This window comes from Oryctolagus cuniculus, chromosome 14, assembly GCF_051225735.1.
Source record: "Oryctolagus cuniculus isolate XC-2025 breed Fujian yellow rabbit chromosome 14, ASM5122573v1, whole genome shotgun sequence".
In the NCBI taxonomy this organism is placed as follows: domain Eukaryota; kingdom Metazoa; phylum Chordata; class Mammalia; order Lagomorpha; family Leporidae; genus Oryctolagus; species Oryctolagus cuniculus.
This window is the reverse complement of record NC_142880.1, coordinates 96,860,045-96,988,198: the sequence shown is the minus strand read 5'-3', so window position 1 is coordinate 96,988,198 and position 128,154 is coordinate 96,860,045. Positions and strand designations below refer to the sequence as shown.

Sequence of the window (128,154 nt, the reverse complement as noted above, 5' to 3'; positions counted from 1 at the left end):
GAGCTTTGTGTGTTTGCCTCATCCAGGGGAAGCCCCCTCACCACAGGGTGGCACCCATAGCCGTGGCACTGGGCTGGGGCCAGGATGCTGGGTCACCACTTGCAGAGGTCCCCCAGGCTGCGCCATCTTTTGGGCTTTAACTTCCAGTCCAGATCCTGACACTGCTCCTGCCCTGGAGAGTGGAGCTGGCCTGGTGGTTTCCTTACGTGAGAAGCCCATGGAGCGGGCGTGGGTCTAGGTCTTCCCTTGTCAGTTCTCAAAAACGGAGTGCCAGGTACACATGGCTGCACTGGTAAGTCTGGTCAAGCTTTAAAAGCCTTTAAAGAAAAATATTGACGTATTTGAAAGGAAAAGTCACAAAGCGAGAAGGATAGAGAGATCCTCCATCTGCTGGCTCACTCTCCAGATGGCCACAGTGGCCAGGGCTGGGCCAGGCTGGAGCCAGGAGCCTGGAGCTCCATCAGGGTCTCCTGTGGTGGAGGGCCCCCCGTGTCTGGGCCGTCTCCTGCTTCCCCAGGTGCACTGGCAGTGCCAGAACGGGCGAGAGGTGTCCTGAGCTAACAGCCGCAGCACCCAGCGCCTGCCTGTTTCTCAGTGTGACAGATGGAGCTGCAGTCACCTGGGTCACAGCCGGGAACTCTGTCCGCGTCCCCCACCGGGAGCCAGAGCTCACATCCAGCTGCCTCCCGGGTGCACAGAGCAGGAAGCGGGACCCTGGAGTGGAGCTGGACTCCACCCCAAGCGCTGCCGTGGAGTGCGGTTGTTCAGCCGCTAGGCCCAACTCCCGTTTCCAGTTGCTTAGAGAAGGCTGTTGCCTCTGTTCTTCCTTCTGCCCTGCGCACCCCCAGGAGGGGTGTGTGTCTGTCCTCCTTTCCCTTTCCCGCAGCGTCTGTAGTTGAGTCCTGTGTCACGGCTGCCTGCTAGCGGGACCTTCATCAGGGCACCTGCTTGCCTGTGTCCCGCAAGCCTGGTGGCTTTATCCCGCCTGGTGACGGCAGGCGTCCCCGGATGCCGGTGAGCTGCTTCTGGAGCACCTCTAGCTTTCCTCTGTGCCTTCCCTGTGCTGCCTGCACACGTGAGCGTCCGTCCTGTGCGCGTCCGGGCCGCGGGCCGTCCTTGTTGCCTCAGAGCCGGGCTTTTCCGTGGGGCTCGGCTCTGGTTCTCACTGACACTGGAGCGGTCTCACTAGCTTTCTTTTGATTCGTTTTTATGTGATATTGTAACATCGTTGTACTTTTTAAAACTTTTTTATCGACTTACTTGAGAGGCAGAGAGAGAGAGAGAGAGAGAGAGAGAGAGAGAGAGAGAGAGAGAGAGACCGATCTGTCTGCTGGCCCTCCCCATTTGGACACACGGGCTTGGGCTGGCCTCGGTCCACTCGGGGGCTGCCTGGCCTTCCCTGGGCACTGAGAGGCCAGAGCCACCCATTTTCCCCGGCTCCTGCCTGTCCCCCAGGCTGCTGTTGTGAGCACTTCACAGTTACTCCTCCCGACTGTGGCTGTTTGAACGGCGTGTGAAACAGCCAGGATTCTGTTACCTATTTATTTATTTATTTATGACAGGCAGAGTGGACAGTGAGAGAGAGAGCAGAGAGAAAGGTCTTTTTGCTGTTGGTTCACCCTCCAATGGCTGCTGCGGCCGGCGCACCACGCTGATCCGAAGGCAGGAGCCAGGTACTTCTCCTGGTCTCCTATGGGGTGCAGGGCCCAAGCACTTGGGCCATCCTCCACTGCCCTCCCTGGCCACAGCAGAGAGCTGGCCTGGAAGAGGGGCAACCGGGACAGAATCCAGCGCCCCGTCCGGGACTAGAACCTGGTGTGCCGGCGCTGCAGGTGGAGGATTAGCCTAGTGAGCCGCGGCGCCGGCCCACCTATTTACTTCAAAGGCAGAGTTAGAAGGGGAGAGGGAGAGAGAGAGATCGTCCATCTGCCGGTTCACTCCCCAAGTGACTGCAATGGCCGAGGCTGGGCCAGGCTGAAGCCAGGAGCCTGGAACTCCGTCTGGGTCTCCCACATGGGTGACAGGGGCCCAAGCTCTCTGGCCGTCTTCTACTGCTTTCCCAGGCAGGAAGCTGCATCGGAAGTGGAGCAGCCGGGACTCCAACCCCTGTCGTCCCACAGTGCTGGCCCCCATTTTTGAATGACATCTTCTCTGGCTTCAGCGTCCCGGGGACTGTTTAAAGGTGGCATTCCCGCAGTGTGACAGGGAGGCACGCAGCGAGCGCGGGAGCAGGGCTGTGCTGGACACGGTGGCAGTGGAAGTGCCGCGCGGCCGGGGCAGAGCCACGCCTGTTCTGAAGGCAAGGTGTAGGAGCCTGCACAGCCGTGGTGAGGCCCTGTGTGGCGGGTGTGTGCGCACGCCCACGCTCTGTGCCTGCAACAAGCTTGGTGGGGGAGCCTGCACACCCGTGGTGAAGCTGGGGGGGGGGGGGGGAGCCTGCACAGCCGTGATGAAGCCGTGGGGGGGGGCATTGCCCACGCTCTGCCTGGAACAAGCTCCGGGGGCGGGGGTGCAGCACAGCCGCCTGGCCTCCCCAGGACCGCCCCTGTACTTGTGAGGTCGCGTCTGCACTCCGGGAGCAATCTCTGGGCACACACTGTTTGTGCCTTCACACTCGGGGCTGACTGCATAGCGTGTCGAAATTAGAGGGCTGACCTCCAATTAAGTGTTCATGAGACTCAGAGCTCAGCAGGATTGAAGCGGCTTAACTGCATCTGCAGAGCGAGAGAGAAGTCACTCTTGTCCCCTGGGCCACGTTCCGACAGATGTCGGGGTGGGGTCCCCAGTGACAGCTTCCGCGGAGCCTCGTGAAAGTGACCCCCGCAGTTGGTAAGTACCTGTGAGAGCAGCGCGGGCACCGGGAGCGACTTCTCCTGCCCTGCGTGGCAGCTCCACCTGCAGACTGTGGCCTCGGAGGCCCAGTCCTGCACCTGCTTTGGGGGGAGGGGCCGAGACTCAGCAGCCGGCACAGGGTCAGCCGTGCCCTTTCTGCTGTCCTCTGTGGTCACTGGTCAGGGTAACAAGGCCGCTTCCTTTAAGCTCAGGGACAGACCTGCCCAGGCCACACGACCCTTCAGGCAGGGCCTGTGTGACAGCATCCGTGGGGTGTCCAGGGAGTGCCAAAGGGAGCTAACCTGGCTGCCTGGAGGGAGGTGCCAGCTCCCCACAGAGCAGGGCCAGGGAGGGGGATGCCGTGGGTCCCATGCTGGCCACCCAGCCCTCCCGGCACATGCTCAACCGGGCACCACCTCTCAGCGATGCTGGCTGGGGTAGTGGTGCGGGTGAAGTGGCCATGCCCCCGAGAGGTGAGTCTGGGGGCACCAGGTCAGGAGGAGGAGGGTGCTGCATGCTCCAGGATCGGGGGCTGGAGTAGCAAGGACCCTAAAAATGTCACACGTTTGCTGTCGAGAGGTCTCAGTGCCCAGGCAGAGAGGCTGGGGACGGAAAGTGCAGGAGAGCCAGAGGAGGTGGGTGGGGGAGGGGACGGGCCAGGGGCCATCAGAGCCCAGGCCCTGTGGGCAGGGGCTGGCCACTGGGGGATAGCGTGTTCACCAGGTTTCCAGAGCGGTCATGCTGCTCCGTCTGATGGCCCAGACCCTGGCCACTAGAGGGCAGCACCTCCCTGCAGGATAGGATGAGTGGCATAGCCAGGATCAGCAGAGACCCCACCACGGTGTGTGTGCAAGTGCACGGTGTGCGAGTGTGCAGGGAAGGATTGCCTCCAGCACTCTTCTGGCCTGTGCTGGGCAGGTTCAGGGTGGGGGTCCCTCTGTGGGCTGGGCTGGAAGCAGGAGCCTGGCTGGGGGAGGCCATGTGGGGAGGCAGGTGGTGCTCGGCCACCTGAAGCCACCCCAGCAGGGCCCACCTGATCTCCCCACCAGGCCCCTTCACCGCGTGAGCTGGGTGTCCAGGCTCTGCGCACAGAGGGTGCACGGTGGGGGAAGGGCCGGGGCGGCACAGTGGGCAGCACCGGGAAGCTGAGCTGGGCACAGTTGGGTGCAGCACCCATCCCAGGTCCCTGAGCCACGCAGCCACACCTGGCAGTGGTGTGGGGACCAGCGCCAGCATGGAGCTGCAGGCAGTCCCAGTCCCCACTTCCACAGGCTCAGGCTGGTGAGTTAAACTCGGCACTTTTAACCCTGGTGCCAGCCCTGCCCACGGCACCAGCCTCCTATACCATGGAGGGGGAGTTGGGGGCTCCACTAGGCCACCCAGTGAGACGGCCACGGTCTCACGCGGAGCCACCCCATCCACCCTGTGTCATCCCTCTGAGGCTGTCCCGAGCCTCTGGTCGTCCCTGGTCCTCTGCTGTCTGGCCCCATCGCAGGCCTTGAGCCTGTTCGCCCCACACTGCGGCAGTGGCAGTGGCCATTGCTTGGCTCCTCCTGTCCTTCCAGACGATCGGGGGAGGCCGGACCTTACAGCGAGAGCTGGCAGACGGCCTGCAGCTGAGGCGTGGTGCTCCGGAGCAGATGGCCATGAGTGGCGTCCCACCCCAGTGGACAGAAAGGACGGGGCTCTGGACCCCTCGGAGTGTTTGTCCACCATCCTCTCCCTCCCCACGGCTCACAGGCAGGGGTCCCGGGGTCAGGATCCGGGCCAGGCAGTCCTGAGCTGCGGGAACCCAAAGTGTGTCTAGACTGCAAGCAAACCTCCCCTCTCCTCACAGCAGCCCTACCTGTCCCCCAGCCTGCCAGCGTGGGCAGTCCTTGTCAACAGTGCAGGACGAAGCTGGTCGCACGGGCACCCATGCAGGGACGGGCCTCACCCAGGGCGAGAAGCCACCCTCAGCCGACCCAGGCACCATGTTCTTGGGAAGGCACCACACACAGCCCCATATCCCCTGGGTGCTCGTGTGGGTCAGGGAGGCTACGGTGAGCCGGGGAGGGGGAGCACAGAAGGCACAGGTGGATGGCAGCAGGGGACACTTCAGCTCCTGGGGTTCTTCCTTGTGGAAAGCGGGAAGAGGCCCCTCCCCCACGAGCTGCGCCACGCTGGGCGCTGTAGGCCATGGGGTGCTCCAGGGCGGCCCGGTGAGGTGTCATGAGCACCACTTGTCACAGCTCGACAAGGCTAATGTGACGTGTCGGAGCACGGGGAAGAATCACGCAAGACTGTGATAGTCTTCTCAATGTAATTTGTTATTCAGTATTCAGTACCACTCAGTATACACTCACTGCACACTTCTGAAGGTCAGTGCCACTCAATATGTCATCAGTCCACAGGTCATGCACACATCTAGGAGCAAGGCAGGTTCCAGAAACATCCAGCAGTGGTAATAAGCATGAAGCATCAAAGCACAAGCACGCTAACATGACGGCTGCCTTCTCAAGGCTCATGTCGCGGTCGCGAGAGTCAGAGTCCAGAGCGTGCGTTCCCACTGGGAGAGACGGATCGCAGAACAGTCACTTACGGGCAGGGGTCGTGGGGTGACTGGCACCCTGGGCAGTAGGCTCGGAGTTCCCAGATGGACAGCAAGGTGAAGGCTGGAGAGGTCACCTGACGAGAGGTCCGGCCCGGCTCTGATGTCACCTGATGAGCGGTCCGGTCGGGTCCGACGCCGTCTGGCAGCTGGGGCATCCAGGGAGGTGGCTCCAGCAGGGCGGCGGGCAGAGCGTCACTGGCACTGAGCCGTGGTCCCCCGGGGGCGCGGACAGTTGTGAGCTTTGCCTTGTCATCCCCGCTCTGGGGTAGGTGGGCGGTGAAGGTGCCCTGGGTGTCACCAATCACAAGCTCATCTTTTGGGGTGTCACCAACCAGATGTGGGTGTCTGGGTGTGACCAGTGGTGTGTTAGGGGTCTCCTGGGTGTGGCCAGTCGTGGTGCAGTGGCCGGTTGGTTGGCTGCTTCTAACGTAATGTCCCCCAGCCCTTATCAGGCCTCACCACCAGTCTGTTCTGACAGATGGTCCAGGCAGTTCCTGCTGCTTAGTGGCCTTAGCTTTAGTAACTCCATTTTGGTTTTGCTTTTTCTTTTTGGGTTCGTGGTGCTCCGAAACTCTTTTGGGACTCCTGTGGGATTCCCTGGCCGCCCAGGTCCCGGAGGAGGGACCGGGTGAGTGAAGTGGAAAGTGGACCGACACCTGGCGGCCAGGGGTTTCCAGAACAAAGGAGAGACCCTGGGATGACCCTGCCCTGTCACGATGAGGAGGTACCCACGGGACGAGAGCCTCACGGGCAGGGCCGTCCGGGAGGAGGGGAAGGGTCCCTGATGCCTTTGAGGGCACTGCCCCCCAGCACCCCTTGTCTGTCAGAGGGTCCTGGCCACCCATGCCCACAGCCCCAGTGTGGGCCCTGTGGACACAGCGGGGAGGGGAGGGGGCCGTGTGAACAGGGCATGGGCTGTGCGTGTGAGCACGGGGGAGGGGGCCGTGTGAACAGGGCGTGGGCTGCGCCGTGTGAACACGGGGGAGGGGCTAGAACCCTCGGTACAGTATGTCTGCCCTCAGAGCCCCGAGGAGGAGCTCACCTGGGAGCCCTCGCGGGTTGCCCGTGCCCCCAGCAGCTCTGCCTCGCCTGGGGTCAGGAACTCTTCAGACACACCTGCCCCTTGCCCCCGCCAAGCCTCCCTCAGAGCCCCCGTGGCATCCGCGTGGTCCTGTCTTTCCTGGGGGAATCACCCATGCTGCCGGGGCCCGTCCTGAGCTGCCCCAGGCAGTGGTCAGGACCCACCAGCCCAGACAGCCAGCGTCCCCTCGCCCCTGCATGTGCCAAGCTCAGCCGTGCGGGCTGGAAGCAAGGCCTGGCTCCGGGGAGGGCACGGGCGGGTGGCATCTCAGAGCCGGTGGGGAAGTCCAGGTGCCTGTGGCTCTGGTCCTAATCTTGGCCAGCGCCCCCTGGGGACAGCCACTCCCAGAGCAGGGCCAGCCTGGCCAGCTGCAGCACGGACACAAGGCGCTCACGGCGCGCTGGGTGACAGAGCGGCCTCAGTTGGCTCCATCCTCAGCCCCCACCAGACCCGAGACAGGGCTCCTGACAGCATCCCCGGGAGGCCCAGCATGAAGAGAACTGGGAACTGAAGCTCTCGGGCAGCTCAAGAGCGGAAACCTGAGGCATGGCCGCCCAGGGTCCCCGGGCCTGCTCAGCCTCCAGCCCCCCAGCCAGGCAGCGGGAGACACATCTGGAAGTCACCCTCCCTCAGCACTGGGGTCATTGAAGCTGCCTCGGCTGCCACTCCATATTGCCAAAGGCTTTGACAGAAAACCGTGGGCGGGCATCGGCACAGTGTTACGACCACGACTAGGGTGCTGGCGCCCTGGCTGCTCCAATTCCAGCCTCCTGTTCATGCAGGCCCTGCGGGCAGCAGGTGATGGCTCAAGTACACGGGTCCCTGCCACCCGGGAGGGAGACCTGGATGGAGCTTATGGCTCCTGGCCCCAGCCTGGCCCCAGCCTGGCCTCAGCCACTGTGGGCATCTGGGCGGGGGTGAAGCAGCAGGGGCAGGAGGGAGATCTCTGTCTGTCTGTCTGTTTCTCAAATAACAAACTGGTTTCAGAAGGAGGCTTTCAGGCCGGCGCTGTGGTGCGGGGGGTTAAAGCCCCAGCCTGCAGCGCTAGCATCCCATAGGGGTGCTCCACTTCTGATCCAGCTCTCTGCTGTGGCCTGGGAAAGCAGTGGAAGATGCCCAAGTCCTTGGTCCCCTGCACCCACGTAGGAGACCTGGAAGAAGCTCCTGGCTCCTGGCTTCCAATCAGCTCAGCTATGGCCATTGTGGTCATTTGGGGAGTGAACCAGTGGAATGGAAGACCCCCCCAACTCTTTCAAATAAAATAAATCTTTTTTTAAAAAAAGGATGCTTTCGGGGTGGCCTGGCTCCCTGGGGTCCTCCACACCCCACCAGATGGCTCAGCCCAGCTCTCCTGACCCTCGGGGGGCAGCGGGGGGGGGGGGTCCTGCTGTGTTTGCTTCTCTGAATTACAAAGGCAGCTGCGGCTATGGGACAGGTGTGGATCCAACCATGACCCCATGACTGTGACCACGAAGGACCTGAATGTCCCCCAGGCTCCTCCCAGGGGCAGCCTGTCCAGGGCCTGCCTTGGATGTCAGCAACACACGTTGAGTGGACACCCGTGGCCCCTGGCTTGACAGGCGCCAGCCAGCCCAGCACTCTCCTGCCTGGAGAGGTGGACGAGGTGACCCTGACCATCCGCTCTCCAGCCCCCTGAGCCTCCGGGTCCGGAGGTTCTGCCCACTTCACGGGACCTGTCTCCACGGGCACTGTGCCAGCCACAGCCTGCACTCACTGCTGCTCAGTCAGGCCTCAGGTGATGTGATCAGTAAGAGAAGCAGTGAGACAGAAAAGACGCCGAGGAAGGAAACAGCAGCCTGCGACTGTGCTTGGGCCGGACGAGGCAGGGGGTGGACATGGGGAGACCGCGTGGTTCTGTCGGCCAGGTCCAGGTGGCGGTCACGCCTAGATTTTATCCAGACACACCCTCCCGCTCCTCACCCTTCAGACTTCAACGGGGCCAGGCCGCATGCCCGTGGGGTGAGCAAGGGCCAGAGGAGGATGCGCGTGTGGGAGGCGGCCGGCCCGGGGAAGGCCCCGAGGAAGGCTTGGGCGGCAAACACTGCAGCGCAGGACAGGAGCTGCGATCTCGCCCCAGTTAATGGTATGGGAGCCGAGCGAGGGCACGCCAGGCGGACAGGGGTGGGCATCGATTCCAGAGGCCCCGAGCGTCCAGTCCCAGCTCCCCACGGGCAGCGCTGTCCCCATGGTGGCCTGGGGTCTGTTCTCTACCTCCCCGAATGCCTGGGCACAGTCCGCCTGGTGTCATCCCCCGCTCCCACGGCCTGCAGTGGCTCTGGCCAGGGATGCCGCCTGCTGGGTAGGGCAGGGCTGTTTCCGGTGCTGCCCATGTGGGGAGGCCTGGGGGAAACAAATCCTGAAGGCCCCTGCGCAGGAGTCATCCAGGCCTTGTGCTCGGCCGCCTCGCTCCCTCGCCTGCCCGCCTTGCTGCTGACGCGCACATGGGCGCCCTGGGCCAGGTCGATGCCTGCAGCCGCCCCTGAGAGGTGGGGCACCAGATGCCTCCGTGGCAGCCCCAGCCGCGGGGCCACAGGCAGGCTGTCCAGGTCTCTCTGACAGACCCTTCTGTCCAGAGACTGTGGCGACCACACCCAGCCAGGGGCAGGGCGTCCAGACGCCCAGGGGCTCCCGCGCATGCTCCGTAGGGCCCGTCCCCCTCTGTCCTGCGGGGGGATGGGGGGTGGGGGCATGTGGGCCTCAGAGATCTGTGGAGCCGGTCGGGTGGGCCTGGCACCCTGGGCTGAGGGCAAGTCCACCGCTGCATGAAACCCCCCCACCCCGGACTTCGCAGCTGAGACAGGGCTGTGACCCTAGAGGGCCCTGCTGAGGTCGGGGGTCCACTGCCAGCCGCCCGTCACAGGCGGTCCCAGCTCCTGATGTCTTGGCCATGAACTCGCGGACGTCACCCTCGGCGTCGACTCTCAGGTGAACAGCAGTGGTGTCCCCATGACCTCCGCCCCGACCCAGGACCAGCGGCAGGATGGCCTCCTGTGGTGTGGGAGCTGCACCGGACGCACGGTTTACATCCCTGTCGCCCCTGTCCAGGCCCCATGTCCCACCCACCAGCCCGGGGCCCGGCATGGTGTCGCGTGGGCCTCAGTTGTGGACCGGAGGGAAGCGGGAGTCCCCTGGCCACAGTGATGGGTGGAGGCAGCTTCCCAGATGGCCGGCTCCCAGAGGGGCGGGGAGCCACGGTCTGACCGGTCCACACGGCCTCTGAACGTCAGCCAGGCCCAGCGTGAGGGTCCCACCACCAGGCCCGGCCCTGCTCCCCGGCTCAGGACCTGGAGCCACCCTGTCCTCGTGCACAGCCGCCCTCGAACCCTCCAGCAGCTCCTGTCCACAGGAGGGCTCTGCGGTCTCCTGGGAGAAATCCACCCGTTGATCAACAGCCAGGCCCACAAGATAACCCCAGTGCGCTCGCCCCTGCTGGGGTCGGGCTGTGCTGTCGGGAGGGTGTTGGCCGGGCTGTGGCCCCAGAGCGCCTGTGTCCGACAGTTCGGGGCCCAGCCCTGGTTCTGGCTGAAGCCCCAGTGTCCTCCCCAGGAGGCCCTGGCGCTGGCCCGGAGCTCTGTGCGCCCTTGGGGAAGGAAGGGGGTGGCGCAGCTCGGCCCCAGGCTCCGGGCTTCCTCTTCCCCTCGGTCAGGAGCAGCCCTACGGCCGTCCCGCCGGTGAGCCGGGTGTGCACCAAGGCCCGGCTGCAAGCCCTCCGGACGCCTGCAGGCCCAGAGCCGCAGCCACGTTCACCGTGCCAACAAGCACGTGTTGTTCTGCGTCCGTGGCCAGCGGATGTCCCTGGGGAGGAGAAGCCCCACCCCGGCCCTCGGCGCGAGAATCGCGGGGAGTCACTGAAACCAACGCAGTGCTGCCCAGCTGCCCAGGGCAGGTCCGCGGGCGACACCCGTCCTCGGCGCCGGGCACGGGCCTGCCCCACGGAAGGCGCGGGGGCTCCCGGGCACCGCGGGGCGTGGACGGCAAGGCCCTGGTCAAACACGCGTCCTGGGAGCCCGATCTGCGTGGTGGCTTGGACTCCCCCATCCCGGCGTCCAATCCTCCTTCGCGCACCACCGGGCTGGGGAGGTGGCGGACTGACTCCACCGGCGGCCACAGGGGCGCCAAGACTCCGCCCATCTGGGCGAGCTCCGCCCACCGGAGCACGCGCTCTGGCGCTGACCGCTGACCTCTGACCTCTGACTAGGGCGCGCGCCCGTCGTCCTCTTCCCTCAGGTGCTGCGGTGCACGCCGGAGCTTGGCGAGAACCCGGTGGCCGGGGTGGGGGGGGGGGTCGTAAGTCTCAAGTGATTGACTGAAACCCACCTGGTGTGGGGCGAGTTTCCCGCGTCTTGAAGACTCGAAGCGCGGGACGCCGAGTGTGCGCGCGCGCGTGCGGGGTGTCCGCAGCTTCCCACGCAGGGAAACCGGGGACGTGAGGGGGCGGCGGGCCGCGGGCAGCGGGTGTGTGTGGAGAACCGGCTCCTGCCCGCCGCCGCCCACGCGGGGACGTCCCGGGCCCAAGGCCGAGCCGTGGTGGACGGTCCAGGCCGGCCCGCCCCGCCACACGCGCGCTCGCGCTCACACACTCGCTCACACTCGCTCTCACACACACACTCGCTCTCACACACACTCGCTCTCACACGCGTGCACACACACACACTCTCTGACACACACACTCGCTCTCAGACTCGCTCTCACGCACACTCGCTCTCACACACACACTCGCACTCAGACATGCTCACACACTCGTGCACACACGCACACACTCGTGCACACACACACTTGCTCACACATTCGCTCTCACACTTGCTCTCACACACTCACACTCGCACACACACTCAGACGCGCTCTCACACAGTCACGCTCACACACTCGCACTCAGATGCTCTCACACACTCAGACGCAGACAGCCCACCTCGTTTTCGTATGAGTGTGCGTGTCGCTCATCTCATGGCCTTTGTGATGAAAGCGAGGTTGGCTGTGAAATGACAGCACGTGTGTAGCCAGCTGTCACCCAGGCCCACACACGTGCACACCCGCCCGTGCACATGCGTGCACGCAGAACAGGAACCTTATCTCCTTGTCAAAAGGGACCGAGACGAGTGAGGGCACCCAAGGCCTTCCTTGCACGGCGGGAGGTGAGCCGCCGGCGCTGTCACTCAGCTTGCTACGTCCACAGAGATGGGCCTGGGGCGGAAGTGCCAGCACCTGCTCCCCCAGCCTCCTGCTGGGAGTCCAGCCTTCCGGGCCCCCGCCCAGGTGGCCCCAGCAGGATGTGGGAGAAATGTGAGGAAACGCTCCTGGGTCAGAGAGACTGCTCAGGCCGAGCCCTGGGAGCTCGGGGGCCGTGCAGACTTGAGCGGTCACCCTGCGGCCCTGCCGTGGAGGAGAGCTGTACCCAGCTGTGCTGCCACCGCAGTGCTGAGCTGGGCTGCGCCCCCCCAGGCCCCAGCCCACCCTGGGGCAGAGCTCAGGAAGGAGAAACCCGGCAGAGAACACGGAGCCCAACCCCCAGCAGCCTGCCCGGCCGCGGCAGGAATGCGAGACCTCAGGACGGAACTTTCTAGTGTCAGTTCAGGCCTTGCTGCGGCCCCTGAACCCGGGACAGATGGGTTCCGAGACCTGGCGAAAGGACAGTACCCCGGCACCTGCCTGCTGTGGGCCGGCAGGGGCTGTGGAGGGCAGGGCTGCACCAGCACCCTGGGCGGGACCACATCACGGGGCCGCTGGGCCAGGGGGAGCTAGAGGACCGCCTACAGTAGCTGTGTGCCAGGCAGTCCCTGCCCGCACCTTGCACTCGTCCAGTGCTTTGTCTCCCTCGGCTACCAGAGCTGCCTGAGGCTCTTGTTGGTAGAACACGTGGGTGGATGACAAGGGTGCAGAGAGGAGGTCTGGGGCCTGGCCTGGGGTCTCCCACTCACCTGCCAAACCTGCGGTGAGGTGGCTGTGCCTGGTGCCCACTGAGGGCCACCTCACGCTGTGACGCTCCCTGAGCGTCCACTCCTCAAGCACGTGGTCTGTCCTGTGGGCTGGCTCCAGGGCGGCTGGGAGCTCCATGCTCAACTCCTGAGCTCTTGGATGGACGGGAGGAGAGGCTGCGTGGAGGGCAGCGTGGGTGCTCCTGACGGAGCCATCGCCCTGACGACCGAGCTCAAGGCAGACCAGCGTGGGGGCACAGGACCTCGTGTGTGCCCCAGAAACCTTTGTTGTTGGAGTCAGGGTCAGGCCGGCAGACAGTGGCTTCCCGGTGGGGGCCAGGAAAGGATGCATTGTCCCCTGGAGACTCCCAGGAGGGCATTGGGTCGCCCCTGGGTAGGCCTGTCTGCCGGACAGAGGCTGGAATGCGTCCTGAGGGCCTCTTCTGTTGCCTTGGTTTCGGCCACCAGATATCAGCAGAAGCAGCAGCAGCAGGCCGGCCTGCTTGTGGCTCAGTGTGCGCAGGTGTGCATGTTCCCAGGCCCCCACGGAGTCCCCGGTGAGGCCGGGCTCGAATCCAACGCGTTCTAACAAATACTTAACGGCTGTCCTGGAAATAGGGGGCCGCAGCAAAGCCTGAACTGGCACTTACTAGAAGGTTCTGGAAGCTGAAAAGCTGCTTCCGTGCTGCGTTTCGGGAGACGTCTCCGTGTTGGCTCCCGCATTACGGGGCAGTTCATTCCAGGAAGCAGCTCCATTTCAGATCAGGGCCGCTCAGGTGTCAGCGGGGCGCAGGGTGGCCCCTGGTGCCGCGTCTCCCTACTGGGGAGCAGGCAGGGAGGGGGAGACCCCTCATTCCAAAGCACTGGCCCCTCCTTTCCCCTGGACAGACGCGCCGGGCCCCCTGGGGTTCAGATCTGAGCTGCAGACGGTGTTTCCCTGCTTTGATGGCATTCTGCGCTGCACTTTGAAGTTTATTTGTTGCCACTAAGTTGCATTAATGACTTTTGAAGTTCGCACTTGTGTTCTTGATGTTACGCTTTGTGAAAGGCGTGCCGTTGATGTGAATTCCAACGATTCCAAGAAACGGGTTCAGCAGTTCCTTGTAATTGGGAGCAGAATGTGGCCGATTTATTACAAACGTACACGCCACGGTTTACAGCTAATTTTAGTTCCCCTTGAAGTTGGAATTCAGAACCTCCGTCGTGGCTTGACAGGGCTTTCTCCGAGGAGAATGTTTGCTTACAGTTTGAAACAAGAACCCCGACCCTTGATGAGCTCCGATATTATTTCCATATGGGGTGGCAGGGTGGAAGGGCGCGGGAACAGAGTGACTCACGCGGGGCGGCGCCAGCCCCAGTGGTAGATGTCCCGTGTCCTCGGTCAGCGCTGCGCCAGCCGGACCTTGGCAAGGCAACAGGGAAGCCTTGCAGGCGGTGCTGACAGTGGGAGCACCGCACACGCGTGTGCACACACATGCACGGGCACACACATGCACACACAGGTGCGGGACCTCAGTGCCGAGCCCAGGCTTCGTCCGGCTCAGCTCTTCCGCCAAAGCAGGGTCCTGAGCCGACACCCAGGAACCCTCATGGTCTCTTCCCCTCCCCCTCTTCCCCTCCCCCTCCCCCTCCCCTCCCCCTCCCTTTCTTGGCATCCCCAGCATTTCCTGAGCGCCCACCAAGGGAGGGGCAGTTCCAAGCCCTGGGGTCAGCACTGAGTGGGACAGGAAACACCCTGGGGTCGGCATGGAGTGGGGGCCCCGCTGTTTCCTGTGGGCTGGGCAGTGTCCCCCAAGCAGATCCAAGGCAAGCACTTCGATGTGTGGATGAGGAGTAGCCCGGAACGCGGGAAGGGGGCAGAGGGAGAGAGGGCAGGGGGAGCTGCAGCCCCTGCCCAGGCTGTGCAGGATGTGTCTGGTTTGCTTCACGGTGGACAGGCTCTGGATTTCCACCCCACTCCCTCCGCAGCCCTGGAGTGCAGACTGTGTGCTCTGGGGCTCCCACAGACGGCCCACCCACCGTGCGGGGAGGGGAGAAACTGGGGGCTGTCCCTGTGGCTGCAGGGAGAGCAGCGACTCCTCCGAGGCCTGAACGGTGGAGGCTCCGAGCACGTCTCGGGGAGACTGCGGGGAGTGGAGAGTGTGTGCAGACCCCGGCTGGGCCGACCCCACAGCGTCAGTCGGGGCACAGGGGCCGTGGCCGGGGAGCAGGCAGGTCTGGCCTTCGTTGCAAGGACACACACTTTTGTTGTGTGTTGCCGGTCCTGGCTCTATGGAGGCAGCTGTGTCGAGTGCCGGGGGAGTCCTCGGGGCCTGCACAGGTGGAGGAGGCTGTCCAGGTAGGGGATCTGGGAGAGACGGAGCTGACAGAGATCGCAGGGGGGCTGGGTAGCGCTGAGATTGCCAGGGCCAGTTGGGGGCTTTATGGGAAGCCCTGGATTGGCCACTGTGGCCCTCACCGGGGAGGCGATGGTGGGCTCCCAGAACACCTGGAGCAGACGTCACGGGAGAGTTGGAAATTTGAGGTTGGGGTCCCAGGGAAAGGGGAGTCGGTGTGGAGATGCACAGCTTGAGCTGGCTGCACGGTGCCCCCCCGGGCCCCACACTGGTGCCCCGTGTGCCCCAAGACCCGGTGCTCAATGTCCTAGATGGGATGCAGACTTGCTCCGTGGGGGAGGGGTATCCAGCAAACCCTGGTGGGCCACGGTGTCCCTGCACCGCCTCCCTGGGCTGGAAAGTCCTGGCAGGGATGCCCACCCTCCGAGTTCACCTTGTGCTTGGGCCCTTGACGCCCGGTAGAGGTCAGGGCCCTTGACGCCCGGTGGAGGTCAGGGCCCTTGACACCCGGTGGAGGTCAGGGCCCTTGACACCCGGTAGAGGTCAGGGCCCTTGACACCCGGTGGAGGTCAGGGCCCTTGACGCCCGGTGGAGATCAGGGCCCTTGACACCCGGTGGAGGTCAGGGCCCTTGACGCCCGGTGGAGGTCAGGGCCCTTGACACCCGGTGGAGGTCAGGGCCCTTGACACCCGGTAGAGGTCAGGGCCCTTGACGCCCGGTGGAGGTCAGGGCCCTTGACACCCGGTGGAGGTCAGGGCCCTTGACGCCCGGTGGAGGTCAGGGCCCTTGACGCCCAGTGGAGATCAGGGCCCTTGACGCCCGGTAGAGGTCAGGGCCCTTGACGCCCGGTGGAGGTCAGGGCCCTTGACGCCCGGTAGAGGTCAGGGCCCTTGACGCCCGGTAGAGGTCAGGGCCCTTGATGCCCGGTGGAGGTCAGGGCCCTCGGCCTCACGGTCTGTCCGTGACCTGGGAGCAGTTGCTCACGCGACCCGGACACAGTGCAGCTCCTGCCTGCCACACCCTGAGTGTGGTCAGCGGGCCCTGCTGAGAGCTCTGCTCCCCGCTGGGTCCTGCGTGCGCGCTGATTAAGGCAGCAGCACTCGGTAAGTCATCACTTTCATCCTTCCCTCCTCTCCTGCCCCCTGTGGCTTTCCCGGGAGTCTGTTCTCTTCCCATTTTGAGTGTTTCCACGGTGGGTCTTGCTGGCCAGACTTCTGAAGCCTTGCGGAGTGTGTCCCGACGCGCTCAGAGGCTCTTGTTCCCAGCTGTGGCGCTTCTGTGCCTGCGCTGGCTCTGCACCCCGCAGCCCTGCTCCTGGTCCGCCCGCCCTGTGTGCTCACGGGGGCCTCTTCTCCTCCGTGATGTTGACCTTCCAGATGCTTCTGCTCCCTGTCCCACAGGCGGGCCTGAGCCCCTCAGGAGGAAGAGAATCACCCAAACCTCGCAGGTGTGCATCGGATCTAAAGCACAGACTTCCCGGTGCTGCCTGGGACACACGAACAGCCACTGAGAGACGGAGCAGACAGAGCTGGTGTGAGCAGACGCCACTGAGATGGAGCAGACAGAGCTGGTGTGAGCAGACGCCACTGAGGGACGGAGCAGACAGAGCTGGTGTGAGCAGACAGCACTGAGAGACGGAGCAGACAGAGCTGGTGTGAGCAGACGCCACTGAGGGACGGAGCAGACAGAGCTGGTGTGAGCAGACGCCGCTGAGGGACGGAGCAGACAGAGCTGGTGTGAGCAGACGCCACTGAGGGACGGAGCAGACAGAGCTGGTGTGAGCAGACGCCGCTGAGGGACGGAGCAGACAGAGCTGGTGTGAGCAGACGCCACTGAGGGACGGAGCAGACAGAGCTGGTGTGAGTAGACGAGGGCCTCACCAGGCCAGAGCTGAGTCTGCTGGGCTTCATTTGTGCCCAGAAACACGGCCGATGGACAATTCAGGAGAGCAGAAGTCACTTTTCTTAAAACTTGGTGGAAATCCTGCATCAGATGGGAACGAACCCTAACTGAAATCAGGATGGGGAGTGGGCAGCACATCAGCCGGGGAGGAGTCCCAGCTGCTCACAGCTCCACGCGCAGGCCATCAGAGTCCCACAGGAGCAGAGAGCAGGTCGTTGAAGAAACCAAGGACCCTCCCAAACCAGCCAGAGAACCCAGGCCCCGTGTTGATGGCGCTGCACACACACACAGTGAGATCAGAGGGGAACCAGTCTGGCATGTCATAGTCAGAAATCCAAGGAGCACACGTCACAGTGAACAGCTGGGCAGTCCCCAGTGAGAACGGTGGGAGCGGAGAGGTGACCGAACAATTTGCTTGTGTTTTAAAAATTCTGGGATGAGATGACAGCCTGCTGGTAATACCACATCCACTGAAAGCATTCTTTGGAAAATGAACATGAGATGAATGTGAAAAAAGTTGAGACTTTGTCAACAACAATAAAATAAATGATAAAGGGGCTTCTTCAGGCAGAAGGAAAATTGTTTTTTAAAATCTCTTCAGGCCGGTGTCACAGCTCACTAGGCTAATCCTCCGCCTTGCGGTGCCGGCACACTGGGTTCTAGTCCTGGTCGGGGCGCCGGATTCTGTCCCAGTTGCCCCTCTTCCAGGCCAGCTCTCTGCTGTGGCCCGGGAGTGCAGTGGAGGAGTCCTTGGGCCCTGCACCCCATGGGAGACCAGGAGAAGCACCTGGCTCCTGGCTTCGGATCAGCGCGGTGCGCCAGCTGCACTGCGCCGGCCGCAGCGGCCATTGGAGGGTGAACCAACGGCAAAAAGGAAGACCTTTCTCTGTCTCTGTCTCTGTCTCTGTCTCTCTCTCACTGTCCACTCTACCTGTCAAAAAAAAATAATAAATCGTTTCTTGGGGCTGGCGCTGTGGTGCATCGGGTAAAGTCACTGCCTGCAGTGCCAGCATTCCATATGGGTGCCGGTTCGAGTCCTGGCTGCTCCACTTCCCATCCAGCTTCCTGATAATGTGCCTGAGAAAGCAGCAGAAGATGGCCTGAAGTCTTGGGCCTGCACCCACGTGGGAGACCAGGATGAAGCTCCTGGTTTCGGATCGATGCAGCTCCGGCCATTGTGGTCAATTGGCAAGTGAACCAGCAGATAGAAGACCTCTCTCTCTCTCTCTCTCTCTCTCTCTCTCTCTCTGCCTTTCCTCTCTCTCTGTGAAACTCTGACTTTAAATAAATAAATAAACCTTTTTTAAAAATAAAGTCTTCTAAAACAAAGACCTAGACAAAATTCTGGAAAACAATGGAAACAGTATGTGTGTGGGTAGACCAGCCGACTATGGCAGAAGTAACAGTGCCTTGTAGAGTAAGACACAGACACCAGGGGGACAGAGCAGTGGCGCAGAAGCCAGGCCGGGTGCAGGAGGCCGAAAAGGCGCACTGTGCTGGCGGCCGGGGAGGGTGCAAGACTGACGTGACGGGGAGCGTACAGGCAGAAGTCCTGTGAAGAACAGGGAAACCGCTTCTAACAGAAAGGCGAGAGGCCGGGGAGAAGTAACGTTTGCCGGGTCCAGAGCCGTGGGAAAGTCCTCGGCAAAGGAGAGGTCTCCAGCAAGCTGTGCCGAAGCAGAGGCGGCTGTGACGTAAACACGTTAGCGCATTAACCCCCCTCAGTAACGTAACCGCATGTTCCTTCAGCCGACAACAGCAGATTCAGTGCACAGACACAGAAGTGTGCAAAGGGGTCAGCAGGCGGGTCCTGAGACTGGAGAGGCCCAGCCCGCACATTTCACTTGGCTGATCTGCACGGAACGCGCGAGGCGTCGCGACTGCAGCCTGCGTGCGTTGCCCAGGTGGACGAGGAACACCTGCAAGATGACGGCCTGTCTGTCAGTAAAAACTCCCTGCAAATTCTGGAAAGCAGAGACCGCAGAGTGAAGTCTGCGACCGCGATGGGGTGAGCCGGAAACCAACAGCCAAGGACGCAAGGAGAAGCGGCCAAGCCGTACACTTCTAAGTAATCCGTTAGCCAGAGAGACCACAGTGCAGATACTCTTGGTTGGGTGGAGATGACTATGTGTGTATAAAACTTGGGTGATGGAGGGACAGCTGCGTGTGGGCAGGGCCCGCACACTCTCAAGGTAGCTGTTAGGAAAACACTGGATACCAAAGAACCTAGTATTTTTCTCAAGAACTTGGAAAGAGAACAGAAAATTAAATGATACAGCTCCATGAATTGGAAGAAACAGTGCTGGTATGTAAGGAAACAGGAAACACACACAGGAATAAGATCAACAGGAGTGACCTTCGCTTCAACTAGAATAACCAAGATAAACGATAAACCAGGAAGTTTGATCCAGGAAAACTGCAGAGGCACGAATGGACCAAACGGGAGACATCACTAATGCTTCCGTGGATGCGGCGGGATAATTGAAGGATGTGCTGAACGATGTGTGCCGATCAGTTTGACAGCTCTGGAGAACTGAACTGGTTCTGCAAACACAGTTGCCGATACGGATGCAAGAGCCGCCTCCTGCGTCTGCACAGCCCAGTGGAAAACATCCCCACAGACCACCAGGCCCCGTGGGCTCCTTCAGGAAATTCCTCTGCAAGTTTGTGGGAAAAATAAACCAGGCTTAGCCAAAGTCTTCTAGACAAGAGGAAAATGCAACTCTACTTAAAAGACCAATGTGGCCTGTTGTTAAAGTCTGACAACTTTTTGCAAGGATGTTAAAAGCAATCTGTCATTAGTGTGGACCTGGATGTTCTTAAAAAAATCAGAAATTGATCCATAAAAAATGCACCACAGCTAGTTAAGGTGAAGTCCAGATACGCAGAGAGAGTAAGAAGGAAGCACAACTCACAGATAATCAAATACAGGCAGGAAAACACTACAGAAATCTCCACTGATGCAGAAAGATACTTAGAAAGTAAATTCACTTTCAACGTGAAAACTCTGAGAAATGAAAGAAAAGCAGGAACAGCACCCCTTAAGACGGACAGCATCCGCACAGCGCTGGCAAGGCACGGAGCTCAGGGGCCCCCCGCCACGAGGACAGAGGCAGGACCCAGGAGCAGGAGCCTCCCCAGCCGTCCTGCCAGGCCTCCCCCCCGACCTCCCTGCGAGGACAACACCAGCACTCTGGGGTGTCGTGGCAGAGAACCCACAGCACCTGCACAGCTGCCGTGTCTCGTGCCAAGGAGGTGAGCCGAAGCTCGGGCCGGGCCTGGGTGGAGCACCACACCCCCAGTCCCGTGGAAGCACAGCTCGGCTCCTCCTCCCACGCGGCTGTCCCCCTGTTCCCGACCGCAGCCCCTGCGAAGCTTCGGGCTACACGTGGCGTTTTGTCGCTGTTCACTGTGTGGGAGTCAGAGACTCTGTGGTCAGGACCTCGGGGAGCCGCACGCACCCTGGGTTCCAGGTCTACCCCCCACACTGAACCCCTCTCCAGGGTGCTCCCCGAGAAAGTGGAAGGCGGTGTGGCCTGGGTACGAGGCGTCAAGGCTGTTCAGTTCCTTGCTGCTCTGCCAGGTGCAGCCTTGTGCAGCAGGGGGAGGAGCGCTGCCTCGCACCTGGGAGAACAGGGCGATCCCTGCCTCACGCCACACACAGAGAGGACGCTGCGGTGAGACCCAGTGAAGTCAGAGACAGAGGCCTTCCCTCTGCTGGTTCACTTCCCAGATGCCCACAGAAGCTGGGGCTGGGCCAAAGCCAGTCTGGTCTCCTGTGTGGGCAGCAGGGACTCACGTACTTGAGCCGTACCTGCACCCAGGGTGCTGTCAGCAGGGGGCTGGATCAGAAGTCGAACCAGGATTCGAACCCGGGCAAGTTGCAGGTGTCTGAGTGGCATCTTAGCCTTCAAACTAAACACAGGTGAGCGGCTTCACACCTGGAACCACGGCCAGGAGGCGAGAGCTGCAGGCCGAGCTCGGCGCTGAATCCTCAGTAAAGGCTGCTGTCCAGAACGCGCAGTAAACTCTGCAGAAGCCGAGCTGCATGTGGGCCCCGGCGTCTGGCAGAGGGTACCAGGGATGGCTCGCAGAGGGGAGAGACCAGCAGACTGACTGGTGAGCCACTCGGCTGCCCCGGGACAGTGGAGAGACCGGCAGACCGACCGGTGAGCCACTCGGCTGCCCCGGGACAGTGGAGAGACCGGCAGACCGACCGGTGAGCCACTCGGCTGCCCCGGGACAGTGGAGAGACCGGCAGACCGACCGGTGAGCCACTCGGCTGCCCCGGGACAGTGGAGAGACCGGCGGACGGACCGGTGAGCCACTCGGCTGCCCTGGGGCAGTGGAGAGACCGGCAGACCAACTGGTGAGCCACTCGGCTGCCCCGGGACAGTGGAGAGACCGGCAGACCGACTGGTGAGCCACTCGGCTGCCCTGGGACAGGCGGCTGCGGATGGTGGTGTCCTCTGTGTACCACGTCGTGTGGCACCGTGGTTTCTGTGTGCTGCTCCATTCTGTGGCTCCCCCAGATGGCTTGGTTCCTGTGGGTGCACCATCTTACGCTGCCTCATCAACCAGAGACGGTTACAGACGTCCTAGCTCCTTTAAAAAAAAAGATTTCTTTACTTTTTGAAAGGCAGAGTTACAGAGAGGCAGGGGCAGAGACAGAATTTCTCTCCCTCGCCCAACTCCTGTGGCCGTGGGCGTCCCGGCGCCCTGGCCACGCGCTCCCCTGTGGCCTCACACTCGCTCCACAGCACAGCCTGTGGGTCTGGCCTCCCTCCCCACCTGGAGTTCTGATGGTGTGGCCCACGTGGCAGAGTGCAGCCGTGGTAAGCGGGTTCCGGACCCTGGCTCCGCCCCATCCTTCAGTCTGTGCAGTGGTCTTGTGTCCTGGGCTCTGTCTCAGCGCCCTAGCCTGCCCCTCTGGTGTCATCTTTGCCTTCAGACTTCCTCAGGGTGCCGGAGTGGCTGCCTGCAGCCCTGCAGCCGCACCCTCCATCACTACCCCCTTCAGGGGAGCGGAAGAAAGCAGTTTCCTGAGGGTGCGCTCAGAGGGTCCCTGTCACCCCCCAGGAATGGCACAGAAAGTGATGTCCCACAGTTGGCTCAGGGCCACTGTCAGCGTTAGACATGGACACAGGTGGCGCTGGAGACACAGCTGCCCCATCAGCCACCTGCCTGTGCACTGAGCCGTCCAGCCCCAGCCGGCTGTGTCTCCCGGGGAAGTGGCCGACAGCTGATTGCCCCGCACTGCAGGAGAGGGCTGTCCTGGGAGGGTTTGGTGCCGGGCAAAGGCTGCGGACACCGAGGTAGCCACAGAGACCGGGTGGACGGGGGGCAGATCCCACAGGAGCACCGAGACGCCATGTCCACCGCCTGGGAGAGCCGCTGGTTCTTCCAGAGCAGATGCAGCTCCAGTCAGAAGTGCGGGAGTTTTTGGTGGAAACTGGCAAAGTCAGGATGTGTTTGAAGATGTGAGGGCGCGCGGTGGAGAAGCCTCAAGGAAGAGCCCCTGCGGTCCCGGCGTCCTCCACGGTGAGGGTTCAGGCAGGATGGAGGGGCCGGGAAGGGGGCCTAGAGCAGCCCTGGCGCGCACGGGCTGTGAGGAGGCCCCGGGCAGAGTCGAGGCGGGGAGCCAGGTCAGCTGCGCCTGGTGGGAGGGGGAGTGGACGCCCACGCCGCTCCACGTCTGCATTTGTGTGTAATTTCATGGAGCCCACAGGAGCTCTGCACCCGCCGAGCGTGCTGGGCGGCTTCTCTGAGGTGAGCGGAGCCAGGGGTGCCCGGGCGTGGCCGCGCAGCCCTCGCAGTGGGAAGACGCTGGCGGGCCAGAAGGCCCTGGCTCTGCGTTGCCCCCCGAGGTTAAAAGTGACTGGGAAACAAGCAGGAAGGGAGGGCCTCAGGGAACGGGTGCGTGACTGCCAGCTGTCGGATCTGACGGCAGGGGCCGGCCTGCTCTCCTGGGGCCTGGGCCTGGCGGCCCCGCGGAGGGACACCTGTGCAGAAGAGCCCGAGCGGCCACGCTGCCACGCTGGCGCCGTCTGTCTGCTTCTCTATGTCTGCCAGTGTCTCTCTCTCCACATCTCTGTGTCTGCCTGTCACTGCCTCTCCCTCCCAGTCCCCACCTCCGGAGGGACCGGCCCTGCCCGCACCTCGGCCTTAGCCTGGTGAGACTTGTGCCGGACAAGTGGCTCCAGAGCCCGGCTCCACACCCAGTGTGTGGTAACTGCATAGCCGCAGGAGACCTGATGGTCCAGGGCTCAGCCAAGCTGTTCACAGGGTTCCTCCCTCTGGACAGAGGGCCTGGAGTACCTTGGGGAGGGGCTTGTGGACAGAGCCCCAGCCTGACCTCGCAGGGCCAAGGCCCAGGAGGGGAGGGCTCCTGGGTTAGGCTCCTGGGGAAGGTGTGTCCACTGCCTGCAGGGAGCCTGAATCCCCATGGGCCCCTCACCTCCCCTGCTGCCAGCCATGTGCACGGCCAAACTCCCAACAGCTGGTTCTGGCTCCCCGGGGCCCTCTGGGTTCGCCCCGGTGGCCTCTGGTGACACCCACTGCAGCACTGGGCATGTGCAGGTCTGTGGCTGGGGAGGGAAGCACGGGGCCAGCCTGGGCCATCTGGGGCCATAGGGGGGCTGCTGGAGCTTGCCTGAGCATGGTGCTGGGCTCAGGAGTCACTGAGGGGGCCCTCCAGCAGGGCCGCACCTGGGCTCCTGAGTGGGGACCTGGCATAGGCACGCGTGTGCACGGTTGCGTGGGGACCTGGTGCGGGCACGCGTGTGCACTGCTGTGTGAGGACCTGGTACAGGCACACGTGTGCACAGCTGCGTGGGGACCTGGTACAGGCACGCATGTGCATAGCTGTGTGGGGACCTGGTACAGGCACGCGTGTGCATAGCTGTGTGGAGACCTGGTACAGGCACGCGTGTGCATAGCTGTGTGGGGACCTGGTACAGGCACGCGTGTGCACAGCTGAGTGGGGACCTGGTACAGGCACATGTGTGCACAGCTGTGTGGAGACCCGTGAACAGCTTGGCTGAGCCCTGGACAATCACAATGCCCTCTGAGCCCGCTCCGTCCTGCACAGCCGAGGGAGCCCCGGCCTTCACTCTGACTCTGCCCCCCAGCCCCTGGGCCACCTCGCTGTCTCCAGCTGGGTCTCTCGGGTCTCACTGGGAGGCTCAATGGCAGTTTCCCGAGAGCCGCCCCTCCCACCCCATCTCTCTTCTCTGCCGCCCCCTCCTCTGCCAGAGCTGGTGCTCAGCCACCTTGTTCCTCTCCCGGCACGGGGTGGGAACGAGTGTCCCATGGTCTGTAGACAGGTCCCCTTCCACGTGGCAAAATGAGGCTGCCTCTGGGTGGGACACCGGGGCCTCGTCCTGGCGCAGCCACACCACCAGGGAGTGCTCGCCCCTCCGAGGCAGGAGCCCGGGAGCAGGCGACTTCCCCCTCCAGTCTGCGAGGGCGGCTGCTTTCTGCCTGCCTTTTCCCTTCAAAGCTGAGAGGGAAAACGGAGCCTCTGGGCTGGAGTCTGTCCCTGCGTCGGGCTTCCGGTGTCCACCGGGTCACAGCACTGCCCTCACTGAGGCCCTGAGAAAAGGCCGGGAGGAGGAGGGCAGGGGAGGGAGGAGGAGGGTAGGGGAGGTGGAGGAGGGTAGAGGAGGCAGGAAGAGGGAGGAGGAGAGCCGGGGAGGGAGGAGGAGGGCAGGGGAGGGAGGAGGGCAGGGGAGGAAGAGGAGAGCAGGGGAGGGAGGAGGGCAGGGGAGGAAGAGGAGAGCAGGGGAGGGAGGAGGAGGGCAGGGGAGGGAGGAGGAGCACAGGGGAGGAGGAGGAGGGCAGGGGAGGAAGAGGAGAGCAGGGGAGGGAGGAGGAGGGCAGGGGAGGGAGGAGGAGAAAGGAGGAGAGAGGAGGAGGAGGGCTAGGGAGGAGGAGGCAGGAGGAGGACCGGGGAGAAAGGAGGAGGGAGGAGGAGGAAGGCCAGGGAGGGAAGAGGAGGGAGGAGGACCAGGGAGGAGGAAGGAGGAGGGCTGTGGAGGAGGAGGGCAGAGGAGGAGGAGGGTTGAGGAGGAAGGAGAAGGGAGGAGGAGAGCAGGGGGGAGGAGGAAGGAGGAAGGCTGTGGAGGAGGAGGATGGCAGGGGAGGGAGGAGGGTTGGGGAGGAAGAAGGAAGGAGGAGAGCAGGGGAGGAGGGAGGGGAGGAGGAGGGAGGAGAGGAGGAGGCAGGAGGAGGGCTGTGGAGGAGGAGGATGGCAGGGGAGGGAGGAGGAGGGTTAGGAGGAAGAAGAAGGGAGGAGGAGGGCAGGGGAGGAGGGCGGGGGGGAGGAGGAAGGAGGAAGGCTGTGGAGGAGGAGGATGGCAGGGGAGGGAGGAGGGTTGGGGAGGAAGAAGGAAGGAGGAGAGCAGGGGAGGAGGGAGGGGAGGAGGAGGGAGGAGAGGAGGAGGCAGGAGGAGGGCTGTGGAGGAGGAGGATGGCAGGGGAGGGAGGAGGAGGGTTAGGAGGAAGAAGAAGGGAGGAGGAGGGCAGGGGAGGAGGGCGGGGGGGAGGAGGATGGCAGGGGAGGGAGGAGGAGGGTTAGGAGGAAGAAGAAGGGAGGAGGAGGGCAGGGGAGGAGGGCGGGGGGGGAGGAGGAGGCAGGAGGAGGGCCAGGGAGGGAGGAGGGGGCCGGGAGCAGAAGGAAACCCTTCCCCCTTCAGCTCTTCTTTGAGTCGACGCCATCCGCGGTGCCTTCCGCGTCCTGTGAGCCGGAGGGAGGCTCTGTTTTTCTTTTTCTTTGCCGACAGAAGGGAAAACGCTTTGTCCAGTGTGGCTGGGAAGCAGGAGCGTTCCCGGGCCAGCAGATTTATAGAGCCACTGGGAAGGAGACCGCTCCGCCCCAGAGTCGCCCCGCCGGCCCCTCCCCCTTGCCCGCCCCCACCCCGCACACCCCAGACCTCGGCCCCCAGACACCCTGGGTGCATGCTGGGCTTCTCAGCAGCTGGAGGGGAGCCCGTGTGTTGGGGCCTGGCACACACAGGTCCATGCCAACTGTTCGGATGCCTGGAGCTTTTAAAATAAAAATTTATTTATTCTCATTTCATTTGAAAGGCAGAGAATGAGAGGCAGGGTGGGGCTCTTCCACCTCCAGTTCATGCCCCAAAATGCCAGGACAGGGCCAGGCAGAGGCCAGGAGCCCAGAACTCCTTCTGGGTCTCCCTCGCGGCGGCGGGGACGCAGGTGCCTCCCAGGTGCACGTTAGCAGCCAGCTGAGGGGGGAGTGGAGCCAGCCGAGCCAGGAGCGCCGGGTGGGCTGCGGGGGTCTCAGGCGCATGTCAAACGCCCGTCCCCTGGGTCCCCGGATTTTAATGTCACAAACACTGTGACCTGGTGTGCTTTGTTTTCAACATGAACTCTGGGAGAAAGTCTCGGTGCTTATCCTACGTAGTCTTTTAAAGTACAATGAGGAACGAAGTAGTCTCAACCTAAGCTGTGCCAACTCTGAAAGAAACATCTCCAGAAGCTCCCGGGGGCGGCAGCCTCGGCCCCGACACCCACTTCCCAGGAGGCCTCGGCCCCGACGCCCACTCGGCCCTGACGCTCGCTTCCCAGGCGCGGCGTGCAGGCCTGCTGAGCAGCCAGGGGAAGCCGGGGACCCATGGCGGGCGGGGCGGGGCTGAGCCGGCACACTCTGCCACCTGCCTTCCTTATACCTTTTAAAAAAGCTTGAGAAAGTTACTAAAATGTCTTTATTGTAAAAAAAAAAATTGAGGCAAGATAATCTGTGTTCCTAACAATTTAGTGCGTGGGTTTCCCGCGTGTGGCAGAGGAGCTGTGCACCGCTGGGGCCAGCAGGTGTGTGTGAGCCGGAGGCTGTGACCTCAGGGGTCCTGGGACCACCGCTGGGGGAACACAGACCTTTCCGCCTCTGATGGCCGCCGAGGGCCCCTGCCCAGGGTGTCTCGGTGTCTCTGGTGTTTAAGTCTCTGCACATGGGGCTGCACAGAACACACACACGTGCTCCTGCACACGCACACAGACACGTCTGCTGGTTGTCTGCAGGTAGAGCCGAGAGAGGCCTTCCTGCCCCAGGACGGTCACCTGGCCTGATGTGCCGGGTCCCCGAGGATTGTCATCCTGAAGTCAGCCCCCCACCTCATAGCTCCAGAGCCAAGTGGGTTACAGTCCGGAGAGGAGGGTCGCCGGCCTCAGTACCTCCGCCCACCGCACCTGCCCCGGCAGAGGACATAGTGCCATGCAGTAGGAGCGAGGCGCCGACAGGGACAGGATCCTGCTCAGTGCTTGTGTTCCTGGGGTGGGCTCATGCTGCAGACGCGGTGGCCAGTGTCCTCAGGGTGGATGCGGGAGTTCTGAGTGCCAGGTACAATGATGGTTGTATTCCCGCAGGGTGGACTTGTGCTGTGGACAAGGTAGCCAGAGACCCCAGGGCGTGCTGTTGTGGGGCCCAGGTCTCAGCTCCACCCGCAGTCAGCCCCCCCCCATGATTCCAACAGGGCTGGGAAGCCGTCGGGGCCCAGGTCAGGCCTTGAGGACCCTGTGTCCCTGGGAGCGACTGCAGCTCTCACCGGGAGAGCAGGTGTGGGGAAGGGGCCCCCGACACGGCAGAGTGACCATCTCCTGCTGGGTAAAGGACGATGAGCAGTGAGGCTGCTGGCCCATGGTCAGCTGGACAGCCTCGGCCACGAGGCCCCACGCCAGCCCTGTGGCCATCGTCCATCTCCGTCTCCTGTACTTCAAATCCTGGGGAGGAGCTTGACCACAGCCAGGAGGGCCCATAATGAAGTTTCCCTGGTCTGCGGTGAAGACAAGAAAAATAGCACCAGAGGAGGAACCTTCAGACGGCCAAACAGCTCAGGGCAAAGGGTGTCTCTGGCTCTTTTTCTTTAAAGTTTTTTAAAAATTTATTTGAAAGGCAGAGTTACAGAGAGAGGAGGAGAAACGGGGGGTGGTGGTGGGCATCTTCCAACTACTGGTTCATTCTCCCAGTGGCTGTGAGGGCCCAGTTTGGGCCAGGCCAAAGCCAGACGCCCAGAGCTGCTTCCCACGTGGGTGCAGGGGCCCAAGCACTTGGGCCATCTCCCACTGCTTTTCCAGGTGCATCAGCAGGGAGCTGGGTGGGAAGAGGAGCAGCCAGGCCTCGAACCGGCGCCTGTACGGGATACTAGTGTCACAGGCAGAGCTCACCCTGCTGTGCGGGAGTTCTTCCTGCTTCCTCAAGTGGCAGGGACAGGACTCCTGGTGTCACCCACAGTGCGGAAGGGCCCCTCCACGCGCCCTCGGGGGCACCGTCTCCCCGCGCCCTCGGGGGCACCGCGCTGGCAGTGCTGTGCCGGCCTCTCCGAGTGCCCAGGCGCTCCGTTGTACACGGGGGCTCCTCTGATCACCTCAAAAAGCAGAGCTGCAGACGTCACCCTCTGTCAGCTCCTGGGCATGGCTCTGCTGGGCCACCCCTGGGAGCCTCTCCCGTGAGAGTGTTAGAGTTTAAAAAAATGTCCGCCGCCCCCAAGAACGACTCCAAGAGACTCTCTCATGCAATCAGCAAAGGGTTAAGGGTTTATTGATCCAGCATGCAAGAACAGAGGAGCCCCGAGGAACTAAAGCATAGGGTTTATAAAGGCAAAAACTGCAAAATCGGAGGGGGGATACATGGTTGCTAAAATCAAAAGAGAGTACATAGTTACTGGGGTCAACATAACCCAAGTCCTAAGTGAAATTAATATCCATTATAATCTTGACAATACCAGTTACAATCTTACAATTATCAAGTATGATCTTGACATTAATCCAAATTATATGTAAGACATAGACAATCACATCTTTATCGTTAGCCCAGGTGCAGCCTTTCTACTTTCAAGCTTGAGCGATCATGCTCGGGGGTTTCTGTGCTCTGTCAAGGGTGAGGTAGTGCACTGCTATTGTCCGACTGTTTGAGATCATAGTTTCAGACCAGAGTCTCACGGTGGGGGGTGCTTTCCCAGAATGGAGTCTCAAGTGCTCCAGAATGGAGTCCCTACTGTCAAGGTGCTACTTCAAGAGGAAGGGGGAGTGGGGCTGGGGCCGGGAGAGGGGGTCAGAGTTGGGAGGCATCTTACAGAAGGGGAAGAAATGCCCAAGGAAGCCTCTCAGGGAAGAACTCAACTTCAACACGGAGCGACCCACTGAAGGCCCAACCCCTAGTGGCTCAGAAAGTGACCTATTTGGAAACAGGCGTCAAGCAGTTAAATGAGGTCGTTAGGCTGCACTCTCATGTACCAGTGTCCTTTTATAAAAAGAGAAAATTTGGGGCCGGCGCTGTGACGTGGAGGTTAAGGCTGCCGCCTGTGTATCCCGTGTGAGCGCCGGTTTGCGTCCTGGCTGCTCCTCTTCCAGTCCAGCTCTCTGCTGTGGCCCGGGAAGGCAGTGGAGGATGGCCCAAGTGCTTGGGCCCTGCACCCACGTGGGAGACCTGGAGGAAGCTCCTGGCTCCTGACTTCGGATCAGCGCAGCTCTGGCTGCTGTGGCCAATTGGGGAGTGAACCAGCAGATGGAAGATCTTTCTCTCTCTCTCTCTTGCTGTCTGTAACTCTACCTCTCAAATAAATAAAAAAAAAAAAAAAAAAAAAGAAATCCCAAATGATGGAAATCTGGTAGACAATGACTAAAACAGTTGGTGTAACCGCATTTCATACTTGTAAAGTCTAGAGAAACATTCAGACACAAACACGCCCGAGGGGACCAGCAAAAAGCGCGGTACCCGGATGGGAAGTGCACGGGCGCAGGGTGCGGGGCACGGCCGGCAGGCGCATGGGGAGCCGCTGAGCCCGCAGCCAGCAACGAAGCCACCGGAAATGGAGCCCCTGTGACAGAAAAGCCGCGGGTGTCGGAGCTGTGTAACCGGAAATGGAGCCCCTGTGACAGAAAAGCCGCGGGTGTCGGAGCTGTGTAACCGGAAATGGAGCCCCTGTGACAGAAAAGCCGCGGGTGTCGGAGCTGTGTAACCGCCCGGCCCACTGCAGGAGACGCGGACCCCAGAAGGGGAACGAAGCGTTGAGAAAATGACGGCAGATTCTGTCCCAGCTGCCCCTCTTCCAGGCCAGCTCTCTGCTGTGGCCAGGGAGTGCAGTGGAGGATGGCCCAGGTGCTTGGGCCCTGCACCCCATGGGAGACCAGGAGAAGCACCTGGCTCCTGGCTTCGGATCAGCGCGGTGCGCCGGCCGCAGCGGCCATTAGAGGGTGAACCAACGGCAAAGGGAGACCTTTCTCTCTCTCTCTCTCTCTCACTGTCCACTCTGCCTGTCAAAAGAAAAGAAAAAAGAAAAGAAAGGCGGAACTTCTGACAAATTAGAGAACACTGGGAGCCCATGGATTTGTGTCCTCAGCAAACCCCCGCGCAGGAAGGTGCGCGAGGTTAGGGCACGCGGAGGGAGTGCGGGGGTGCAGGCGCCCAGGCGGTGAGGGGGAGTGCGGGGGTCGCTGGGCAGTGAGAACGCTCCAGGCAGCCCCAGGAGGAACGCGCGGCCACGGTGGCGGTTGCGATGGCGGTGGCAGAAGGCCTGCCGGCAGCGCTTTGCCCTCCGTACCCCGTCTGACCCAGTGTGTGAAGATGGAACCCACACACAGCAGAAGCGTCGCAAACAGCCTCCCGCAGACACGCAGCAGATCCGGTGTGCAAAATAAGGTGGCCGCCATGCGCGAGGCCCGCAACGCACGTGCAGGCGCCCGGGCGACGCTGCCAGGAAGGCCAGAGCGGGTGGAGACTCCCACGGCTCAGAGCCGGCGGTCAGAGCATGGCCGAACGTGAACGGGCATCCCCGGGCACTTCATGAACCCTACGGCAAACCCCGATGAGCCAGCACACAGCCGTTAATGCAACGTAATCGGAGGGAGAAAGGCCTAAGGATCTGCTGGGACAGGGCGAAAGAGGTGGGCATGGGAGAAGCACAGCCAACAGCCGGCCATCAGCTGTGCCAACAGCTGAGCCAACAGCCGCACCAGCAGCCGTGTCAGCAACTGTGCCAACAGCCAGCCATCAGCTGTGCCAACAGATGAGCCAACAACTGTGCTAACAGCCGCACCAGCAGCCGCGCCAACAGCTGTGCCAACAGCTGAGCCAGCAGCCTCGCCGACAGCCACACCAGCAGCCTCGCCGACAGCCGCGCTCAGTTGCTCTCAGCACTGCTGAGCGGGCAGGGCTGTCGCACCCACGAGGGACCCTCAGTTTCAGACCACGGATGAGTTAGACGGCTCATCTGCCCCCATCGAGGACAGACACTGCTGGTGCCAGCGTGGTGAGGCTGGTGTGGCACAGTGGATTTCCCAGCACCAGGCTGGGTGAGCAGGCGGCGCAGTCTGCGTGAGTGTCCGTGCTCCCGGGAACACGGCTCCACACGCGGGAGACAACACCAATGGACGTGCTGGGCGACATGGAAGCCCCCGGCTCGGGGAACCGAGGCAGAATACAGCGAGGACGGCGGCCACCCACGCGGCCACTTGGCCGGCCAGCGCCGAGCTCTCAGCGCCAACGTCGCGACCCTCAAGCCCCGTGGGCATGCAGTGGCCGGGTGCACCCACACCCACCACTCCCTGGAGAAGCAGCCCCTGCACGCGGCCTAGGACCAGGGGGCGTGTGGGACGTGGGGCGGGCAGGTGGTGGTGTCTGCAGCAGCCAGCACGGGGCCCGCCTCACTGCGCACCAGCAGGGACGCCGCCCCCGATCCAAGCAAAGCTGCCCCCGGGCCCGGGTCACGCAGCAGACAGCCCTCTACCCGCAGATCCCCTCCACGCGAGGGGCATCCCCGGGCACTGCATGGACCCAACGGGTGAAAGTTCCTTTTTAAACGAGATGTATTTGCTTATTTGAGAGTGGGTGGAGACAGAGCGCGCGCTTCCATCTGCTGATTTCACTCCCCCATGGCCACGGCCGGGAGCCAGGAGCTCCGTGCCCTAGCTGGGAACTTGGCACAGGACAGCCCTGGTCCTCCAGCCAAGAGCTGTTCCTCTGCCCCTGGTCCAGGAGCGACAGTGAGGGGTCACTCTTCAATGTCCTTTTCCCAGCGGGCTCCGGAGTCCACTGTGGTGCCCAGAACAGGCACCTGAGCAACACCCGTCCCGCCCCGCGGCTGCCAGTCCCGGGGCCCACGTTCTCTCAACCTTGGCAGGCAGCGCCTGGCGTCCAGGTGCGGGCAGGGCCATGCCTCCGAAGGCTGGGGCAGGGGACGTGGCTTGAGCCGCTGACCGCACGGCATGGCAGGTCGCCTGGGCGGAAGCCCCACGGCTGGTGAGCAGGCCCTTGGGGCGCTGTTGTGCCGCTCCCTGGCCACCTGGTAGAAGGCCCCTCCTGAGCCAGCTGCACTGCACACGCAGGCCTGCCCCGGGCCGGGCGGGGGGGACACACAGGCCTCAGCTGGGCTCCCCAGGGGCCTGGGGTCTGGATGCCATGGGGTGGAGGTGGGAAAAGGCTTCCCCCAAGCCTGCCAGAGCAGACCCCACCCCAGGTTCCCACCTGCCCGAGGATGGGGCTGGGTGTGCATCCCTGGGCCCCTCGCTGCTCCTGCACCCCCCAGGCCAGCAGCCCTGTGGACACTGCTCACTGCTGGGTTTCAGACCCCACGGCGGGGGTGCTGCCCCGTCTCCCCTAGCCCTGCTGACCACCAGAGGTTTCCCAACCCCGGACAAGAGCTCTGAGTTCCCTGCCTGTGGCTCTCACGTTCCCTGTGCGTCCGGTCCTCGTCGCGGTGGGAATCGGCCGTCTCTGGGGCTCAGGCGCTCGGCTGCAGGGGGCAGGTTAGGCCCCAGGCGGCAGCCCCCGGACAAAATCGTCACAGAGAGACCCAGAGGCCGGGGCCAGCGCCCAGGGCAGGTGCGGGCAGGGAGTGTGGAGGGAGGGAAGGAGGGGGTCAGAGCGGCTCTGTCCCCGTGGACCCAGGCTTCAGGGGTCCCAACCGCAGGCCCTCATACCAGCCCTCGGGTGCTGTGGGACGGCCCCACCGTGGGAAAGCAGCTAAACCAAAGCACAGGGCAGAACTCGGGCTCCTGTGCTGCTGTGAGGCCTCCTGGGGCTGCTGAGGGTGGCCCGGCCCTCCCGTGGGGGGGCTTCCGGGGTCAGCGTTCACCTCGCGTGCAGGACCCCAGGGCCCCTGCTTGTCCCTCCCCACGTTTCCTCTGAGCCCCAGGCAAGGGACGGGCTGGTGGGAGACTTGTCAGTCACCATCCCCTGCCTGGGCCTCCCCGCCCCGTGGGTGTGGCCAGGTAAGGCGGGGGCTCTGTGCCTTCCAGCTGCACACCCCTTTATCCACACAGTCCATCTTGTGGCTGGAGAAGCCGTAATTATACCCATTACCAGGATGAAAGTAGGGGGATCCGCCCAGCGTCACACAGCTGGGGGGCCTGAGCTGGGGCTCCGCCCTGCTGGGGAATGTGGCCAGGGCCGCGGGGAGCCCCCAACACTGGGATAGAGAGCAGGGCCCTGGGAGGAGGGGCCAGTCCAGCGCAGCAGCCCTGCCCTGGCCCCTAGCTCTCAGGAGCCTGGCATCTCCCTGCCTGACTGGGAGTTCGTTTGTCGTCCCCAGGGAGGACACTGGGCCTCTCCCAGGGCCGCCCACACCCAGCTCAAGCCAAGGTCCCTCGGGCTCAGCTGCACCTGGAGAGATGGGAGACCCTCTTGGCTCCAGGGACGTGGAGACAGGGTGGGCCATGCCCCCTGTGACTTCCTGGGACACCCAGGGTGTGCACACCTGCGTGTGTGTGCACCAGGACTTCTCCCATGTGGAGCCACGGGGTGCGCTGTGCTCCCTCCTCAGGATCTTATGGGAAACCCCCCTCCATGCAGAGTCCCCAGGCCCCGCCCCAAGTCCCTGGGCCCCGTCCTGGGCAGGCCTGTCCTCCTGTCCTCCCATCAGCCAGTGCCTGTCCCCTAGACACCCACGCCAGCCGTCTTCCCTATGGCAGACGCTTCCCTGGCCACAGAGGTCTGGCGTCACTCAGGACAGGTCACACTCCTGTCCCCACCTTGGGGCAGAGCCTCTGGGCCAGGCCCATGTCCTGCCAGCCACACACGGTGAGCTCAGGACGCAGGTGGGCTGGGGGAGCTCTGGGAGGTCGCGGCTCCCTCCCCCAGCTCCCACCAGACTCCAGGTGTCAGGTTTGGGGCCCTGGAGCAGAGGGGACTGGGGGTGAGCTCACCTGGAATGAAACACGCGGGAGCCACGCCCCTCCCCTCTGGCCACGCCCATCCCTCCTGGGCCATGCCCCCTGCCCAGTGCCTCCCCTAGGCCTGATTCTTGCCCCTGCTGCAGGCCAGTCCCAGGGAGTCTGAAGGCATCCTGTCCACTGAGCCTGGTCTGAGCGGGAAGGCGCAGGAGGTGGAGCCTGGTCTGAGCGGGAAGGTGGCCTGTCCACTGAGCCTGGTCTGAGCGGGAACGCGCAGGAGGTGGCCTGGCCCTGCCAACCTGCTACCTGCAGAGCTGCTGTGTGCCTGGACGGGGGAACTGCCCGTCCTCCTGCCCTCAAGCCCCACGGGAAACCTCCCGAACCCCAGCTCTAGGCTGCCAATGACCCCGGAGCGTGCATCGCAGCCCGCAGCGGCTTCCAGCTGCCTCACACACACCCTCCTCCCACGGGGGACCAGGGCAGGGGGCGGCCACGCAGACTGAGTGCCCGAGACGCCCAGTGGGTCCCAGGTGTGCAGCGCTTCCCCCACCACCCCTGGGAGAATCCTGAGTAAACACATTGTCTCATCCTGGCTGCTCCCACGTCTGGGAGGGGCCCAGCCTTTGCCTAAAGGGTGGGGTGAGGGAGGGGGGGCAGAGTCCCGCATCCCCACCTCCACCCTGGGCCCCGGGTCGGCGGAGCCACCGCCTGCTCCTTCGCAAGGGTCCCCTCCCAGATCAGAGGGCCAGAGGGCAGGGAAGGACGCAGCCGCAGCCCCGGCTCCGGCCCCGGCCCAGGCTCCAGCAGCTGGCACTGTGCCGGCCCAGCAGGCTGCAGGCGATGGTCGCAGGTCATTCGTCCTGGGTCTCCCATCCAGGGGCAGTGAGCCACACGCTTCCGTGTCACACACTGGTCCTTGTCATCCCCTTGCCCAGGCAAGCCGAGGCCGTCCCTCCGCAGGATCTGATGGGAAATCCCCCATGCAGAGTCCCCAGGCCCCGCCCCAAGTCCCTGGGTCTCTGTGCCCACCCCCTGCAGTCTGTACAACAGTGGGTTTGAAGAGGTCTGGAAGCAGAGGCCGAGAGCCAGGCTGCGTTGTGCACTGAAGCTGACGTCTTCCACCCCAGGGCCACACCTGGGCCTGTGGCGGGTCCTCGTCCAGAGACCCTGGCGGGAAATGGAGCCCTGCAGCGTTGGGCCCCGCCCGGAGGTGTGCTCCCGCTGCTCTGTGGCCCCAGCTGGGCGGGGAGCGGCTGGACTCACTCGGCCCTGGGTCTGGCGGCCAGCAGCCTGCAGCAGCGTCACAGAGGGCAGCGTTGCTGTCCCCGGCCCACACGATGCCCTGCATGTTCTCCATCTGGGGACACGATGGCCAGCCCACGGTGCCGGCCACAGAAGCAGGACGAGCCCCGCCCCTGGAGTGCACCCGCCTTGCCAGGGCACGAGTGACCCCGGCCACACTCCTGTGACGGAGGGGCCAGTTCTCAAGGCAGAGCGTGTGCTGCCACGGCCTGGGCCTGCCCCAGCCAGAGGCCACGCAGCCCAGGAGCAGCACGGGCCCGGCCCCCTGGAACCGTCCAGCAGGCACGTGCCTGTCTCAGATGGGGGCGGGGCAGACGAGCTCGGAGAGGCTCATGCGCACGGCGTGACGACCACAGCTGCCCCCTCAGCACAGCCACTCCCACCAGGTGCTGGGAGCGAGCCGGCGGACACACGCAGCCGTGGGGCAGGGCCCCGGCCCCGGCCCCGTCCCCTGAGGCTGGAGAGTGGCAGGCCGGCTCCCAGCAGCTGGCCACCTCGCTGGGTCCTCGCCCACGCTGGCAGGTGTTGTGGGGGACAAGGACACTGTGGAGACAAATGTGTGCAGAAGGGGCCCAAGGAAAGCCTGGAGTCCGGGGCCGGAGGGGGCAGCTGACTGCCCACCAGCAGGCCGGCCTCGTGAGGCGCTGCAGGGCAGCCGTGCTGTCTTGACGCCCCGGAGGGCCAGCTGGGGAGTGCGGCCGCCCACTGCAGAGCTGGGAGCGCCCTCAAGGGCCGCGGGAGCCCCTGCCGCTGGCAGTGAGGGCACAACCACTGTGCTCCCGGAGGCTCCGGGAGGAGCCGGCCAGGCTCTGCCCCAGAGATGGTCGTGGGCCCGGGCCCTGGGGCGGCCCTTCTACCTGGGGTGGATCTGGGTTTAGCCATGTGTGCTGGACCCTCCTGCTCCTGGGCCCCCGTGGCTTGGCACCCTGAACAGGGACACTGGAGGCGAAGGTGGGTGTGTGCGGCCACCAAGCACCTGGCCCCTCCCCCGGAAGTGGCTCACGGGCTCCTGAGCGCATCCTGGAAGGAGCAGGTGCAGCAGCTCCACCCGGGGTACAGAGCCGGGGGCCGGGCACCTGCTCCCGCCCCACCCACATCAGGTGACTTCTGTGGTTTCTGTGGGGGAGGGGGGTGTCCAGCCCTGAGCTGTGTCCAGCACTGAGCTGTGTCCAGCCCCAAGCTCTGCCCAGCATGGAGCTCTGCCCAGCATGGAGCTGTGTCCAGGCACTGAGCTGGGTCCAGCACGGAGCTGTGTCCAGCAAGGAGCTGTGTCCAGCCCTGAACTGTGTCCAGCACGGAGCTGTGTCCAGCAAGGAGCTGTGTCCAGCACTGAGCTCTGTTCAGGCACTGAGCTGTGTCCAGCATGGAGCTGGGTCCAGTTATGGAGCTGTGTCCAGTCATGGAGCTGGGTCCAGCCCTGAGCTGTGTCCAGCACTGAGCTCTGTTCAGGCACTGAGCTGTGTCCAGCCCCGAGCTGGGTCCAGCCCCGAGTTCTGCCTAGCATGGAGCTCTGCCCAGCATGGAACTGGGTCCAGCACGGAGCTGTGTCCAGCCCTGAGCTGGGTCCAGCCCTGAGCTCTGCCCCGCATGGAGCTGTGTCCAGCCCTGAGCTGGGTCCAGCCCCGAGCTCTGCCCAGCACGGAGCTGCGTTACTGTTTCTGGCTCTGCTGCTGCGCGTCTCTAAGCCAGCAGATGTCAACGCTGAGGCTCCTCCTGTGCGGGGACAGAGCTGTACACTCCTGATGTCCTCTGGGTCTGTGGCCTCTCCCAGGCGCCAGCTGCCCCCTCACTCAGCCTCCGGGACTCGGGTAGGGGAGCAGCTGCCTGGACTTGGGGCTGTGACAAGCCCCACAGAAAGTCCACGGGAAGCAGCTTCTGCGAGGACTGCCGAGGGGCAGGTGGACAACACGGCTGTGTGGGCAGCATGGCCCAGGCTGTCCCCTTGCAGACGGCAGCTCTGGCTGGAGACCAGGAGGGCACAGTGGCTGCCATGGGCGCTTCTCCAGGCAGGGGCAGTCCCTGGGGGACGGAGGGACCAGGGCACAGCTGCACAAGCACCAGGCCTGCTGCAGACCCGGCACTCACAGCACGTCCTCTGCCCCCTCAGCCGGCGGAGGGGTGGCTGGGGTTGGGGGGCAGTGGTCGTTCCCTGGACACTTTGTGAGGCTGGGGCCAAGGCTGCTCTACACGCACAGAGGGCCCAAGAGGTGCAGGCTGTGGTGGGCGGGGACTCAGCGTCGCAGGAGGCAGGTGGGGCCACCAGGGACCCTCTCCGGATTCAGGCTGCGGGACGGTGACAGCAGTGTCTACCTTGGTGCACCCACACCTCCCTCTCCTGTGCACACCTCCCTCTGCTGTAGTGCACACCTCCCTCCTATAGTGCACACCTCCCTCTGCTGTGCACACCTCCCTCTCCTGTAGTGCACACCTCCCTCTCCTGTATACACCTCCCTCTCCTGTGCACACCTCCCTCTGCTGTGCACACCTCCCTCCTGTAGTGCACACCTCCCTCCTGTAGTGCACACCTCCCTCTCCTGTCGTGCACACCTCCCTCCTGTAGTGCACACCTCCCTCTCCTGTGCACACCTCCCTCTCCTGTAGTGCACACCTCCCTCTGCTGTGCACACCTTCCTCTCCTGTAGTGCACACCTCCCTCTGCTGTGCACACCTCCCTCTCCTGTAGTGCACACCTCCCTCCTGTAGTGCACACCTCCCTCTCCTGTAGTGCACACCTCCCTCCTGTCGTGCACACCTCCCTCCTGTAGTGCACACCTCCCTCCTGTAGTGCACACCTCCCTCTCCTGTGCACACCTCCCTCTGCTGTGCACACCTCCCTCTGCTGTAGTGCACACCTCCCTCTGCTGTGCACACCTCCTTTCTGTGCACACCTCCCTCTGCTGTGCACACCTCCCTCTGCTGTGCACACCTCCCTCTGCTGTGCACACCTCCCTCCTGTAGTGCACACCTCCCTTCTGTGCACACCTCCCTCTCCTGTAGTGCACACCTCCCTCCTGTAGTGCACACCTCCCTCTCCTGTAGTGCACACCTCACCTCCCTCCTGTAGTGCACACCTCCCTCTCCTGTCGTGCACACCTCCCTCTCCTGTGCTCCTCTCCAGCATAAGCGACGGTGCTGACCAGGGCTGTCAGGACCCCCAGCCCCTGCCTGCCCCACGGTCTTTCCCAGGACCCTCTGGCTGGGACCTGTCTTCCTTTACCCAGGTGCTGGGCTCAGTGTCCCCTTGGATGAGCCTCAACCCAGCTGCCCCTCATCAGCTCTGCCTCCTCCACCACCTGTGGCTCTCATGTGGTTAAATGAGTTTGCAGAGGGTCTCTCACAGCCCAGAATTCTCAGTAACTCCAAGGGACTCCCTGGACAGACGTGGTGGGAAGTCCAGTCCGGGAGAGGGGCGGCGGCTCGTGGAGCAGGGGTTAGCCGGTGCCTGGGTTCCGTCTCGGCTACTCCACTGCTGACCCAGCTTCCTGCTGGTGCACCCTCGGAGGCAACAGATGACGCCGCAAGTGCTTGGGGCCCTGCCACTCACATGGGCGACTGGATGGAGCTCCAGGCTCCTGCTTCAGCCTGGCCCAGCCCTGGCTGCTGTGGGCGTCTGAGGAGTGAGCCAGCCCATGCAAGATCTGTGCCTCCTCCTCCTCTCTCCTCCTTCTGGCCCTGTCACTCTGTCCTTCAAGAAGATGAAACATAAACAAATAAGCATTAGAAAACTTAAGAGCTGAAGAGTCTGGAGGCGTCCCAGCAAGATTAGGAGCGAGAGGAGGACAGAACCTGGGGGACGGCAAAGCGGCAAAGTGCGGCAGGGAGAAAGGGAAAAGGATGGACAGGGACACGGGGCCCCCACGTCTGACCCAGAACAAGCGCACGGGGCCCCCATGTCTGACCCAGAACAAGCGCACGGGGCCCCCACCTCTGATCCAGGAAGATGCATGGGGCTCCCACGTCTGATCCGCGTCTGATCCAGAACAAATGTGGGGCCCCCACGTCTGATCCGGAACAAGCACACAGGGCCCCCACGTCTGATCCAGGAAGATGCATGGGGCTCCCACGTCTGATCCGCGTCTGATCCAGAACAAATGTGGGGCCCCCACGTCTGATCCGGAACAGACACGCGGGGCGGATCCCACATCTGCTCCACGTCTGATCCGGGAGGAGACACACGGGGATCCACGTCTGATCCGGCAGGAGACACACGGGGATCCACGTCTGACCGGAACCGGTGCAGAACTTCTGCCGCCAGCCAGAGGCGGAAGCCTGGAGCAGGCCTGTCCTGGAGCAAACACAGAGACTTCACATGTCCTGTGAGCTCGGGCCCTCACCCTGCGTGGGCGTGGCTGAGACCTGGCGGGGGAGGTGCAGGAGTTCCAGCTCCCCGAAACACCCCTGAGAGACAGGGACGCGCCTCCCACAAATGCTCACGCATGAGCGGGCCCAGCAGCTCCGGGACCTTCCCGAGGGGAGATGCAGGATGCCCAGAGGAAGCTGAACGCGCCGCCCAGGGAGAGGCCAGGCTGGAGAGGGTCTGAGGCGGCCGCGACTGGCGATGACGCCAGGAACTGCAGAATCACACGCTGAGCGGGCGGCCTTTGTGCGTGGAGATCACACACGGGGACGTCAAAGAGCTTCAGATGCAGTTACCACCCACTTTTATTTTGGCACAAAAAATCACAATGCATGCAGTGGTTTCAGAGAATGCCTTTTCCATTAACCGCGAAGACCCTCGTGTCTCAGTACGGCCGCTGGAGGGCCCGTTCCAACCCTGGCCTGTTGACCCCGGTCCACGGGAAGCCACTTGCACAGGCCCCACCACTGGAGTGCCCAGCAGGGTGGGGACCGGTGCCCACCCTCCCTGGCTCGGCATCTGCACTTAGGGAACAGAGACACAGCCCCCGGCCAGCACACCCGGCCGGGGCCTCTCTGGACTCGGGAGGGAGGAGCTCCCTGTGAGACCTTCAGGGGGGGTCCCCAGCCTGTCCCACACTGGCGCTGGGCGGCTGGCAGACCACAGCCCACTGTGGGGCTCTGAGCTCCAAGCCAGACCCTGCATAACACATGGCACTACTGTCACCAACACATTAACTCAGAAGACGGCACTGGGAATTCAAGTCCTCACGGGCTGGCGGGGGGCGGTGCGGGCTGACCCTGGCGAGGAGCTGGGCGTCGGGAGTGGGCGCCCAAGCCTGGGCAGAGGCTCCTGTGGCATGCCCTACCTCTCGGACCCATGGCAAACCGAGGGTGCTGGGGAGGGACCGCGCGAGCAGCGTGCAGGCACCAGGCAGGGAGCTTCCCCTGTGCCCAGCTTGGCTCCTGGCGCAGGTGTCTTCCAGGGTCAGGGGCCAGTGCTAGGCCAGCCTCTGGTTTGGTCACCACCACCGTGGGCCCTGAGTCCTGGCCAGGGATGGCCTAGGAACGGCTGGATGACCTCTGTGAAAGGTGCCCCTGGTTCAGCAAGAGCAGGTAGGGGAGGCGAGGACGGGGTCTGGGGAGCCTCCAGGACTGGGAGGCGGCTCTGGCCAAGGGCGGGGCCGCCCACGCAGCTGGAGCTGAGAGGTGCTTGTGGGCTGAGCTGCACCTGTGATTGGTATCAGCGGCTACAGGTGTGTGTCTAGCGCAGCCAAGGGGGATGGGTCCGGAGGACCCGGAGGGGTCTAGGCAGGGAGGGGTCACCCGACACGCCCTCTACGCAGGGAATGGCGTGGGCGGGCGCGGGGGGGGGGGTTCCCGGGATACAACTGGACCGGCAGGGTAAGGGCAGGTGGCCAGGCTGGGGCCCACAGCCCAACAAAGAACAAAGGCGGGGGTGCAGGGCCGGTCCGTGCTGGCGGCCGGCGCAGGCGCCTTCATCACTGCGGGGCAGGAAGGCCGGATCTGGGCTTTCCCGGGAGGCGCAGAGGGGTCCCGCGCGGAGCCCCCTCCTAGGGCCCCTCCCTCCGCCGAGGTCCCTCCCCTGGGCTTCCTGACTCCCCCCAGCCTGCACGGGAGCCAAGTTCCCTTTCGGAGGCCCCGGCGCCCAGGCCCGCCCCTAGCAAGGGAGTGGCCCCCGGGTCCCCAGGACTGGGCGTACAGGCCCGCAAGGTCCTCAGGACACTGGCGTCGGGGGCCTGCCGCAGCCCCGACCACCCTGCCAGGCCGCGCGTCCGGGTCCAGCCCCAGGTGTTGGTGGGGGTCGGCGCCGGGTGCGCTGCGGAACGCGGCCGCGGGGGGCGCTGCGAGGGCCGCGGTTAAAGCCCCGGCGCGGGCGCGCGCTCTCAAAAGGAGCCAGCCGCTCGGCCGCCGGAGCCGCGCCCCGATCCCGGGCCTCGACCCCGGACCCGGACCCTGGCCCTGGTGGCGGCCATGGGCGCGCTCCAGTCTCGGCGTGTGGAGCCGCGGGCGCGGCGAGGGGAGGGTGCCGACCCCCGTTCCCTGCCCGCCTCCTCCGGACGCGCTGCAGCAGCCAGCGCGCGCAGGGAGAGCCCCGAAGGTGAGCGGCGCCCCGACCGGACCCCAGCCCCGGCGAGCGTCCCCGGGCGGGCCGGGCCGGCAGGGCCCCCGGGAACGCACGGCCCTCGCCCCAGCCCGGTCACTCTGGAGCCCCGGGGTGGGGCCAGCGCGGGCTCGGACCCCGCGGAGCTCACGGCGTCTCCTTCCGTCCTCGGTGCTGGTTTCCCGCGCGTCGGCGCCGGCACGCAGGGGGCAGCTTCGCAGTGTCCGCACAAGCGAGCGGCCGCAGGGGCGCGGAGGAGGCGGAGCGGCGCGCGCGGGACCAGCAGGTAGGCGGGGGCCGGGCCAGGGCGCGGGGCGTGGAGGGCGGCCAGCAGGCCCGGGGACTTGGGGGCGCAGTGGGCGGCGCGCAAGGCCCCGAGGCCGTCACTCCGCGACGTCTGGGACGCCCGGGACTGTGGCGCCTACTCTTCGGGGGAGGGCGCGGGCCGGGGCTGGCGCCCGGACGTTCCAGCCGGGGGTCCTGGGGCGGCCCGGGACTACAGGGGCAGTCCCTCGCGCTGCAGGGATGGCCGGAGTCGGAGGCCGGCCCGCGTCGCGTCCCTTCCCGGGAGTGACCAGCGTAGAGACCAGGGGCAGCTGTGCACCCTCGGGCGCAGGTGCTGCCCGCAGGTGAGGACCCAGGTGTCCCTGAAAACAGGAGTGCCCCGTCCTGGGTGCCGGGTGTGTGTGTGGGGAGGTGGGAGGTGATCGAGACCTGCGCAGAATCGCGAGTGACACAAAGACGGCCTGGGACAGCGGCCGGCCCCCGCAGGCGCAGGAGGCGTGGGCGCGGCTCCTGTCCGGACGCGGTGCTGATCCTGATCCTCCTGCAGCAGGCAGCGGGGGAGGGCGGGGGGCGTGGCGACCCCGCCCGCTGCGCACGGGGAGAGTTTCCGGGGCTCGGGGCTCGCAGGTGTGTGAACGATCGGTCCCAGCTGTGAAGCGGGGATGCCCGGCGTTTCCTTCGGGGCGGTGCTTGGCCGGTTCTGGATGAGGTTCCCGGCGGGCTCCCCGTTTGCCCGTGTTCTCTGAGGCCGGGGTCCTCGGGGGGACGTGTGTGAGGTGTGGTGTGGGCTCTGGCATGGGGGCCGTGTGTGAGGTGTGCCGTGGGCTCTGGCATGGGGGACGTGTGTGAGGTGTGGCGTGGGCTCTGGCATGGGGGCCGTGTGTGAGGTGTGGCGTGGGCTCTGGCATGGGGGACGTGTGTGAGGTGTGGCGTGGGCTCTGGCATGGACACAGGTGAAGCCCTGTTCTGAGGCAGCCCCTAAACAGTGCGCAGCCCTGCCTGCCGCTGTCGGGGGCTTGGGTGCCGACCCAGAGGTGGGCAGCCTTGGGATTCACACTGTGCCCCGGCGACCATCATTGGGCCAGGGTGGGCTGCCCTCCTTACCCCCCCCCCCCCACCAAAGCTGCCTGTGTGTCCATGCACGGCAGCCCGTGGCCGCACTGGCCACAAGGATCCTGCCATTCACGCCTAATACCCCCGTGCTGGCTCCTGCTTGTCCCAGACGTGTGCCTGCCCAGGTCTGCGGTGGGTGCCAAGGAGCTGTGTGTGCCAGGACACGGCTCCTGGGTATCAGGGACGGAGCCAGGAGGGTCTGGTGGGAATGTGTGCTGTGGGGCACCGAGGGGGACGGGGTGGGAAGAGGTGCGTCGCCATGGCGATGGAGTGCCAGGGCTGAGGACAGCCGCCCGCAGCCTCGGGGCCATCAGCTGGGCCTCAGGTGGCCTGTGGTGCCGGCTGGGGCCTGGAGCTGTCTACGCTGCCAGCTGGGGCCTCAGGGTATCTACACTGCTAGCTGAGGCCTGGAGCTGTCTACACCACCGGCTGAGGCCTTGAGCTGTCTACACTGCTGGCTGGGGCCTGGAGCTGTCTACACCGCTGGCTAATGCCCTGAGCTATGCACACTGCAGCTCTGAGTGCATTCTTCTAAAAGGAGGCCCCTTCGCGAGCTGGAGTGACCAACTGGACACCCTGGCCACACCTGTGAGGACAGAGCCCCATGGCGCAAGTGCCCACAGCACAGCTGTGCCCTGTGGCTCCTGGGACCCAGGGCTCAGCCCCTTCCATGGTTAGGATTCCAGGGCGGGGCCGGGGCCCTACGGGGCAGCAGTGGCACTGTGCCTTCCTCCGCACCTGGCTCGCTGTGCGCTAGGGGCCGCGGTTGGGAGCCCCGACTCCTTGAAGGGCTTTAGTCCCGTTTGGACAGCACCGTCTCGCATTCACAGACGTGGCAAGGGGCACACGCCACGCCCCAGGAGCCCCTTACACTCCCCTCCCAGCACGCCCCTGGGAACCCGCCCACTCCATGCACCACACCCTAGAGCCCCACCCACTCCACCCAGCACGCCCTGGGAGCCACTCCTGCTTTCCCCGAGCTCTGCCCCTGGGAGCCCTGCCCATTCGTGCACCACACCCCCGGAGCCCCACCTGCTCCACGCACCGCCTCCTGGTCGCTAGGAACCTCTTCCACCGGCCTCGCTGTGGATGGACATGGGGCATGGCAGACCCGCGCCAGATCCGTCTGTGTACCGCTTCTGCGCCCGTGCACCTGCAGGGTGGAGCCGGCGGGGTGTCCACGCCAAGTAGGCAGTCACGTGTCTGTGGGGTGGGCGGTCCTTGCCCGAGGTCCTGGTCCACGGCGATGTCCGCTCCAGGACTGGCCTCCCACGTCTGCTCGGGGAATGAGAACTGACTGTGCTTTTTGTCTTAATTTTTATTTATTCACCTTTATTTGAAAGGCAGAGGGACAGTTGGAGAGAGGTCTTCCATCAGCTGGTGACTACCCAAATGCCCCCACAGCCAGGGCCAGCCAGTCGAAGCTGCATCCGGGTCTCTCACGAGGGAGCAGGTGCACCCGTCCTGTCCTTGAACCCTCACTGCTGCTGCCTCTTGGGGTGCGCGCTGGCCGGAGGCTACGATGGACACAGCCTGGACCCACGCCCAGGCACCCGCATGGGGGTGTGGGCAGCCCTGGGCGCCCCTCCCTCTGGCCGCCTTCCGGGGTCCCTGCTCCTCCAGGTGGCCTCTCCCCCTAGAAGCTGTCCACTCCAGATGCCGGGCGGGGGCCTTGCTCCCCAGTGCCGCACTGTGACCTGGGAGCCCTGGGCCCTGGCGCAGGAGCGGGGGGCTCCCTGCGCCCTGTTCTGGTGACGCTGTGCCTGTTCCCGCACCTGGCCCTCGTCCCCACACTCCCCCTCAGGGTCTCCGCCCACCTCAGGTGTCCAGATGCCCTCTGCTTGACCCCTGGTCAGGACTAAAACCCCAGTCTTTCTCCCCAGGCCTGTGCCCCAGAGCCCTCCCAGCACCGGACACTGCTGCCGCCTCCCCCGCAGACGCCCGGGGCAAGAGGTGGCCCTGCCTGCCTCCCCCCCGCCCCCCACCCTACGTGACCCTGACCCCGCCGGGACTGCTGGGGCGAGTCAGAGGAGCGGGAGCCGCTTCTCCGCTCCCGGCTTCAGGCCTGGCCCTGCCTTCCTGTGTGGGCAGCGGAGGGGACGGCAGGATTCAGGCCGACAGTGAGCAACCTGGAGGGCGCTGGTGCGCGGGGATGGGCTGGGTGGGGGTGGGGCCAGGGTGTGTGGGCGAGGCCGGGGTCCTGTAGGCGTGGCTGCAGCGCTTGGTGTAGGAGGAGTGGGTGGGAGCGTGTGGGTGGGGCTGGGGCCCTGTGGGCAGAGCTGGGGCGCTCAGCGTGTGGGCGGGGCCGGGGTCCCTGCAGACCCTGCTGGTGTCCTGGCCCCCATTCTCTGTCCTCGCTGTTGAGCGGAGTTCTGGTCCCGGCCGGCTCCGGGGCTCTGCCTCTCCAGGGCCTGCCTGGGGGTGGCCAGCAGCCGCCCGGGGTCTCACCTCTGCGGGCTCCGGTGTCCTCCGGGCAGATCCAGTCAGTGCTGCCCCCTTTCTGTGTGGATGCGGTGAGGGCGGCGCAGACGTGGCTGTTTGGTGGACGGGAGCGCCTGGGCCTGTCCCCAGAGTGGACCGTTCTTAGAGTTCCCCCCACCACTGGTTTGGGGTGCCGCCCGCCCTGGTGCTCCCAGGCTGAAGCAGCCGTGGTCGGCGGCTGGGCGGATCTGAGCCTGCAGTATCCCACGGGTCTGGAGGAGCTGGGGACCCTCACTGAGGCCCGGAAGCGTCCAAGGGAGGCTGTGTGTGCGGGAGGTGTGGTGTCGCGGGCCATGTCCACACTGAGCACCTGGAGCATGGCAGGTGTGGCCAGGTTTCTCAGGGTGAATGAATTCCTCGTCTGGGGTGGGGAGGGGGACAGACCTCTAGGGGAAGTTCACTCCCCAGGTGACTGGGCCAGGAGGAAGCCAAGAGCTCCCTGGGGTCTCCCACGCGAGTGCGGGGCCCCAAGCACCCGCTGTCCTCCGCTGCTTTCCCGGGCCATCAGCAGGGAGCTGGGTTGGAGGTGGAGCCACTGGGACTGGAGCCGGCCCCTGGCAGCAGGAGCTGACCCCTGACCCCATCCGACTCCCTGGGTGGGAGCCCCGCACTGCTGTCCCAGGAGGCAGTGGGCTTGCCCCAGGCGGGAGGACTCTGTCAGCAGCTTTGCTGTGACTGCTGTGGGAGTAGCCTGGAGCGGCCACTGGCACTGCTCTGCCTGCCCTTGGGGTTGCTGGACTCCAGAGGGCCCAGCGCCACCCAGGGGCAAACATGGGGTGGGGATGAGGGCAGTGGGGGTGCGTAGCCTTGGGTCAAGGGCAGAGTGACCGGCTGGAGTGCCCACCTGCCTATGGGCTGGTCCTGCACCACCCTGTCCTGTTGGAGACCATGGGAGAGTGGTGGGCTGGGGTCCTGGGTGCGTGGGGGTGGGAGCGCGTGGGGGTGGGAGCACGTGGGCAGGGTCGGGGTCTTTTTGTGGGGCTGGAGCGCCCACCTGCCTGCAAGCCCTGTCCTGCACCCACGTGTCAGGTACCACGGGAGGGCAGTGGGGCAGGGCTCCTGCTGTGTGGCCGGGCAGCAGCCAAGACGGTGTGCTTGTACACGCATGTTCCCTTCTCGCTGGACTCTTAGCCACGCTCCTGGCCGGGGACAGGTGGCCTCTGTGGAAATCACTGGAGCTGTCTGTGCCCTCCAGCCCCTTGGTGTGGTCAGTGGGCTGTGGTGCGCAGGGTGTGTGCACCGCCCCAATGCAGAGCCCCCCTGGAGGGGCCAGGGCCGTGTGGCCTCGCTCTGCTGCTGTCCGTGGGGGCAGGGGCTGGGCGCCAGGGGAGCAGGGGCTGGGCGCCACGGGGGCAGGGGCTGGGCGCCACGGGGGTGCTGGCTGGCCCCTGCAGGCGTGGGGGAGGGCCCTGCTGGCCATGCTGTGCATCTGTGACCTTTGGGTGAGTGAGCTCAGGGGCGGCCGTGGGCTCAGAGGTGCCCCCACCTTTTCCTCTGAGGCCTTGTGAGGAGACAGTGAGGTCTGAATGAAGACGGAGCCCGGGGCGCTGGTGCTGGCTTCTCAGTGACCAGGCAGCGGTGTCTGTGAGCACATGTGTGCAGTGCACATACATGCTGGGGCACATGCATGCATCATATGTACATACTGGGGGCACACGTGTACTGTGCACATGTGCAGTACATATACATGCTGGGGCACATGTGTGCAGTGCACACACATGCTGGGGCACACATGTGCAGTACATATACATGCTGGTGCACACACATGCAGTGTGTATACGTGCCAGGGGCACACGTGTGCAGTGCACACGCATGCTGGGGAACACGTGTACAGTGTATGTACATGCTGGGGCACGCATGTGCAGTGCATATACATGCTGGTGCACACACATGCAGTGTGTATACGTGCCAGGGGCACACGTGTGCAGTGCATACGCATGCTGGCACGCGTGTGCATCACATGTACATGCTGGGGCATATATGTACTATGCACACGTAAGGGCACCTGTGTGCAGTGTACATGCATGTGGGGACACACATGTGTGCAGATTTTGGGTCTGTGTTGAAATCCTTTGTTTCCAGCACCCCTCCCCCCCATCCCCACCTCCACCTTCTGGGAGGGACGTGGGCTGGTCCCTGCTCCAGGTGGGTGCTCAGGTGCCCCGAGGCTCGTCCTTGCCACTCGGCGGTCAGCGTGGCTCATGCGTGCCCCTGGCCACTGGCTCGTGAGCCGCGTCCTGCCTCTGTCCCCGCCTATCCCTCGAGGTGCAGCTCTCTTCACCGGCAGAGCGGCCTTGGGCCAGAGTGACCGCCCTCCGTCTCATGCCGGACAGTGCCGTGTGCTGGGCAGGACCGGGGCGGGGGACTCCCAGCGGGGGCCCGTGGGCCAGGCCAGCTCCTGGACCTTCTGCTGCTCGAGTGACCCAGGCTGAGAAGCTGGGTGAGCGTGGAGGTGACTCCAGGTGCTGGCCCGCGAGGATGCGTGTGTGTCTGAGGGGTGCCGGGACCCCAACATCAGGATGATCTGGCTGCAGCTGGACACCTGTCTGTCACAGAGTCCGACACAGGCACAGGGCGAGGTATGGCCCCGCGGATGGCTCCCCGGAAATGTGGCCGCACAGCCCCGGGGAAGGGCCCAGGAACTTCCCTGGCTGCCAGGCCCCGCCCAGCCCACGGCCCCCCAGATCACCCTCCGGGTCTGAAGGGCGTCGTCCCTGCTCCTGTAGCCCTCGGCCTCCTGTGGGGCCCACGGACCTGCCCACGATGCCCCCAGGTAGCCCCAGGCATGTGGACTCCTGGAGGCGGAGCTGCCCTGGGCGCCTGGTGCGCCCCCTGCTGGGAGCTCCGTGCCAGTGGGGGGCTGTGTGGCCAGAGCTGGACATGGGCCTGATGGGGCCCTTTCCCTCCAGCTCCTGAGGCAACCCCCCCCCCCCCGCCGATGAGATCCCAGCCAGGCTGGTCGCAGCATGCGTGGGGTTAGACACGCGTGCCCATCCGTACTGGCCCAGGGTCACAGGGATGCTTGGTGGACAGCACCTTCCCGACGGCCTCGGACGTGGGCCCGCCCCACCCCATCTCTGCAGGGCTGTGGCTGGAGAACAGAGTTCCAGAAAATGCCATCCGGCACCGGCTCAGTCCCCGCTCCCTGCCGCCCCAAGGAGCGCCCCCAAAGGAACCCCCTCTCTGCCAGTCGTCTCCATCGCTCGCTCTCTCCGTCCCTCTCTGTCTCCTCCATTCTGTGTTTTTCCACACCCCCATCCCGGTCCCCTCTTCCCACTCTTGGACTCCATCCACATGGAGCCCCCTCCGGTGGGGCCGGGCTGGGTGAATGCGTCCTCCCCACCCCCAGCAGAGCCGAGCACTGCACCGTGGGCCTGGCTGCCAGAGGCGTGACGGGCCGGCGCCTCTGCTCCGGTCCCTGTGGCCACACCTGCTACCTTGGGGAGCCGCAGCCGCAGGGCAGGGGTCAGTGCGGTGCATCCACTGAGGCCTGTGGGGGGGGGACTGGACACACCCACCCCGAGCTCCCCAGCACGGCATCAGCCAGCGCGCACCACCCACGTCCAGCAGGGGAAGGCCAGCTTCTGCGAGCAGCTCCCCGCGGTGAGGCCGGGCCTCCCCTCTGCGGCCCCCACACCAGGCCCAGGAGGGGACGCTGTCCCCCTTGCCTTCCTGAGTCCTGGGGAAAGACCCCCGCCTGCCCGGGGGTGGGGACGGTGGTCCACGGCGCAGGCCGTCCGGTGGTGCCAAGTGGACACTCAGCAGGCGGGGCAGCTGCTGCTCTGTGTGGCATTGCCACTGGGACGCGGGCCCCACGGCCGGCAGGGCGCCCTGCACACCCTGCAGAATGGGTGGGCGAGCAGGCGAGGGCAGGGTGGGCACTGGGAGGAGCGCGGGCACTTGTGGGGGTCAGCACCAGGGGCCTACAGGAAGCCACAGGCTTGGTCAGGGCGTCCGGGCGCTGTGGGGACAGAGCTGGACGTTGGCAGCCGGGGTGGGGGTGGAAAGGGAGGAGTTGGCCAGGAGGCCAAGCAGGGTGGCAGCTGGGCAGTGGGGGCCGGTGAGTGGCCCTCCGTGGGTGGCCGGGGCTCCTGGGGAGGCTGGCCCTCAGCACCCTGGGGGCAGCCGGGGAGCCCCGTGTTGGCCGCCTTTCTTCAGGAAGTCCTGGGGCGCACACGTGGCGGTTCCGGCAGACAGGAGGCTGGGCCGTGTCCCGGCCCGTGTGCTCCGAGCACCCACGTGCAGCCCTCGGAGAGTCCTCCCCGCAGCGTGAGCCGCTCGGTGGCGGGGCTGTGGCTGCGGCTCTCGGGCCCAGGCGGTTCCGGAGGTGGGGCCCGTGGGGTGTGTTTCGGGAGCCGCCTGCTGTGCCAGGGAGCTCGGGCCGGCCCAGCCTTGGGTGGTTCTCGGTCACGGGTTGGTTGTGGTAGCGTTTGTACGGTAGCCCTGGCTGGTGACGCCCGGCGGTTACTCCGGCCCTGGGAAACCCCCGGGGGCTCAGCCCAGGCTGTGGCGGCTCCTCCTGCCGCGTTTCCCACCCCATCCCCGAGCGTCTCCACCCACCTGTAGCCAGCACACGCGCCAAGAGCAAACACGCCGATCACTTTAAACTCGAGACTGCGTAGTGGACGTGTGTGTGCGGAGTTGGGCTCCTCACTCCACGTGTAGTGGACATGTGTGTGCCAAGTGTTTAACTCCACATGTAGTGGACACGTGTGCCGCATGTTCCGCTAACTCCGTGTGTAGTGGACACATGTTCATGCTGAGTGTTCAGCGTGTAGTAGACATATACATGCTGCATGTTCAGCTCCTAACTCCAGGTGTAGTGGACACGTGTGTGCAGCGTGTTCCAACTCCACGTGTAACAGACGTGACGGGTTCATCATTCACGTCACGAGGAACAAGGTGGAAACCCTGGGCGTGGCCTCCAGGTTCCGCCAGGTTCCTGGGTGTTGCTGCACCTGCGACTCGTCAGCTGTGCTGGCCCCAGGGCCTTGTCACAGTCCTTCCGGCCACGAGGGCCGAGCACTTGGCCCTCAGCCCTGGGGTCCCGACTGCCCGTGCTTGTGCAGCCGCAAGGAGACGAGGACCCCCTGCTGTGGGCTGGGGTGGGGGGTTCCCAGCAGGGCTGCCGGAGGGAGGATGTGGGCCCCTCCCTCTCAGCCCTCGGCCGGTGGGGGGCCGTGGGGCGCCTGGCCCTGTGTGACCAGGGCGTGGCACTCAGCAGGGTCCTGGAGCAGTTTGTTCCGTGGCTGTGGTCGCTGGTCGGGGCAGGCGCTGGGCCCCCTGTGCTCTGGGTGGGATGTGGGGGGCTCCTCCCTGGAGGCCTCGGCCCTGCTGCTGCCCCCGGGGAAGTCAGTGAGGGGAAGTTTTACTCGGTACTCACCTGGGGGCTGGCCTCAGCGCCCCATGCCGCCCACTGCCTGTGGGTCTGCGGGTGGGGGTGTCAGTCTAGAACCTTCTGTCACCCCTGTGTGGACCCTAGCCGGTGACCACCATGGCAGGAGGGTGCTGGCACCTGCTGTGTCCCCGCCCTTCCTTGCTGGCCAGCCTGGCTTGGACTCCAGGCTGCTGTTTGGGGCCACAGCACAGGGTGGGGGCAGGGGGGCCAGGGTGCTGTGGTGCAGCTGTGGCCCCAGCCCCCGCATCCTCTCCCCGGTGGACTGTGGCTGACGGACCCAACAAGTCGACGCCAGGACCCTCGCCCTGCTCGTACCGGCTTTGCAGCCGCCTGGGGCCAGAGACGGCAGGTGGAGGACTCGCGGGCCACGTGGCCCGGCTGCCTGAGCCACGCAGGAGCCTTCCCGGGGCTCGGCGCCGCCATCACATCGGACGCGCGGCTCCCCACACCCCGCCTGTGTCCCCACGTCCATGTCTGCTGCTTGTTGGGAGCCGCGAGGGCCGGCGGGGCTCCTGCGCCTGGGTGGTGGGCAGGGCTCTCTGGGGGCAGCGTGTGTGAGGCCAGGCCTGCGTCCGGGTCCCGGCACACAGGGGGCTCCGAGAGGCTGGGGTTCGTGGACTCGCACAGCAGAGGACACCGAGGTGCCTCGGGGGACTGGGGCCAGGGTCCAGTTCAGGCTGCCCAGAGCTCGTGGTCACCCCTGCCCTGTCGTCCCCGCAGGAGCTGCTCAATGGGGACCCCGAGGAGGGGCCTCCCTGGGAGAGCCGGAGTCCACTGGAGGGTGAGTGCTGGCTGGAGCTGCGCTGTGGGCCTCCCCGTGTCCCCCGTGACGGGGCGGGGCCCGGGGTGCAGGAGGGGCTCTCACACTGGACGGCTCCCGCAGGTGGGGCCGCGCAGCACGGGCTGGGCCGCATGCCGGGGACAGGGGTGGCAGAACTGGGGGGTGGGTGGGCCCCAGGCGTGGAAGCGCCCCGTCCACGTTGGAAGCTCAGCCCACTGTGGCCTTCGTGGCCGGTGGGCTCTGGGCCACGGGTTCCTGGAAAACTAGATGGTGCAGTTAGGGAGCCCTGAGACTCAGGGAGCACCCGCTCCGGCCTGAGGGTGGCCCCTGGGCAGGGTGTGGCGGGAGGGGTCAGGAAGGGGCTCCCGGCTGTGGCCGACACAGGTGGGCAGCAGCACAGTGCCCTCGCTTCTCAGCTCCAGCCCTTGTGGGAGGGGCAATGGGGGGGCAGCTCCCTCTGTTAGGGTCAAGTCAGAGTGTCGGGGGGGGCAGCTCCCTTCTCGCAGGGTCAGAGTGTCGGGGGGACAGCTCCCTCTGTTAGGGTCAAGTCAGAGTGTCGGGGGGGCAGCTCCCTCTGTGAGGGTCAAGTCAGAGTGTCGGGGGGGACAGCTCCCTTCTCGCAGGGTCAGAGTGGGGGGCAGCTCCCTTGTGGCAGGGGCAGTGGGGGGGGCAGCTCCTTCTGTGAGGGTCAAGTCAGAGTGTCAGGGGGACAGCTCCCTCTGTTAGGGTCAGAGTGTCGGGGCGGGGACAGCTCCCTTCTCGCAGGGTCAGAGTGTCGGGGGGCAGCTCCCTTGTGGCAGGGGCAGTGGGGGCAGCTCCTGGACTGAGCCGTACCCCCCGTGTCCCCAGTGGCACAGACTGCGGAGAAGACCGAGGGCGCGGCCCCACTGCCCCGCGTGGAGGACAGAGGCGGCCCGGTGGCTGGGGAGGGCCTGGGCAGAAGGCGCCTGAGTGTCCGAGTAGGTGTTGGCCCCTGTGTGGGTGGGGCCTACGGCTTGTGGGTGCCGGGGGCGTGGCTACGGCCAGGCAGCGCACAAGAGCCAGCCTGGGGCAGAGGCGGCTGGGCTGGCTCCTGGGCTCTGAGCTGAGCCCTGTGGTGCGGACAGCACCGGGCACGGGCGGTCAGCACGGCTGCTGAGCAGGGACAGGTCTGCGGGTTCTGGCCCCTGCTCCACCTGCACCGCCCTCGGGGTGAGCTGGGAAGACCATGGCCAAGTCTGAAGCAGGCCCTGGAGGGGCTGCGGGGAGTCGTGGCCGAGGGTGACACCTGTCCCGTCCCCGGGGGCGGCCGCCAGGTGCTGCGGTGTGACGTCTCGGTGGAGGGCGGCAGCCGGCAGGAGTGGACGTTGACGCTGTATGACCTGGACAGCGGCGGGAAGGTCACCCGGGAGGTGAGGGGTGTCCCGGCCGTGGGGGAGGGGAGGTCAGGAGAGGCCCACCTGGAGGCGCCCACGCCGAGCCCGCGGGGCCCCTGGGGAGGCGGCAGCGGTCAGCGCGGGCGTGGACATGGCACCTCAAGTGAGCATGTGAGCCCGCCTGTGCCGAGTGGGACCTGGACAGGCCTCGGACGTGAAGGGCGGGGCCATGTGGGCCCAGGGGCCCCTGGAGGCATCTTGGGGGGGGCAGTGCCCTCTGAGGCTAGCTCTGTCCACCCAGGACGTGTCCAGCCTGATGCACACCGTCTGCGAGGTGGTCAACGCCTCTATCAGCCACTCCCCAGACAGCAGCAAGACCCTGCGTGTGACGCTGACCGTCAGCCCCAAGCCCTCTGGCGAGGACAGGCCTCCCAGCAGCCAGGGTGAGGCTCTGGGCTCAACCCAGGAGGGCTTCCAGGAGGTGGTGTTCTGCTTAGGCAGCACCGGGTCTGTGGAGATCTCTCCTCCCTCAAGTCCACTCCCCCGGCAGCACCCCCACACCCTTAGGTGTCCCGATTGTACCCTTGCTCCCACCACACCCCAAGCAGGGCTGGTGCCTGCAGGACTTCAGGCTGTGTGGCTGGGCAGTGAGTGGACGCATGGATGGACAGTGAGTGGACATGTGGCTGGGCAGTGAGTGGACGCATGGATGGACAGTGAGTGGACATGTGGCTGGGAAGTGAGTGGACGCGTGGGCTGTGAGTGGAAGTGTGGAGAGGGATTCACCCCTCCCCAGGCAGTGGGGGCGGGGTGACAACATGGAGTTGGGGGAGCACGTGAGCCCCAGGAGGGGACAGTTGGCTCTGCCCCCTCAGACGCGGAGCCCGGTGGCTGCGGGACGGAAGCGGAGCTGGCCCAGGACCCCGGGGCGGCCAACAGGAAGCCGTCTGCACAGGGCAGGTGAGGACTGCTGGGAGCCCCGGCCACCTCCCGCTGTGCTCTCGTGGCTGGCCTGCCTGGACGGGCCCCGCGTGCAGGAGGTGGGCGCTGCTGCGGTCCTGGGCGGGGTGCCTGTCAGGACCCTGCCCAGTGACCGGGGCCAGGCTGGGCCGAGCACACTGGGCACTGAGCAGCTGTAGGGGGCTTGCAAGAGCCCGCCCGGCCGCTCGAGGGCCGTGTTCTGCTCGCTGGCCATGGTGGGGGCAGTGTGGTGACCACAGGGCATGCCGGCGTGAGCTGCTGGGTCAGGGTCTCCATCCCGGCTGGGCCACCTGCTGGATGCCGCCTGGCTGTGCCCACCCTCCCTCCTGCTCCCTCTGGCCGGACCACACCCAGCCCAGGACCCTTGTCCTGCCTGGTGGGTGGTCAGCTCCTTGGCCTTGCGCCCTGCAGGAGGCCCGATGCCCAGGCCTGCCCCGTGCGGGGGCCCTGCTGTGTGGATGAGAACACGGAGCGGAGGAACCACTACCTGGACCTCGCAGGGACAGAGAACTACGCGTCCAGATTCAGCCCCGGTAGGTTCTGGGCAGCTGGCACTGCCCTGGGTGGAGATGCCGCATGAGGGCCCGCCCTCACCCCTGCGGCTCCTGGGGTCCCTACAGCAGGGACGGGGTGCGTGCCTGTGGGTGTGGGGGGTCCCTGGGCCAGGACGGGGACAGCATGGGGCTTCCTCCAGGTGCTCAGAAGGGGCAGCCACCCGGCGCCCATGTGGCTGCTGAGAGTGCTGGGCCGGAGCCCAGCAGGCCCTGTCCTAGGGGAGGGAGGGGTTGGTCCCAGAACGGGGCGTCGCTAAGGCATCGGGGAGGCCCCTGCTCGCCCCTGCTCTGCCGGCCGCCGCTGCCCCCAGCTGGACAGAGCGGGGCGTTCAGTCCCGTCAGCCTGGAGGGCGGAAACCTGTACACAGGTGGCCAGTGTTGGACTCTTTAACACGGGGGTTCCGGAAGCGCGTCCCAGCTGCAGCCCCTCACAGCGGGAGTGGGCGGGAGCCTCCCCCCAGGGGTGGCAGCTGAGCCCCAGCTGGGGACCTGCGCGCAGCTGGCAGCACGTGGCTGCCTGGCCTCAGGGGCTGCCCTGCCCCACGTGGGCCGGGGTCACTGCTGAGCCACTCTGTGCGCAGGGTCCCCGCCGACGCAGGCCAGGCACGCGCCGAGCAGGTCCCGTTCGCAGGACTCGGATGCCCACGATGGCCACGCCGCCCACGCCTGCGGAGCCTGGGCGCCAGACGTGCAGCCCCGGCCGAAGGGGCCGGAGCAGCCGCCCCTCAAGCCTCCCAAGGGCTCACGGCGGCCGCCCGAGGCCCCCAGCAGCTGCAAGCCTGGGAAAGGCCTGGGCCACCACCTGCCGGCCCCGGCCCCGCAGGACGGCCACAGGCGGTACCGGCAGAGGGGCAGGGAGGGCCACTCGCCACGCAAGGCCACGCATGGCCACCCGGCCACCGTGGAGCTGCCCCCCGCGCTGGCAGGTGAGGGCCACACGGTGCCCGTGGTCCAGCGGCACGAACACCACCACCACCACCACCACTTCCACCACCACCACTTCCACCCGCCCTAGCTGCGCGGGCACGGGCACGGGCGCGGGCATGGGCGCGGGCACGGACGGGACTCCGCCCCGCTGCTGCCTTGAGGCCACGTGGATTTTGTGACAGCTGAGTGTGATCTATAAACACCAAACACGCGTGGAAACGCACGCCTGTGTCTGCCGTCATTCATGGCCAGGAGGGCCCGGTGCGGGAGGGGTCCTCGCAGCACGGGGTGTGCCCTCTGTGGGATCTGCTCACCGCGGGGAGGGGCGTGGAATGTGGGCGGGGCAGGGCAGCGTCCTGACGGGACACAGGTGGGCCCAGGCCGGGGTGGGGGCTCCTGCCCATCACTCAGCAGACGGGCTCCTTGCTGTCCTCCAGGACGAGGGGCGGGCTCTGGCGCCTGTCCCCGCCCCCGGCGCTGTTTTCAGGGTTGAAACCAGCAGCGGTCAGCTGGTCGCTGAGGCTCCTCTCCAGGCCTGGCACACGCATGTGCAGCCGGCGCAGCGAGGAGGGGGCATGTCTGAGTCCACGCCAGCACACGCGGGCCGCGCCGTCGTGGATGGGTGAGTCCCCCACTTGGCCCTAAGGAAACCCCAGAAACAACACCCTGCGCTCGTGTGGCTGGGCTCCCTGGACGCCGCCGCACCTGCTCGCACTTCCACGCGGCCCAGTGTTGGGGGCGGTCCAGCACGGGGGCTGCTGAGGGATGGCGTCCTCACCGTCTTCCGTTCCACGCCGGCCCTGGCGTCCACACCCCGGCTGTACTGAGCCTTCTGCGTCCCCTGCTGGTGCCCAGGAGGCCTGAGCTGGAGGAAGGACCTGGATCCTGCCAGGGACGGGAGTCCCTGAAGCCTTGCAGGTCGCCCACCTGGACGAGCATGGAGGTGGGCAGGGGCTCTGCTGTGGGCACCGGGGAGGAGGCAGAGCACGGCCGTGGTGGCTGCTGGTGACCTCAGAGCCGGGCAGCTGCACCCGAGCCCGGGGAAGGCCCGCAGGTGCGTTCCAGGTAAACCCGCTCCTGCCCAGGCAGCCTGAGCCGGCCCCCTTGGCCACCATGTTCCCTGGGGCCAGGCCCGGCCCTGTCCACTCTCTGGGGGACCCTTCCATCCCCCTTGCGTGAAGGCGAGGCTCGGCCCGGGGCTCCTGGGGGCCCGAGTTGGTGCTGTGGCCTTGGCTCTCTGCCTCTGCCGGGCCAGCCTGACACACGGTGGCCAGTGCAGCCACGGCCCCTGCACTGGGTCCTCGGCACAGGGTGGGGGTGGGCAGAAACACCTCCACCCTGCCCCCGGGGCCACTCCAGTGTTGAGTGCTTGAGTCAGACGGCCAGAGGACCATCCCCACACATGGTGCCCATAGGGAGTGGTCAGGGGCCACAGAAGCGCTTGGGTCTAGTGCCGGGGTCAGGGCACCTTCACCCCAGAGGACGGGTGCCCCAAAGCCACTGGGGGAGGGGACAGCATGAGTGTAGAGGCCCCAGAGGCCTCTGCTCTGTGCCACGAGGCCCACGCCTGCCTGGCCACCTGCAGGCCTCTGCCTGTCTCGGTCCCCTGGCCTGGGGACCGCCTCTGTGCTGAGAGCCGCAGGCCTGGCCCTCGTGGTCACTCTTGCCACGGCCAAGCCAGCGACGGCTGACCCAGCCATGCAGTGCCCGCCGGACGCCCAGCCTCACACCTCAGCCCCGCCCACAGCCCACAGCCCACAGCAGAGTACGCGCAGTGCCCAAGTCCAGATCTGCACGAGGGCATCTCCCGTGTCACCACCAACTCCCGTGTTACTACCTACGCCTCCCAGGTCACCGCGGACACCGTCCATGTCACCAACTCCTGTGTCACCACCAATGCCTCCCGTGTCCCTGCCATCAGAGACGCACAGCCACTGCCCAGTCCTGCTCTGCCGACGGCTGGGCCACACCGGTTGTCAGCTGCCGGGTACACTGGCTGCCTCCACGCTGCGTGCCCGGGGCCGCCAGCTCCCCCGCAGGTGGGGCGTTCACCACGCCACCGGGCGCTTTCCTCGGCTCTCGGCTGACTGGGCGCGGGTTGCGATGCCGGGAGGGGTCTCGGGGAAACCCCTCGGGGCGCCAGCGTCTACAGTATGAAACGTGCAGTTCTTCAGAGACCACTTTATTTTTCTACTAAACAAAAATCATACAAAGACAGCTTCTATAAAAACAATGGATCTGGGCGGCTCCCCCAGCACAGCCTGCTGGGGACGGCCGGGCATGGCCGCGACAGCAGGCGAACCCCGGGAGCCCAGAAGCGCACGCCGTGCTCTGCCTGGCCTGAAGTCCAAGGACGGACCCAGCCCCGTAGAGCCTGTGGGCACCAGCCGTTGAGGGCCTGGACAGCCGGTGTTTAAATAAATAAATACGCCATCTAGCGGGGGCGGTGCCGCGTCCTGGGCCCACACCTGTAGGGCCCTGCGAAGACCTGGTGTCGCCCCCTGGGACCATGGATACTCGGGGCAGCGGACGGAGCTCAGGGACACGCATGCGCATGGCCACCACGATGGCACCGATGACCCTCAGCCTTGCGGCTGGCCACTGCTCCCAGACGTGCAGGCTGGAGGCCAGGCACCGGGAGCGTTCTGGGCATGACCGGGTGTCGTCGGGTTGCTGTGGCGTAGGGCAGGTGCACAGGGCTGGGTGCACTGACCTCGGGGCCCCCGGCTGAGTGGGCTCCCTGCGTGCTGACAGACGGGGCCCTGGGGGCCGGCGCAGGCCCCTGCACCACACCTTCATCACGGAGGGGCATGCGTGCTTCACGGGTGCTGCGGACGGACTGGGGGCTCCTGCCACACTCGGCCTGGGGGGAGCCGGCAGCCGGCCCAGGGCACACCCTGCGGCAGGAGGAGCCGGCACCAGGCCTGGAAGCTTCCGCAGGAAGCCGTGGGGCGTCCAGGCCTGCCCCGTCCCGGGGCCTCAGGAGTAGATGGTGATCACCTCCCGGCCGCCGCCCCTCACCAGCACGACCCGGTTCAGCCCCTCGGTCAGGACCTCCAGAAACTCCATGTCTGGGGTGGGCGGAGTTAAGGCCACAAGAAACTCAGCTGCTGGGAAGGAGGGCGGGGGCGGGGGGTGTGTGTGTGTGCAGAGGCAGCAGCTGCCCCCGGCCAGCCCAGCCCAGCGGCCAGCCGCGGGCCTGAGGCTCAGCCAGATGGGCGCTGCCCTGGGCCCCAGGCAGGACCCCACGGCGCACGTTCCGCGGGCAGCCCTGAGCCTCGGCGGGCCAGTAGCTGCGCACCGGGCACTGCTGGGGCCAGGAGTCTGCTTGGGCGAGGTGACCTAGGAGCTGGGAGGGCAGGGCACGGCCACAGCAGGGCCCAGTGCACTCGTGGGGGCGCACCCCGGCCCTGGCGCCTGAGAGGGGGCCCGGACCGCACGCCCCCCGCCCCGGCTTCTGAGCCATCCCAGGGATGCGTGGGAGCCGGGGCCACCCCTTCCTTGGCCCGGTGGGGGCGACCCCGCCAGGCTGAGTTCGGCGCCCTGGCCCTGGTCTGGAGGAGGGTGCGCTCCCTGGGGGCCGCGAGACGCGCCGCATGTGCGCATGCGCACGCGCGCAGGGAAGGATACAGTTCTCGTCTCCCTGCCGGTTCTTCGGCGGCCCCGGCATGTTGAGCAGGACCAGTTGCGCGTCCTGGGACCTGCTGAGCACCACGCCGTTCAGCTTCACCGCCGTGTGCATCCGCCGGACGTTGGAGTGGTCCCTGTGGGGAGCAGGCGGCGGCCCCTCGGTAAGCCACGCCCACACGTGCTGGGGCAGCCCCTGCGGTGTGGGTCCCCGGGGTGGGGGTGGGGGGCGGGAGGTGGAGCGCAGCTGCCGCAGGCTAACCAGGACCCCCTGCCCTCGGCCACCTGGAGGAGGTCCTTCAGCCTCCAGGGCAGGCAGGACACCGGAGACCCTGCCACTCGCGGCCCTGGCCGCAGATGCGTGGGGACACTGCGATGGCACAGGCGTGCACCGCGGGCCCTCTGTGGGGAGGGCCATCAGCGCCTGGCAGAACTGGAGTCCCAGGAAGCCGCCGTGGGAGAAGTGGCCCTCCCTGAACTGGGGCACTGTGAGGTAGGAGGCGGCCGGCGGGCCCGGAGCCCAGGGCCGGGCAGGGCAGGGCAGGCGGCCCCTGAGCCCCAGGCAGCACACAGCAGCCTGCATCTGTCCCCCATGCCCCTGGGGAGGGGACTGGGAGCTGGGCATCGGGGTCCTGGGTGGGAGTCCCACGGGCAGCGTGGGGATTCACACCCTTGGCTCCTGCACTTCCCGAGTCGCAGAGACAGGGAGAGAAAGAGGGAACACACACTTGCGTGTGCATGTACACACATGCCCGGACACAGAGCACACATGCACACCTATGGACATGCAGCAGGACACGTGTGGCACACATGGCATTACACACATGGACACCGGTGCAGACGTACACATGCAGATATGCACAGGGAGGAGACAGACGCAAACACACACGGGCACCCACGTGTGCTCCCCGGGACACGGTGCTGTCACTGCGGGCTGACGGGGGGGGGGGGGCAGGCCTGACCTTTGACCTTCCAGAGGCGTCTTCTGCCCTGACCCACGGAGGCGCGTGTGGGGAGCGCCTCTCCCAGCAGCCACGTTTTCTCTGAGTCTACGGCCTGCTGGCCCAAGCCCAGGGAGACCCGACCTCGCACAGGTCTGTGCACGTGTGTGCGCCCACGTGTGTGCCCACGGGGAAGCAAGCCCTACTCCTGTGTCAACATGGCTGACTCTCTCGGCAGCCAACTCCCTGGTGGTCCACGTGGTGGGCACGGGTGGCTCACAGCCCCCCGCCTGCCCCAGGCCCACGAGATCACGGCGTGGGGGGCAGAGCGAGGTGACGGCAGAGGAGACGAGATGGACAGCACCTGCCTGGGAACTCGGACTGACCACACCCCTTCCCCGTGGGGAGGGCAGATTGCACAGGGGAAGCATCGCAGGTCCTGTCTTGACCTGAAGTCACAGGCCTGGCTCCCATTCAGGGACACGAGGACCCCACGCCTGCCCTACACGTGGGGGAACCCCCGGGACCAGCTGGCCTCAGCTCCGAGTGAGTCCAGCGTGGGCCCCAGGGAGTTCCACGGGAGACGGGTGTGGACACCTCGGCGGAGCTCTGCCTGCATGGGGCCCGCACCAGGACACACATGTGCACACACACGGCTATACACGCGAGGCCAGGGTGCAGCTCCCTGCCTGCACGGGGCCTGCACTGGGACACAGATGCACACACACACGGCTGTACACGCGAGCATGCAAGGAGGCCAGGGCTGAGCTCTGCCTGCACGGGGCCTGCACCAGGACACACATGTGCACACACACGGCTGTACACGTGAGCATGCGAGGAGGCCAGGGCTGAGCTCTGCCTGCACGGGGCCCACACCGGGACACAGATGCGCACACGGCACACATGGCTGCACACGCGAGCATGCAAGGAGGCCAGGGCTGAGAGGCCCAAGCCTGGCAGCGACTTACAGGTTCCCCCATTCTCTACGCAGAGGAGAAAGCACAGGGCAGCTGTGAGCACGAGGCCTCTGCAGCCCACCTGGGTCCCGCCCGACCCCACAGGCATCACGGGCCCCGTCTTTCCCAGAGGGAGCAGCCCCGGCTCCCCACCAGCTGGAGTGACTGAGCACAGCTGCCTCACTCCTCCTCCACGGCCCGGGCTCCCCTCCCCTGGGGCCGCCCCAGCTCCGCAGGGCACAGGGCGGGCTCCGTCCCCTGGGGCCATCCCAGCTCCGCAGGGCACAGGGTGGGCTCCATCCCCTGGGGCCATCCCAGCTCCACGGTGCACAGGGTGGGCTCCGTCCCCTGGGGCCGCCCCGCACTCCTCCCCCCCCCAGAGGCCAGCGGCCGACACCCACGGCTTCAGGCTGAAGAGGTCTCGGAACCCAGCCGTGCCGGCGTCCTTGTTCCTGTGCTTCTCCGCCGTCAGCTTCTCCTTGGTCCAGGTCATCTGCACCTTGTCCGGTGTCGGCGGGGCCTGGGCCCTGGAGGCTGCCGTGTGGGACGCCGTGTTCCTGTCGTGGATCAGCTGTGCCTGGGGTGGGCGGGGCTCGGCGTGAGCAGTGGCCACTGGGGCCAGGCCGCCCTGCAGATGCGAGGGCTGAGCAGCGCACGACTGGCCCGGCCCTGCTCCTCCCGCCTCCCCCTGCCCCAGAGAGAAGGCCCCAGGGCTCCATGTGGGCACCAAGGGGACACTGGCACTGGGCAGTTCTCGCTGGACATGGCCCCAGGCCACCCTCCCCTGCCTGCCAGCACAGGAACATCTCAGGTGCTCCCAGGGGGAGGCCAGCGTCCACCCCCTGCCCCCAGGGCTCCCGGGGGGGGCGCGTCACCCAGGCCACCACTGCCTGGGCCCCCACTGCGGAAGTGTAAAAGGGGAGATGACCGGCAGCTGTGCCCGCGGCAGGAGGCCCGCGGCCCCCACAGAATCAGCAGGTGGTGGGCACCGCAGGGCCCCTCAGATCGACTTCCGTGCCCTGCCTGACCCGTCACCACGGGAGCCCCGCACTGACTGCGGGAGCCCCGGGCAAACCCAAGGCCCGGAGCTGACGGAGTGCTGCCGTGACCCAGGCAGAAGCGCGTCCCCTCAGCGCCCCACCCCAGCCACTGCAGACACACAGGAGCCGTCACTCTGCACGCTTCGGGCTGGGCACGCCCCTCACGGCGACACCAGGGGCAGCGGGCATAAGCCGGTGCCACACCGGGGACGCTGCGTGCCCGGACAGCCGTCTGTGGGCCCACCGCCCCGCCCGCCCACACACCCGGGCCTCTCACCTCCCTCTCCCGCCCGCATGCCCGGGCCTCACCCCCCAACCCCCGCCGTCCGCCCCGGGCCACTCACCTCCCTCTCCCACTCCCACCTGCCCGCACGCCTGGGCCGCTCACCTCCCACTCCCTCTCCCACCCACACGCCCGGGCCGCTCACCTCCCTCTCACCTCCCTCTCCCGCCCGCACACCGGGGCCGCTCACCTCCCTCTCCCGCCTGCACGCCCGGGCCTCTCACCTCCTTCTCCCTCTCCCGCCCGCACGCTCACCTCCCGCTCCCGCTCGCCCTTGGTGAGCTGCATCTGCTTCAACATCTGAGACCTCTGCTCCATCAGCAGCGTCTTCTCGTAGGTGAAGGCGGAGATGTCGTTTTCCACCTGGAGTCCCAGAGCGAGTGTGAGGCGCTGCCGCCGCCCCCGGGCCTCAGCTCCCCTGCCCGGGCAGCCCCGAGCCTGTGGATGACACTGCAACCCCAGGCTGACCAGGTGACCGTGGGCTGGGGTGCCGGTGCCCCAGCGACAGGCGTGGGCTGCTCCTCAGGCCACCCTGCCCCACCTGAGGCTACGTCCACGTGGAAGCCACGTGGAGACCACACAGGACGGCAGGGTCTTCAGCACTGGCCACGCGGGGACCAGAGTCCTGCCCACGGCAGCTGTTAGTGGAGACCGAGAGCGGTCACGGCCACGGAGCAGTCCATGGCAGAGGGGTGGCCGGCTGGCCTGGGCTCCCGGGACCAGGAGGCTGTGCTGGTGCCCCAGGCATCGGGTGCCAAGCACGCGTGTGGTGGAGACGCCCGAGAGTCGCAAACCCAGACCCGGCGTCCACGGCTCTGCCCTCTGCAGGGCGGGGGAGCGGTGCCTCGGCGGCTTCTGCCAGCCCGCGTCTCCCCCCAGCCGCATACCCGAGAACGTTCTGGGCACGCAGACGGCGGCAGCAGGCGCGACTCGCACCCACAGCCGGAGCCCCACGCCGGCCACGCCGGCCACGCCGGCCACGCACCATCTCCACCACCTCCACCTCGGCGCTGATGCGCAGGTGGTACAGGAACATCTGCAGGTCCTTCTTCATCTGCACGCTGTTGTCGTCCACCTGCGCCACCGTGAAGATGCGCATCCGGCACTTGCGCCACACCTGGCGGGCGGGGCTGGCGTCAGCGCGTCCGCAGGCCCCGCCCCCCGGAGGCCCCGCCCACCCAGGCCCCGCCCCGCACCTTGTGCTGCCGCAGCAGGAAGGGCAGCAGCATGAGCATGCCGCCGTCGTGCACCACCCACCACACGTCGATGCTGCCCTCGCTGAAGCGCTCCTGGTTCTGCGGGAACGCGTCGATGTTCTTGGCCACCAGCAGGGCCTGCTGCGCCGCGGTGGTGTCGCGGACCGTGTCTGCGGGGAGAGGCGGCGCCGGCGGTCACCTTCCCGGCCGGCCGCGCGTGCTCCCAGCTCCCAGGGCCCGCGCCCGGCGCCGGCCACACCCACCGACGAAGTACTTCCAGGAGTAGGGGCTGTCGGGCTGCTTCCAGGCCTCGGGCCAGGCCATGAGCACCGTGTTGTGCTTCATGCCGCCCAGGCCGGCCGCCTGGATCAGGTGCGAGCAGCCGTCGCGCAGGCTGGAGGAGACCACCAGCTGGCAGAAGCCCTTCATCTTCTCTGCCCCCATCAGCGCCCGGATGTTCTGCGGCACAGAGCGGGTCAGGGCCGGGCACTCGGCGGGCGTGTGTGCACAGGAGACACGCAGGGACAGCAGGTGCGCCTGCCTCTGGCACCCGAATGGGGCACCGCCCCGGGGCCAGGAAGGGCGGGGAGGGGGAGGGGCCTGGCCTGCCCCTGGGTCTCGGTCCCCGCACACTCCCAGACCCAGGCCCGCGGCCTCCCGCGTGGGGCCGGGACGAGCCCCACCTCCTCGGCCCGCTGCGCCTCCACGTGCTTGTCCAGGAAGGTGCCCTCCAGCACAGAGCCCACGATGGTCAGGCCCTTGCCGGCCTTCAGCTGGGAGGTAAAGGACAGCAGGCGCGGGTGCGTCACGCGCTGCTCGGCGTCCAGGGTCAGCATCACCAGCACCTGCGGCCTGGGCGTCAGGGGCAGCGCTCAGCGCGGCGGCCATGGGGGCTGCTGGGGGCCAGGCCCCGCCCCTGGACCAAGGCTTCCCCAGGGGTCACTGAACGCGGGCCGGGACAGGCCCAGCCGCTCACCTCCAGTTCTTGGTGTGGGGCGGGCCGTGCTCCACGCGCAGCAGGGCGTAGCGGGCGGCGTTCAGCGACAGGCCCCTGATGCCATCACCCCACTCCTTCTCGGCCCTGGGGGACGGCAGGGAACCACTCACCCCGCAGCTCGGGCACTGCCCTGGAGCCCAGGGCCTTCTCCACCTCAGGGAGGGATTGCCGAGCGGCCACGCTGGGATGGGCGGCTGGCGGGGACAGGGTCACCGTGTGGACAGGGCACAGGGCCAGTGCCCCTGGGAGGAAGAGCGCTGCGCGCAGAGGGGAGCTGGGGGCCCCGCCTGCTTGGCTCGGGCACCACCACTCGGCTCCGGGGCTCACCCGCGGTACTCGATGTACTTGTAGATGCAGCCGGCGATGAGCATGGCAAACAGCGCGTAGTACCAGGAGCAGATGAACATGAGGGCGAGGCACAGGCTCATGCCCAGAAAGGACAGGGTCCTGTGGGGGCCACAGGGGCACTCGGCATGCAGGAAGGACCCCGTGGGCCACACGGAGACCCTGCACGTCCAGGGCACACCTGGACACAGAGGCCAAGGACCTGGCCAGGCGGGGCTTCCCCAGCGGTAGTACCGCCCCCTGCTCCACCCCCCCCCATGGAGGACCAGGTGGGGCCATCCCCAGCGGTAATACTGCCCCCTGCCCCGCCCCTCCCCCACGGAGGACCAGATGGGGCCATCCCCAGTGGTAATACCGCCTCTTGCCCCGTGGTACCGCCCCCTGCCCCGCCCCTCCCCCACGGAGGACGGGCGCCCTCACCAGTGGTAGTACCGCCCCCTGCTCCACCCCCTCCCCCATGGAGGACCAGGTATGGCCATCCCCAGTGGTAATACCGCCCCTTGCCCCGTGGTACCACCCCCTGCCCCGCGCCTTCCCCACGGAGGACCAGATGGGGCCATCCCCAGCGGTAATACCGCCCCTTGCCCCGTGGTACCGCCCCCTTCCCCACGGAGGACCAGATGGGGCCATCCCCAGTGGTAGTACCACCCCATGCCCCGTGGTACCGCCCCCTGCTCCACCCCCTCCCCCATGGAGGACCAGGTATGGCCATCCCCAGTGGTAATACCGCCCCTTGCCCCGTGGTACCGCCCCCTGCCCCGCCCCTTCCCCACGGAGGACCAGATGGGGCCATCCCCAGCGGTAATACCGCCCCTTGCCCCGTGGTACCGCCCCCTGCCCCGCCCCTTCCCCACGGAGGACGGGCGCCCTCACCAGTGGTAATACTTGAAGCGCGGGCGCCAGTTGGGGGTGCGCAGCAGGGTCTGCACGGCGCAGGCCAGGTTCACGAACATGTAGCACATGAGGAAGAACCTGCGGACAGAGCGGGGGGGGCCCACGCTGAGCTGGCGCGCCTGGCCAACCCTTCCCCCCCCCACCCCCCGGCTCTGTGTCCCCTCGCGTCCCCGACTGCTCGGCCCTCAGGCCTGGCGCCCCGCGCCCACTCACATGGACAGGATGGGCGCCACGCTGTCCAGGGAGGCGATGAGGATGCCCGTCTCGCAGATGAGGGCCGTGAGCAGCAGGGCCCACGTGGGCTCCCCGTTGGCCTTCCCGTGGCCAAACACCTGCGGGAGGATAGAAAGGGGCTGCACCACGGGCTGGCCCACGCCCAGGCGGCTCTACAGGGCCTGCACCTGACCGGCCCCCAGCCACCATCGGCCCCACTCCCGCTCAGCCTGCACGAGAGCCCAGGCCCCTCCCCATCCGTGGCAGGCTGCCACCGCAGCTCTCGTGCCGTCCTCAGGACAGCCCTGGCTTCCGCGACCTCCCTGCCCAGGGCTCCAGGCACAGCATGCAGGGCAGGGCCAGGCCGCAGGGCCCCGTCCGGTCAGCACAGCCACCGCCTTGGTGCCCATGCAGAGGGGACGGTGGCCGAGAGCAGACGGTGGCATGTGGACCAGCTCCCCAAAGGCACCAGGTGGCCTCAGGAGACCCTGAAGACCAGTCTCAGGGGTGGGAGCAGCAGGAGTTTCCAGAAAGCCACCCTCACCACCAAGGTCGTAAGGCTTGTCTAGCCAGCTCCCTACGACGCAGATCCAGGGAAGAATGGTCAACTGGGGGTGGGGGCAGGGCACAGCAGAGGCCCTTCCTGTAACCCGCCCGCCGGCCTCCATGTTCTGCCGGGGTCAGGGAGCTGGGACCCAGCCTGCGCCCCAAGGAACCAGACTGAGGCCTGGGGGACTGAGCCCGGGCCGCTGTGGGCCCCGAGAACCGAGTCGGGCAAACAGGAAGTGCCCGGGCGGACGTCGGAGCACCAGGCGGGGACATCAGAGGGGGTGCTGAGCTGGCCCGGCCTGGCCGGACTCATACGTGAGGACACGTTGGACAGAGGCCACGGGGGGCCCAGCCCTGTCCTCACCGCTTTGGCTGGAGCCCCAGACCTGGCTCCTCCCCAGGGCCACAGGACCACGACGCCCACCCGAGACTCGGGCCTCACGGCCACACCTCCCTCTCCCAGTCAACCCAGAAGGCCTTGCACAGCAGCCGCAGGGACCCCGGGTCTGGAGGCGGCACACAGGTGTCTACCGTCTTTGTTCCCCTGGGGACGCTCACGGGCCTGGCCCCGGCCCCTCTGGGGTGGGGTGGGGGGCTCACCTGCAGGAAGGGCACGATGCCGTCGCGGGCGATGGCCTGCAGCAGGCGCGGCGCCCCGGTGAGGCTCTGCAGCCCCGCGCCGCAGGTGGAGAAGAAGGAGCCGATGACGATGACCCAGGGGGATGGCCAGGCCAGCATGCCGATGACCAAGTTCCCCTGCAGGGCCTCCCCGAACCTGTGGGCGGGCACGCGTGGGGTTCAGCACCACCGCCGAGAGACAGGGACGGTGAAGGCACCAGACTGGAGCCCTGGCCTGGCCTCACCCGAGGCCCTCTCTGGGGTCTGTGCAGCAGGGCAGGGACCCTGAGGAGGAGGGCTGCCCCTGCCCAGGGTCCTGCTCCCCTAGGTTGCTCTCGGCCCAGCCCAGGCCACAGTGGCTCTGAGGGACGGGCGGCGTCCTGGGGCCTGTGGGCATCACTGCCCCCCACTGGGACCCCCACTGCGCCTCCACCCAGAGGCAGCCCGGGAGGTCTGCCAAGGTCCCAACCTTGCCCCGCTGCACCCCTGCAGTCTGCCCGGCTGGGGTCAGCGTTTGTCAACGTCACTCCCCGGCTGCCAGCTCAGGCCGGACGGGCAGCAGAGGTCAGCCCACCCCCCAGGAAGTGTCCACTCCAATGCTAGTCTTCCTCAGGGCGGGCGGGGTGAGGGCGGGGTGAGGGCTGGACGCACTTGTCTCGCAGGACCACGCCTTCGATGCAGGCGCCAAACAGCACGATGCACGAGAGGTCTGGGGCTCCGTTAAGGAAGTGGCCCCAGAGCAGGGAGGCGGGGTGGGGCCGCAGCCACCTGGCTGTGTGTGGGTGTGCATGTGTATGGTATGGGTATGGGGGCACAGCCGTCAGCGGGGGTCAGCGGTGGGGATGGGAGTGCAGCACCCGCACCAGCAGGGTTCTCCCCACCCCACGCCCACCCGTGGGGTCCCCAGGGCGCTGTCCTCTGGTTGCCCGGCTGCACCGGCCGTGCCGACACCGGGCAGGGTCACACCCAGGGTCTCAGAGGCGACAGCTGTGGCAGCTCACTCGTGCTGCCCTATCGCCCGCTCCAGGGGAGGGCAGCTGGGGCCCCCAGCCTCGGCCGTCCAAGGATACAGATGAATGACGTGGTCACGATGGCCAGGATGGTGCCCGTGGGGATGGACTTCTGCGCGTCCTTGAGGTCCCCGGACCGGTTGGAGCCCGCCATGATGCCTGCAGACACACGGGCGGCGTCACGGCACGGCGCCCCGGCGGAGGCCACCCCGCCAGGGCGGAGCTGGAGGCCGCTCACCGGTCACGGAGGGGAAGTAGATGCCGACCAGCACGGTGAAGTAGGTCGTGATGTCCGACAGCACGTAGGGCAGCCCGCTGGCCCGGCCGTCCTCGGGCGTGGGCACCGAGGCCACGCCCTTCTTCTCCACGAATGCCCCCCTGTCCGAGTACGCGCTCCACAGGTTATCTGCAGGGGGAGGGGACGCGGAGGCAGACTTCCTGAGGGCGTTCCGGAACCTTCTGTCAGGGAGGTGCGGGCGAGCGCCAGGCTGTCTCACCTGCTGGAGGCCTCGGGGGTGGACCCTGGCCTGGCCTGCAGACACCCCCACACCCTGCCACCCACCCCTGCCCCCCCTGCCACCACGACCTCAACCCCCGGGCATGGCAACGAGGGGACCCAGGCCACACCTGGAAACCTTCCTTCCTGTAACGTCGGCCATGTCGGGCTGGGGAAGACCCCTGCCCGCTCATCACTTCCTGTACCCAGCAAGTCCCAGCCCGGCACGCAGGCCTCCAGGAGGGGCCCCCAACACTTCTACGGCTCTGGGGAGCCCTCAGGCTGTCTACAGCTGCTGGGAAGGGGACCCCGGGACTCGGCTGGGCCAGAGGCGCCAGGGCCCCGGGGAAGCCCGATGGTTGGGGCGCCCTGCCTCCCCGCTGGGCTCACCCAGGAGCACGCCGCTGGCCACGCCGGGGATGCCCTGGATCTCGGTGACGTTGTTCTGGGCAAAGTACTCGTTGCAGGCGGTGTCGAGGCTGGAGCCGTTGCAGAAGAGGCCCCAGAGCGCGGTGGTGGCTGTGCCGTTGCTGACTGCGCGCACCTTGGCACAGGTGTCGAAGCCGCGCCTCGCCAGCGTGCGGTTCCCGAGGAGGCAGACCCTGGCGCGACAGGGGCCTGAGCCCTGCGGAAGCTCCCGGCTCTCACCCAGGCACCAGGGAGGCCACTCCCCCAGGGCCCCTCCACACGGGCTCCTGAGGGGCTACCAGCCCGGGGACCCAGCTGCTCCTTGGACCGGCTCTGGGGGTGGTGGGCGCCGCGTCCCGTACGGCAAATGTCCGCCCCATGTGCTCACCGACCACCGCCCCCAAGCAGAGGTGTGGGCACCCGGGAGCAGCTTCTGCGAGTGCCCAGGGCCTCCACCAGGTCTCCTGTCCTCCTGGGCGTGCCCAGACCGCCTCACACCCTGCTTCTCAGGACAAGGCCATGGGCAGCCTGGAAGAGGCAGGACCCGGTGGGACCCACCCTCAGCCCCCGTGCCTGGCCCAGAGAGAGGGGTGTGTGAGAGGCCCACAGGGACTCACGGGATGTCCGGGGGGTCAAAGGCGGTCTTGATGACGCCAGCGTAGATGGCCAGGATGGACAGCACGACGCAGGCCAGGAAGACCAGGGCCAGCTTGTTCACGTACTTGACCCCCACGAAGACCACCACGGCCATGAGGGCCAGCGTGCAGGAGCCGTACACCCTCATGTTGTGCAGCAGGGCGGCCGCCTCGCCCTCGGGGGTCTCGGCCTGGAACACGGCTGCTCCCGGGGAGATGTACGTCTGCGAGGAGAGGGGCCGCGTCCAGAGGGCCGCCACCCCAGCCTCGACCACCTCAGGGCCTTCTGCTGCCCAAGGAAGCAAGCCCACGGCCAACGCCACTGGATACGGGGACGGCGGCCTCCCCTTTGGGACACCCCATGAGGGGCGCCGTCACCCCTAAGCACCACCCCACCCCCGGGACGCGTGCAGAGGCACAGGGTGGGGGCCCTGGGGCGTGCGTGGCGTCCGCCCAGTGCTCACCAGGAAAATCTCAATGGTGCCCAGGATGTACATGGCGCCTGCAAAGGTGGTGCCCAGGTAGAAGCAGAGGCCCACGGCCCCTCCGAACTCAGGCCCCAGCGAGCGGGATATCATGTAGTAGGAGCCGCCAGCTGCCAACAGGACGGGGGTCAGACCTCGCAGGCAGGCCTGCGGGCTCCCGGGGCCGTGACCCCCACGGAACCCTGGCAGCAGCCCACGGCTTCCACACTGAGCCGCACCTCGGGAGACGCGCCCGCTCCTGCGCCGGCAGCCCCTTGTGGAAGAGAGCGGAGGCCCAGAGCATGGTCTGCAGGGCCCCCAGCCCCAGGGGCTCCCTCCCTGCAACAGGCCTGGGTGTTGTCCACGTCAGGCAGGACACCCAGCGTGTTAACCTTTGTTCAACAGAAAAACAGGGCCAGCAGCAGGTTAACGCCCTGGCCTGCGGTACCGGCATTCCCTATGGGCGCCAGTTCAAGTCTCGGCTGCTCCACTTCCCATCCAGCTCTCTTCTGAGGCCTGGGAAAGCAGTGGAGGATGACTGACCCAAGTCCCTGGGAGACCTGGAAGAGGCTCCTGGCTCCTGGCTTTGGACTGGCGCAGCTCCGGCCGTTGCAGCCATTTGGGGAGGGAACCAGCGGATGGAGGACCTCTCTCTCTCCCTCCCCCGACCCCCCTTGCTGTAACTCTTTCAAAGAAATCAATCAATAAATCTTAGAAAAGAAAGCCAGCTGCCTGAGGCCCGTCTGGCCCCGGGGATCTGTGCGGGGACTGCGATGGGCCTGGACGCTGCCCGGCAGGACGCTGGGGCATCTGGGAGCCTCCCGGGGTGCCCCGCCTTTCCGAGCAGCAGCTTCCAAGGCCGCCGCCGGCACGTGACCTCCCCCGCTGAGCCTGTGGGACGGCGCTACCCAGGACCCAGCTGGGGCCGAGCAGAGCCCGGGCCAAGGGCGTGAGCTGTCAGTTACCAGGGCTCTGCTGTTGATGAACCACTGACCAGGAACCACATCAGGGCCTCCCCTTTCCACAGGCAAAACCCCGGGCGAGGGCACAGCATCCTCCAAGCTCCTGGCCAGGGGCCAGACGGGGACCACAGAGCCCCCTGGGAGCCACGGCTGCCCCCCCAATGGGGCCTGGGCCGTGATCCGCGCTATGGGCCTCCGTCTGATCTTTGGGGTGACACGGGAAACTAAAACTCAGAACCGAAAGGAGGCATCCTGTGTCTCCGGGCAGGGCCGCAGGCGCAGGGGGATAGGAGCGGCTCCCGGCTTCCCCCAGCCCTCCCCGCAGCCCTGCGGGACAGCCAGCAGGGGGCGCAGGACCTCCTGCTGCCCAGGACCGGGCAGGAGACCCAGGCCTCCGGGGGGTGCCGCACTGCCTCCCAGCAGCCCTGGGAGCCTGGGGGGCCATCGGCGCCCCTCACCTGGGACGACGCCGTTGGTGGCGATGGCACTCATGGAGACGGCCGTCAGCATTGTCTGCAAAGGCACGGGCATGTGTTCCAGAAACTTCCCTGGGGGGCCGGCCTCGGGGCTGCTCCCGGACCCCGGCTGTTGGTCTCAAAGGAGCTGCTGAGGGGCGGGAACACCCGGCTCTGGCTCTGAGCCCTGCCCCCACCCACTGTGCCCCTGCAGACCCAAAGGGAGCGAAGACAGGAGCCCCCGGCCCCGAAAGACCGGCTCGGCCTGGAGCCCAGCTCGCTCTCACGAGGCACGGGGGCCACCCGATGCCGTCCGCCCCGGGTCCAGGAGAGCGTCCCGCTACCCGCCCTCTGTCCAGGAAGGCCTGTGTGGCCACACGGCCAGGGGCCGGGGCAGGGTCTCCGCCCATCTGCACTGTCTGGATTCCTCCCAGACAGAAGGCCTCAGGGAACAGCCGGTCATGGGGGAGGGGGACAGAACCCGGGGCAGTCAAGACCAGAGGCCGGGGTCAGCCCAGGCCAGGCTCCGCCTCCCCGACTCCTGTCTGCACGAGGGGACCCTGAAGACACCAGGGCCTGGGAAGGTGGCCTGCTGCGCGTCCGCGCCCCTCGGCCACCTGGGACAGAGCCCTGCTGCCCTGGGCCCACTCACGCAGGTGCAGCACATGGACACGATGAGGAAGGACTCCAGGACGCCGGCTGCGCCCACGATCCAGGTCAGGCGCAGGAAGAGGATGACGCCCAGGATGTTCTGCAGGCAGGGCAGGTAGACGCCGATGAAGGTGCCCATGCACGGGGCCTGCGAGCACAGTGGCCAGGCCAGCTCAGAGCGCGCCCAGGGCCCAGGACCCAGGACCCCCAGGCCACAGGTGGCCAGGGCCCCCGGATCCCCAGGGCACAGGTGACCAGGCCGGCTCAGAGCGCGCCCAGGGCCCAGGACCCCCGGATCCCCAGGGCACAGGTGGCCAGGGCCCAGGACCCCCAGGACCCCCGGACCCCCAGGGCACAGGTGGCCAGGGCCCAGGACCCCCAGGACCCCCAGGGCACAGGTGGCCAGGCCAGCTCAGAGCGCGCCCAGGGCCCAGGACCCCCAGGGCACAGGTGGCCAGGCCGGCTCAGAGCGCGCCCAGGGCCCAGGACCCCCGGACCCCCAGGGCACAGGTGGCCAGGGCCCAGGACCCCCAGGACCCCCAGACCCCCAGGGCACAGGTGGCCAGGGCCCAGGACTCCCAGGACCCCCAGGGCACAGGTGGCCAGGGCCCAGGACCCCCAGGACCCCCAGGACCCCCAGGGCACAGGTGGCCAGGCCGGCTCAGAGCGCGTCCAGGGCCCAGGACCCCCAGATCCCCAGGGCACAGGTGGCCAGGGCCAGCTCAGAGCGCATGCGTCCAGGGCCCAGAACCCACCAGGGCCCCCAAGGCACAGGTGGCCAGGGCCCAGGACCCCCAGATCCCCCAGGACCCCCAGGTCACAGGTGGCCAGGTGGCCAGGGCCCAGGACCCCCCAGGATCCCCCAGGCCCCCAGGGAACAGCATGTCCAGGGCCCAGGACCCCCAGCACACCCAGGGCATGGCGTGTCCAGGGCCCAGGACCCCCAGGGGGCGCACCTTGGACTCGCGCGGCCGGCTGTCCTCGGCCTCCTCGTGGTCCACCACGCCCTGGCTCAGGTTGGTGTAGTTGGCCAGCTTGTTGAGCAGCGAGGACACCATGGGGTTGCTGTCCATCTCCTCCTACGGGCAGGAACCGGTCACCGCCCACCCAGGCTCCCTCAGCCAGGCCGCTCTGAACGGAGCCGGCGGGGCCCCCACACACCTGTGGGTGGGCCTGGAGCCAGAGGCAGGGGCTCCAGGCTGGGTGACGGGGGTGGGGCCGGAGCTGGGGCGGGAGGGCTCAGGGGGCTGGCCAGGCCTAGAGCTGGGGGAGGCAGGCGGGCTCTAGGGGGCTGGCCAGGGTCGGAGCTGGGGCAGGCAGGCAGGCTCTAGGGGGCTGGCCAGGGTCGGAGCTGGGGCAGGCAGGCAGGCTCTAGGGGGCTGGCCAGGGTCGGAGCTGGGGCAGGCACGTAGGCTCCAAGGGATTGGCCAGGGTCTGGAGCTGGGGGAGGAAGGTGGGCTCCAAGGGATTGGCCAGGGTCGGAGCTGGGGTGGGAGGGCTCAGGGGGCTGGCCAGGGTCGAAGCTGGGGTGGGCGGGCTCCAGGGGGCTGACCAGGGTCAGAGCTGGAGTGGGCGGGCTCCAGGGGGCTGACCAGGGTCGGAGCTGGAGTGGGCGGGCTCCAGGGGGCTGGCCATGCCTGGAGCTGGGGCAGGCAGGTGGGCCCCAGGGGGCTGGCCATGCCTGGAGCTGGGGCAGGCAGGCGGGCTCCAGGGGGCTGGCCAGGGTCTGGAGCTGGGGTTGGCGGGCTCCAGGGGGCTGGCCAGGCCCGGAGCTAGGGTGGGTGGGCTCCAGCGGGCCAGCCAGGGTCTGGAGCTAGGGTGGGCAGGCTCCAAGGGGCTGGCCAGGGTCAGAGCTGGGGTGGGTGGGCTCCATGGGGCTGGCTGGGGCTGAGCGTCCGCAGACACAGAGCTGCAGGTCAGGGGTCCCCGGCGTCCAGTCCCAAGGGCAGCCCACGGCCTGGGGCCCTGTGGCGACGGCTGCTCCTGCACCGCCCAGGTCCAGGCCCCCGCCTGGGCCCCGTCTGCGTCCCACCCGGCTCCCTGCTAACATGGAAGGCAGCAGGGACGGCTCGTGCGAGGGGCCCGACCGCTCTACTTCTAAGTAAACGCGCGTTTAAAGAGCCCAGGGAGGAGGCCAGTTACCTCGAAGAGGGCCATGTTCTTGCCCTCCAGCAGGCTGTCGCTGTCCGCGGCCGCGCTGCCGATGAACGGGCTGCTCTCCCGCGCGCTCCCATCGCCTGCAGGGAGAGGGGGCTCAGCTCCAGCCGCCCAGGGCCTTGGGGGCTCAATGTGGGCCGTGACCCGGGGAGTGGTCCCCAGGGGGCGCAGGGTGGGGTGGGTGCTGCCCTTTTCCCCCTCCTGAGGGAGGTGAGACAGCACCAGGCCAGCAGCGGTGCCATGGGAGACGCTGCCACGTCAGAGCCACGCCTGCTGCGGCTGTGGGAGACACTGCCACGTCAGAGCCACGCCTGCCATGACTGTGGGAGACGCTGCCACGTCAGAGCCACGCCTGCTGCGGCTGTGGGAGACACTGTCACGTCAGAGCCACGCCTGCCATGACTGTGGGAGACGCTGCCACGTCAGAGCCACGCCTGCTGCGGCTGTGGGAGACGCTGCCACGTCAGAGCCACGCCTGCCATGACTGTGGGAGACGCTGCCACGTCAGAGCCATGCCTGCCGCGGCTGTGGGAGACGCTGCCACGTCAGAGCCACGCCTGCCGTGGCTGTAGGGATGTGGCCATGTCAGCACTGCACGCACGTGGCTGTGAGGGACGCCCCATCAGAGCCACGCTCAGAGCCCGGGCGACTCTCACTCTACTCCACAGCGGGACGGTGCCACCTCGCAGAACCAGCTTCCCTGGGCCACGTCCCACAGGGGAGGGCCTGGCTCCAGTCCTGGCTCCACGGCCCGTCCTGCAGCCGCGCCCGGGAGAAGCAGCAATGGCCGTGCACCCCGTGGGAGACCCGCGTGGAGCTCCAGGCTTCAGCCAGCCCAGCCTTGGCTGCCGTGCGCACGTCAGGAGCTAAGACAGCGGGGAAGGCACCTCGCAAATAGAATGAAAATGAGTCCTCTGACGGCTCCCTCCACAGTCGCCCTGAGAGTGGGCCAGCGCCCAGGGCTGGACACCAGGAGGGTCCCGGGGCGGGGGGGGGGGACACGGCCCCCACCTTCAGGGAGGTGCGAGGACAGGGGTGCGGCGGCAGGGCAGCAGTCGGGTGCCCAGAGCCAGCGGGGTGGTGCCCACAGTGCAAGGTGACCCCTGCTGACCGCAGTGACCCCAGCAGGCAGGCCCCAACTCCAGCCCAGCCTCCTCCCTGCCAGGTCCAGGCCCTGGCCACTCCCACACCCGGGGAGGCTGGCCCCACAGCGGCCACCACTCTGTCCCGTCCGGTGCCCCACGGGGGCGGGCAGGCAGCGGGGCCCGAGGGAGCTGCTCCACCGCTCTCACTTTGAAGGGACCTGAGTTGGTGTCGGGGGTGGGCTACGTCCCCCTGGGATCCCCCACACTGCTGGGCTGTCACTTCTGGGTCAAAACCTGAAACAGCAGAAAATGCAACCACAGACCGGGCCCCGCCTGAGGGAGACGCAACCCCACACTCCGGCCGGCCGCCCAGACAGCCCCGGGCGCAGACGGTCAGGCGGGCTGCCCTGATGATGGCCTTGGCGCCGGCTCTGCGGCTCCTCCCCGCTGCTCAGCTGCGCTCAGCAGGTGAGCAACGTGACAGGCCCAGGGCCCAGGGACAAGGTCACAGGTCCTCGCTGACGCCGCCCGCCCCACCCCAGATGGCCTGGCCCAGCCCCAGGTCACGAACTTGAATAGTCCCGGCTCTCGGGGCCGGGTCACAGAGGAACGAGGTGTCCAGCCCTGAACTCAATACCACAGGTCCCCACCCAGGGTGCAGCACTCCACCCTGAGCAGACCTCCCCGTCTCGGAGCAGCTCCTCACCCCAACCCTCCGCCCAGACCCCCTCGGGCCCTGCCCACCCCTCCTCCACAGCAGGGGAGGGGCCTGCCCTGGCTCAGCCCACACCCCCGGGGTGAGCACACGGGCCCCAGAGACACACCTGAGTCCTGAGCAGGGTGGTACCCTCCCACGATGACCGCGGCCAGCTCAGGGCCCCACGGGAGCCCCGACTGTGCCGGCTTTGAGTCTATTTGAGAGGTAGAGACACAGAGACTGACAGATCTGCCTGCTGGCCACTCCCCAAATGCCCACAACAGCCTGGCCTGCGCCAGGCTGAAGCCAGGAGCCAGGAGCTCCATCAGGGTCTCCCCCACGGGTGGCAGGGGCCCAGGTACTTCAGGCATCACTGCCGCCTCCCAGTGCAGGTGGAACTGGGAGAGGGAGCCAGGAATGGAACCCAGGCACTCGGCCCCAAGAGGCGCCCTGACCACGGGCTGAACGCCCGCCCCGCAGGTCCAGCACCCAGCTCTGCACTCAGCCCAGGGGGTGCAGCTCTGAGGGGCACGGCCGTGCTCACAACCACAGGATGGCACGGGGCGGCCAGCACATCGTCAACACGGGGGAGGGACTCGGCTGGGGCAGCGTGGCCGGGGCTGGCACAGCAAGTGCCCGCCTCCCGGAGCCTCATGGCAACAGCACGGCCACTGGCCACAGGGTCCCGGCCACGGCTCCCGGCAGCTGCTCTCCCTCGTCCCGCAGCAGCTGTTCTGTGCCAGGACCCCTCAAACCTCAGCCCCTGGTGGCCACACAGCTCAGGGGCCCCTCAGCTAGGCCAGAGAGGCTGCCGCAGCCATCCCCTGCCCCCAGCATCAGGTCCTGTCCCACATCCAGGCCAGCCCCCCCCCCCAACACTGATGGCTCAGAATCGTGGCTTCTGGGGCAGGGGCTCTGCCCGAGCAGCAGGCGTCCGTGGGGCCTGCACCCCGGGCCCGGGCAGTCGAAGATGAAGGCGGAAACGGAAGGAAGTGGCCACACACACGTGAGAGGCGGGGTGATGTGGAGGCCGGGCGCCCTCACTGGGCTGTGGCCCCTCAGACCTCTGGCTGACCCGCCCCACACCACCCTGCCCACAGCCTCCAGGCTCCCCCCGGGAGGTTCCAGGTTCCAGCCACGGAGCTGCCCAGACTCTGCCGTGCTCAGCAAAGCCCCACGACCGTCACCCAGCCCCACCGGGCTCAGGACCGGCCGAGGCCCAGCACAGGCGCCTGACAGAGCACAGCCCTGACTCCTCCAGCCTCGGCCGGCGCCCAGGGTGAACCACGGATGAGCCTCACTTACAGATGGGGAGAGGGGGCCGGCGCCATGGCGCAGCGGGTGAAGTTTCCGCCTGCAGTGCCAGTACCCTCTTGGGGCGCTGGTTCGAGTCCCAGCTGTTCCACTTCCCTACCAGCTCCCTGCTGATGGCCTGGGAAAGCAGTGGGAGAAGGTCCAGGCGCTGGGGCCCCTGCACCCACATGGGAGACCTGGAAGAAGCTCCTGGCTCCTGGCTTCAGCCCGGCCCAGCGCTGGTTGTTGTGGCCATTTGGGGAGTGAACCAGTGGATGGAAGACCTCTTGTTCTCTCTCTCTCTCTCTGTGCTTTTCAAATAAGCATAAAAATCTTTGGCAAGAAGACACACAGAGGCGGAGGGGACACATGAACATGGGAAACAAGTGGACTACAAACCGGGACGTGGCCGCCCGCAGGAGGGAGGGGCACTGGCTGCACACGGAGTCCTGTGCCCAGGGACTGAGAGTCCCACCCCACCCTCGGGGTCTTCCTGCTGCTCCTGCATGAGCGCCTGCTCACACCCAGGGCCCACGTCCAGCAGAGGATGGCACGGAGGCAGGGGCACCGTGGCCGGCCGGGAATGGGAGCCATCGCTGGACGTGGGCCCCTGACGAAGTACACAGACATGTGCCTGTCACCCACAACACACGTGCACACACACGCAGTGACCTGGCTCCATCACACACGCACGCGCACACACACACACACGCAGTGACCCAACTGCATCACACACACAAAGACATAGACACAGACACACACACAGAGTGACCTGGCTCTATCACACACACACACACACACACAGTGACCTGGCTCCATCACACACACACACACACACACACAGTGACTTGGCTCCGTCACACACACACACACACACACACACACACACACACCCCGTACACGCACACACACTGGGTGACCCGGCTCTGTCCTGGGCCCCACAGCAGCCTCACCCTGAGCCGAGCGGCGAGCACACGGCCCCCTTCCTGGAGCAGGTGAGGCTGGGCCTGGGCAGGGTGTGATGGTGGACCCCCGTGAGGACACTCGGCCCAGTGGACCCGGACCAGAACCTCCTGGGCTGGGGGCCGGGGGAGGCAGGGCACTGCCGAGGTTCCGGTCACCCGGGCAGCGTCCTGAGCTGGCGAGGGGCACCGTAGCCATCACGGGATGGATGCATCACCCGGGCGCCACCCACAACCCGTTCTCAGCCTGGCTGCCACAGCCACCAGGCAAACCCCAAGCCGGGGACGCCCACCAAACAGCCCGTTCTCAGCCTGGCTGCCACAGCCACCAGGCAAACTCCAAGCCGGGGACGCCCACCAAACAGCCCGTTCTCAGCCTGGCTGCCACAGCCACCAGGCAAACCCCAAGCCGGGGACGCCCACCAAACAGCCAGCCCCACCCTGAGCCTGGGGTTGAGGACGTGGCCGGCGCCGTGACAGCTGAGTGAGGTCCTGATCCCGGTCACACTGCAGGCCTCACACGTCCCACGTCCCGAGGGCATCGCGCCTGCCCCGTCCTCCCAGACGGTCCAGAGAACGTGGGTGCAGCCCAGCGCCATGGCAGAGGCAAAGCCACCGCCTGCGACCACAGCATCCCACACGGCGCCGGTTCCAGTCCCAGCCACTCCACTTCCAATCCAGCTCTCTGCTGTGGCCTGGGAAAGCAGGGAAGATGGCCCAAGTGCTTGGGCCCTGCACCCACGTGGGAGACCTGGAGGAGGTTCCTGGCTCCTGGCTTCAGCCCGGCCCAGCCTCGGTCACTGCGGCCACCTGGGGAGTGACCAGAGAATGGGAGAGCTCTCTCTCTCTGCCCTTCAAATATTGCTTTAAAAGAAAGCAGGGTGTGAGGAGCGAGGGGCAGAAGACAGACAGACGGACGGACAGACAGCGACACGGGGGGGTGCAGGCCAGGAGGGGAGCAGTGGAAATTCTGCTATTTTCCTGCAACTTTTCTCAGTCTGAATTTACACAAAATCAGTGCAAACTCACTCAAATCGAAGGGAATCTCCAAAAGCCCTGTAGGGAGGCCTGCGGCCCCTGGCTGACCGCCGCGGACACGGGCAGGCTCCCCGGGCTCAGCCCTTCGCGGCAGGGAAGAGGTGGCTGGGCCGGCCCCCACGCGGCCAGGAGCCCGTGAGGGGGTCACAGCGCCAGGGCTGGGCAATGCTCACGGAACTGCTTCCCCGCAGGACGTCGAGTGGGCACCACGTGGCGATGTGGGCCCCGTGCTGCCAGGGCAGCCGCAAGGGCAGGGCCTGAGACACACGGGGACCGAGGGTCACGCACTCACCTCCCAAGGTGGGACGGACCTGGGGCTGGGCCATGCACCCCACGGTGGCTGCTGCGCCCCTGCCTGCTCATGCCATTGCCCACCAGACACGCGTGCAGAGTGCAGCGCAGGACACAGGCAGCAGAGCCCACGCCACCTCGGGCCGGCTCTCCAAGGAGCAGCGGAGCCTACAGTCGGGACCGCCCTGCTGTCCCTGGGCCCCGACCCCCCTCACAGTGCCCACTCATATCAGCCGGGCCCGGGCGGGCAAGAGGGATACTCGGACCTGCTGGGCAAGGAGCCGAGACCACGAGAAGCCCATGGCCAGCAACAGGGCACCTCCGTCACAGCACACCCACGGGCGCTCGGGGACGCCGGGGCACCTCCGTCACAGCAGACCTGCGGGCACTCGGGAAGGACCGGGCACCTCCGTCACAGCACACCCACAGGGCACTCGGGAAGGACCGGGCACCTCCGTCACAGCACACCCACGGGCTCTCGGGAAGGACCGGGCACCTCCGTCACAGCACACCCACAGGGCTCTCGGGAAGGACCGGGCACCTCCGTCACAGCACACCCATAGGGCACTTGGGAAGGACCGGGCACCTCCGTCACAGCACACCCACGGGCTCTCGGGAAGGACCGGGCACCTCCATCACAGCACACCCACGGGCTCTCGGGAAGGACCGGGCACCTCCGTCACAGCACACCCACGGGCACTCGGGAAGGACCGGGCACCTCCGTCACAGCACACCCATAGGGCACTTGGGAAGGACCGGGCACCTCCGTCACAGCACACCCACGGGCGCTCAGGGATGACCGGGCACCTCCGTCACAGCACACCCACGGGCGCTCAGGGATGACCGGGCACCTCCGTCACAGCACACCCACGGGCACTCAGGGATGACCGGGCACCTCCGTCACAGCACACCCACGGGCGCTCGGGAAGGACCGGGCACCTCCGTCACAGCACACCCACGGGCGCTCGGGAAGGACCGGGCACCTCCGTCACAGCACACCCACGGGCGCTCAGGGATGACCGGGCACCTCCGTCACAGCACACCCACGGGCGCTCAGGGATGACCGGGCACCTCCGTCACAGCACACCCACGGGCGCTCAGGAAGGACCAGGCACCTCCGTCACAGCACACCCACGGGCACTCGGGGACGCCGGGGCCTGCCCCACGGCTCGGCGTTCTTCCACAGGCCCCAGCGCCTCCCGGTCCCCGCAGGACTCACCTGGGGCGGGGTCGCCCTCCCCCTCGGCATGGGCGCTCATGGGGCCGGCGGAGCCTGGGGTGCAGCGTCAGGAGCGGGGCAACCTCGGCCGGCAGCCCCCGGGGTGCTGGCCACTGTGGGCCCGGACGGCCTCTGCAGGGAGGCGGGACGACGGCAGGATCGGGTGTCCTTGGGCGGGACGAGCCAGCACAGCGGCGGGAGGGGGCAGGGCCGGACGCGAGGCTGCAGCTGCCGGGACCGCCAGGGCCACACGGCGCCTCCGGTGCCCACGCGTGGGTCGGGCGGCGCGTCACGGCTATGGCCCCAGGGCTGACGGAGCACAGGTCCACCCACGCGCTACAGCCACTGCCCTTCCCTGACCTCCACGAAAGCCAGGGCCAGGTGCACGGCGGAGCAGCGCCCCTCACGGCCCCACCCCCAGCTCTGCCGCCCACGGCGACCCAGCAACACGCAGGCCAGCGCCATCAGGCCAGCAGCTCGCGGCTCTGCTCCCACGGCCCCCAGGACTACATGGAGCGGGGTCTGAGCAGGTTGGGAGGGCCGGTGCCGCCGTCAGGACACAGACAGAACCCAGAAGTCGCCGCAACCGGGGCCACGGGGGACTCACGTGGGACTGGGCGTGGGACTGGGCGTGGGAGCACCGTCCGTGGACCCTGAGGCGGGCTCCTGCTGTTCTGCTACACACGGCCACTTCCCCCAAGCGATGGCCTCATGACCTCTAAAAGGCCTGGTCAGTGGGCTCCCAGCACAGCTGCACCCACGGCCCCAGCCCCTCCACTGCCCCATACACAGCCCAGGAATGCCCAGGGCTGGGGTCTGCGCCCCAGCAAAGTAGCCGTCCAAAGACAGGGCCGGCCTGAGCAGGACAAAGCAGCCAGGACTGGGCGGGGGCCGACTGGGACCAAGCACTGGAGAGGGAACTGCACGCCGACCCCCCAACAACAGGAGGCAGCACCAGACAACCCCACCCGCAACTCACCCAAACAACTGACCCGGCCCCCAGGGCCGTCCAGCGCGTTGGACAGCCTGAGACACCGTCCCCACCAAGAGCAGCCGAGGCCCGGGCAGGTCCTGGGGCCCTGGAGCGACTCCCACCCAGGCAAGCAGTGGCCGTGGCCCAGGCTCCGTCCGTGCCAACCTCTCCCCTGTCCCGCCTCCCGCCCCTCCTCATGGCTTCCCCTCCAGGAGTGAAGGGGCCCGGGGGACCTGGCAGAGACGCCGGAGCCACGCCCACAAGGGCAGCAACACGCATGGAGCCCGGAGGACCGGCCGAAGACCTCGCCTGGTCCTCCCCGCTGTCCATCGTGACCCGAGGGCAGGGTGGGCGGCGGCCCCGGCCTGCTGCCCCGCCTGAGGCGCCTCCAGGCACATGGTGGCCACCTCCCCCCCACCCCGTCCTGTGCTCAGCTCTGCCGTGGCCCAGGCTGCACCTGTGCGAGGAAGTGGCCACCTGCTGAGCTCCGATGGCCGTGAGCCCCATGAGGGCCAACGCCCAGGACCCCTGCCTCCCCGTCTGTGAAGACCCCAGGGTCAGCCTTGGTCTCACTGCAGACACAGCCTCCATCACCCCCAACCTGAGCTGGCACAGCCCCCTGCCTTTCCCCCACGCCTTCCCGGGGGAGGGGTGAACTTGGGGGTTAGAGCCCCTCCTTGTCCAGCTGAGCCAGCCAGCGGGAGGGGCGGGACACAGGTGGCCAAAAGCAGAGCCAGGCCCACCTGGTGGCCTCCCTGGAGGTGGGGGTGCCCCCCCAAAGCCCCTCCCGGCCACCAGGGCCCTGAAGTGAGGTCTGGAATACAGGCCCCAGCCCTCCACAAGGTGGGTGTGGGGATACCCAGACCCTGCCCCCTGAGACCAGGGTCCCCCAGGGCAGAGCCGAGGGCAGCATGTGCCCAGCCCCACCGCGACCCCACAGCCAGGGCCACCTCGTACCCAGGGCCCTCTCTCACCCAGGCTTCCAGGACAGCACACGCCAGGAAGGCACCGCCCTGCAGGTGAGGGGCGGGGCCACCTTTCCCCCAGTCCTCGCGCTCCCTGCCCCTGCAACTTACACACCCGTGTCCTCAGGCCAGGCAAGACTCAGACTCGTAAGTTCAGCCATGTACACAGCATCACACGCGTGTGCACACGTGCTGTCACACGCGTGTACTCACGCCATGCACTCGTGTGCACCGCATCACAAACACGCACGCACAAGGGCACACATGTGCTCACTCATGCTCAGACCACGCACGTGCGTGTACACAGCATCACATGCATGCACACACATGCTCACACTCACACACTCGTACCAGACGCGAGCCAGGGCTGGAAGCTTCGGGACCCTCTTCTGACTGCCCCCCCCACCGGGGCGGGGCTGCAGGAAGGGGCCCCCGTGACCCAGGACCCCTGGGCAGCCCCGCTGGGAGGAGGCAGGGCAGGCAGGTGGAGGGCAGCCCCTCCCCCGCAGCCGGCGCGGCTGAGCCATCCCGGGGGCCGGCTCCATTACAGCCCCGTCCCGGCTGCGGCCAGGATCCTGCTCCGTGGAAGAGGAAACCCAAGAGCGCTCTCATCTGCTCTCCACTCGATCCCTCCCCAGTGACCAGGGAAGCCGCTCCCCGCCGCCTACAGAGCCCAGGCCGCCCCACTGGCGCCAGCGGCCCACAGAGGGAGCTCCGAGAGGTCACGGCCACCTCTGCGTGGGGACACTCAGGGTCACTGACCACCTCATACTCAGGGTCACTGCCCACCGATCCGGGGACACCCCTGGAGCAGAGGCCCAGGCCACCGCCCACCCAGCTCGGTGCCAAGGCCCACACAGGGGGCACGAGCATGGGGCACCCACGGCAGCTTTCCCAGGTGATTCTGCCTCCACAAACACCGGCCGGGGCGGCCACGCCCACTCCTCCTGGAGCCACACAGCCCAGGGACAGCCCAGGTGGACCCCAGACCCAGCACCGCCTGGGTTCACCACGGGGCCCCGACACGGGCCCTCCTGGCAGGGGCGGGGCGCTCACCTGCATGGACCGCACTCTCCCAGGGCTCCATGTGGCCCCTCGATGGAAAGATCTCGGCCCCGGCGTAGCTGTCCCTGGAGACCCCTGGGCCACAGGACCACGGTGAACCCTTACCCTGGACACTGACCTTTGCCCTGGCAGCCTGCACCCCAGTCCATAAAGTCCACAGCCCACAGCGACGCTGAGGTACCCCGGCCGCAGAAGGGGCACTGCTGGACGCGGCCCTTCCCGTGCGTGTCCCCCAGGCCCGGCCACCGCCCCCGCTGCTGGTCCAAGTGTCTCCCGAGGGCAGTGGCTGGAGAAGGCGTCCCTGGGCCTGTGGGGGTGTCCTGGGCAGTCCAGGGAGCTGGCCTCCCACTCTCCCACAGGGCCCAGGGTGGCAGAGACCCCGGGGAGGCCTGTGACGCTCGCCCATCTCCTGGCCACGGCCCAGTCAGCTGCTGTTAGAGGTCTGTGTGGCCTCAGCCCTGGAGGAGGCCCCTCCCAGGCCCCCCTGCTGAACGCGGGCTCCGGTCTCCTGTGGGTCTCTGGGAAGATGGCAGGCACTGGCCTGGTGCTGGTGACCGTTCCCAGCCTCAGCACGGAGCGGGAGGCCAGCCTGCCAGGACACACAGCCCACAGGGCCGCCAACCCCCCACCGAGCCCTGCTGAGCTCCAGGGCCTGTGCCGGAGTGCCCAGACCCACGACCCACGCCCCGCGGGTTGGCCTGGCCCCGGCCACTGCAGCTCCACTGGCCAGCTGCAGGCTGCCTCTGCCACGGACGCCCCCAGCCCCAGGCTGTGACCTGTCACCTCTACCAGGGCAGGCTGGCCCCACAGCCCAGCATCTCAGCCAGCCTGGGGCCAGGGGCCATGTTCCTGGGAGGCTGCCTCTCACCATCACCAGAGATGTGACCACGCTGATCCCAGCTCCTGCCTGGACCTCACCGCCACCCTACGCCCCCAGGAACACCCCACCCACAGCCTCCGTCCTAGGTGGCCTCCGGGCTGCCCCATGTTCCCAGAAGTCACCGCTGCACACGGTCGGCCTGCAGCCCCTCTGGCAGGAAGTGGCCGTCGACATCCCCAGAACCAAGGCTGACCGGTGACCCGGTGGAGACTGTCCATGCCGGAGTCCTGGAGGCCCCCCCATGGCGGCCGCACCGACACTCAGCATGGACATCAGAGGCCTGGGAACATTCCAGAAGAAGAACCCACCGAGCTGGGTCCAGGGGCCACGGGCTCCTCACCCGGATCAAAGCCCACGGGCTGGGGACAGATTCCAGCCCTGGAGCCACACGGGACAGGAAGACGGGTCAGCTGCCCACTGGACAGACTCGAGAAAGAACCAAGGCCCAGCCCCAGTGCCGAGTGACCCTCTGCTGGGGAGGAATCTCCACGTCCTGTGCCCCCATGGTGTGTGCACACACCTACACATGTAGACACGTGTGTGCACACATGAGGACGTCTGGAGGCTGCCTGGGACTCCCACAGGGAAGTGGGAAACAGAGACCCCGAGCTCCCAGCAGCCCCTGCTTCCTGTGGCTCTAACCACGGACTTGGGGTCACAGCACGTTTGGAAGCCCCGGCGCCCACACGTGAGACACGGCAGCTCCCCGAGTGACAGCGGGACGGTGCCCCCGCCCGCCCCGGCGCCCACACGTGAGACACGGCAGTTCCCCGAGTGACAGCGGGACGGTGCCCCCGCCCGCCCCGGCTTCCTGCCTGCGTGTGGCCGTCACTCGCCCCTTCCTGAACCAGGGGTGCAGCTTCCCGTCCTTGCCCACCCGGACAGGACCTGAGGTCAGCCTGGCCAGTCACGTCACCCTGACTCGGGGGCAGCGGCCGGAGCACGGCCTGGCCTGCACACAACCCCCACGGGACAAAGGTGACCCAGGGCTGGCTTGGTCAGTGTCGGGGGCACTGGATCGCCAGAGGGAGACAAGGGCTCAGGCTCAGCCGCGGGGCCAGAAATCCAGAAAGCAGGAGGGGGCAGCCCAGCCAGGAAGGTGGGGGCGGGGCCTCGCCAAGGCAGACCCCACAGCCCCACAGGGGGCTGGGCCACTGCCTTACCAAGGGAAGCCCCCCGGGAGGGCTGGGCCCCTCCCAAGGCACACCCCATACTACCCACCCGGGTCACAGGGACGGGTCCCCCAGCCAGTACGAAGGCACCTGCTCCTGTCAGCAAGAAAGGACCCCCCCCCAGAAAGCCAGCCCCCCCCCAGACACAACCCCTGCGTCCCCTCCCCTTGGAGACACCGGCCCACAGCCACAGCGGGAGGCAGGGCAGCGCCCAGTCGCTGGGACCTGCAGGGAGTCGCGCCGGCCCTGCCCCTACTGTCCACACTCCAAAGAACAGACACGGCCCCAGGGTGGAACGGCTGCCAGGCACCCCACCCGCTGGGCAGAGCCAGGGTCAGCGCAGCAGGGACGGCTCAAGGTCAAGCACAGTTCTGGGAAGTCCCCATCATGCACGGGCCACAGCCGCTGGGGCAGGCCCAGGCCGGTCAGCAGGCGCTCCAGGGGCCTGCACGGCGGTCAGGAGAGGCGCCGGCGCACCGGCCACTCCAGTCGCCAGCAGGTTTGTCTCCGCCTGCAGCCCCTGATGCTCGGGAAGTGACCCTGGCCTGGGCTCCCGGCTCCCCCGGTCAAGGCTGCCGGCCGGGTGGCGGCCACGGCTTCCCTGAGCAGTCAGGGATCCCACGAGCCAGCAGCTGCCTCCTTCTAAGGAAATGTGAAGTTCAGCCCCGCAGACTCCGCTGCCGGTTCCACGCCAGCTCAGCCACAGCCCAAGTTCACTCAGGCCACGCCGGAGCCCACGACTCAGCCGTGACCGGGCGGACAGCGAGAGTCCCGACAAGCCCTCTGCAGGAAAGGACAGCACTCAGACCCCGGCCCGCACCTGCCGGCCCCCAGCCCCGCCCTCGGCCAGGCAGCAGGACAGGAAGAGTGGGTGAGAGGCGCCCACCTCGGCCGAAGCCGGCTGAGTCCAGGGAGGAAGCGGAAGTGCAGGGCCAGAGGGGGCAACGGCCGGCCACTCACGAGGTGTGGCTGAGGCTGCTCTGGGAAGTTCTCCGGGCCCTAGGTGCAGAAGCCCAGCCTGGCCGTGGGAGCCGGGGGGGGGGGGGGGGGGGCAGAGCCGAGGCCCTTCCAGACCCAGCTCCCCCCGCGTTAGGGTCACCAGGGAGGCAGCGCAGTCACCAAGGGTGGCTCTAGCCGTGCCCCGAGGAGGGGCCCTCCCTGCTCCCCGGCCCTGGAGCCACAGAGCTCCCCAGCCAGGACGCGGCAGCTCAAGGTGACCCTCCCACAGCAGGGGGTCCTGGCATGGCCAGCCCACCCACAGAAAGTGAAAGTGCAGAGGAGGCCCGAGGGGGCGGGGCTCGGAGTGGGCGGCCCCTCTCCCACCCCTCCAGCCCAAGGTCAGGGACAGGCAGAAGAGGGGGAGGCCCCGGCCCACACACAGGCAGTGTAGGCCGCCCAGGCCACTGGACCACCCTGCCAACCAGGGGGTCTCCTGCAGGAACATGGACTCCCTGACCGTTTCCATGGCAACGTCTCCACCTCCTCCCTGTCCCACTCCTGAGTTAGAAGTAGCCCCCGGGGGCTGCGCATCAAGCAGGTGCTCCCCCAAGAGCCCCCACCCCAGCCCTGTGCCCCTGTGACTGACTTGTGACCAGGGCTCTGCAGGCAGGAGTGGGGTGAGAACAGCGGTGGGCAGGCAGTCGCTGGCACCCTCCTTGGGCTCGGCCACTCCTGTGGGCCCCCCACACCGCCCCATCACCCCTCTGGCCCCGGCCGCTCCCCCTGGTGAACCCAGACACTGCTTCCCTTCCGGGCCGCCTCCTTCCCGACCGCCCGGCCGCCGGGTCCGGCCTCCGCCTTTGTCCGGACGGCAGGTGCGCGGCGCTCACCCGGGCTGGGGCCGTCGGGCTCGGGGCCGTCGGGGGTCCCGGCTGCATCGCCGCGCTCGGCCGCTGCGTCCCCACCGTCGGCGCGCGCCTCCACGGGCACCACCGTGAAGCTGGTGGGCATGGCCCCGCCGCGCGCGCCGCGCCTCTCCGTGCCGCTGGGCTCCGCCGCTCCCGCCGACGCCGCCCGGGGCTCGCGCGCAGGGGCGGGGTCCGCACGGCCCGCCCCGCTGGCCACGTGACGCACCTGCCCGCCCCCACCGGCCCGGAAAAGTTTGAGCGGGGCGGGGCGAATTCCCGCAGGCCCCGCCCCGGCCCGGGCCCCGCGCGCGCGCCCGGCCGCCCCGAGCCCGCCACTGCGCCCGCCGCGACCCGCGCCATTGCTGCCCGGCTCCGCCCGGCCCCGGCGCTGCGCCCGGCTCCCTCCGCCCTGGCGCCACGGCTCCTGGCCCCCGGTCCCGGCCGAGCCGCGCGGCGGGCAGGGCCGTGGGGGGAATACTCTGGGGCGGGGGGCGCAGGTGGAAGGCGTCGGGGCTCCGCGGCCAAGCCCCAAGCCCTGGGGACCCTCTCGTCCCCTCCGTGGGGACGCGGCTTCCCCTCCCCCCTGGGCCATAGCACAGCGGAGGAGCTCCAGACCCTGGGGATGCGAGGCCTTGCACCTCGGACCTGGCCGCACCTGGGAAACCCGGAACGACCAGCAGTCCGTCGGACAGGAATCAGGGCACCAGGGCACGCGCGAGGCAGAAATACAAGGGCGCTTCAGAAGCTGCATAGGAAAAACGTCGCCTGGAAAAAAAATGCTGCCTGGATTTAAAATTTTTGCGCTAATAAGGGTAACTTTTTTTAAAAAGGTGTATTTTTATTTATGTGGAAGGCAGAGTGACAGAGCCTGGTCTTCCTCCACCGGTGCAGCCCCCAAACGCCCACAGGAGCCAGGGCTGGGCCGGGCAGGTCTCCCGCCTGGGCGCAGGGCCGGGCACTCGGGCCATCTCCCGCTGCCCTGCCCGCTGCACTAGCGGGGAGCTGGGCCCAGGCTGTGTTCATTCTGAAGTGCCCTCCCACAGGTGGTGTGGGACAGGGTGACAGCTCGGGGTCACTGGGAGGAGCCCTGAGCCTGATGTGTGTGGCTCGGGGGAGCCCCCACCGCACCCCACGTCCTGGGAGGCACAGGTGCTGGCTCAGGCATGGCTCCCTCTGCCCGTGCTCCCCCACATCTGCATCTCCCGCCCCTCCTCCCCCCATGCATCGTGCACCTTGTGAGCCAGGCGGCGCGGGATGGATCTGCCTCTCCCAGCTCCCCTGCCTGGGCACTGCACCAGGCAAGGCGCTTCCTGTCCCCGCCGGCCTCACCGGCCCGGACCACGGCTGCGGGAAGCCCTTGGACGAGAACTTGGCTTTGCAGCAAGGCGGCTTCTCCACCCACAGATGCTGCCTCCCTCCACCCCCTCCCCAGCGGGGCAAACTCTGGTGTGGGGGCCCTGGCGTGGCCTGGCGTGGTCATGGCCAGTGTGGCTGCCGGCCGTGGTCTCGGCGCGGGGGCCCAGCTGAGACCCCAGAACCGGTCTGGCTGGGAGAACTCTGGTGCTCGCTGGCTGGTTTCATTTGGAATCCAGACAGGTGGAGATCGTCTGTCGGTTCACTTCCCAGATGCCGGTGATAGCTGGGGCTGGGCCGGACCGAAGCCAGGAGCTGGGACCTGGGTCTCCCACGTGCGTGGCGGGGCCCTGGTGCTGGTGCCGTGGCTGCCGCCTCCCAGGGTGCATCAGCAGGAAGCTGGGACTGGGCCAGGCTCGCCGCAGATGGGACTGGCGGCACGTGGCGTTCCACGGGTGGCAGCTGGCGGCACGTGGCGTTCCCTGCACCACTGTGGCCTCTGGGGAAAGACCTGCTCCGTGTGCTGAGCTGCTTGGCCCCAGCCCCCGGCCCCTGGGGCTGCGGGGAGGGGGTATCTTGCGGTGAGGAAAGCAAGGCGCAGGCCCCAGGCCAGTGCAGGCCGCCCACTGCCCGGACCTCGCTGCAGCACAGCTTCCGCCTCCAGGGACGCTGTGGACAAACGCTGGGCTCGGGACCGAGGCCATCCCGTGGGGCTGGGGTCTGCGGGCCCCTCAGAGGCAGTGGAACGGCCTTCACACGCAGGCCTGTGCTGCGCTGTGACCTCACGGCTCTAAATCTCACCCTAGGGTGGCCGCAGTCTCCCTCCCGGAGCTGGCGGATGAGGGGGCTCCAAGACCCCGGCTATCTTGTGCGACCTTGTGGTTTTAAACCATGTCTTCAAGATAGTTACAATCTCCCACCCGGAGCTGGCGGAGGAGGGGGCTGAGACCCTAAGGACATGGACAGTCTCCCGGAGACCCCCGCTATCTCCATGAGCCCCAAGCCAATCAACACACATATGTGAAACCCCTGTTCAGTGGGCACCCCAATAGCACGACCCAATGAGCAGACAGCAATGCTTAGAAACCGGGGGCAGGGGCTGGCGCTGGCGCTGTGGCGTAGCGGGTAAAGCCGCTGCCTGCAGTGCCGGCATCCCGTGTGGGTGCAGGTTCGAGTCCTGGCTGCTCCACTTCCCATCCAGCTCTCTGCTATGGCCTGAGAAAGCTGTAATTAGGGCCATCTAGGGAGTGAACCAGCGAATGGAAGATTCTCTCTCTCTCTCTGTAACTGTCTTTCCAATAAATAAATAAATCTTTAAACAAACAAACAATCCGAGGCACTTCCTCAAAGCCAGAGTCCGGCTCCAGCGCTCCGGCGCTCCGCCTGGCCTCCTCTCTGACCGGACACTTTCTCTGTCGCTTGTCAATCAAATAAAGGTTTCTGCTTCTTTGCAAATTGTTTCCCGGCTTTTTATTTCTATACTGAGCTGAGGAAAAGGCCCCACGAGACTCGCTCTGACAACCACCCTCCCTTCCACAACGGGGAGCAGGAACCCCTCCCACGCGGCCGCAGACGCTGGAACCTCAGAAAGAGAAACGGGGGCGCCTGGGACCCAGCACAGCCCCAGGCCTTGCAGGACCCTCCTGCCCTGGAGAGGCCGGGTAGGCCAGGAGGGCCGGAGGTGGGGGTGTCTCTGCCTGGGACAGAGGGCAGAGACCCCAGACCCCACCTGCAGAGTTGGCAGCCGCACCAGCCGCTGCTCCAAGGCAGCCGGCCAAGGAGGCCTGGTTGGGACACATGGGACAGGGGACACTTCGGAGGGGGGCAGGAAGGGCGGGGTCCGGGGAGCCCAGGCCACGCCAAACAGCCAAGGGCTGACGTTTGGCACCGCCGTGTCCCGTATCGGAGTGCCTGGGCTGCAGGCTGGCCCTGCTCCCAACTCCAGCTCCCTGCTCACACACTCCCCAGGAGGCAGCAGCGGTGCAGCCGCCCAGCTAAGGAGGCCTGGGCGGAGTTCTCGGATGCCCGCTCCAGCCTGGCAGGGGAGGACCTGGGGATGGAAGATCCCCGCCTTTCAGATGAAATAATAATAATAAAAAAAAAAAGCCGAAGACCCCGAGGGCACGCCCCAGTGGCCTGTGCTTGTGGGAGGGGGACTGGGTGGGGCTCTGGAATCTCACCATGGGAGAGGGGACAGGTGGGACCCAGGCCACCAGGCCTCGGAAAATCACAGGCTGGGGAGGGGGTTTCGGAGCTTCCAGAGGGAGGGCTCTGGGCCAGGGCTCTCAAGCTGACAGAAAACGCCTTCCCAGTGCAAGGCAGCCACAGACGAATTCCCAGGACGTATTCTCCTAGGGGCACCAGCCGCGAGGAGCCGGGCACATCCACGGGGACCTGAAATGCAAACACCTGGGAGCGACTTTCTGTCCTCGCCATCGGGCGGCCAGCATCAGCGACACCCCACACCACCAGCCGCACGGAGAACCCAGGAGCCCTGTGTCTGCCGGGTGACGCGGCAGGCTGGAACCCTCTCTGGGCGGCTCTGGCCACCAGTGGCCAGGGCAGGCATGGCACAGTGGGAGGTATGGGACCGCTTGGGTCCTCCCCTTCCCCACACCCACCCCTCACCCCTGTGCCTCCAGGAGGCCCCCACCTCAGACACCCCGAGTCTGGGGTCAGAGTGCAGGACAGGTGCACAGCCCGGCTCTCCAGGGCTTCCTGTGGAGTTTTCTAGAAAACAGGCAAGACAGGGTGGGTGCCGGTGCTGTCCTGCAAGGGGTGGGCAGGGGACAGGAGCCTGCAAGTCCAGTTGTGTTGGCCGAGGGCACTCAGAGTATCACCAGGAAGGCGTTGGGGGTGTCCCACCGGTCCAGTCCTGTTCCTGGTGCCAACCCCGGTCAGCTGCCAGACACCCCTTAGGGTGCCGCGGTCGCCCGAACCGAGGTGAGGAAGACTAACAGAGCAGGGTCCCCCCCAGAGGGAGACTGACAGAACAGGCACACGGAAGACAGGGCTGGGGTGGGCATGGCGGCCCAGCGGGTTAAGCCCTGCCTTTGGGGCAAGGGTTCGAGTCCTGGCTGCCCCACTTCCAACGCAGCGCCCATCTAATGGCCTGGGAAAGCAGTGGAAGACGGTCCAGGTACCAGGGCTGGCTGGAGCTCCTGGACTCCTGGCCTTGGCCTGGGGCAGCCCTGGCTGTGGGCGGGCATTCGGAGAGTGAACCAGCAGGTGTCTCCTGTCTCTCAAATAACTAAATAAATCATCTCTTAAGTAGTGAGAACGTGCAGCCAGCGACCCGGCATCCACATGGCCATGCCAGACCTGCGTCCAGGCCACACAGAGCCGGAGAACCCAGGCCCCGAGGGCGGCAAGGGGCCGCGGGACCCAGCTCCGTGGGGAGGGTGAGCAGGTGGCCCCACCGCGGGCCAGGGCAGGCTGAGCAGTGGGGGCCCAGAAATTCCACCCAGCAGAAAGCACGCACAGCAGGGGCCTCCACCTGCTGACTGCACGCGGTGGCCGCCCCCGCCCGCGGAGGGCGAGCACAGGTGGTCACAGCAGGCCTGGTCCCTGCAGATTCCGGCCGCAGCCGCCGCTGCACGGCAATGGGGACGGCCACCTGGGGCCTCCCCTCAAGAATGCCCAGCCCCGAGCAAGACGCCAGCACCACGGACGACGGCCCACTCTGCGTCTCCAGAACACCCGGACCACGGGCCGGCCCCCAGCACGCGGCTCAGCTTCCTCCGGGAGGGTCTTGCCCAGCCCCTCGGGGAGCCTGGGAGTGGACAAGGCGCCGCCTGGCTCCCACTCCGTGTTCGCGATAGGCCCCGCCACCTCCCACCGCCCAGCCAGCAGCTGGCCCACGCACACTCGGGTCTCAGTGATTCTGCAACACAGGTGGCCAGCAGCGCTGTCTCCAGGAAGTGGGGACCCACAGGACGAGAACAGGGCCATGCACCTGGACAGGCGCAGACGCCACCCTGGGACGCTGGGCTCCTGGTGGCCTCGGGGAGGCTGGTCTGCCCTCATCCGGGGGAAGCAAGGACAGCTGACCCGGAGCCCCCTGTGGGCCCCCAGGCCCCCCATGTTCCTGGCTGTGGGGCCACAGGAGAGCGCAGGCCAGCAAACGCCTGTCAAAGGGGCTGAGACACGTCCTCCCCAACACCGGCCAGGGGGCGGTCACCCTGGCACCCACTGGCTGTCGGGGTCAGAGCCCCCTGTAAGCTCGAGTCCTGGGACAGAAAGCGACAGGGCCAGCACAGCGGGCCCAGCCGCATTCTCCGTCAGAGCCCGGCTGCTCTGGTGCTGCTCCAGCTCCCTGCTGCGGCCTGGGAAAGCCACAGAAGACGGTCCAAGTGCTTGGTCCCTGCACCCACGTGGGAGACCAGCATGGAGCGCCTGGCTCCTGGCTCCGGCCGGGCCCAGCCCCTGCTGTTGGGGGCCGTTTGGGGAGCGCCCAGCCCACGATCTCAATGACAGACTGTTTTGTGGGCCACACAGGCTAAAACCACTTTTCCAGGTCAGACATGCAGGGGAGGGGGTGGGAGGGGCTAGACAAGCATATCACCTCCAGGGGGCCCGGGGGTGTGGAGGGGCTAGGATGGACCCTACCTGTCCAGGCCTCACCCACCCTGCACGCGCGGGACGTCTGCAGAAGGGGCACTCGTCCTGTCGCCCAAGGCCAGCCGGAGCCGTGGAGGGTGGGGAGCCGGCTCCTGCGAGGGGCAGCTCAGCCCAGGCTGGGCGCTCAGTGCAGGGTGAGCACCGGCCCCCGGCCCCTCTCCATGCCTCAGCTCATCCAGGCCTGCAGCTGAGGGGGCAGCTCGTGCCCCTGCCCCGTGTCTCCAGATGACTGAGCCCCCGCTGTCTCTGACCCTCTGAGAGCCAGCCCCTACCTCCGGGCAGTGCGAGGCCAGAGCCAGCCCCCAGGGGAACGCCCACAAGGCCAAGGGCACTAGGCTAGCCTCCGCCTCCCAGCTGTCGAGAATAACTGGTCTCCCTAAATGGCTCCCGGCGCAGCTCCCGGCACACGGTGACATCTCCCAGCACGTGGTGACGTCTCCCAGCACACGGTGACGTCTCCCGGCACGGCTCCTGGCACGTAGCTCCGCAGGTGGGGTGAGAGTACTTGAAGCGTGTCACGGCTCGGCAGCCACACGCAGCCCAGCGGTGGGGGTGGGGGGACGCGGACATTTCCAGACAGAAATACCTCACAATCATTTCCATTCAGCAGCTGCAGCCGCCCAGAGATAAACAGGCCACTCTGTGCCCCCGGCACCGTTCCTGTCCTGTGACTGTCCCAGCTCAGATAAGCTGACCCATGGCCCGCACCAAGGCCACTCCACAGGCTCTGGGGGCCTGGCTTCCTGACTCCCAGGGGAGGCAGGTCCTGGGGGCCTCGTGGGGAGCCCCCGCGGGAGGAGCAGAGGCCGCCGTCCCGGACCCTCGTCCCCCCTCGTCCCCCCTCGTCCCCCCTCGTCCCCCCATGGACTGGCAGCCACGCGGGGCTCAGCAAGGCGTCGGTGCGCAGGAAGCGCCGGGCTGCTCCCACCCGTGTGCGTGCCCAGGGTCACGTGCGTGAGCTAGCGGCTTCCAAGTCAACATGACCAGCACTTTACAAAGCGCCCACTGCTTTCTCGAGTTGTAAGCTTCCAAGCTGAAACTCCCTGCTCCGGACAGGAGGGGAGACACGTTTGACCGGCGGGCTCTGAGCTGGTAGCCACTGCCCACCTCACACCGCCATGCCTGGCCAAGCTGGACCCGAGCACTCCCCCAGGACCCCCTGTGCCCACACCGCAGTCACTGCTCCCCGCGGAGCCTCCCCAGCTGCTGCAGGCCCGGACTCAGCACCCACCCCGCGGCAGGCCTCACGGGCGAGGATTTTGGACGCCAAAATACCCTCCAGCAAGAGAAAAAAGCTTTTTTTGGAAAAGCAGGGCCAAGTAATGCGGCCTGGCTGCTGCCCTGTCTGAGTTCCAGAGCACACACGAGAGAACCGGACTCAGCTCCGGCAGAAGAACCTGCAGGCGGCGGCACGTTGGGTGGCCACCTGCACCCTGGGGTGAGCGGGCCCAGGACGCTCCAGGCCTGCACAGGACGATGGCGGTGGACGGGCAAGGGAACGCGGAACACGCCGGGAGCTGCGCTGGGGGCAAGAGCCGGGACCAGGACCAGGGCTGCCCGCTCACGGCCCACACAGAGGGTCGGAGGGTGGCTGATGAGCAAGCCAACGGGGGCACAGGCACATGACAGCAACACACGCGTCCGAGAAAGGCAGAGAGCGGTGCTCTGTGCCGCTGGTGCTGGGTCAGGACCCGTCACTCTGTAGTCACCAGGGCCCCCAGGACAGCCAGGGACCCCACAACAGCCATCGCCACACACCACAAATGCACCAAGGACCCCCACAATAGCCACGGCCACAGAACTGCATGTGCACCAAAGGACCCCCCACAACAACCACAGCCACGGAACCACATGTGCACCAAAGGACCCCCCATGACAGCCACAGCCACGGGACCACGAGCACACCAAGGACCCCCCCACAACAGCCACGGCCACAGGACCATGAGCACACCAAGGACCCCCCCACGACAGCCACGGCCATGGGACCACGAGCACACCAAGAACCCCCCCCCCACAACAGCCACGGCCACGGGACCACGAGCACACCAAGGACCCCCCCCATGACAGCCACAGCCATGGGACCACGAGCACACCAAGGACCCCCCCACAACAGCCATGGCCACGGGACCATGAGCACACCAAGGACCCCCCCCATGACAGCCACAGCCATGGGACCACGAGCACACCAAGGACCCCCCCATGACAGCCATGGCCATGGGACCACGAGCACACCAAGGACCCCCCCAAGACAGCCACGGCCACGGGACCACGAGCACACAGATGAGCCCGTGGGGATGCTGGAGGCTCCAAGACAGCTTTCCCAGCAACACGCCACCAGAAATGAGCAGGGGGCGACCAGAGCCGCACACAGCGAGATGGCCCAGGGCCAGCACACGGAGCTCCGTGACGGCCGGGCTCTGCCAGCACACGTCCCGGGCACGAAGTCCCCCACTGTTCTCGGAGGAGCACAGAGATGGCGACCCCCAGCGGTGGGGGAACGAGGGAAGGCCAGCCCAGAGAGGTGGGTGGAGCCCCGTGCAAGGAGACAGGCGACCCGCAAGCCCAGACAGGAAGCTGCCCCCGCCTCCCGGGAGACGGTGCATCAGGTCGGGATGGAAGGGCGCCCAGCGAAGCTGAGGTGCGGCCACAGGTGACGCGAGGGACAGCGTCACTGCCCCCACCCCAGGTAGCTGTGCGCATGACCTCACGGGTGTAACCAGCGTGGGAGCCACATGGCTGCAGCCCAGAGCCGCGGGAGCCCCCAGGAGGGGCCCCCAGGGACCTCCAGGGCTCAGCCACACACCCGGTGGTCCTTCGCTACACCAGCTTGGGGGTGGACGCAGACCACGAGAGTCAGTGAGTCACTCGGGGGAAGCCATGTTTCACTTGTAAGTCGAGCAGAGGCTGGCGCGGTTAAGCCGGCTGCCTGGGGAGCCTGCCCCCCACATCGGAGGGCCAGCTCCGGTCCTGGCCGCGCCACTTCCCACCCAGTCCCTGTCACGCTGCCTGGGCCCCGCACCCGGAACGGATGGAGCTCCTGGCTCCCGGCTCTGCCCTGGCCCAGCCCTGGCCTTGTGGCCGTTGCGGGTAAACCAGGGCTGGATCGCTCTCTCTCCCCTGTGTGTGCGTGGGTCCCTCTGCGCTCTAAGTAAACAAACGAATGTTTAAAAAACAGGCTTAAAGGATGTTTATCTTTATAAAGTGCACGCAGCAGATTCTTCGGGAAACACAGTGGCAGAGCTGCAGTAGAAGGAGCTCTGAAGAGCAGTCCTGGCTCACGAGCTCAAGTCCCGGACCCCCGGACACAGCCGCGCCTCCGGCCCGGACCCCCAGGCACAGCCGCGCCTCCGGCCCGGACCCTCGAGGGCACAGCCACGCCTCCGGCCCGGACCCCCGGGCACAGCCACGCTTCTGGCCCGGATCCTCAAGGGCACAGCGGCACATCCGGCCCGGACCCCCAGACACAGCGGCGCCTCCAGCCCGGACCCCCGGGCACAGCTGCGCCTCCAGCCCGGACCCCCAGACACAGCGGTGCCTCTGGCCCCGGCACAGTCACAGCCACGTCTGAACAAACACCGATCACGGCAAACTCTTCAGAGACTTTGCCGAGGGGAGCACCAGCCAGCTCACATCAGCCCAGCACTTGTCACCAGGGACGAGGAGACGCCCGAGTGCTACACGCACAAACACCACACCTGAGCTATTTCAGGGCTGTCCTGCGCTGCCTTTAATCTGGACCCGGGCAGCCGAAGCCCAGGAAGTGCAGTTCTACCAGGAGCAGGAGCAGGGCAGGGGCAGGACAGGGTCAGGGTCAGGGAGCAGGGCAGGGGCAGGACAGGGTCAGGGAGAAGGGCCGGGTCAGGGTCAGGACAGGATCAGGGCAGGGTGAGTGTCAGGGTCAGGGAGCAGGGCAGGGGCAGGTCAGGGTCAGGGAGCAGGACAGGGTCAGGGTCAGGGAGCAGGGCAGGGGCAGGGTCAGGGTCAGGACAGGGTCAGGGCAGGGTGAGGGTGAGGGTCAGGGTCAGGGAGCAGGGCAGGGGCAGGTCAGGGTCAGGGAGCAGGGCAGGGGCAGGTCAGGGAGCAGGGTCAGGTCAGGACAGGGCAGGGTCAGGGTCAGGCCAGGGCTGGAGGAAGCTGCCCAGGGACCCTCGTGTCAGTGCTGTCCAAGAAACGAAGCTGAATCCAAATACCAAGTCCGCGGGGGCAGGGGACGCCTCCGCCCCATCTTGCCCTGTCCAGGGCATGGGCAGATGCCCCACAGGGCTTTCTTTCTTCCTCCTCTGTTGCTAGAAGTTTCTAGAACTCACATTCCCAGAGGCAGGAAGTGCCGTGCCTCCCCCTTCTTCCCAGGGTTAGCCCGGCCCCCACCGTGGAGACCGCTGGTGCTCCGTGCACAAGTGATGAAGAGCGGCAGGGCCGGCGTCCGGCACGGCAGGCAGGATGCTCGGGCCAGGTTCAACACGCGGCTCTGCCCCGGGGACACCTGCACGCATGCCCGGCTCGCCCGGCTCGCCCGGCTCTGGCTGTCGCAGGTGTCTGGGGAGCGAACCCTCGAACAGGAGCTCGCTGTCTGGCTGTGCCTCAGACTAGAACAAGCAGAAATACCAGGGAGGGCCCGGCACCTGGTCTCAGTGTGCGTGTGTGCACTGTTCCTGGCACGTCTGTTCCTGTGCACTGGGCCCCACGCAGCTGGACCGGCTCCCGCAAGCCTGACCCTGGGACTGGGGAGCGACAGCCAGGGAGGGGCCTGGCTGCCCTGGACAAGAGTGTCGGGGCTCCTGGGCGCTTCCTGTGACTGAGCTGAGAGCCACGGGGTGGGACAGGGTGCTGCCGCCAGCTCCACACATGTCACGCACGCCCAGCACACAGCAGACCACATACATGTGCACCCAGCACAGACACCTGACCACACACGTCTGCACATGGCCCAAGAAACACACCAGACCACACACATGTCCAGCACGCACACAGACACCAGACCACACACATGTCCAGCGTGCACACACACACACACACACACACCCCGGACTGGCTCCTACCAGGCACCTGTTGATGCCGAATGCTGTCACCGCCCCACCACTCGTCCCTCCCCGGGGCCACCCAGCTGGGCCCTAACTCAAGCTCTTCCTGGTCCCCTGCCTTTGCCTCCTGGCCTGTCAGGAGCCCCTCAAGATGGCAAGCAGGGCCGCCTCTCGACCACTGGTGACCCCGACATCGAGGCACCCACAGAGGCGGCCACCAAGGACGAGACGAGGAGGAACCCAGACACTTCCCCAGGCACGAGGAGCGGAGCTGGCTCCCCGCCCCCCAGCCTCCCCAGGGTGGGGAGGGGCAGCAGCCAGCTCCCGGCCAGGGCGTCCGTCCGCAGCGTCACATGGCACAGGGCACACCCAGGGCCTCGCATTGTTTCAGGGAGAAAGCCCAGCCCCCACAAGGCAAGACGGAACTCCTGGGCACGATTAAACAGGAAGAGACAGGGCCCGCGCGGGGTCCGCAGGGGGAAGCTCCCAGCTGCTGGCGCCCTGGCGGTGGTGCCCGCCCCTACCGAGCACTGTGGCGGTGGGGACCGAGCCGAGGGACAGAGCCAAGGGCAGCCAGGCCCACTTTGGAAGGAATCCAAGAAAGAGCTAGAAACCAAGAGCCTTTGCTGTTACCCATGGTTTTGTTCTGGATGTGGCTTGGAGTACACTGGAAATCACCTAACATCCACCTGCTGCCTCCTCCCACAAGCTGGCCTTCGCCCACAACCTCCCAGAACATTCCAGAAGCCCCGGCACTGGTTTCAGCCACGCCCCGCAGGACCCCGCGGGCAGGGCTGGTCGAGGACGTGTTGTCCCACCACCCAGGATGGACAGCAACACAGGGCCAGCTTAGGGGCTGGCGGCCAGGGACAGGGGGCCTCCTCGTCCCCTTGGTCAGAGCTGGTGGGTGGGGGAACGCGGTCCTTTGGATGCAGCTGGGCAGGCGTGAGGGGTCCCCACCAGGGCTTCCAGGACGCAGCAAGAGGGAGCAGGTGTCTGGGGGGGGGGGATCTGCACTGCAGGCCCAGCCTCTCACTAAGGCTCTGGGAGTGACCCGGCCAGCCTGAGGGTGGCGGCAGCCTCGGGGCTGAGATCGGGCCGACGGGTCCTGGGGGCCCTGCAGGAGTCTGACCCAGAGCATGGTCTGAGGGATGCTGGGCGCCCAGGGTGCTTGGGAGGGAGATCCCCAGGAGGGCTGCGCAGGACAGGAGCAGGGCGGGGCCAAGGAGGCGCTCCCAGCAGGACACAGCCAGCTCAGCCCCATCCTCCCGCCCCCTGCTGGCCGTTGGTTGCCCTGGCTCTGCGGGCTGCGAGGTGGACGGGGGAACAGGGAGGGCTGGGAGGAGCCACGCTGGAAGGCTCTGGACGCGCACAGATGTCCCCGGCTGCCGTGGGGTACACAGTGCTGTGCCCCTGCCCAGGAAGGGCAGTGAGGCCCTTGCAGAGGACGGTGCTGCCCAGGCACTCCCAGGTCCACCCAGCCAGGCTGCCTCTGCTCCGCCCCTGGCCCCTGCCCCCGGCCCGGCTCATCTCCCGGGGCTTTCCAACCTGGTCCTGCCCACAGGTATGAGCCGGATGGGGGGGGGGCTGGGCAGGGCCTGGGGTCATCCCCACGTCCTACCAACGGCTCCACAGCACGGACAGCCCGGAGATGCCCTGGAAGGAGCGAGTCCTGGAAAAACCACGCATCTTCTTGGGAGTGGCTTGGACGCCCACACGGCCGTCTGCTTCTCTGACTCCCAGGACTCCCGGCGCCTGTGGCGTGGTTTGCCAGCTCCGGCTGCCCACGGCAGGTGGCAGGTGGCAGGTGGCAGGGGTGCAGGTGGTGAGAAGCTCCCGCTGCCCCCAGGGTGCAGCCCTGAGACCTCTGGGGTGTGGGTCCCTGCGGGCTTACTACACAGGCAGTGGAAGATTTTCAGATGCACGGGGACCCCTGGGGACTCCGCCCGCAGGTCCCGGGAGGCGCGGCACAAGCTGGCTCACGTTTCCTGGCTTTCCAGGACGGCCCGGGCAGTGCCTTCTGGGTCAGGAGCAGCGGGGCCTCAGGGCACCCTGGCCGTGCCTGGAGCGGGCGCCCGGCGTGGGTTTCAAGGCGTGGGCTGTGTGGAACCGCAGAACGGGGCAAGCTCGGGATGCTCCCACGGGGGCCGCAGGCCGTGCCAGGGTCACACTGCAGTTAGCTCTCTGAGGGGCCTGGGTGGAGCCCCCCACCGCAGCCAGGGTGCAGCCCGGCCCCCAGCCCGCCCCAGGGGAGCAGAGCCGCGCAGCCTCCCCCTTAAGGGGCGGGTGCTGATCCTGGAGGCTGCACCTGCACCACCCACAGGGAGGTGAGCCTGGGCCAGAAGAGAAAGGAGGGAGTGTCCAGCGTGGGGTCAGTACACGGCTCTGTCCTTCCTGCAGCCTCGTGCTCCGCCCCACGTCTGGAGGACAGGATAGGGAGGATGCCCCAGAACTGCGCCTCCTGGTACGGGGGTGCCGTGGCCAGGCCTGGCTGGGGCCTGGGGCAGCGGACGGTTCAGCCAGTGCACGCAGGTGCCTCCGGTCCACACCTGGACTCCTGTGTCCCGCCCTGGCCTTTGATGCCCTTCTGCCACCGCCTTGCGGCCCCAGACCACCCGGCTGCCCCACGGCGTGACCCCTCCCGCTGGCCGGGTGCGAGTCCCCCCCAGACTCTACCTGGAAAGCGGCTCCACCTCCCTCCTCCGACCCGAAGCCCCGAGAGGCGGCCATGGGAGCAGGGTGGGGGGAACCCCAGGCCCAGAGGAGCTCCACCCTCCTGCTGGGGTGTCCTGGGGTGGGGGCTTCCCAGCCCCAGAGGCTCTTCCACGGCCACCCCCAACCCTGGCCAGAAAGGAAGGAAAGCCCCCAGCCCCCAGCGCACCTGCCGGGAAGGAGTCTGAGCGAGGCCAGGACCACGGGCGAGAGCTGAGGCCGGCCCGGCGTGGAGGGCCCAGGGCCTACGGCCAGCACGGCCGTGGCGGCCAGAGCTCCCCGGGGCCTCGCTCCGCCCTCAGGCTGCCGCTGCTTCCCTCACGACGGCGCCAGTCTGGCCTCTCCCCCTCCCAGCGAGGCCGACGGGGGCCTGGGAGACACCAGCAGGAGACCGCAGCCCTCTCCCACGCGTGTCCACGGTGCCCGGGAGGCTGGAGAGCCCCACACAGCCCGGCTCCCTCGCCGCCCCCCCACACTCCCAGGGCGGGGGCCCACCAGCACCACGCGGTCACCGACTGCACCAGGCTCGTGACCGGGCACGAGCAAAGTTCAAGACAACGCGGTTATAAAACCAGGCGGGGCAGCGGGGGCCGCGCAAGGGCGCCTCCCCCACGGAGTCACAGGGATGCAGCGGCGTCTGCAGACCCCGCCCCCAGCACAGAGTTGGCGCGGGAGCCTCCGGCGGCCCTCAGGCCCGCAGTGACACAGCGAGGGGGTCCCACGGGGTCTGTGGGGACGCAGCAGAGGATGGGGGGTCTTCCCTGTGGGACCAGTGACAGGGCCAGGCCGTGGGCTCCCCAGAGTGACCCTGGACTGCCCGCAGTGGGCATCGCCCTGCCCGGTGACCGCCCACGGAGCCTGCACGGGGTCTGCTCAGTGTCCAGCCGCCGGCCCAGCCCGGGCCTCCTCCCATCACCTCTCACTCGCTCTCACTCACTGTCCACTCGCCCCAGGACACAGCGCTTGTACTCCTGCAGGGGGCCAGGGGCAGGGGCCTCCTCGCCCAGGGACCACCCCAGGCGGGGCTCTGAGGGGTGTTTGGGAGGGTAGCGGAGGGGCCAGGCAGCACCCCCAAAACCTCTCTCAGGCACCCTCCAGCCCCTGGCCAGAAGCTGGCCGGGTGACAACTGAGTCGGCAGGGCCCTGTGCTCCCCAGCGCAGAGCCGCACGTGCCACTGTCCATGAGCTCCAGGGAGGGCCCGCCGGCCCCTCCCCCAGGCCCCAGGTGCCCCTCCTGAGCGCCCTGTCCAGGGACGCCTGCTACAGGACTCAGATCCTGTCCTCACCCAGGACAACCTCAGCTGGAGACCCCCGGGGACCCCTTTCCAGGCCATGACCCTGGCCCCCGAGCCCAGAGGTGGGCAGTCTTTGGGGCTCTGTTCGGTCCATAACAACCTCGGAACTAAGCAGGATCCAGACCAGACTTGGCACTAAGGGGCACACGGGGGTCCCGGAGAGTGGAAGGGGGTCCGTGATGTCCACGCGAGGGGCTCACCCGTGGAGTGGTGGACGCCCCCCCACCTCATCAGCACTTGGGTTCTTCTGCGGGGTCGAAGTCCATGCCCCAGGGGTGGCCTCACACAGGAGGACTCAACCCACCGGTCACCTTGACAGGGACGGGGGCCGGAGTTGTGGCATAGCAGGTAGAGCCGCCAGCTGTGAAGCCAGCATCCCATGTGGTCTCCAGTTCGAGTCCTGGCTGCTCCACTTCCAATGCAGCTCCGTGCTAACGTGCCTGGGAAAGCAGTGGAAGACGGCCCAAGTGGGGAGTGAATTGGTGGATGGAAGACCCTGTCCTCCCTCTAACTCTGCCTTTCAAACACATAAATTCATTTTAAAAAGGAACACAACAGTGGCCGGCACCGTCCTGCAGTGCTGGCATCCCATATGGGCGCCGGGTTCTAGTCCCAGTTGCTCCTCTTCCAGTGCAGCTCTCTGCTGTGGCCCAGGGAGGCAGTGGAGGATGGCCCAAGTGCTTGGGTGCCTGCACCTGGTGGGAGACCGGGAGGAAGCACCTGGCTCCTGGCTTTGGATCGGCGCAGCGCTGGCCGTAGCGGCCATTTGGGGGGTGAACCAGCAGAAGGAACACCTTTCTGTCTCTCCCTCTCATTGTCTGTAACTCTACCTGTCAAATAAAAAAATAATAAATAAAAAATAACACAACAGGGAGGGGGCGGTGCCGTCAGTGTGTCGGCGGCAGGGTGGTGACTGTCTCGCCTCCACCAGGACCACAGCTCTGCCCCTGCCGCGGGCTGTCCTGTCCAGGGGGACGTGAAGGTACCAGTCGCCAGGCAACAAGAGAAGAGGCCATGAGGAACCCAGGGCCCTGGGGAGGGCTCAGGTGGCCGGTGGGGGAGGGCAGCCGCGCTTGACGGAGGCAGACAGAGCAGGGGACGCCCTGGCGGCTCAGGGCGGCCTCACAGGGGCACGGCGGGGAGACAGTGGAGGCACCGCCTGGGGCTGGGCACAGGGGCCGAGGCGGAGGCTGAGGGAAGCTGCACCTGCTCCGGCGGCGCCATGGCCAGCGCTGCTCAGCGGCTGGGCGCCTGCGAGGCTGAGCGCTGAGAGCAGGTGTGGGCGGGGCTGCCCCAGCCGCTCCCTGTGTCCACACATCCCTTTGTAAGGACACCAGACACACTGGCCAGGGCCACCCGGCCGGCCTCACCCCAACTCGACGGCCCCTACCGAGGCCCCATTCTGAGGTACCCGGGGGGCAGGGACTCCGACGCAGCTCAACCACCCCTGGGTCGCGGCGTCACAGTCGGCACATGCCGTAGCTGCCACACTCGTCACGGTCATCACCATTGCCACGGTCATCGGGGTCGCGGTCTCAGGGTCCCCTCGGCTGCTGCTCCCCAGCCACTCGGCGGGGTCCCCCGGTGTGCCGAGCAGCGGGAGCCGCCGCGAGGCTCCAGTCACGACGGCCACTGCCTGGGCCTCCCCACGTGTGGTCCCAGTGCCCAGGTCACCCGTCCCGTCCCACTGCCAGAGCCACAGGCCACCGTGCCTCCCCTGCCACGTGGCGCCAGCCCACAGGCCAGGACTGGCCGGCCGCTACCTGCTCCACGGCGGGGCAGCCGACCCGGAGACGCTGGAGGCCTCGGCGAGGGCACGGGGAGAGCGGGGTCCCCTTCCGCCCCGCCTCGTCCCTCTGTCCCCACCTTGCTGAGCCCCCTGTCCAGGAATGGTCCAGTGCGCAGAGCTCAGGGCGGAGAAGGACAGGGCTCACGTGCCCCCTCCCCAGCCTGGCGGGGCTGCTGGTCCCGGGCTGCAGCCCGGGGAGGCCACTCAGGTGCCGGGATGGCAGCCGGCGACCCTGGGAGCAGGAACTGCTCCACCGCCCAGCCGGCCGCCCAGGGGCCACGCGCCCAGGAGCTCGCTCCCCACCCAGCCACACTGCCCACGGGGGCCGCGGGGCCACGGACAGCAGCCAGCAGCCTCGTGGGGCTTGTGGGCTGGAAGGCGGGTCCCTCCCAAGCTGACATGGGGGAGACCCCAGCAGTTCCCCTGCAGAGCCCAGCACAAGGGGGCAGGAAGTGAACGGGCGAAGCCACACGGGGCCTCCAGGAAGCACGGCCAGGACGCGCCACCACCGGGTGCCTTGCTTCCTCACACGCGTGTGTGTTGGTTTTCCTAAGGCCCTGCGTGACCTCAGAACAAGGACTAAGAACAGAGGGATTTCCAGGTGTGAGATGTCTGCAGTGCATATGGGACAGGGTTAAGGTAGCACCGCTGACACCGCGACGCAAGTGTGCACTGACCTGTGCACACGCATGCACACAGAGGCACTGTACACACCCATGCGTGCACACGCATGCACACAGAGGCACTGTACACACCCATGCGTGCACACGCATGCACACAGAGGCACTGTACACACCCATGCGTGCACACACATGCACACAGAGGCACTGTACACACCCATGCGTGCACACTCATGCACACAGAGGCACTGTACACACCCATGTGTGCACACGAATGCACACATGCTGCACACGCAGATATTAGTGCATGCACACGTGTGTGCACACAGGTATTTGTGCACACACCCATGTTGCATAGATGCACACAGAGATGTTTGTACACAGCCACATGTGCACACACATGTACACACAGGGATATTAGTGCACACCCCCATGTGCATGCACACGTGTGTACACACAGGTATTTGTGCACACACATGTACACACAGGGATATTTGTGCACATACCCGTGTGCACACATGAGCACATGCAGATAAACACACACACGAGGACATAGATACCTGTTACATGCAGATACACTCAGACATCAATATGTACACACATGCATGCACTTGCGACACACACATGCACAAGCACACACATGTACGTGAAGACACACTCATGTGCACCAGTGTGCACAGACACACGTGTGCACACACAGGCTCGTGTGCACCTCTGGGAATGGTCTCCACGCAGCAGTACGAGCCCTCCTCACTTCCCGCCAGCGCGGCCGGCACCGGGGCTGTGCGAGGCTCTGGTTCTGGAGGCGGCTTTGAGGAAAGCAGTGACCTCGGCCAGAGGGGCCCGGGCAGGGCAGAGGCCGCCCCGCCAGCAGGCAGGAGTCCTGCACCAGCCGGTGCCCACCACACCACGGCCACGTGTCCCGCTCGGCCTGGTGCTGCCCCGACCCTGCAAACGGCAGGGAGCGCAGGGTCACAGAGCAGCGCAAACCCATCGCCGAGGCCCCCGGTTCCAACCACCAGGGCGAGCAGCCAAGGGGCCCCGCCCAGCGCCGTCCGTGCGGCTCCAGGGGCCTGGGGCCAGGGGGGCACTGTCGGGAGGAGCGGCAGCCCTGCCCCTGCCTGGGCTCTGCCCCTTCCTCCTGGTCGCGGCGATCTGGCCGCACAGGAAGGCTCCCGGACAAAACCCTTCCCAGAGGCCGGAGAGCGACCGAGAGCGACGGGCCCCCTCCCGGGAGAGGCGGCGGCGCAAATTGATTTAATCAAATCTGCCCAGACACAGGCCAGGCCGGGCCTCCTTCCTGCCCGTGCTTTCCTGCGGGTGCTGCGGGTGCCGGTGGAACACACGCGTGGACTCTGCCACGTTAACCGCGTCAGGCGTGTGGGCCCGTGGCGCTGCGCTTGTGCAGGTGGTGCGCAGCCCGTCCCGCGCCCTCCGCCTCTCGCAAGTCTGTCCCCACCTCCGCCGTCCCAGGCTGAGTGACGTCCTCGCTGTGCACCCCGCCTCAGACGTCCTCGTGCACAGGGCGAGACCCCCACGTGGCGAGATACGGGGACCCACCGCTTCCTCAGGGCCCAGCCTCTGCAGCACTCAGCGCCAGCACCTCAGGACCCAGCGTGTGCAGCACTGAGCGCCAGCACCTCAGTGCCCAGTGTGTGCAGCACTCAGCACCAGCACCTCAGTGCCCAGTGTGTGCAGAGCACTCAGCACCAGCACCTCAGTGCCCAGTGTGTGCAGCACTCAGCGCCAGCACCTCAGGACCCAGCGTGTGCAGCACTCAGCGCCAGCACCTCAGGGCTCAGCCTGTGCAGCACTCAGCACCAGCACCTCAGTGCCCAGTGTGTGCAGCACTCAGCACCAGCACCTCAGGACCCAGCGTGTGCAGCACTCAGCGCCAGCACCTCAGGGCTCAGCCTGTGCAGCACTCAGCGCCAGCACCTCAGGGCTCAGCCTGTGCAGCACTCAGCACCAGCACCTCAGGACCCAGTGTGTGCAGCACTCAGCGCCAGCACCTCAGGACCCAGTGTGTGCAGCACTCAGCGCCAGCACCTCAGGGCTCAGCCTGTGCAGCACTAAGCACCAGCACCTCAGTGCCCAGTTTGTGCAGCACTCAGCGCCAGCACCTCAGGACCCAGTGTGTGCAGCACTCAGCGCCAGCACCTCAGGACCCAGCCTGTGGAGCACTCAGCACCAGCACCTAAGGGCCCAGTGTGTACAGCACTCAGAGCCAGCACCTCAGGACCCAGTGTGTGCAGCACTCAGCGCCAGCACCTCAGGGCTCAGCCTGTGCAGCACTCAGCGCCAGCACCTCAGGGCTCAGCCTGTGCAGCACTCAGCGCCAGCACCTCAGGACCCAGTGTGTGCAGCACTCAGCACCAGCACCTCAGGACCCAGTGTGTGCAGCACCCAGTGCCAGCACCTCAGGGCTCAGCCTGTGCAGCACTCAGCGCCAGCACCTCAGGACCCAGCATGTGGAGCACTCAGCACCAGCACCTCAGGACCCAGCATGTGGAGCACTCAGCACCAGCACCTCAGTATCCAGTGTGTGCAGAGCACTCAGCACCAGCACCTCAGGACCCAGTGTGTGCAGCACTCAGCACCAGCACCTCAGGACCCAGCATGTGCAGCACTCAGCACCAGCACCTCAGGACCCCGTGTGTGCAGCACTCAGCACCAGCACCTCAGGACCCAGCATGTGCAGCACTCAGCACCAGCACCTCAGGACCCAGCATGTGGAGCACTCAGCACCAGCACCTCAGGACCCAGCATGTGGAGCATCCAGCGCCAGCACCTCAGGACCCAGCATGTGGAGCATCCAGCGCCAGCACCTCAGGACCCAGCATGTGGAGCACTCAGCGCCAGCACCTCCACTTTGGCTCGGTCTGCGTAGAGCTCAGGCCACAGCTGGGTCTCCCAGAGGCGCCCTCAGCACGAGTCACGCTCCAGCCCTGGCCCTGCGCCCCTGCGTCCACTGAGGGGCACGCGGGGCGCCCTGGACACACACCTCGCCGGGGCACGCGGGGCGCCCTGGCCGCACACCTCGCCGGGGCACGCGGGGCGCCCTGGCCGCACACCTCGCCTCACCGGGGCACGCGGGGCGCCCTGGCTGCACACCTCGCCGGGGCACGCGGGGCGCCCTGGCCGCACACCTCGCCGGGGCACGCGGGGCGCCCTGGCCGCACACCTCGCCTCGCCGGGGCACGCGGGGCGCCCTGGCCGCACACCTCGCCGGGGCACGCGGGGCGCCCTGGCCGCACACCTCGCCTCGCCGGGGCACGCGGGGCGCCCTGGCCGCACACCTCACCTCGCCGGGGCACGCGGGGCGCCCTGGCCGCACACCTCACCTCGCCGGGGCACGCGGGGCGCCCTGGCCGCACACCTCACCTCGCCGGGGCACGCGGGGCGCCCTGGCCGCACACCTCGCCGGGGCACGCGGGGCGCCCTGGCCGCACATCTCACCGGGGCACCCCCATCAGCAACGGCGAGGCTCCAGCTTCCTGGTCCTGCCCCAGGATTCTGAGAACAGCCACTTTCAGGTGAGTGCGAATGTGCCACGGGCTTGAGGTGTCACACATGTGAATGGTGTCACACGTGTGAGGTGTCACGCATGTGAATGGTGTCACGCATGTGAATGGTGTCACACATGTGAATGGTGTCACACGTGTGAGGTGTCACGCATGTGAATGGTGTCACACGTGTGAGGTGACATGCATGTGGATGGTGTCGCACGTGTGAGGTGACATGTATGTGAATGGTGTCACGGGTGCGAATGATGCCACAGGCGTGAGTAGTGTCCACTTGTGGTGTGCAGTCCCCTGTGGCCAGCAACCCGCGTGCCTCTGCCAGCTGGGGGCTGTCTGAGTCCCTTTGAGCAGTGGGTGCCCGTCTCCGGCCAGGTCTGAGCGGGCGGGACTTTGTGGGTGCCCGTCCGGCCAGGTCTGAGCGGGCGGGACTTTGTGGGTGCCCGTCCGGCCAGGTCTGAGCAGGCGGGACTTTGTGGGTGCCCATCTGGCCAGGTCTGAGCGGGCAGGACTTTGTGGGTGCCCATCTCCAGCCAGGTCTGAGCGGGCGGGACTTTGTGGGTGGCTGGGTCGGGGGAGCGCGTCGGCCAGGGAGGGAGCCCCGCAGGGGGTGAGGGGCGAAGGTCCTCTCGTTCCACTCTCGCCGCTGCTTGTGCCCAAGGCTTGTCTGCGTCACTCACTCTGCCTGACACTGCCGACACCCACGCGCCCACATCTGGACCCCGACCCCGACCCCACCCACGGTGCACGGCAAAGATCTCACCCACGGAGCACAGTGCTGGGGGCGGGTGGGAGGGCCCACAGCCCCTGGCGGCCTCCCGGGGGGTCCAGGGAGCACACTGGGGCTGCCGGGCACCCGATTCCTGTGTGCACGGCTCCTGACCCACGCCTGCAAGGCCCGTTCCCTCTGCTTAAAGAAGCTTCCAGAGCCCACGCCACTCGGGGGAAGGAAGACGCTGCACATCAGGGCACAGGCGAGGCCGCACCGGGCGGGGGCGTCTCCCGTGTGCCAGGCAATGCCAGCGCGCGCCATGAAATATTCACGGGACGGAAACAGGCTTTGCAGACACCCGAGCCGCGGCCGCACCTGCGCTGGGCGCCCTGCCCCCCAGCAGACACCGGGTCCCGTGAAGGGCACTGCCCGGCGTGTGCACGCGTGTGCTGCGCGCAGGTGCACAGGGGCTGGGCCGGGGCTCCTGCAGCACTTCTCAGGCTCACCCTGCATGAGCAGCAAAAACCCAAACTGCACACACACACACACACAACACACACAAGATACACACAAAGTGCACAACACACAATATATGACACACAAGATACATACAATGTACACAACATACAACACAGCACACCTGAGATACACAACACACACAGGATGCACACAATACAACATACAGCACACACAAGACACACAAAGCATACAAGGTACGAGATACATACAAAAAATGCATGCCACACAGGATACACACAACACAACACATATAACATACAACACAAGATAAACACAATGTAAAACACACACAATATACACAACATACAACACAGCACACAATACAACATACAACACGCACAAGACACACATAGCATACAATGCACAAGATACATACAACGTACAACACACAGGATACACACAACACATCTAACTTACAACACAAGATACATACAACGTAAAACACACACAAGATGCACACAATGCACACATATAAGATACACACAGCAAACATGTGATACACACAACACAGATATACACCTGACACATACAACACAGATACACACAACTCACATACAAGACAACACACAACCCGGATACATGCAGGCACAAATACACCCAGAACAGATACACAGACAACACACACATACAATAACACAAGACTGAGCCACACATAGACACATATACACAGGTATACACAAAAGATACACACAACACAGACACACACAACACGGCACACACAGAGATCACCCACATACAGCACAGATCACACACAGATCTCACACACATCAGCTTCAGTCTGATGGCACAGGTCTCCCCGGCACAGAGGTGCTGTCACCCTGTGCCGCCCTCAGGTCTCTGTCCTGGGGAAGGGGGAGTCTAACCTCGGACCTCTGTGAGGCCCCGCCCCCCGCAGCGATGGCTTCAGAGGGCGGAGCCTCTAGTCAGGGCAGGAGCCACAGCGTGGGAACCGTTGAGGGGGGAGCCTGCCCCTCCCCACAGCCCAGGCAGTGCAGGGGTGTGGCTGTGACCTCCCCGAACAGCCCACACCCCATGCGGGCCGAGGCCCCCTCCCCACCTGGAGACCCAGGAGGGCGTCCACCTCTCGTCCATCTCTTGTCCCCAGGGGGTCACCCCAGGAAAGAAACTCCCCTGGGGCCTCCACCAGCACCTGCTGCCTGGCCAAGGGGGGGCCGCCCCAGGCCAGAGGCGGTGCTCCCAGAATTCCCCAGGGGCCTCCAGTGCCGCGTGCTTCTCCCCTCCCACATCCGGGAGCACACGCTCACACGCGGCGGCAGGCACGTGGCGCCTCCCTGGGCGAGGGCCTGGCAGGTGCCGTCCCCACCACCCCCATCCACAGAGCAAACAGCACGGCGCCCAAACCCTGTGTGCGTGGCGACACCGGCAGGGCCGCGTGGGGGCAGAACCCAGAACACCAGGCTCACCGCCTGTGCAGGGAGCTGGGAGACCCCAGGCCCGGCCCACAGAGGAGGCCTGCCACGTGCTCTCCACGTGCACGGACACGCCGGACGGAGCCAGACGGGACCCCCCCCCCCCAGCAGTCAGACAGCCGCACACTGGGGCTGGGGCCTCTCGTGTGAGCCTGAGGCCGGAGGGACGCGGCCAGCAGACCGACGTCCCCAGGGAATAAAGTTCATCTTGAGCCCTCGAGCTCGTGCCCAGAAGCGAAAGGTCAGCTCAGGACAGAGGCCCCACCCGGCTCAGCCCCCTGGCTCGGCGCCCAGGCTACCAGTAAAATCCGTGTTTGCTTTTTTAAGCTTAGTCTCCATCATCTAACGGCAGCACCAAATGACAGGCCTGAGTTCCTGCACGGTGGGCACAGCACAAGACCACTGCACCGGTCAGCCGGCCCCCACGACTGAGCCCAGCTGTCCAGCACCGGATGTCCACCAGCCAGGGCCAGAGCAGAGGCAGGCCAGGCCGGCCAGGCCCTGTCTGTGTCCCCCAGCCCACGAGGGTGCCCACCCCGCTCCAAGAGCCCCACCTTGGCACCTGCCACAGAGCAGACGGCGGGGCAGGGGTCGAGGACTGGCAGGGCCCTGGCTCCAACAGCCCCCGCTCCACGTCCACTCCGGGGCCCGAATGCCACGGCTGGGAGGGGGCAGGAAAGGCACCCGAGTTGAGCCCCAGGCCTGTGCCCTGGCACTGCCCACCAGGGCCTCTGACGGAAGGGACCCGGGGAGGGGCCCCTGCGTGGGGTGTCGAGACCCTGGCTCTGCCAGCCACCCCCAATCTGCAGCTGGGGGGCCCGGCCGCGGCCTCGGGGACCAGTTCCCGTGAGGAAGAGCTCTCGGTGGCACCCAGGCCGCCAGGGGCTGGCCCGGGTAGGGACGCGGACAGGGCCACCGTGCAGAACAGCGCGGCGCACACGGCACCATCCCAGGAAGCGTCGCCCAGCGGGCTGCTCGGGGCTCGGGCCTCCTCAGTGAGCCTGCTGCGGACACCATTTCCCCAGACGGAGCGGCACCTGCCGCAGGACACGCACAAGCCCGGGGCCCCGCGAGCGCTCTAACTCAGCCATCCACGCTAGGGAGCGTCTGCTCGCTTCGTGGATTCCAGGAGAAAACCAAGGAAGCGTGTGCCCTGGGAGCACGTGTGTGCCCTGGGAGCACGTGTCCAAGTCCTCGTATCCACTACCAGCCCGAGACACAGGGAGGGCCCTGCCTGACCTGGGTGGACACTCCAGACTCCACAAGGCACACGCCAGGGGCCCAGCGGACGGCGGCAGGGCCGAGGGGGACGGCGGACAGGACCTGAGAGGCGGGGGCCCAACCCACAGCCCGGCGGCCGGCAGGGACGGGAGGGCCTGGATCCCGCGCCCCCTGGGCTGCGAGCGTCACCCAGCCCTCACCGGGGCTGCACACAGGGCACCCCCGCGGTCAGGGGGACCCCACCTATGTGGGCGACGCGTCACAGGGCCAGCGCCCGTCAACAGCGCCACCTCAGGGTCCTCAGGTGGGCGGCGCACAGGGAGAAAGGACAGTGGCCAGGTCACAAGCTGAGCCAGGCCTGGCGGACCGGGCGCTCCCGGAGGCTCCCCGCGGCAGCCACCTGCTGGGCACTCCCCGGCGGCAGGCACAGCGAGGGCAGAGGACAGAGGGCGCGGAGCCGTCAGCAGGCCATCACGGGGATCAGGTCCCGACCACGTCCCGGGGAGGAGCCGGCCCACCCCGGCCACCGCGGCCGCGCCCCCACCCTCCTACCGTAGCGGCTGGGCTCGCGGTAGTAGCGCAGGATGGGCAGCGCGTCCAGTCTCGGCAGCTCCGGCGCGGCGGCCGGGCGGAAGCCGGGGTCGGGGTCCGGGCGCGGGCCGGGGCGCTGGCTGCCGCCATCGTCGGCCCCCGGCCCCGCGGGCGTCACCACGAAGCGCTGGGACATGGTGGCGGTGTCCCGGCGCGCGACGGCTGCGGGCTCCAGCGGGTGTGCGCGGGGCGGGCGGCGGGCCGGGGCGGGGCGGGGCGGGGCGGGGCTGGCCGGGCGGGGCGGGGTGGGGGGCGGGCGTCCGCGGGCGCCCGCGACGGCCCTGCGGCTGGGGGTCTGGGCGGGCGCCGCGTGACCCTGGACGACCCCCTCCCACCTGGCGGTGAGGCCGGGTTGGAACCCGACCGAGCGCAGGACTGGCCGTCCCTGGGGGCTGGGGACCACGGATGGTGCCCCTGAGCGTGGGGCGACAGCTGGGTCTGGGGGCGCCCTGGCGGGCCGGTGGCCCAGCACCTCCAGCACAGCCAGGGGGCAGAGGACGCAGGACCCTGGAGAGTGGAAGGAATGGGGGTGCTGCCATCGGAGGCCCCTGGCCCTGGGAGCCCCGGGAGCAGCAGATGCGTGGGTGCCAACGTGCCAGCGCCCCTAAACCCTTCACGGTGCTCCGCAGGTTTCACTTTCAGTCGCTCACAGGCACAGGGGAGACAGAGCCTGAAGTCCCTGCCCCTTCCATGGCCACTGCTAGAGGGGGTGCGAACCAGAGCTCTGAGAGGCAGGACCCGGGGAGGGCCTCAGGGTGGCGGTCAGGGGTGACTTAGAGCAAGTCGTGGTCAGCTGCATGGGGCTGGTGTTCACTCACCTCACGGTCCAAGATGGCTGCTCCAAGTCCAGCGGTCACGGCCGTGTTCCAGCAGGAGACAGAGGAAGCCGGAAAGAAGCAGCCTGTCTCTCCCAGAGCACAGCACAGACGCTCGGTCGGTTAGCTGGAACTTAGGCGTGCGGCTGCACCTGCGTGAAGAGGCTGGCTAGCGCTCACAGCCCTGGAGGGAGGGTGAGGCTCCTTCCTCATCCCAGGGCACCAGGAAGTCGGCACACCTGCACACACCTGCCGGGCGCCCACCTGGTGGGGGCCTCGCCCGCAGCTCCGGCCATTGTCCCCTGGTGCTGGAGGATGAACTCGGGTCCCGGCGCGTCCACTCGGTTTCTGGGTGAACGCATTTTCTGGTCACCACCGTAGTGGACCTTGCAGCGGGCCAGTGGGCCAGGCGACACCCAGTGACTGAATTGTTCTGAACTGCACTATTCAGTGGTTTTTCAGCTCAACCTCTCGCAAACTTTGAGGCGTTTTTGCCTTGAATAATGACAGCTTTGTCCCTGTCCCTTGCTCTCTCCCCCTCTTCTGCTTTCTTTTCACTCTTTTGTTCTCGGTGTGGAATCTTCTAGAAATTCCAGGGCACTCGTCCACACTGTATTTGCTGCTGCGGTGGCTCCAGCCTGACCTGCAAGTGGCCCCGAGTCCCCCGAGAGCGCGGTGCTGCCGGGACGTGGGTGGCCTTGCTGTGCTCCTGGGCGCACCTGCGTTGCAGGCCGGGGGGGGGGGTGAGGGGGCGAGCTCCCCTCTGCCGCAGACCCCGTGTCTCCAGCCCTGCTCCACAAGGCCACTCGTGGCCCATTCTGCTTCGTGGCCTGCCCGCCCTGCCCTCGGCTCCCTCGGCTCCAGAAGCCGCTGCACACGCCACCCCCCACCCCCAGCCTGTGGCTCCCTGTGGGAAGGGGCTGCCCCACCCACGGCGTGGGAGCTGGAGGCCGCGTGCAACCTGAGCAGGGGCTGTGGGTGTCCAGTAACCGGGAGGAAGGCGGCCCGAGCCGTGGAGACGCAGAGCAGGGGACGTGGACAGCCCCTGCCCGGTCTTGTCTCTGCCTCCACAGACCCCCTGGACGCTGGCGTGGAGGCCACTCCCCCCACTGTCTCCTCTGTGGCTGCGTTTGATGTGCTCACAGAGGGGCCCAATTCCACTCCAAACCTGTGCCAGCTACAGGAGTCCAGTGGACACAGTGGGATGCCCCCTAGTGGCCCCTCACCTGTGGACACAGCCACTGGTCATTCCTCCTCCCGCCCCTGTTATCCTAGGCCACCCTCACCTGGCCCAGGCTGTAGGCACCACTTGTCAGTGGCCCTGGGACACTGCCTAGAGATAAGGAGGCCTGGGGCCCTCGGGAAAGGTGCCTGGCCCAGGACAGGACACTGCTGGCCACGCCTCCTGCCTCCAGCCCACAGGACCCCCTCTGCCTCCGCCCCTCAGCTGGGGTGGGACTCCCCCCCCTTCCCCTCCCCCTCCCCACAGCTAGGTCAGGAGGGAGGCCCCTGGCGGTGGGGCTGGAGGGTGCGTTCCTTCTGCAGCCCTTGGAGCCCAACTGAGGGTCGTGGGCAGGGCGGGCGCCTGCGGGGTGCAGCCGTAGGTGGACACTGCACTCCCGGACAGCGCCAGGGAGGCCCCCAGTGATGGCGGGGGTGTGGGCGGCTCAGGGGGTTCGAGGCGGTGCTCCAGGGGACCGGGGCAAGGTGCCTGTGACCCCGGCCCTGGCCCTGCTGCTGCTCCAGGTGGCGCTGGAGGCTCCGGGGCGCTCAGCACAGCCACCGCTCAGCGGCGGAGCCGGCCCCACCCACACCTGGCCAGGGGCAGGTGCACCTGCTGTGGGCCGACTGCCCAGGGCCCCCGGGGGGAAGGGGCCACGACGGCCCCGTTTCACAGAGGCCACTGCGGTCGTTCCCTCTCCAGAAGGGGCGGGCAGCACGGGGGTCACAGCTCCTGGGCTAAGGGGCCAATTCCAGCTCTCCCTCCACCAGTGCCCCCTCCCCGTGGCCGTTCCCACAACACCGTGGGGCAGGATGGGGAGCGTCTGGGGGCTGCCACAGGCCCCTGGTCAGGGCGGTGTCTCCGGAAGCTGGGTTCCTGGGTGACGGCCCAGGGCAGTGCAGTGGGAGGCGGCCCTGACCCTGGCTCCTGCCCAGCTGTGAGCAGCATGTGGGGTCTCCCTGCTCCCCACACCTGGCCGTCCTGGGCACTGGTCAGCCCGGTGAGGGCTGCCCCACTTTGAGCAAATAAGCACGGAAACTTGGGCCAGGCGACCGGCCCGGTGCTCGCCGGAGGTCAGGTTTCTTGCTCCAGGCCTGCGTCGGCGCCAGGCTCACAGACGCTGGTCTGAGCCCGCGCTTCCTCCGCAGGCAGGTGCACGAGCCGGCTCAGAGCCTCGCCCGCCAGCTCTGCCTCCCTGGGGCCCACTGGACGGTCCAGTGCGGGTGACAGCAGTGAGCAGGCCAGGGCAGGCGTCCTCGTGCTGGCCAGGGCCCTCTCGCAGGTGGGGGAGGGGAGGCAAGCCTGGAGCTAGGGGCACACTCCCAGGGCCTGGACTGGGGGCTCCCAGGACCAGATGCACGACTGCACCATGTCCCTGCCTCCTGCCTACAGCATGGGGGGCACAGACAGATCAGACAACACCCTCACAGCCACACACACCCACTGAGCACACACGTCACCCACAGACACCCAGACACCACTCACAGCCCCCCCCCACAGCCACACACACCCGGCCACACACAAGTCACCCACAGACACCCAGACACCACTCACAGCCCCCCCCACAGCCGCACACACCCAGCCACACACATCACCCACAGACACCCAGACACCACTCACAGCCCTCCCCGCACACAGCCGCACAGACAGCCGCACACAAGTCACCCACAGACACCCAGACACCACTCACAGCCCCCCCCCACACAGCCGCACACACCCGGCCACACAAGTCACCCACAGACACCCAGACACCACTCACAGCCCCCCCCCACACAGCCGCACACACCCAGCCACACACAAGTCACCCACAGACACCCAAACACCACTCACAGCCCCCCCCCGCACACACACCCGGCCACACACAAGTCACCCACAGACACCACTCACAGCCCCCCCACATAGCCGCACACAAGTCACCCACAGACACCCAGACACCACTCACAGCCCCCCTGCACACAGCCGTACATACCCGGCCACACAAGTCACCCACAGACACCCAAACACCACTCACAGCCCCCCACACACAGCCGCACACACCCAGCCACACACAAGTCACCCACAGACACCCAAACACCACTCACAGCCCCCCCCACACCCAGCCACACACACACCCGGCCACACACAGACGCACACACACCCGGCCACACACAGCCGCACTCCTACTGACATACACCTTCCTGTGAGTGCTTGCCGGCTTCCCTGAGGGGCCTCTGCAGAGGGGACAGCGTACACTGGGGGAGCCGGGCAAGACCCAGACCCCAGCCAGGGCCCCCTGCCCCGGAGGAGGACCAGCGGCCCCCACCATCACTGCTGCCTCCTGACACAGCCACCAGGGGGCCGCCCGGAGCCGGGTCCCACGGCTCCCGCTCTGCACCTGTGTAGCTGCTGCCTGCCCCCCGCTCCCCTGGGGGGTGACTGTGCCTCCTGCACCCCAGCTCGTCCCCTCGCTCCAAGGTTGCCGAGGTTTCCTGGGGCAGCTCAGCCCATCCTGGCCTTTCCGCGCCCACGCCTCCTCCAGACGCCTGCAGCCATGTTCAACCCCCGGTGTCCCCCCAGCGCTGACCCCTGCGTGCTGGGTGGGCCGCTCCCCGGAGATGCGCAGCTTTGAAGTCCACGTTTGCCACTGATGGGAGAGTGAGGGGCTGTGTGCATGGTGACAGGCTGGGGGCTGCTAGGGGCCTGGAGGTTTGGGGCGTCCCCTTGTGCCTGCCCTGCCCCCGAGGGTCTCTGCAGGAGAGGGAGGTGCAGTGCAGACCCTGGAGGTGAGAGACCAGAATGACCCTAGCATGGCGAGAGCGCCACCTTCCTGCTGAGGCCGGAACCCCGCCAAGGCTGCCACCCACGGCTCAGCCCAAAGCGAACAGCCAGCTCTGAGCAAGGGAGGGGTCCGGCTGGGAGAGGGACCCACAGGGAGAGGGGTCCCACAGGGAGAGGGGTCCCACAGGGAGAGGTCCCACAGGGAGAGGGGTCCCACAGGGAAGGGGGTCCCACAGGGAAGGGGGTCCCACAGGGAGAGGGGACCCACAGGGAGAGGGGTCCCACAGGGAGAGGGGTCCCACAGGGAGAGGTCCCACAGGGAGAGGGGTCCCACAGGGAGAGGGCACCCACAGGGAGGGGGGACCCATAGGGAGAGGGGTCCCACAGGGAGTGGTCCCATAGGGAGAGAGGTCCCACAGGGAGAGGGGTCCCACAGGGAGGGGGGTCCCACAGGGAGAGGTCCCACAGGGAGAGGGGTCCCACAGGGAGGGGGGACCCACAGGGAGAGGGGTCCCACAGGGAGAGGGGTCCCACAGGGAGGGGGGTCCCACAGGGAGAGGTCCAACAAGGAGGGAGGATCCCACAGGGAGAGGGGACCCACAGGAAGGGTCCTACAGGGAGAGGGGTCCCACAGGGAGAGGGGTCCCACAGGGAGAGGGGACCCACAGGGAGAGGGGTCCCACAGGGAGAGGTCCCACAGGGAGAGGGGTCCCACAGGGAGAGGGGTCCCACAGGGAGAGGGGTCCCACAGGGAGAGGGGACCCACAGGGAGAGGGGTCCCACAGGGAGAGGTCCCACAGGGAGAGGGGTCCCACAGGGAGAGGGGTCCCACAGGGAGAGGGGACCCACAGGGAGGGGGGTCCCACAGGAGAGGGGTCCCACAGGGAGGGGGGTCCCACAGGGAGGGGGGTCCCACAGGGAGAGGGGACCCACAGGGAGGGGGGTCCCACAGGAGAGGGGTCCCACAGGGAGGGGGGTCCCACAGGGAGAGGGGTCCCACAGGGAGAGGTCCCACAGGGAGGGTCCCACAGGGAGTGGGGTCCCACAGGGAGGGTCCCACAGGGAGGGTCCCACAGGGAGAGGGTGCTGGCACTGGGCAGAAGCAAGTGCTGGAGGTCTGGGCAGGCTCTGCAGCTGGGGGAGGGGTCCCAGGGTGGACGGCCCTCCCCATCCCAGGGGCTCGTGACCCACACACCCCAGCCCCGTTCTTTGCCCCTTCATGGTCCTCAGCTGCCCTCCCCCGTGTTGCCTGGCCAGTGCCCGAGCCAGTGGGGGCCCCAGGTGCCCGGGCAAGCGCAGACGGAGCCGCTCTGTTGTCCCTGGCCACAGCCTGGGAGGCCCGGCTGGGCTGGGGGGCTGCGGGTCGAGGGCGGGAGCTGAGGGTGTCGGGTGGGGTCTGGGGCCCTTGCAGCCGCTGTAGGGGCACAAGTGACCTTGCCCATCCAGGCCCCGAGGCCCCGAGAGTGGCTCCTGCCTCCGCCCCCGGCCCTAGCCACGTGGCCACGCAGGGCAGGGGCAGTGGCTCCTCCTGGCAGGGGGGAGGCCTGCGGGAGGTGCCTCCTGCACCCTCCCCTTCCCCGAGTGACAGGTGCTCGGTGGACCGCACTGTGGACAGGCAGGGAGGACTGACTGGAGCAGGGTCGCCGGTCAGAGGTGGCAGCCACGACCCCCACTCGGCCACACGTGAGCTGCAGGCTGATGCGCATGGACAGCGGGGGCCGGGGGGCCTGGCGGGAGGAGGAGGCATGGGAGGCCAGCGCCCGCAGAGGCGTCCGCTGCTCACTCCTGGGGCTGTCCCCCAGCCCCCCAGGGCCCAGGCCCTCAAGGGCTGTCCAGGGCAGAGGAGCCAGAGCTGGGTGCAGCCGCCAGCTAAACACCAAGGGCGAGACTGGCGCAAGGCGGGGGCTCTAAAGTGGGGTGTGTGGCTGAGGTGAGGACCCAGGCTCAGGGCCCCCTGGGGGGCTGTGCTTCCCGGTACTTGACTCCTGCCTCATGGTGCCCCCAGAGCGTGAGCTTAGTGGGTGCAGGAGGGACACCCCACTTCCTTCCACCCAAGCTCCTGGACACTCGCATGCGTTTGTAGGACAACCCGGCCCCCGTCGTGTCTGAGCGTGGGTGCCCGGCCAGCGGAGCACAGCAGCAGCCTCCTTGCTCACAGTCTAGCAGGTCCCTCCCCTGCCCTCAGCCACGCCCCGCACTACGGATGCCCACAGGAGGGGCCAGCAGCCATCACCCACCCATCATCCGTCCATCATCCGCCCAGCCAGCCACCCACCCACTGCTCGCTCGTGCAGCAAATGCCGCACCGGGCCAGCCCATGTCTGACAACTCCCCCTGGGCCCAGAATTGAGGGACAGACCCCTGTGGGTGCAGAGGAGGGTGCGCCCTGGAACTGGGGCCCCCGAGCCCCCTGGGAATACTGAGACCACCCAGCAAAGGGCCTGCTTGCACATTTGAGGTTTCCAGGGGGGCTGGGGACTACAGCAGACAACCCCCTTTCCACGTGTCGTGGCCTCAGGCTCCCCGGTGGAGCCAGTCCAGGTACCCCTGTCCCTCCTGTGCCAGCCCCACTCACTGCGACCCCCGGGGGCCAGAGTCCAGCTGGGGCAGCTCCACCGTCCTGGGCAGCCCTGGTCCTGGCTGGCGGCTTCCTGGGGGATTGGCCCCGTGGTTTGCTGTTTTCCTGAGCTGTGCACAGTGGGCAGAAGGACCCAGGCTCTGAGTTATGGTGACGACGGGTCAGGGGGTGGGTGCGGGGGTCAGGCCTCACCCTGGGACCAAGATGAACTAGAAGGGACAGCTCAGAAGGCAGAGTTCAGGGCCAGGACCGCGGGCCACACCCGTCCCTGGGTGCGGGTGGGAGGAGAGGAGGGGGACAAGGGGTCTGGTGTCTCCCATGTTCAGTGAGCCCTGAGCGGAGAGGGGGCCAGGGCTCCGCCCCCAGGACAGCGGGCCCTGACCTAGGGTGAGCGCCACTGGGAAGGTGAGGGCTCCCCCTGCACCTCCGACCTCGGCCCCTCCTCTCTACTCCCGGTGGCCTTTCCTGTCCTCCTGCAGATGAGTCACAGTGTCCCTGTCCTCTGGGCTCTCCCGTGCCCTTGTCCCCGTCCCACGGCCACAGCCGCCTCCAAAGCCTAGAGCCGAGCCCGAGCCTCGTCCTCTCTCTCTTACCCTTAAGGCCACGCGTGCTTCTCCCCGTGCTGCTGTGGCTGCCCAGGGGCCCTCCCCCTGCCCACCGCAGCCTGTGAGTCTCCAGACAGGTGGGGGCGTCTCCTTCACGCTCTCCTGGGCCCGCCAGGCTCAGGTCCCCCCCCCGCGTCCCCCTGAACCCCCGACCCAGGTGCCCAGAACCCTGTCCCGGGGCCAGGGCCCCCCAACAGCCATCCAGAACACGGAGGGCCTCCCCAACACCGTCTCCCTCCTCCCACCCCTGGCCTGGCCCCTGCCCCTCCCGGGCCATCTCCAGCCTCACCGTCAGCCCAGCCGTCAGCTGCCCTCCTCCCTCGCTGGCTGGCTTGGTGACCTGTCTCCCTGGACTTACCTCCACCCGCCACCCCCGGCACAGGGACTCCAGGACTGCAGGACCCGTGGCCATCGGGCAGGGCTGGTCGCAGCCTGCTGGGCCCTTGGTGGCCTCAGAGGGCAGGGGCCCTGCATGTAACCTGGCTCGCGTGGGCAGTGCTCGGTGGGGGGCACAGGTCCCACATCTATCCCCCCCGCCAGGATCCGCCCCTTCTCCCTGGCTCCTCTCCTTGTCCATCAGCCCCTGCAAGGACGCACCCAGCCCTGCTCCCCCAGGTTGGCTCTGGCCGCTGCGGGGTGCAGCTGGGAGGGGCGTGCTGTGGGGGAGGGGTCCTCCCAGCGGGGCCGCTTGTGCTGCACTGGGCGGGGGGGTGGGGGTGGGGGCTTTACTGGAAACAGGGCTGTTCTGTGCCGGGAACCAGCTGGGAGACATCCCCCAAACGTGCGGCCCCCTGGGACGCACCTCCCCCCAGCAGGGGGCGGGCAGATGTCCCTGCAACCAGACCGTGTCTGAGAGCCCGCTGCCCCAACATGGTCATTACACGAGGCCAGGGCACGGTCACCGACTCACAGACGCGGGGCTCGGGCCGGCCAGCTCCTGGGGAAGCCCCCGGCGGGATGGGCGGGCCCCACGTGTGGACACCGCAGCCCAGAGCCCAGCTCTGCCTGGGCACCACACAGGACATGAGCGTGAAGTCAGGGGTGCAGGCTGGAGACAGCTACCTGGGGAGTCCCAGCCCCACCCCTGCAAGCCACTGCTCCCCAAAGGCTGGGAGTGGACAGGCGGGGCCCTGCTGCCATGGGCTTCCGTCCATGGAAATGCAGGGGCTCACGGCTGCCCCTTGGAAAAGCACAGGGCAGGGGAGGCTGCCGGGAACGGGACCTGGGTTGATGGTTAATCCACGTACGCCCCAGAACAGCTGAGCGCACTGTGACCCTGGAGGCTTCCTGCCCTGCCCAGGCTTGGGGTCAGCCGCACAGACGGGGGACCCCTCGCCCCTGAGACCGCGCCCCACGCCCTGTGCTCTGGGGCTGAGGGGCAGAGGGCACTCCAGTCCTGGCTTTGGGGTCTGGGATCTATCCTGGCTGGGCCTGGAGCACTCGGGAGGGAGAAGGGGCAGCCCCTGCCTGGGGCTCTCACCAGGGCCAGTCCTGGCGCTGCCTGGAGGGAAGGGGTGAGGCCCGGCAGGGCTGGGCTCTGGACAAAGAGGTGTGCTCTCGGGGGCGCCAGTGTGGGGCAGCAGGGAGGCAGGGTCTGGGGTGCGGGCTGCCGGGCTCACGGAGGGGCCTGTGTGAGGGCAGGGTCTTTGTCCCTGCCCACTTGCTCCCTTAGCCACCCTTGGCCAGAGATCCAGGCGCCAAGCTAAAGCCCTCCGAAATCCCCAGACCACGCCCGTCTCTAACCGGGCAATTCCGGCAGCCGCTGTCCGTGGGGCCACATGCCCATGCCATAAACGCATCCCCCAGGACGACGCTGGCCCCCGGCGGACAATGCAGGACGGAGCACCAGCGTCCCCCACGCATTGTCACTTCCCCACCCCCCACCGCCCCCCTGCCCTGAAGCCCCCAGGCTGCGAGTGGGGCCGCTCAGGCGCTGGCCTCAGGCACCGAGAAGCAGGCCGGGGTCCCCCCCCTCGTGACCAGGCCTCAGCTGTCCCTGTCCCTGCACTGCCCAGTTCCTCCTGCCTTGAGGACCAGTGTCCCGGTCCAGCGCTGTGGACTGACAGCTCAGAGATGGGGCCTGAGGTCCTGGGAGGCCAGGGGGCTCGCCCTAGACCTGTCCTCCGTCACACTGCCTGTGGAGGCCGTGCCCCCTGCACACGAGGGAAGCCGTGTGATGCCCTGACTTCTCACGGGGAGCCGCAGGGGACGCCACCTCCTACCATCGGACAAGGACAGGATGAGGGCGGCGCCCGACCCCTCCCCCCACCACGGGAGCTTCCGTGTCCCCCACCCTCGCAGGCCACTTCCAGCAGCAGCAGCCAGCCCAGGGCTTCAGGGGGATTCTGGACCAGCACGTTTGTGGCAGCTGACGGCGGGAGCAGCGTGGCCACCCCACAGGGGGAAGAGGCGGGGCCAACCCTAACACACACGCACGTGCACACGGATCACACGGGCCCGTACCTCAGCTCGTGTTCACATACACGCACACACGTATGCACAGAGGGTGACGTCACGCGTGCTCCTGGTCCCTTTCCCAAGCACACGCTGCCAGGACCAGCGTGCACGGTCGCTCCCCAGCATAGACCACCGTGGGCAGCCCGGTCTCTGAGTGACAGGGCCCTCGCAGGGGGTCCACGTGCAGGGGCAGTCCCACCCCCCGAGACCCTCAGCTGACATCTGCCCCACACAAAGCATGCTGGGAATGCGGCTGCAAAGCCAGCACCTGGCCTCAGTGCCCACCCAGTGCCCTCAGCCCCTGTGGCCCTGGGCTTTCTGGGGACACAAAGGCCGTCCCACAGGCACCTGCTGGTATAGGGGTCAGGGGTCAGGGCAGATGGCTGGAGGCCGACCCTCACCCCGACCCTGACTCTGTTCCCCGCCACCTCTCACCCCTTCTCCGTCTCTCACCCCCTCTCTGTCTCTCACCCCCTCTCCATCTCTCTCCCCCTCTCCGTCCCCCTTCTCTCCTCCATCCCCCAGGCCCTCCCCCAGACTGGGCTGTAAACAAAGGCGAGGGCGGCACTGGGAGCTCAGGTGGGGAGGGGGAGGGGAGCTAATCCCGGGTTTAACTGTGGCCCAGCCTCACTAATCCAGGCCTGGGGGCGCCTGGCGTCTGCCGACAGCTGGGGCGGCTGCTGCCCCCGGGTTAATGATCCCCCAGTCACGGGATCCTGCCCCACCCCGCGCCACAGCCGCAGCCGCCTAAGGGCTCCTGCCAGAGGCTGCGCTGACCACAGGACTCAGCAGGTGTCCAGGTCACTACTGCAGCTGCAGTGACCTCAGGGCCTGGCCAGAGCGGAATCCAGGGTCAGAGGTCAGCCCGCCTGGGCTCTAGGGACCCCATGGAGCAGGTCAGCAGCCGCCAGCCCAGCACCTCCCCGTGGGCACCAGGGCCGACGTGGCACTGGCAGCTGGAGGCGGCTGTGCGTCTCATCCCTGCTGTGCTGGCGTCTGGAGCTGGCAATGTGCTCATCACACTGTGGCCCAGCGGGTGGGGCCGCTCCTGGGGCCCGCAGGGCGCCAGCTCCAGTCCCGGCTGCTCCACTTCCCACCCAGCTCCCCGCTAATGTGCCTGGGAAGCAGCAGGAGGTGGCGGGGGAGTCCGGGTGCAGCTGCTGGCTCCTGCTTCAGCCTGGCCCAGCCCTGGCTGCTGCGGCCATCAGGGGACGTCTCTAACTCTGCCTTTCAAATAAATACCTCTTAAAAAAAGAAAACGAAAAACCACGGAGGGGTCTCCCTTGAGCGTGTGATGGGATCTGAGCGTCCGAGGCCTTGGGAGGGCGGTGTCCTCCCCTCCGCTCCCTGCACCGCAGTTCTGGGTGCAAGAGGGGTCCCCACGAAGACAGGGTCACTGCGGCCCCCAGCTCCTCAGGGCCAGCCCCCGTCACTCTCAGCAGTTGTGCTGGCCCCGGGTGGCCGGGCACTAACATGGGGTGGACGCTCTCGGGGGAGGAGGAGGATGGACTGGCGCGGTTTTAAGATTTATTTTATTTATTTGAAAGAGTTACAGAGAGAGAGATGGGGGGGGAGGTCTTCCGTCTGCTGGTCACCCCCCAGATGGCCACGGAGCCGCGCCGATCTGAAGCGAGGAGCCGGGAGCTTCTCCGCGCAGAGCTGGATTGTTAGTGGAACAGGCGCCCGTATGGGTGCCGGTGCTTCAGGCCAGGGCTTTAACCCACTGTGCCACAGCTAAAAAATCAAACCACGGGGCCAGCGCTGTGGCGTAGCGGGTAAAGCCGCTGCCTGCAGTGCCGGGATTCCACATGGGTGCGGGTTCGAGTCCCAGCTGCTCTTCTCTGCGATGGCCTGGGAAAGCAGTGGAGGATGGCCAAGTCCTCGGGCCCCTGCACCCACATGGGAGACCCGGAAGAAGCTCCTGGCTCCTGGCTTCAGATCGGTGCAGCTCCTGCCATTGCGGCCAATTGGGGAGTGAACCAGCAGATAGAAGACCCCTCTCTCTCTAACCGTTTAAAAAAAAAAAAAACTTAAAAAAAAAAAAACCAAAAAAACAAAAACAAACCACAAGCACTGGGCCTGTGGAGGAAGGAGATGGTGCCCCAGACTAGGGAGGGGTGGGAAGTGGATCTCAGGGTGGGGCCGGGCGGTGGCTGTCAGGCAGGGGCCGTGCCTAAGGGCCATGGCTGCCTCAAGGAAGGGTGAGGCCGACAGAGGCCGACAAACAGCGCCGGTCTCCGGGGAACTCCCCTTGGCGATGGCGGCCCTGTTCTCAGGATGGCTCCGCGGCACGCCGTGCACGGTGGCCATGCCTGTCAGGACGGGCACGGCGGCCTTGTTCTCGGGTCGGCTCCACGCCACTGGCGCAGGCTTCCCACGCAAATGTAGCACCTCAGGAGAGGACGGGGCCCCCAGGAAGAGCAGGGCTGGGCTGTAGCGGGTGTGGGGCCAACGAGGATGCCTCGGTGACCTTGAGGGGTAAAGGTCACTGCTCTGGGGCAGCCCGGCACCGCGGGGGTTGGGGGGACGCTGTGCAGCTCTGGCGTCTCCTGGGGTGAGTGCCCAGCATGGCCACCGGGAGGTGGAGGAGGCCTGCCCTGTGCCCGGGAGGGAGACAGCGGCTCTCGCTGGCCTGCGGGGGGGCACTGGCTTTACTGTTGGACACAGGCAGGCCGGAGGAGCCGCCCACGGTGGGCGCCCAGGGGCTCCTGCTGAAGGCACAGACTGGACACTGGCCTTGCAGCTGTGCAGGGTGGACAAGATGCACACAAGCCGAGACCCAGGACCAAGCACACACACACCCCCCCCCAGGAGACCCAGGCCCCACCAACAGCCCGGGAGGGCGCTCCAGCCAGGGGCGGGGAGGGGAGGCAGGGCTCCCGGCTTTCGGGACAGCTGTGTTTGCTCTGAGAGTTCACCCGCCTGCCTGGGCCCTGCACCCTAGTGCGTGCATCTCCATGGCTGCAGCGGGGGCGGGCGTGATGGACACGCGGCCGCGCCGTGAGGCCCTGTGCTGTATCCGGGCTCGAGTCTGCTCCGGCTCCCTGCGCACGCTCAGCCCTCTGCCTCCACGCTGAGCCGCGCGCCTGGCCTGCCCAGGTGTGTTCTCTCCACTCAACCATGTGACCTCGCTCTCCCCGGTCCGAGCGACTGGGCGCTCTCTGTCCCTTCCCTTCTGACAGGTGCCCTGTCCCCAGTAAAGCCTATCACTCCGCTCTCTGTCTCACGCCTGAATTCTTTCTTGCGTGAAGAGCCCCACGGCCTCCACAGCTTTCTCCCCGGTAACAGGGACAGACAAGGCGGCGTGATGGACCCGCGGCCGCGCCGTGAGGCCCCGTGCTGTATCCGGGCTCGAGTGCGCTGCGGCTCCCTGCGCACGCTCACCTGCCAGGCGACAGGAGACGGCCCCTGCCACCCAGGTGGGAGAGCCGGATGGAGCTCTGGGCTGTGGACTTGGCCTGGCCCTGCCCCCTGGCACTGGGGAGTGGACATGTCGGTCAAGACCAGGGCGGGGCACCGTTTTCCCAGTCATCTACAGGTTCAAGTCCAGCGAAAGCCACCCCAGAGCGTGTGGGGCCCGGGGCATGGAGGGTGGGGGCTCTGCAGGAGCCGCACAGGGTGAGGGGTGAGGAGGGGGCCCAGGGGTGCCTGGCAGCCCAGGAGGGCCGGGGTCCTCCTGCTACGCTGGCCCCCTGCTGCTGGCCTGCCCAAGGGGCTGCGCCTCCACAGGCTAATTCTAGGTAGAGCCTGTGTGTGTAAGAGGGGCTGAGGAACCTGAATTCCAAAGAAAACGCAGTCCCCAGCGCAGTCCCGGTCACCCAGGAGGCCTGGGGGCTGATAAGGCTGCGCTGATAAGCCCCTAGGAGGACGTTCCGGAACTCTACAGGCAGAACCCCCTCCCAACCACACTTCCCAGAAGAGGGAGGAGGGGGAAGCGACAGGACCCTCACTCGGTCCCGGCGGGGGCCCCAGCCCTGTCCCGAGAGCCGGCCCGCCGGGCAGCTTTTCACCAGCCTGCGGCCTGGCTCACCACTTGGTCTCACCTCCGACAGGACAAGAGCAGCTCAGTGACGTTCCCGCCCCCTCCACCCTGGGCGGTGCCCGGAGTCCCATGCTGCCTCCTCGCACCCCCGCACTCCCCGCCCAGGTGCCCACCGACTGGCAACCCTCGTAGCTGTCCCCCCACTGCCTCCCAGCACACGAGTCTCCTTCCGCCCTCCCCCGCCCCATCTGTCACTCCGGGAAGCCAGGTGTCTCGAGAAGGCAAACCTGATCCGCTCCTCCGGTCTCCAGGGGCAAAGGTCAGTGCCCTGAACTTGCTCATCTTCAGGCCCCGCCCCCACCCTCACCTGCATCCTTCCATTGGGTGGGGGCGGGCGGGCAGGGCTGCTGAGGAGAGACATCCACAGAGATAAGAGGTCCCTCTGGTTCTGGGAAGGGCGTGGGGGTGGGAGACACCGAGGCTGAGGGGAG

General features: G+C 66.9%; 3 protein-coding genes and 1 long non-coding RNA gene across 8 annotated transcripts; 3 read left to right on the top strand and 1 right to left on the bottom strand.

Moving 5' to 3' along the window:
* The first annotated feature begins 40,828 nt into the window (after nt 1-40,828).
* LOC127489300 (protein naked cuticle homolog 2) lies at nt 40,829-55,851 on the top strand. Its single transcript, XM_070056927.2, has 8 exons — nt 40,829-41,581; nt 41,791-41,870; nt 51,582-51,642; nt 52,492-52,601; nt 52,938-53,033; nt 53,299-53,957; nt 54,390-54,511; nt 55,114-55,851. The coding sequence occupies exons 1-6, from the start codon at nt 41,455-41,457 to the stop codon at nt 53,692-53,694; spliced, it is 870 nt and encodes a 289-aa protein (XP_069913028.2). The 5' UTR covers nt 40,829-41,454; the 3' UTR covers nt 53,695-53,957; nt 54,390-54,511; nt 55,114-55,851.
* Nucleotides 53,707-55,547, top strand: NKD2 (NKD inhibitor of Wnt signaling pathway 2). The gene is made up of 4 exons (XM_089312851.1): nt 53,707-53,713; nt 53,873-53,957; nt 54,390-54,511; nt 55,114-55,547. Exons 1-4 carry the CDS (start codon nt 53,707-53,709, stop codon nt 55,545-55,547), a joined length of 648 nt encoding a protein of 215 aa, XP_089168977.1.
* A 30-nt stretch (nt 55,852-55,881) lies between the features above and the next one.
* LOC149122448 (uncharacterized) lies at nt 55,882-57,487 on the top strand. Its single transcript, XR_016220897.1, has 3 exons — nt 55,882-56,081; nt 56,315-56,513; nt 57,310-57,487. It is a non-coding gene; the product is annotated as an uncharacterized LOC149122448 (long non-coding RNA).
* A 138-nt stretch (nt 57,488-57,625) lies between these two features.
* On the bottom strand, nt 57,626-113,398 carry SLC12A7 (solute carrier family 12 member 7). 5 transcript variants are annotated; one of them, NM_001082123.1, is given in 27 exon segments: nt 57,626-58,530; nt 59,090-59,223; nt 61,385-61,560; nt 62,562-62,669; nt 63,292-63,423; nt 63,503-63,672; nt 63,766-63,961; nt 64,186-64,354; nt 64,479-64,583; nt 64,827-64,946; nt 65,718-65,816; nt 65,952-66,070; nt 67,101-67,275; nt 67,770-67,827; nt 68,189-68,287; nt 68,367-68,534; nt 69,015-69,226; nt 69,650-69,891; nt 70,132-70,262; nt 71,552-71,606; nt 72,201-72,347; nt 73,156-73,278; nt 74,342-74,600; nt 74,602-74,621; nt 74,624-74,626; nt 74,754-74,869; nt 74,908-74,978. In NM_001082123.1, coding segments are annotated over 26 exon segments (3,315 nt in total). In that variant the 5' UTR covers nt 74,757-74,869; nt 74,908-74,978; the 3' UTR covers nt 57,626-58,438.
* Nucleotides 113,399-128,154: the final 14,756 nt, after the last annotated feature.

What these genes read in the sequence shown, in the direction of transcription:
- LOC127489300 (XM_070056927.2), top strand. Translation starts at nt 41,455, where the DNA reads ATGGGCGCGCTCCAGTCTCGGCGTGTGGAGCCGCGGGCGCGGCGAGGG. An exon ending in GGCGCGCGCGGGACCAGCAG is followed by an intron (nt 41,871 to 51,581) that starts GTAGGCGGGGGC and finishes TCGTCCCCGCAG; the next exon opens with GAGCTGCTCAATGGGGACCC. An exon ending in GAAGGCGCCTGAGTGTCCGA is followed by an intron (nt 52,602 to 52,937) that starts GTAGGTGTTGGC and finishes GGCGGCCGCCAG; the next exon opens with GTGCTGCGGTGTGACGTCTC.
- NKD2 (XM_089312851.1), top strand. An exon ending in AAGCCGTCTGCACAGGGCAG is followed by an intron (nt 53,958 to 54,389) that starts GTGAGGACTGCT and finishes TGCGCCCTGCAG; the next exon opens with GAGGCCCGATGCCCAGGCCT. An exon ending in CGCGTCCAGATTCAGCCCCG is followed by an intron (nt 54,512 to 55,113) that starts GTAGGTTCTGGG and finishes CTCTGTGCGCAG; the next exon opens with GGTCCCCGCCGACGCAGGCC.
- SLC12A7 (XM_070056262.2), bottom strand. Translation starts at nt 94,232, where the DNA reads ATGTCACCGTGTGCCGGGAGCTGCGCCGGGAGCCATTTAGGGAGACCA. An exon ending in TGTCCATGTGCTGCACCTGC is followed by an intron (nt 71,607 to 72,200) that starts GTGAGTGGGCCC and finishes GTGCCTTTGCAG; the next exon opens with ACAATGCTGACGGCCGTCTC. An exon ending in AGGGCGAGCGGGAGCGGGAG is followed by an intron (nt 61,561 to 62,561) that starts GTGAGCGTGCGG and finishes CGCCCACCCCAG; the next exon opens with GCACAGCTGATCCACGACAG.